At 42.9% G+C, this 140,297-nt stretch overlaps 3 protein-coding genes across 5 annotated transcripts; 2 read left to right on the top strand and 1 right to left on the bottom strand.

Moving 5' to 3' along the window:
• Window positions 1–37,290: 37,290 nt before the first annotated feature.
• Window positions 37,291–47,949, bottom strand: cnga1a (cyclic nucleotide gated channel subunit alpha 1a). 3 transcript variants are annotated; one of them, XM_021619111.3, is made up of 11 exons: window positions 47,709–47,949; window positions 47,288–47,404; window positions 45,463–45,525; window positions 44,684–44,737; window positions 44,441–44,581; window positions 44,179–44,283; window positions 40,486–40,592; window positions 39,941–40,245; window positions 39,450–39,755; window positions 38,645–39,256; window positions 37,291–38,474 (listed from the first exon to the last, which is right to left on the bottom strand). In XM_021619111.3, the coding sequence occupies exons 2-11, from the start codon at window positions 47,383–47,385 to the stop codon at window positions 38,154–38,156; spliced, it is 2,112 nt and encodes a 703-aa protein (XP_021474786.3). In that variant the 5' UTR covers window positions 47,386–47,404; window positions 47,709–47,949; the 3' UTR covers window positions 37,291–38,153. The 3 variants fall into 3 exon arrangements, with proteins under 3 accessions (XP_021474786.3, XP_090044768.1, XP_090044769.1); XM_090188642.1 differs by having other exon boundaries at window positions 47,715–47,921; XM_090188643.1 differs by lacking the exons at window positions 44,179–44,283; window positions 44,441–44,581; window positions 44,684–44,737; ... (1 more) ...; window positions 47,288–47,404; window positions 47,709–47,949 and adding an exon at window positions 41,000–41,082.
• Window positions 47,950–63,972: 16,023 nt separating this feature from the next.
• On the top strand, window positions 63,973–65,708 carry LOC110533147 (E3 ubiquitin-protein ligase TRIM39-like). The gene has a single exon (XM_090188504.1). The coding sequence runs from the start codon at window positions 63,979–63,981 to the stop codon at window positions 65,674–65,676; it is 1,698 nt and encodes a 565-aa protein (XP_090044630.1). The 5' UTR covers window positions 63,973–63,978; the 3' UTR covers window positions 65,677–65,708.
• Window positions 65,709–84,788: 19,080 nt separating this feature from the next.
• Window positions 84,789–138,493, top strand: dchs2 (dachsous cadherin-related 2). The gene is made up of 20 exons (XM_021619110.3): window positions 84,789–86,906; window positions 97,122–97,313; window positions 105,151–105,382; window positions 107,557–107,793; window positions 109,594–110,661; window positions 111,845–112,035; window positions 112,438–112,537; window positions 114,425–114,582; window positions 114,889–115,765; window positions 116,515–116,754; window positions 122,861–122,995; window positions 125,770–125,979; window positions 126,081–126,941; window positions 127,285–127,398; window positions 129,266–129,480; window positions 129,878–130,029; window positions 131,311–131,441; window positions 132,134–132,420; window positions 132,710–132,851; window positions 134,964–138,493. Exons 1-20 carry the CDS (start codon window positions 85,158–85,160, stop codon window positions 137,555–137,557), a joined length of 9,885 nt encoding a protein of 3,294 aa, XP_021474785.3. The 5' UTR covers window positions 84,789–85,157; the 3' UTR covers window positions 137,558–138,493.
• Window positions 138,494–140,297: the final 1,804 nt, after the last annotated feature.

The following is a 140,297-nucleotide window of genomic DNA, read 5'->3' as shown; positions in this document are numbered from 1 at the left end:
TGTATGTGCTTTGTCAATGGCAGGATTAGCACCCAGGTCTCCCACTGGAGTAGCCAATGTCTTGACCATTAGACCAAGAGGGCCAACAATGCGTTTCTCTCCCAATGTACTGTTAATTCCAAATTCAGAATTTGCTCGAATTGAGCTGTAATTTAAGATTTTTTTATACAAAAAGCATTACAAGAATATGTTTTGACTTTGTGTAAAGTATCTGTTAGCAAATTTCGGTAAATTGATAAAGCACACTTTCTTTAGACTCATTGTCATTTTCTTTACATTGCATCGTTGTTTTTTGCTGTATAGATTATGTATTTTGGATGTTTTCAGTGTATTTTAAATGCTTTCAGACCATGCGATTAATCACGACAAAAAAAAGAGTGCACTAAAATTGAGTGCTGAGCAATTACCCAAAATGTTGGTTCTTTTTTGTTTTTTAAACAACTAATGGTCGGTTCTATTATTTTAATTCCACTTCGCTCATTTTTTTTTTGTGACGCAATACACAGTTACCCAAGAGAGAAATCAGATCAAGCCCGAACTTTGCCGATGTAGTAGGGAGTTGTGGTTTCCAAAAGGCCAATATTCTACATGGTTTAGCCCTGAAAACATGGTAAGTAATTACAATGACCATAATCCATTGCGCCCCTACTTGTCGAGTCTGAAGCAGAGAGAAGAAGCCGAAGAATGCTCGATCGAGAGGGGTAGAATAGTTGATTCATGAGGTATCTTTACCTGAAATGACTTGATCTAAAAATGATGGTTGGTATTCAGCAGTCATAAAAGTATGCCTTATTTACTTTAAAGACAGCATAGGAAGCAGCTCTATAGAGATGAAATCATGACTTGGAATGAAATAATAACGTCATCAAACAGGCCTAAATCAAATGTAATTTACACAACTGACATTTTTTATTAATGTAAAGTCATTTGAATAAATGATGGTTGATAAGCAGACAGTATTGTGCAGTTACTACCATCATGGGTGTAACGGTGGGTGAGTGATGGGTGTAGAGTCAGACGCAGAGAGCAAAAGTAAACGGGAAAAAACGCTTTAATGTCCTCTACAAAGTAACCGGTCCAAACATGGGTGAAGCCCTAAACACAGGTGCAAACAAACCCAAAACCTTAGTTACAAAACCCGGACAGCGAAAACCCAAATGACAACGATACACCACAAACGTAACAATAACAACAAGCCCGCACAAACACCAGCGGGCAAAACAAACTTAAATAACACCCATCCCAAAACCCCAACAAGGAACAGGTGAAAACAGTTAGACAAAAACAAACTAAAAGGAAAAAGGGACCGGTGGCAGCTAGTAGACCGGCGACGACGACCGCTGAGCACCACCCGAACAGGAAGGGGAGCCACCTTCGATGGTATTCGTGACAATCGGACTGTTAATAATAGTTTTATTCTGTGGTGTTGCAGCATTCAACCCATGTAATGCATAGTGCATTTAATGTACAAAAAAAAATAAAAAATTGCGAATACCGTGTTTATTTATTTTTTATCGAACCGAAACCGGGCCGACTTCAAAAAGCACTTATCGCTTAGCACTAACTAACTTGAATTAACTGATTTAATTCTGACAGCCATAATTCAAAATGATTTATTTGTAGAAAAGTATCTGTTCACATTAATTCCAGTAGCAAACACACATTTACAATTACATTCAAATCCATTTTATGCCTGAATATTAAATAAAACAAAAACCAATGGAAAGCTAACAATAACAGAAGCTAAAAAATAGCTAGCTAGGACGAAATGGAAGACTAGTCATCGCCTATCACAAAGCTAGCTAGCAGTTAGCAATTAGCATGCGACCACTAGATACACATTTCTTCAAAAACAACTTTCTAAAATGCACATCATTAGCGTGGTTCATATGTGCACATGTAAATACAATCATACAAAAGTGAGCTAGCTACTTAGCGTAGCTGCACTCAAGTACAGTGCATTCAAAAAGCATTCAGACCACTTGACGTTTTCCACATTTAGTTACGTTACAGCCTTATTAAAAAATGTATTAAATGCTTTTCTCTCTCAATCTACACACAACACCACATAACGACAAAGTGAAAACAGGTTTTTAGAATACCTTATTTATATATGCTATATATGCAAAAGTTTTAGAACACCGACTCATTCAAGGGTTTTTCTTTATTTGTACTATTTCCTACATTGTAGAATAATAGTGAAGACATCAAAACTAGGAAATAACACATATGAATCATGTAGTAACCAAAAAAGTGTTATTCCACAAATTAACTTTCAATAAAAATGCATTCCAGGTGATTACCTCATGAAGCTGGTTGAGAGAATGCCAAAAGTGTTCAAAGCTGTCATCAAGGCAAAGGGTGGCTATATGAAGAATCTCCAATTTAAAATATATTTTGATTTGTTTAACACTTTTCTGGTTACTACATGATTTCATATGTGTTATTTCATAGTTTTGATGTCTTCACTATCATTCTACAATGTAGAAAATAGCAAAAATAAAGAAAAACTTTTGACCGGTAGTGTAAGTATTCAATGAGAATCAAAGTTGAGCTCAGGTGCGTCCTGTTTCCATTGATCATCCTTGAGGCGTTTCAACAACTTGGAGTCCACCTGTGGTAAATTAAATTGATTGGACAGGACTTGGAAAGGCACACACCAATTTATATGAGGTCCCACAGTTGACAGTGCATGTCAGAGCAAAAACCAAGCCATGATGTCAAAGGAACTGTACGTAGAGCTCCAAGACAGGTGAAGGGTAGCAAAACATTTCTGCAGCATTGAAGGTCCCCAAGAACACAGTGGCATTCATCATTCTTAAATGGAAGAAGTTTTTCAACCACAAGACTCTTCCTTGAGCTGGCCGCTCGTCCAAACTGAGCAATCGTGGGAGAAGGGCCTTGGTCAGGGAGGTGACCAAGAACCAGATGGTCACTCTGACAGAGCTCCAGAGTTCGTCTGTGGTGATGGAAAAACCTTCCAGAAGGACAACCATCTCTGCAGCACTCCACCAATCAGTGCTTTATGTTAGAGTGGCCAGACGGGAGCCACTCCTCAGTAAAAGGCACGACAGCCCACTTGGAGTTTGCCAAGAGGCACCTAAAGGAATCAGACCATGAGAAACAAGATTCTCTGGTCTGATGAAACCAAGATTGAACTCTTTGGCCTGAATGCCAAGCGTTACGTCTGGAGGAAACCAGGCACCATCCCTACGATGAAGTATGGTGGTGGTAGCATCATGTTGTGGGGATGTTTTTCAGAGCCAGGGACTTGGAGACCTGAAATAGCTGTGAAGCAACGCTCCCCATCCAATCTGATAGAGTTTGAGATGATCTGTGAATGGGAATGGGAGAAACTCCCCAAATACAGGCATGCCAAATTTGTAGCGTCATATCCAAGAAGACTCGAGGCTGTAATCGCTGCCAAAGTTGCTTCAACGAAGTACTAAGTAAAGGATCTGAATATGTAAATGTTATATATTATATTACATTTGCAAAAATGTTTAAAAACCTGTTTTTGCTTTGTCATTATGGGGAATTGTGTGTAGATTGATGAGTAAAAAATACAATTGAATCAATTTTACAATAAGGCTGTAACGTAACAAAGTGTGTAAAAATTCAAGAGGTCTGAATACTTTCTGAATGCCCTGCAAATGGGAAAATCTGACAATTTCTTCACCCTGTGGAAACAAATAAGTTATAGATCAAAATGACTAGGAAACTCAACACAGTTTAGTTAAACGTATATATAGAGAGATTTTTTTAAACATAACCATGCACACAACCCGGAAAACAGGATAAAAAATAAGGATAACATGTGAACGTGAGGTTTTACATATGGAATTTTCTTACATGTGAAACGGCAAATGTGATTTTCACGACATTGTTTTACACACGTGAACTTGCAATTTCACATGTGAATATGCAATTCACATGTGAGGTAAACACATGTGATTCTCATCACATAAGAAAAGGTGATGTTAACATGTTGAACTCTAAATTTGGAAATATGGTTGTTTTTGTAAGCGAACCCTGGTCTCTAATCTTCTGCAACCGAAAATAAACTGAGGTAGCACTAGCCTGGAATCCACCCCGAAGTTTCCCTTCATTCGCTGATTCAGGCTGGAGCTGTCATGGATCTAAACCAGACACTAGTTTCCAAAAGGAAGCTGATTTGGTAGTTCATTTTCTGATCAGTCCCCAGGCACTCTCTACTAAAACAGGTTCACTGGATGAGTTTCAGAACATTCCATTGATTCTGTGACGTGAAATCTCCTCCCACTCGGTGAAGCCGGCAAGATTAAATGACTCCAGGCTGTCAGTGAACGGACGTAAAACAATAGGGAAACAGAGCGACATCCAACGTGGAAACCAGTCTATAGTATTGCAACTCCCACAGAGATTAAGCATCCTCCTCCAAACTCTTGTTAGCTTTACCCGCTACAACCGGACTCCAGACTGAATCAGTGAATGACATGAAACAATAGTGCAACAGTGCGGTGATATTCAGGATGGAAACCAGGCTATCGTACTGCACCTCCCTGAGAGAGTAAGAATTCTGTCAGCTCCAACTAGGGCTGTGCCGACATGCCCATATTCGTACACGTAAATTGACAGTTGATAGTCGAGTCGGATCAGATGATACTCGTGATCAGAAAAAGCAGAAGTGTTTTAATGTCTGAATATGTTTACATATCTTGCATTACTCATCTCATATGTATATAGTGTATTCTATACTATTCTACGGTATCTCATTTACTTAATGCTTACATATATTGCATTACTCATCTCGTATGTATATACTGTTTTCTATACTATTCTACTGTATTTTAGTCCGTTCTGCTCTGACATCGCTCGTCCGTATGTATATTCATTCCTACTTAGATTTGTGTGTATTGGGTATACTGTATGTTGTGTAATTTGTTAGATATTACTTGTTAGATATTACTGCACTATCGAAACTAGAAGCACAAGAATTTCGCTACACACGCAATAACATCTGCTAATCACGTGTATGTGACCAATAAAATGTGATTTGGTTTGAATAGATTTGGGAAAAATACCTCCCTGCGTGTTCTCACTGCAAAAAAAGTTGCATATTATGAGCAGCGCGCCAACAAATGTGTGACGTGTGTCTGTGTCTGTCCTCAATTTGCAGCAGGTAGGCAAATTCGCTGTCACACAGTCAGATTGCGCATAAGCGTTTCGTATTTTTTCTCTACCCTTGACCCCCTTGTTAGATATGATGTACTTTGATAGCCTGATAGCAAACGTCCTTGCCATGTGATTTATTATGGTAGCAGGGAGCAGCAAACTGCATGATCAGACCGAAAACGTGCAGGGAATATTGATCTTGTGAAATTATGAAGCGAGTGGATAGAGAGATACAGCTTCACTCTATCCATCTGACTAGGTATTCCCCTTTCCCTTTAATTTCCTTTCCAATCAGAGCAGCAGCATCAACCAGCCCTTCTGTTTACAGACAGGAAAACTAGCCAGTTGAGTTATTTAGATCACTAGAACCTCGCACATGAATGCCTGGCATGAGAAAGCTGCATGCTTTCACCCAGAAATAAGTGTTTTTCTCCATCATGGATAATTACAAAAGATATTCAGATAATAATCAAATCCAGAATATTTGTCTGACTACTCGGCACACCCCTAGCTCCAACCTGTACAACCTGACTCCAGATTGAATCAGTCAATGAAGTAAAAAATAGTAAAACGTGATATTCAAGGTGGAAACCAGGCCATAATAATGCACCTTCCTGAGAGAGCAAGGATTCTGAAAGCTCCAACCTGCACAACCTACTCCAGACTCAATCAAGTGAAACAGTAGTTAAACAGAGCAATATTCAGGGTGGAAACTAAGCTGTAGTACTGCACCTCCATGAGAGAGGAAGCATCATGTCAGCGCCAACCGGTACAACCTGACAGAGTCCCCTCTAGACACATCAATCTTTCACACCAGCTCAGTCTCACTCAACCACCTATGTGCCCTTTGGTACTACCAACACCACAGCAACAGCTGGAACTGAATATAATTTGCATATAAACTAAGTGTACAAAACATTAAGAACACCTGCTCCTTCCGTGACATAGACTGACCAAGGGAATCCAGGTGAAAGGTATGATCCCTTAGTGATGTCACTTGTTAAATCCACTTCAATCAAACCATGCAACTGGATGCTCCGAAAGACCTATGCTTGACAATCTCTGCCTCAGTATAGCATGATCAACTGTATCAAAATCAATACAAAGTGAGACACAGTGCTGTGTTTTTGTCAAGAGCATCAGTGATATCTTTTAAAACCTTCATGGCTGCTGTCATTGTGCTATGCTTCTTCCTGAAGCCGGATTGGTACATTGATAAATAGAGTTACTATATAAAAACTACTTTAGCTGTTCACTAACAAGGGTTTCAAGATGAAGGGGAGGAGACAGGTTAAAGAAGCATGTTTAAGCCTTGAGACAATTGAGACATGGATTGTGTGAATTCATGAAGACTTAACATAACAGCCAGCTCGAAATAACTGTGGGAAGCATTGGAAGTCAACACAGGCCAGCATCCCTGTGGAACGCTTTCGACACCTTGTAGAGTCCATGCCCTGACAAATTGAGACTGTTCTGAGGGGAAAGGGGGGGGGGGGGGTGTTACTAATGTTTGGTATACTCATTGTATCTCTCATGTCGCCTTTTCCCCAGGCAAAGGATCCGTCAAATCCAATATCTGTCAGGCAAATGAAACAATTAACATATAAAGCAAAAGGACATGGGCATGGCATAAAGAAAATATAGTTTGTGGTGTAAAGGTAAGGTAATAATTGGCCTATGAGCCGATCTGGTTATGCATCCACCGTAGTTGCTGAAACTGTGCTGAAAAACATAATGTAGCCTATAGTCAAAAGTAAACCATCACAATCTCCCAAAGAGTTAGTGCAACCAGCGAGTATAGATTATCAAAGCTCTTTGTTTCTTTTTGATTTGTAAATGTTTTAATGCAGGGGTATAGCATACACAGACGTTTCGGCTAACAAGTCTCTTCAGTGTGTAGGTTCAGTAGTAGTTTGGTAAAAACAACACATTTGATATAGACTACTAGTGAACAACAGGTGAGCAACATGTGCTTCAGTTAGCTGATTTAATTAGGATTAGGTCCTGTATGACATACAGTATTACAGATAAAACACAAAATACAACAAAAGGATACTGTGAAAAGAAATTACCCAGGCCAGCACAGTTTGGTTCAGGTTGTCACAATGGTTTGGAAAGGGTATGATTAGAATGATTAAAATCATGGAAATAATAGGGGATATTATTATGAATATGATAATCAAGGCAATGATTAGGGCTGTGATTATACATTTTGAAACGTGTTTCTCAGGGCTCAATCCCGGGTAGGTTTGAATATTATGGACTCACTAAGTCTCGTGGTAAAGTGCTACCAATAATTTTTTACCATTGGAACAGATCATCTTTAGTAGTCAGGATTCGTAACCTCACTATCCAGCTTGAAATGTCTCCACCTGTGCTGTGGAATTGCCATTGTTTTGGTGGCGCAGCTGGCTAGTGGCTAAGACGTTGTGAAGTGGGCAGTCACGTGTTTGCAAGACAGAGGATGTGAGATCAAGGACAAGTGCGGGCATCGCCAAACTATCACACTAACACCAGCATGCTTGACCGTTGGTATCTGTTTTTTTTATAGATTTTTTTGGTACATTTTACCCCTTTTTCTCCTCAATTCCGTGATATCAAATTAGTAGTTACAGTCTTGTCCCATGCTGCAACTCCCGTATGGACTCGGGAGAGGCAAAGGTTGAGAGCCATGCCTCCTTCTTGACACACTGCTCGCTTAACCCGGAAGCCAGCCGCACCAATGTGTCGGAGGAAACATCGTACAGCTGCCCCCTGAAGTCAGCATTCATGCGCCCAGCCGCCACAAGGAGTCGCTAGAGCGCGATGGGACATCCTAGCCGGCAAAACCCTCCCCTGACCCAGATGAGGCTGGACCTGTGTCGCGGCCGGCAGCAACACAGCCCGGGGATCGAACCCGGATCTGTAGTTATGCCTCTAGCGCTGCGATGCAGTGCCTTAGACTGCTACACCACTTTTCGCCAGGCATAATGGGACCCATGTCATCCAAAAAGTGATACTTTTTACTCATCTGTCCATAGAACGTTCTTCCAAGAGTCTTGATGATCATCCAGATGCTTTTTGTCAAACTTGAGTCAACTTTTTGGATGAAATGGGTCCCAGTATGTCTGCCAAAATCAAACATTGCATTCCACAGTAAGAACCTCATATCAATGTTCAAGCATGGTGGTGGTAGTGTGATGGTTTGGGGATGTTTTTCTAACTCATGACCTGGACGACTTGCCTTAATAGAAGGAACCATGAAATCTACTCTGTATCAGAGAATTCTACAGGAGAATTTCAAGCGCAGCTGGGTGATGGGTAAGACAAACGATCCAAAACACACAATTAAGTCTACATGAAAATGGTTCAAAACGAACAAATTTGAAGTTTTGCAATGGCCTAGTCAAGTCCAGACCTAATCCCAATTGAGATGTTGTGGCAGGACTTGAAACGAGCAGTTCATGCTTGAAAATGTCGCTGAGTTAAAGCAGTTCTGAATGCAAGAGTGGGCCAAAATTCCTCCACAGCGATGTGAGAGACAGATCAACAACTACAGGAAGCATTTGGTTGCAGTCATTGCAGCTAAAGGTGGCACAACCAGTTATTAAATGTAAGGGGGCAATTACTTTTTTCCCACAGAGAAATTGGGTGTTGCTATAACTTTGTTAATTAAATAAATAAAATAAGTATCAATTTTTTTGTTGTTATTTGTATACTCAGGTTCCCTTTATCTAATATTAGGTTTTGGTTGAAGATCGGATAACATTAAGCATAAAAATATGCAAAAATAAAGAAAATCAGAAAGGGGGTAATGCTTTTATACACGGCACTGTAAATGATGTGCTCTTCTGGCACGAGACTATCTAAAGATACAGTACATGCATATTTCATATATTAGTTCAATTATATTAAGATGTTTTACGTTTGATACACACCCTTACATTTGTTTAAGGTATCTGTGACCAACAGATGCATATCTGTATTCTAAGTCATGTGAAATCAATAGATTAGGGCCGAATTAAGGTATTTAAATGCACTGATTTCCTTATATAAACTGTAACTCAGTAAAATCTCTGAAATTGTTGCATGTTGCTTTTACATTTTTGTTCAGTGTATATATATTTTGTAAACAGAACAAATCTAATGGGTGTACGTGCCCCTGTGCCCCTTGGGGCATGACACCTCTGCCTTGGCCATTATGCCAATAGATCTGAACCTCATGACGATGTCACTAGGTGCTGGGTTAAGGTTGCAACAATATCCAAACCTCTTGATCAGTGTTGCCCCTCACCTTGTTATGTATATTTTTGTTTTTAGAAACAAACAAGAAATACACCGAATTAATGCAAGGAACTGAATTTTGGCATCTGGGCCCATTCACATCTTTTGGCGCATGACGCCACTGGGTTTAACATTCCTAAAGGAACAATTACGTACTCACAAAGTTGACGGCTCTAGTTAATTGCAGAAATTTCATAGGCGCAAAGATTTTTGTGAAACTAATGTGAAGTTCTAGATTAGAGAAACTTCATACTCGAATGTGGAGGACACACCAACTCATTCAAGGGTTTTTCTTCATTTTTAGTATTTTATACATTGTAGAATAATAGTGAAGACATCAAAACTATGAAATAACACATATGAAATCAAGTAGTGACCAAAAAAGTGTTAAACAAATCAAAATATATTTTATATTTGAGATTCTTCAAGGTAACCACCCTTTGCCTTGATGACAGCTTTGCACACCCTTTTGTATCCGTTTTTCAGGGGGTGATGCAGCTTTGCTAGTAGATTGGGAAGCAGTTTTGTATCAGAAAGCCAGTCAGTATCTGGTGTGACCACCATTTGCCTCATGCAGCATGATACTTGTCCTTCACATAGAGTTGATCAGGCTTTTGATTGTGGCCTGTGGAATGTTGTCTCAATCCTCTTCCACGGCTGTGCAACGTTGCTGGATATTGGCAGAGACTGGAACATGCTGTCGTACATGTCGACCCAGACCATCCCAAAAAACATACTCAATGGGTGACATGTCTGGTGAGTATGCAGTCCTTGAAAGAACTTACAGGAATTGCTTACAGGAATTGTGTACAGATCCTTGCAACATGGGGCTGTGTATTATCATGCTGAAACATGAGGATGGCGGCAGATGAATGGGCCTCAGGATCTCATCACAGTATCTCTGTGCATTCAAATTGCCATTGATAAAATGCAATTGTGTTCGTTGTCCGTAGCTTATGCCTGCCCATACCATAACCCCATTGCCACCATGGGGCACTGTGTTCACAATGTTGACGTTAGCAAACCGCTCGCCCACAGGACACCATACACGGTCTGCCATCTGCCAGTTGAAACTGGGATTCATCAGTGAGGAGCACACTTCTCCAGCATGCCAGTCGCCATCGAAAGTGAGCATTTCCCCACTGAAGTCGGTTACAATGCCAAACTGCAGTCAGGTCAAGACCCTGGTGAGACCCTGGTGAGGACAATGAGCACACATATGAACTTCCCGGAGATGCTTTCAGTTTGTGCAGAAATGTTTCAGTCAAACCCACATTTTCATCAGCTCGTCTCAGACAATCCTGCAAGTGAAGAAGCCGGATGTGGAGGACCTAGGCTGGCATAGTGACACGTGCTCTGCCGTTGTGAGGCCGGTTGGACGTACTGTCAAATTCTCTAAAACGACATTGGAGGTGGCTTCTTGATATGCCACAAGTGTCATGTGGATTGTCTTGGCAAAGGAGAAAGGCTCACTAACAGGGATGTAAACAAATTTGTGCACAAAATGGTAGATATAGGCTTTTTGTGCGGAAGGAACATTTGTAAGATCTTTTATTTCAGCTCATGAAACACTTTACATGTTCATATTTTTGTTCAGTATGTACAGTACATCACAAAAGTGAGTACACCCCTCACATTTTTGTAAATATTTGAGTATATCTTTTCATGTGACAACACTGAAGAAATTACACTTTGCTACAATGTAAAGTAGTGAGTGTACACTGTACAGCTTGTATAACAGTGTAAATTTGCTGTCCCCTCAAAATAACTCAACACACAGCCATTAATGTCTAAACCGCTGGCAACAAAAGTGAGTACACCCCTAAGTGAAAATGTCCAGAATACTTATTTAACAAGAGACCTGGTCAAGAAGGGAGCTCAATAAAAACACATAGATCAAACAGATTTCAGTGCATGAACAACACCCAAAACATATTAAACTATTAAACTATGAATTGAGTTAACAGTCCACTTGTCTGTCAAGTGTCTACATCCCATTTGGCCTTCGAATGGCCCCTCAGCACAACCAAGGCCACTCTGCTGCTTAGCTACAGGAAGCTAATTAAGGTTGAGAAAAACGGAAATGTTTGTGTATCACAGGAATGCATTTCCTTCACTGTATGCCTGGCTGCATGCCTCCGGTCAAACCCGCTGGGTTGTGGGTCAATTACTCAGGATTATTCCAACATCATCAAGAGGTCCAACAGAGCAGATATGGAGGGGGGGGGGGGGTCACAAGGTTTGAGTGCACGTGATGAATATGATCTGGGTTCAAGTAGTTATTTGTTTTCTTTAAAATACATAGAGAGAGTTTCAATGAGCCTGCCTGTAGAGCATGATGGGAGGTGTTTGCACTTTTGGGAGGATTCAACTGGTTCAATTGTCGGAGGCATGCTCAACCAAATGCAGATATAGTGTTTGAAAGATAACCAGAATGATTTGAACCCAGGTTTAGACAAATTACGGTTCTTTTCAAAAATGTTGGTGCAATTTTTACAAGTATGTGATACATTTTCACAAATCTAAGCACAAAAATGGAAGCCAAATTCTGATCTTTTTTTCATTTATTGTCAAAAGACCAATTAGTGAAAAATATATTTTAAAAACTGGGCTAGTTGTATCTGCTTTTCAAAATGCAATATTTACTTTACTTTCGATATGTTAACAATAGAATTAACTATAATTTAATCAAACTGCTCAAAATGTATAACTACTAAAGCAAAATGTAGTGCCTAGTTAACATATCTAGTTTGATAACTTCTGAACACTGTAAATGTCTATATTTTTACCATACCATGTATCAATTTGGCATAATTTATTTTGGAAGGTAAAACCAAATCATATATGGATATGGCAGTAAATACTACATCCATGCAGTATATGCCAGCAGCATACCACCTGTAACCTGTACACGCAGGGAGTCAGGAAGCAGAAGGTAATAATAAACATGACGAAAATCCCAAACCCGAGAAGCGTACGGAACATAGCCAAAACCAATACTGCCTGATGACTGGATGGTGATAAAGTCCAGGTGTGCTTAATGATGGTGAGCAGGTGTGCGCAATGATGGTTGCCAGAACCTTTGGTTAGTAGACCGGCAACATCAAGCGCCAGAGGGAGGGAGCAGGAGTAGGCTTGACACCACCCTGCATCCCCCTGCTGACTTCCCTCTGAAGCTTAACAGGTTTGATCCTGCTTGGTTCCTGGATGGGAGACCAGATGGTGTTGGAATTATAGTGTGGTGTACAATGCACTGCTGAAATGAATTTCAAGCAGAGAGACAGGCTATACTGCATCAGTTGACATGTAGAAATGGTGATATTGCACTATGATGCACAGGGCAGAACTGGCATACAACACTGTGTTATGTCTTTACAGTAGCCAACTGCTTTACAATACTCCTATTTCTGATGATTTGTCCTACATTCAGTGTGTATTGTTGGGTTCTGAGAATATGAAATATACGTTTTCATGTCACTGAGGGAGAGAGGGTAATGTATAAGGTTTACATTATGTCAGGATATGTTATTGTTAGCCATCAGGGATCCTATGGGAGGGATCCTCTGGGAGGACACAGTCTGGTACCAGGCACCATGACAGCCATGAGTTGGGGAGGAGTGAGCACTTTGGGGTAGAAGTTAGGTCGGATGAAGTGAGGAAGAACAGATATCACTAAGGTTCTGTCTAGCAACAGAGATGCGTTGGCTGTTCAGATGTGTAGGAGGAGACTCAGGAGGAAGGGTTAAATATCAGTGCTTGTGTGAAAATGTTTTTGTCTAATGCAGCTGTATTGATCTTCTGGGAAGAATTAAACTTGGTTAAGCTTTCATAGTGTCCGTTGAGTTTTTTTACTCTGAGAATCAGAACAGTATTGTACAAGGATAATAAAACTGTAAGAATGACATATTTCTCAAAATGCTCACAACCTGCCATTGGACAAATTATTGATTTTTTTTTCCAATAATATTAATTGTAAAAATGTATAACAAAAAAGGCAACACTGATCAGGAGGCTAAGGGATTATTGTATTATAGCAACCATAGCCCAACACCTAGTGACCTTGTCAAGAGGTTCGGCTCTCTTGACGTAATGGCTGAGGGTTGACAGTCGTTAGGCCCGGGTTCTTCCCACCCAAATTCGATATACAATATATAAAGGGAGGAGGGAACAAGGGATGTTGTGGCTCTGTTCTAATATCCACACTAGCATACCACTAAGTATGAAGCAATGTATGTATAGGTCTGCATAGGCATGCATACTGAGTCCCATTGAGGTCAGAAGACCTCTTTTATGAGGAAGAGCTGGCTAAGAGGGCATCTCAATAAGAACACATACCGTAGATCAAACATACTACAGTGTATACACAGCACCCCACCCTTACGATAATTTTGTTTGCTGATTCACATGTCAAAATCCCATTTACATGATGTTTCAAATGTGAAATCTAACATTCACATGTGGAATTCCTAGTTCACGTGTGAAAAAAAAAAAAAAAAAAAAACGTGTTTTTGTTGAAGTTTCCCATTCACATTTGAAAATATAACTTCCACATGTGAAATTGCAAGTTTACATGTGGGGGTGAAATAGTGTTGAATTGAATTTGAATTGAAGTAGTAAACAGGATACTGAATTGCAATTCAAAATTAAATTAAATGAAATATAATTAAAATTCAGTGAAATTCAATGTATTTCAAATCCTCTTCTTTTGTATTTTAGGTGTAGTCTATACAGATATGCATCTTGTACATCAAATATATACGTTATATAACATATTTGTTATATACGTTATATAAAATATTGTTGAAACAATTGATTTGCAGGACAAACTTAAAATTAATGTTCAAAGAAAACAAAACCTGTATGCAAATATTCTAAGGTATTATATTTCATTAATCACTTTAATTTAGTTCAATATGGGGAAAATACTACATTTCCCAGAATGCATTAGTTTAACCCTCAAGTTGACCCTGAGACCTTCAGGCTATTCTAAGAAATAAGGTAAAAAAAATGTACATGAATATTGTTTCCAAAGAATAGTGACATTTTCTTTGATATCTGGAAGTGTGACCTGTCAGATTCAATAAATGTTCTGTGAGTGAAATTTATTTCAATTGCCCTAAATAAAATTCTACTTCCTGTCACTCAAACTCAAATTCTTATTATAGAATTCCAAAATTCTGAATTGAGCCCAACCCTGATAGCAATCTTTCCACATTCTGCAAATTCTGTAATGCCCTTCTGTTAAAAGGGAAGCTGTTCTGAGGGCAAGAGAGTGGGGCGAGTTTGCAACTCAATGTTAAGAAGGTGTTCCTAATGTTTGGCGTACTTAGCGTTACGACTAGGAGGAGGCATTTGGAATGTTACTGCTGCGGGGGCGCACGCTTCTCTTCATCATGACCATTGGAAGAAGAGCATTGAAAAGAACAGAGAAGATGGCTCTCTGTGTCTCCTTCATTTTGATCCTGTTTTCTGGTTTGTACGCATGGTTATATTTTCAAAATCTAGAGATACCATGTTTAAATAAACTGTGATGAGTTTTCTGGTCATAAGATGTATTATTAAATTGTTTTGACTGAGTGAAAAAATAGTGATATTTTCCCCTTTGCATGTGTAGCCAAGCTAAGTAGCTTGCTAGCTAGCTCACTTTCGTATGCAAGTCAATGAAAACTATATGGCGTCTCGGATGATTTTTTTATTTCCGTTATAAATGTTTTGGCTCATCAATGGTTTATTTTTTACCAACAAGGGCTCATAGTGAGTGTATTTATTTGCATTTACACTCTTCTTATATATTTATTTTCAAAGGTTCATTTGATGGAATTTTTATCTAATGGTTGCATGCTAATTGCTAACCACTAGCTAGCCTGCCATGTTGTCGTAGCTAGCTTTTTTACCTTTTGATATTGTTAGCTGTCCATTGGTTTTAATGCACAGGCCTATTTTAAAATGTATGAATGTGTTTTCTATTGGAATTAATGTAAACAAATACTTTCTACAAGAAGATTAACTTGAATTGAACAGTCAATATTCTGAGCAAAATTGATATGTAATTTTTATTTGAAAGAAATATTCTGAGATTGAGCGAAATTGTTCTGTAATTTTTTTTTGAATGATACGAAATGTGAAAACCACACATTTTATTTATTATTTAAATCTGGAGATATTTTTTTTAAAGTTTCACATGTGATGTTTTGTGTAAGGGCAAACACATTAAGCTCAAACTGTGTGTTGAGTTGACAGTCCACCTGTCTGTCAAGTGTCAACATCCCAGTTGGCCTTCTATTGGCCCCTCAACACAACACAACCAACGTGACTCTGCTGCTTAGCTACTGGAGGCTAATTAAGGTTGAGAGTTAAAACACTGTATATGTCTGTATGTATATAGACACATGACATTTCAAATGTCTTTATTCTTTTGGAACTTCTGTGAGTGTAATGTTTACTGATCATTTTTATTGTTTATTTCGTTTTTGTTTTATCTACTTCACTTGCTTTGGCAATGTTAACATATGCTTCCCAAGCCAATATAACCCTTGAATTGAAACTGAAATGTTTGTGTATCACAGGAATGCATTTCCTTCACTGTCTGCCTGGCTCCATGCCTCCGGTCAAACCCGCTGGGATGTGGGTAAATTATTCAGCCTTACTCCAACATCATCAATAAGTCCAACAAGAACAGAGGGTTACTGATTTTTATGAATACAAGGTCTGAGTGCACGTGATGAATATGATCTGGGTTAAGAGTAGTTTTTTTTTTTTTTTTTTAAACTTTGGGAGAGTTTCATTCAGCCTGCCCATAAAGCCAGATGGGTGGGGTTTGCACTTTTGGGATGATTACATTGGTTCCATTGCACCAGGCAAACTCAATCAAGCACAGATAGTTCTTGTTCTTTCGAACACTTTATCTGAACCCAGGTTTAGACATAGTAATAGTTGATGCCAGAAGATTTGCTCATGATGTACTGACTCAATGGGGTTTTGCTATTAAATTGCCTGATAATGAAACCCAAAATAACGTTTGATGGTGTGTGAATACTGAACACAAACTCAACCAAGAGTAATCCTTAGAGTAGTGCAACTATGCCAGGTGAGGAATGTGTGCATGCATATGTGCGTGCATACGAGTGTGCATGTGAAGTTTCTGTAATCTGGTTTTGAAAGAGCAGAATCTTCTCTTATTGTGGATTTCAGACACATTAGTGTTCCAAAAACCTGTGGGCCTATGCAATTACTGCATTTAACTGGTGCAGTTAACTTAATTACATAATTGTTCCCTCTGAAAACAGATAATGCATTTGTACTTTAGAATTACATAAGATGTACACCAGTCCAGACACAGTATACGCGCTTCTCCACTAAGTGAGTTCCTATAGACAAGAAAGTATATTACAGTAACCATGCTGTGACTTTGAGGTACATTTACAATGAAAGTAATACTATTCCCTGTTCATACCTGAAATTTTATTTTATTTTTTATTTCACCTTTATTTAACCAGGTAGGCTAGTTGAGAATGAGTTCTCATTTACAACTGCAACCTGGCCAAGATAAAGCATAGCAGTGTGAACAGACAACAACACAGAGTTACAAGCCTCCCCCTTTTTCCTCCAAACGGTGGTCATTATGGCAAAACATTTCTATTTTTGTTTCATCAGACCAGAGGACATTTCTCCAAAGTACGATCTTTGTCCCCATGTGCAGTTGCAAACCGTAGTCTGCATTTTTTTATGGCGGTTTTGGAGCAGTGGCTTCTTCTTTGAGTTTATTTTTATTTTTTTTATTTTTTTTACAGGGACAGTGCACATTAATCAACGTTTCAGTAAAAGTGCCGGTTTTAGCCAGCCGGCTAATTTTCAACCGCAGTCCCTGGGCAGGTTATTAAAAACAATTACAATATAGACAATAGCAGCATAGAACAAGCAAGACATAGCAACATAGGACAAGCAAGACGTAGCATACAGACAGAGCAACATAAAACAAAAAGCAGCAAGACAAAATTCATAAACGCAACAAAGTGTTTCCACACCTCACAAGCTACAGACAACAGACAACATGGAAAGCGGCAACACACAGCTAGGGACCATGTTCACAAATCTGATTGACCTTTAGCCATGTCTTCAAGCATTTTGTGAAAGTGTGATATGTGGTGTAGTTATGTGTGTCTGATGGCAGTGTATTCCAGATGGGAAGCTCTCACAGAGAATGCAGATTTACTAAAGGTGCTTTTCCTTAGGGGAACTATACAGTCACCTCTCATGGCAGACCTTGTGGATCTGCTGCCATATGTCTGGGTTTTCTGTTTAACAAAAATATTGAGTGGAGGGGGAGCCAGGCCATTAAGGATCTTGAATACAAGACATGCGTCGGTGTATTGCACAAGATTTTCCCAACTCAAGAGCTCATGCTTTCTAAGAATGTGACAATGATGATGGCTATTGGGCTTCCTATCAAGCACTTTGAGAGCCTGTTTGTAGACAGACTGAATAGGTTTTAATGTTGTACAGCAAGCTTGGGCCCAACTAGTCAAGCAGTATGTTAAGTGGGGGAGTATCATAGATTTGAAGTACAGTTTTGCTACCTCTGTAGTCAAACAATTTCGTATAAATCGGAAATTAGCTAGGTTGAATTTGGTTATTTGAATTACCTTTTTCACATGCTTTTTAAAAGAGAGTTTGGAATCAAGTATGATGCCAAGGTACTTAAAATCGGATACCACCTGGAGCTTCTCCCCTGACACATAGACATCTGGCTCAGTAGCATCTGTTGCCCTCTTTGTGAAGAACATGCAAACAGTTTTTTTCACATTGAGATGCAAACACAAGTCACTGAGCCACTTTGTAACCTGGACCATTACAGTAGTGAGTTCTTGTGCAGCTTGTTGTTTGCTCTTTGCATGCACATATATCACTGTATCATCTGCATACATTTGAACTTCAGACCCAGTACAGACAGAAGGCAGATCATTAATGTACAGACTGAACAGGAGGGGCCCCAGTATTGACCCTTGGGGCACGCCCACATCACAGCTACGAGTGGGCGACAGCTCATTGCTCACTCTGACACACTGAGTTCTGCCTTCAAGGTATGATTTCATCCATCTCAAGGCATCAGAGGAAAAGTTGAACTTGGACAATTTTGTGATGAGAATCTCATGGTTAACAGTATCAAAAGCCTTCCTTAGGTCCAGAAACACAGCCCCAACAGCACCCCCTTTGTCCATCTTGGACTTCACATTTTCCAGAAGAAAGCAGTTGGCCGTTTCTGTGGAGTGTTTCGCTCTGAAGCCAAACTGCATGGAGTGTAATGTGAAGGGGCTGTTGTTGAGGTGGGCAATCAGTTGTTCTGCTACACACTTTTCAACAACCTTTGACACCACAGGTAGTATACTAATGGGCCTGTAGTTACTCACGTCAGCAGGGTCACCTGATTTAAAGATGGCCGTTATTATGGCCGACTTCCATACCCTTGGAAACACACCGAGACCAATAGATGTGTTGGTGACCTTAGTAATGGGGCCAATGAGTGACTCTTTGTAGTTTTTAAGAAAGGTAGAGTCCATCCCAAACACATCTTTGGCTTTAGAGTTCTTTAGTGAGCTAATCACCTTGTTCACCTTTGACTCAGAAACCTCCCTTATGATGAAGACAGGTTGAGTGTCATTCACTAGCACTGAGCCCAAGAAACAAGTGGAGGGGTTCTGTGTCAGTGCCCTGACAGAGTCAATAAAGTAGGAATTGAAGGCTATTGCTATTTCGACTGCATCCTGTGTTAGATTGTTATTCACCATGATTTCTAGTCTTTTTGCAGTGTTACTATGGTCTTTCACTGTTAACTTTTTTAGATTCTCCCATATCAATTTAGAATTTCCCTTTGCTTCACCAATTATGTTAATAAAAAAGTTTGCCTTGGCCTGTCTGATTTCTTTCATCACCTTATTTCTCAACATGGTAAACCTACGTCTGTCATGCTCCAATTTAGATTTTAGGGCTATTTTTAGAGCATAATCTCGTTCTTTCATCAATTTCCAGATTTCTCCATTTAGCCAAGGAAGAGTGCTCTTTTGGCCAGGTTTGGATTTGATTTTCTTTAGGAAGCCATTTATTGTAGTCTGGATTGTGGATAGAAAAACCTGACTATCAGCTTCCACGTCTGTATAGGACAAGAGATCATTCCAGTTTATTCCCTTAATTGCTTTTTCAAAATAGTTTAATTCACTCTTAGGTATTCTGAGTTGATCCGGCTTTCTAACAGTAGAGAGGTTAAACCTGCTCCTAGACAGCTTTCTGGCTATAAGTGTCAGATTATGATCAGACAGCCCAGTAACCATATTGAATGATTTAGTCACTCTCTCTGGTTTATTACTGAACACCAAATCAATCTGTGTTTTAGAGCAACAAGTCACCCTGGTTGGCCCTTTAACTAGCTGTGTAAGGTCAAAGGTATTAGTGATCCGTTTGAGGGTTTTCCTACAACACTTGTCTTCATAATTAATGTTAAAATCTCCCATTAAGATGACCTCTTTCCCAAAATCACATTCCCTAAGCATGGTATTAAACTGATCAAAAAACACACTTTTGGTGGAAGGTGGCCTATACATTCCAATGAGGGTAAAATACATTTGGGGAGACAGTGTAACGTTCAGGCCGATACATTCTAGTTCATTATCACATGACCACTCAATTTGTTTACATCGGATATGTTCTTTAATGTAAATCATCACACCCCCTCCTCTTCCTTCAATCCTGTCTCTCCTGAAAACATTGTAGCCAGGCACAATCAAAGCAGCATATGGAGAGTGTTTATGGAGCCATGTCTCTGAGAGGCAGAGAAAGTCAAGGTTGGAGTCTGTGAGTAGATGTTGAATTTGATCACTTTTTGGAATGACACTACGAATGTTCAAGTGCCCCCCTAGTAGTCCCTTGGGCTTAGCTCGTGGGTCCCAGATGACTCGAGAGTGATTGACACATTGAAAAAAGTTAAATTTTCTGTGTTTTCTGACGGCTGGGTTTAGGCCGTTTTGTTTCGTTTTGATTAGGGGCAGTTCGGTAGCGCAATTAACAATCCCTCCCGCCTGCACTGGATGCGGGGAACTAATTAAAATAGCTTGCGTACCAGAAACAGAGTCAGGGATCGCATATAGCGACTCTGGTATGTTTGAAGAGTCAAAATCTATCCTGGAGCCGGGTGAGTCGAGAGAAACCATAGGACCATAGCACTCACCCACCTCCACAGCGGCGACGACCAGTGGATGAGGCCATCCACCGCTCTCCACTCCGGGTGCGTATCACTGGCTCGGTGATATTGGGCCCAGGATTGAGTTGTACATCCCCGGAGAGCAGGAGGGTAGTGAACAGGTAGTTTAACAGTTTCCGATAAATGTTGGACTTGTGTTTGTTACGCCTAAGCGGTTCAGTAGAATAAGGAGCGAGGTAGACTTGGCCATTATTCAGAACATTATGGTATGCTGTGTACTGTCCGCTCCCGTGGAACGGTGAACCAATGTGTTTGGTGTTGATATTCTCCGGTAGTAGACTGATTGTGTCATCCCAGCAAGGAAGCACTGAGATTATCAGTAGAGCAGCTACATAACTGACAATCATGGCAGAGTACTGGAGATAAAACACATAATTGCGCTTTAACTCTTTGCATGAGTTACTTAGCTGGGATCGGCGTACACCTGATGGTTTAGATAAAATTACAGCATTCGAATGAGAAGCGGCACCTGCCGCACCACCCTGTCTTCCGTCCGCCATTTTGTTTTTCCTCCGAGTTGAGTGACAGGCCTCAGGTTCTGTCAGGGAAAGTAATGGCACCTGCCTCCCCCCTCCGTATGTTTTCTCCTAGGAATCTGCTGTGCAGCCTCTCAGGCTATGTTGATATAGAACTCGTTTTACTGTGGATATAGATACTTTTGTACCTGTTTCCCCCAGCATCTTCACAAAGTCCTTTGCTGTTGTTCTGGGATTGATTTGCACTTTTCGCACCAAAGTACGTTCGTCTCCAGGAGACAGAACGCGTCTCCTTCCTGAGCTGTAGGCGACTGCGTGCTCCCATGGTGTTTCTACTTGCGTACTATTGTTTGTACCGATGAACGTGGTACCTTCAGGCATTTGGAAATTGCTCCCAAGGATGAACCAGACTTGTGGAGGTCTACATTGTTTTTCTGAGGTCTTGGCTGATTTCTGTTGATTTTCCCATGATGTCAAGCAAAGAGGCACTGAGTTTGAAGGTAGGCCTTGAAATACATCCACAGGTACACCTCCAATTGACTCAAATTATGTCAATTAGCCTATCTAAAGCCATGACATAATTTTCTGGAATTTTTCAAGCTGTTTAAAGGCACAGTCAACTTAGTGTATGTAAACATCTGACCCACTGGAATTGTGATTAAGTGAAATAATCTGTCTGTAAACAATTGTTGGAAAAATTACTTGTGTCATGCACAAAGTAGATGTCCTAAACAACTTTATAAAACTATAGTTTGTTAACAAGAAGTTTGTGGAGTGGTTAAAAAACTTCCGACTTCAACTGAATGTGCCATGACAGTGTGATGACCAAAATATAAAATATGTTATGACCAGTTATGTCAGCTGTTATGACATATTAAGACATGGTTATGGCCGTGTCTTAACATGTTATGACACTGGGTGTCAAGTAAAGTGTCACCGAAAAGACAATTAGAAGAAAGTTGGTGAGCTAAGAATAATAATAATAAGAAGAAGCATAAGATGAGTTACAACAACACCTTTGGGACTCCATTATCTAGGCAGTGGTAGGAGCATACACTACAGGCATATAGTGGTGAGATGTTTTACTCCGCCCAAAATCTGTCCACCAAAATAAAATGTTATTTTATTCTTTGTTTTAGTATGGTCAGGGCGTGAGTTGGGGTGGGCAGTCTATGTTTGTTTTTCTATGTTGGTTTTTGTGTTCGGCCTAGTATGGTTCTCAATCAGAGGCAGGTGTCGTTAGTTGTCTCTGATTGAGAATCATACTTAGGTAGCCTGGGTTTCACTTTTGGTTTGTGGGTGTTTGTTTCCGTGTGTGTGTTTGGGCCACACGGTACTGTTTCGGTTTTGTAAATTCACATTATCGTTTATTGTTTTGATTCACTGTTCAGTGCTTTCTTTAATTAAAATCATCATGAACACTTACCACGCTGCGCTTTGGTCCTCCTCTCTTTCTCCCAACGACAACCCTTACAAGAGTGTCGAATTTGGTCAACAAAATGTTTTATTGCTAATTTGCTACGTGAGGCTCTTTTGGTCGAATAGAAGTTTTGTAATGGTTAGATTGTTGCACTGATATAAGTGGACTCACGTGGCATTTCAGCAACTTTGAAAAAATGGACTTCATATCGGGGTTGTGCCTGTTGTCATAGAGATAGAGGACTCATCATGCATATAACTTATCTATCTTTATGACAACAGACACACCCATTTTTTTTGCATGGACATTGCCATTGAAGGCTTTCACCATTTTAAAGTAGTCAACTGGGTGGGGATTCTTATGAGTTGGGCGCAATGGGCCAATGAAGAAGAACATTGAATACTGAGATTGCCTCAATAGCGCTGCCCATGCTGTCACAGTATTTTCATCTCTTATCAAAATGAAAAGAAACCAATAAATACATGTAATGAATAAAATGTTATATTTTTTATATTTTGCCTACCTCACTACAGTTCCCCCACGACCCCAACTTTGAATACCACTAACTTGGAGTGAAGCAATGTATTGGACCCTGCATTCTATGTGGTAGGTCTATGCAGGTATGGACATTGTATTGTAGCCTGGAGGGCATCGGGTTTGGTAGGGAGTGAACATGTCATATTGCCTATGTATCCCTATCTGTATCTGAAGTCGAGCATGTTAAGTTTTCCGTTACTTCCATCTCTTCTTCCCGCCTGCTCTCTCACCACCAATCAATCAGTCAATCAAATGTATTTATAAAGCCATTTTTACATCAGCAGTTGTCACAAAGTGCTTCCACAGAGACCGAGCCTAAAACCCCAGAGAGCAAGCAATGCAAATGTTGAAGCTCAGTGGTTAGGAAAAACTCCCTAGAAAGGCTGGAACCTAGGAAGAAACCTAGAGAGGAACCAGGCTCTGAGGGGTGGCAAGTCCTCTTCTGACTGTGCTGGTTGGAGATTATAAGAGTACATGGTCATTACGTACATGGTCATTAAATAAAGGTTAAATTTAAAAATGTAAAAATAAAAGGCTAGATTGCTCTTCAAGATGTTCAAACATTAATAGATGACCAGCAGGGTTAAATAATAATCACAGTAGTTGTAGAGGGTGCAACAGGTCAGAACCAATAAATTGATGAACAGAATAGGGTCTACCCACTTCACCTAAATCAGACTTAATGAATTCATAAAAAATGCATCAGCTGTTTTCTAATGCAATTAATGAGTAGCCTACCCTAATTACAATCTCACATTTAGCATACCAGGAGTGATGCTCACATAAATTGAATGATTCCACAAGGGGGATCAATGTTTCATTGGCTCAAATGTCTTTTCGACCAATTCGATGGTAATGATTTGAACAATAAGCTGTAAGAGGAAAACCAATCATCAAGCACTTTAGTAAAGCAGCGCACCTGCGCTGGCTGGGACTCGTTGGGTGGAAGGTTTAACGCCATGACGACCTGTGAGCAAAGGCTTATGCCGAGCAGGGCGCGGCGGGAACTTCCCCTCCTTTCAGAAACGCTCTGGTAAATGCAAGTGACAGGGGCATTGGCAGAGATTTCATGGCTGTCACTCGGGTTCTGATGAGGCGAAGAGTTTTCTCCCTCCCTGTCTCGTTCGTTACGCACTGACTGCCCAAAATGGATATTGCCAAAGTGGAGGGGAGTTAGGAGAATAATTGCTTAAATCCCCCTGATCTAATATCCACTTTGCTGCAGTGACACGGGCGGGTTTAAACCCATGCCTTCTGGGTCAATGTGTAGTCCATAAAGGACTAGGTCCCTTGGAAGAAGCCATGCTGTACTTGCTTATAGCAGGGACAATAGAATAATCCGATAAGAATCTGTTATTTTTTTCTGCAGTCTGAACAGCCAAAAAGCACATGGAATTAGATATTTCAAGCCACATTTCAAACCACCTCCGTAGTCCATGGCAGGCATTGTTGTCACTTTAGCTTGCTACATCATTTCTGCGTGATAGAACGCATGAGTACCACCACCAATCAGCCTACACCACTGCGCAAACACCCGTTGTTACTATGACAACTAGCGTAGCCATGTCGGCAATGACTACAGTCTGAACACAGATTAATCTTATTTGGTCACTTGTAACTTGCTGTTTGGACAGTCAGTATTCCAAAATGTTTTTGAAAAACAAAACTTATTTGAGGCCTGCAGTGTGAAAAAGGCTTAAGTGGTCTTGAGATACCATCAAAACTACAGGTCATGCACCCCACTACAAAAGTCAGATTTTCAGTCCACTTCCCAAATGCTACGGCCATGTTATATTCATTCAATACATTTAAGACTCCTAAGGCCATATTGTGCAGCAGTGTGTGTTAACTCTGGTTTCCTCACAGATATTTCAATAGTGTGGTACTGCTCTAGACCCAACACCCAATCATATCCATACTGTAGGAGAACACAATTAGGTCTCCTTTGGGAAATCACCTCGTGATTTTATTTTGCATACCATTTATCCTATCCACACTCTAGAGAGGCCATGATTCTCTCAGCATGTGTTGAATAAATTTGTGTCTACATGGGCATTTCTCAATATTACCTTTATTTAACGAGGCAAGTCAGTTAAGAACAAGTTATTATTTACAATGACGGCCTAGGAACAGTGGGTTAACTGCCTTGTTCAGGGAAAGAACACCAGATTTTTGCCTTGTCAGCTCAGGGATTCAATCTAGCAACCTTTCGGTTACTGGCCCAATGCTCTAAAAGCCACTTGGCTACCTGCCGTCCCTATTACCAACACAAAGGCTACTATTCCTTTCCACGAAACAATGTTAGCTAACTAACCAACACACAAAATTAGTTAAATGGTTTGGGTCCTTTGCACCAAGGCAGAATTATAGGGCTGAAAAAAAGTAGTTTATCGTGATGAGAATGAGGGCCCGAAGAATGGGCTAGAACAGAGCCAACTAATTACCACTTTCTATATTGTGTGTACTTTATGTGGGCGTGTATACTGTATAGCCCAGTTGTAAGCCTACATACAGTATCTATGAGAGCCTTGGTTCTATATTAAAGAGGTAGTCACAAGCTTAACGGTTGTGTTCCTCAGGCACCAAACAGAAGAAAGCGGACTGAAATAGGGAGGGACTACCTGGACTAAGAAAACGTTTTTGTTCTTAAAAAGTTTTGCTATGAACACCACAATGTCTTCTTAACTGACATGCCTGGTGATGCCTGGTGAAAATGAAGTGGAGGCATATGGGTCTTCCAGGAACCACAAACACTCAATATAAAGGTGGCCTCTAGATGAACTCTTTTTCAAGGGATAATATGAATGTTAATGTTGAGCTTGAAAGGGGAAAATACAAATAAGGAGGTCTGCATAACTTATACGTAAACTGACAATTTACGAGGAGATAGGAGCAGGTCAGGTCTTCCTAATGCAAAGAATGAAAAGAATGAGGATAATGAATGAAAGGAATGAGGATAATGACACTGGCATCCAATCCATCCAGATAGATACGGTTGAAATGTTCTTTCAATGTATTTTATTGTTAACTAAAATATAATTTGGACACAAAAGAAAAGACAGATGAAGAATTAGCCTAGTCCGAGATAATAACTCTTCGAAATACAATAAATTCACATAACAAGCTACTGCGATCCACATCGATATGGCACCTCGGGGAACTATGTGAACCGCACTTGGCCCCAAATGAAACGTGCTTCTGATCTTAAGACTCCCTTCTGGGCTGCTTTTTGTTTCGGGCTTCTGTGGTTATTACTGTGTCTCAAACGACCCCAAAACGATACATTTGTGGAATGAAATGAGTGTCCCTGTGTGTATGCTCCTTTTCCTGTCTGTTTCATTACCGTACCTTTAGCCTAGGCTAGCCTACTTCTCATTATGTCCTGCTGTGCTTAGTTATTAGGCCTACTGTGACTCAGTTAGGAAGCTAAAATGCTACATTGGTGAGTGGAGATTGTTGTCTGCTCCCTCAGAGTCTGTCTCCTGTCTGTATCATTACGGGAATATGAGATATGTCAAAGCAAGAGCTAAATTGGTAGTTTCAAACTACCTGTTTGACATCACTATCACCAGTCGGATTGCTGCAGAGGGACTCTGTCGGTGGAGTCTCACTTTGAGGGATGAAATCAGGGATGAATGTCCAAATAGGCTGATAAATAGAATAGGCGTTCTTTCTCTCATAGTCAATGCTCGGCTGCACTCACATCGGCCACCGTTATCTATGCTGAACAAAATTATAAACGCAACATGCAACAATTTCAAAGATTTTACAGTTCATATAAGGAAATCAGTCAATTTAAATCAAGTCATTAGGCCCTAATCTATGGATTTCACATGACTGGGAATACAGATATGCGTCTGTTGGATATTAACGGGAACTGGAACGGGCTGTCGTACACGTCGACCCAGAGCATCCCAAACGTGCTCAATGGGTGACATGTCTGGTGAGTATGCAGGCCATGGAAGAACTGGGACATTTTCAGCTTCCAGGAATTGTGTAAAGATCCTTGCAACATGGGGCCGTGCATTATCATGAAATATAAGGTGATGGCGGCGGAGGAAGGGCACGACAATAGGCCTCGGGATCTCGTCACGGCTTCCCTGTGCAGTCAAATAACCATAGATAGGAATGGTAGGGAACGCCATGTGCGACTGACGTGTTCTCCGTTTCCTCCCGTGGTATTCTTAAAGTTTATGTGAATTCTGCAGCAGAACCGTATTTATTTTCAAATATTAATTTGGTGATCCCTCTCCGTAAAAACCAAGACTACTTTGCTTCCGAATGTCAGCATGTCGACCAAACATAAGGCCAAGAGCATGACTTTGAGAAAACCTGGCCTACAAGACCCGCTCTCATCACCGCCCTCCCCTGAGTCTGAGGGCCCGGGGACGCACACTTTACACTTTACCCGGAGGCGCGGCTTGGCCTGGCAGCGCTGAAATGAACATTCTCGAGGCCATCAGGCTACTAAGCTCTGAGATAGTTGAAATGAAAACACAGGTGGTTGCTACGATTGAGGCCAGAATACAGGAGGTTTCTGATACTTTAAAAGCAGATTTAACCATCCTGCGGAAGGAGACTGTGCCGGCAATTACATTACTCAAAACAACAACTGCGTCACACACTACAACGATTGCAGCACTGGAGGCCTCCGCTACTAATGTCTCCGATTTAACTACATCCCTGGAGACTGAAGTTAAACGCCTAGCTGCGGATTTGAAAAAGGTGAGGGAGTGCTGTGTGAGTTTAGAGGGATTCTCTCGCCGCAATAATCTGAGACTTGTATCAGTCCCAGAGTCCGCTGAAATGCATCGCGCCACGGATTTCGTTTCAGGGCTGCTGAAGGATGTTCTTGCCTTAGATGAAAAGCCCCTGATTGATCGAGCCCACCGGTCGCTGCGCCCAAAGCCCCGGGATGGGGAGAGGCCCCGTGACATAATTCTTCGAGTGCACTTTTTTCATGAGAAGATGGAGATCCTCCGACGAGCCCGCAATACCACTCTGAGCTTTCAAGGACAGAGCTTTTCCATTTACCAGGACTACTCCCCCACTGTTTCCAGGCAGCGTGCAGCTTTCGGACAGGCCAAACGAGTACTTCGGGACCATCCAAGTGTGAAGTATGGACTGCGATTCCCGGCCCGTTTATGGATATCTCATGAGGGTAAAGACCACACATTTGAATCTCCGGATGAGGCTATGGCTCACATTCAACGTCACATCAAGAAGTCTTGAATATGCTCACAGTGTGGATTGTAAGTACCCCACTTGTGGTACAATTATGTTTAGATATAACAGGCTAGTCTTCTATAGTTGGTGAAACTATTCAGGCTTATTTGATGTTATCTAATGTTTTGATCATCTAGTGTGCGTGCCTTATCTCGCTCACCTATTTAGTTTGTTTACACATTGTCTCAGTGACTCAAAATAGTTTTGGTTATTTGTTTACTGCATCCGTTTGCATTGACCCAGTAAACAGTAAATGTCTCCCGAGGCTACACGGTTTCTGGGGCCGGTTTCTGGGGCCTCACTTTCATTTTAAAAGTTTTGAGCGTCATTTATGCCCAGCAAACGTTCAACGTTGCGTTGTAAGCTGTCTCAGCTTCAACTAGACTACTATTATAATTACTATTATTTTTGATTGTCTAACTACGATTTCCTTACTTCAAATTAGATTTTTGGCTGAGAGCCTTTATACATTTTATTTATTTTCTCTCTCAATGCCGGTTATAAGACGGGTGAATACAATTATATACATCTACAAGTGGTGCTTTTGTCATTCCGTTTGCACAAGGGATTCGCCTTTTTTTTATTTGAAAAAATACATACAAATCTTTATTTTTGCTGCTTGATCCACTAACAAAACACGACTTTAAAGAGCGGGACTGTGGGTTTAGGTTTAAGACCGCACTCTCACAGACATACTGTGCGAAGAGAACATGTTCTATTTAGGCTTGTACCTCGTTTGGGGAGGTATTGTCTGGGATGGGGGGATGGGGGGAGGGGGTGGGTGGGCAGGTTGAATTGTTCAGTTCTAATGTTGTCATTCTGTCTTTTTAGTTTTTTTTCTGTACTTTTTCCAAACATTTACCACCGTACATTATTACTCTGGGACAAGTTATTCTGGGGGTTTTGGGCGCTCATTGCTTTTCCATTCTATGCTCTGATGACAGGGTTGAATAACGGGAATGCCCAGAGGGGCCGAAATAATACGATCAAGTACATTTCTTGGAATACGAAAGGGGTTAACAACCCGGTGAAGCGTAAGAGGGTGTTGACGCACTTAAAGGGTTTGAATGCAAATATTGCATTTCTACAAGAGACTCACTTGAGGACTGGTGAGCATTTTAGGATGCGTAAGGACTGGGTTGGTCAAGTGTTCCACTCAAACTTTCATAGTAAATCAAGAGGTGCTGCTATTCTGGTTGATAAAGCTACTCCCTTTGTAGCTTCTGAGGTTATTGCTGATCCTAAGGGACGATACGTCATAGTAACTGGTGAACTGTTTTCTACCCCTCTTGTTTTGGCTAGTGTTTATGCTCCCAATTGGGATGACACAAGTTTCATTTCTTCCTTTCTGTCTGCTATTCCCAATTTAGATTCTCATTTGTTGATTTTAGGGGGGGATTTCAACTGTAAAATGTCCCCAGTTCTGGACAAGTCCTCACAAATAAATACAGGCCCATCTAAATGTGCCCTACTTATTCAATCCTTTCTTCAGAAATATGCTATGTTTGAGGCCTGGCGTTTCCTACATCCTACAGATAGACAGTATTCCTTTTATTCTCATGTTCATAAAACATACTCCCGGATTGATTACTTCTTTTTTGGACAAAAAACTTCTGCCTAACCTTCGGCAGTGTACTTACGAGAGTATTGTTATCTCTGACCATTCACCATTAGTGCTTGAACTAGAGTTTCCCCAGCGACCCCCTAGGTGTTATCAATGGCGTCTCAACCCCATTTTACTCTCAGATAAGGAGTTTGTCAATTTCATTTCTTCTGAAATTACCTTATTCCTAGAAACTAATTCAACACCAGGTATGTCCTGCTCTACCATATGGGAGTCTCTCAAAGCATACCTACGTGGCCAAATTATTTCTTATACAGCCAACCAAAACAGAGTTCACTCCCAGCGACTTCGGGACCTGAGCGAGTCCATAGCCACATTGGATAAGAAGTATGCTACGGATCCTTCCTCTGATCTGCATAAAGAGCGCCAACTACGCCAATCTGAATTTGATGAGCTTTCTACCAGGCAAGCTGAACAGTTACTCTTGCGAGCTCGATACAAAGTCTATGAACAAGGCGACAAGGCCAGTAAACTCCTTGCACATCAGATCCGTAAATCTGAGGCCTCACGGCTAATCCCACAAATAAGGACCCCGTCTGGTGCCACCACAGTTATACATAAAGAGATCAATGATCAATTTAAACAATTTTACTCTGCGCTATACACCTCTGAATCCCCTCAAGACCCTTTGCTGATTGACTCCTTCTTTAATGGCTTGAATATGCCTTCAATTGATACAGACTCCCATGACTGTCTAGAAGAAGAATTTACGCTTGACGAGATTGTAACAGCAGTGTCCGCAATGAAAAGTGGTAAATCACCGGGTCCGGACGGTTTTCCAACCGAATTTTACAGGACGTTTTCTGGTCTGCTTTGCCCATTCTTGTCCCGACTATTTGCAGAGTGCCTCAATACTTCAAAGCTGCCGCCTAGTCTTTATCAGGCTTCAATTTCATTACTACTAAAGAAAAACAAAGACCCCCTGGAATGTGGATCCTATCGCCCAATCTCGCTTTTAAACTGTGATTACAAAATCCTAGCTAAGCTTTTAGCCATCCGTATGGAAGGCTTGCTGCACCAAGTAATACACTCTGACCAGACTGGCTTTGTGAGAAATAGGCATTTATTTTTCAATATTAGGCGCCTTATGAATATACTGTACTCCCCAGCGTCGGAGGACCCGGAGGTGGTGGTCTCACTTGATGCCGAAAAAGCGTTTGACCGCGTTGAGTGGGATTACCTAACAGCTGCCCTTTATAGATTTGGCTTTGGCCCCAAATTCATTGCGTGGATAAAGATTCTTTATTTTTCCCCCATGGCTTCGGTACGGACTAATAACTTGTCCTCTGACTATTTTCCCTTGCACCGCGGATCCAGACAGGGTTGCCCACTCTCCCCCTTGTTGTTTGCTTTGGCAATCGAGCCTCTCGCCATTGCACTACGCTCTAATGATGCCATTCAAGGCATAACCAGGGCGGGCTGGGAGCAGAAAGTCTCGCTATATGCTGACGACCTCCTTTTGTTTATCTCCAATCCCAATACCTCATTGCCACGTGCCCTATCTGTTCTTAAAAAGTTTGGATCAATCTCAGGGTACAAGCTGAATCTAGGCAAGAGTGAGCTTTTTCCAGTAAACAAGGCTGCTTTAAAGTGCTCTTTCACAAGTTCTCAGTTTAGGATTGTCCGGGATCAATTCACTTACTTGGGAGTAAAAGTGACAAGGAAATATTCAAATTTGTTTCAGGAAAACTTTGTTGCTCTAGCAGACAGATTGAAACAATCTTTTACTTTTTGGAATTCGCTACCCCTTTCTCTTATCGGAAAGGTTAATGTCATTAAAATGAATGTGTTGCCCAAATTTCTATATTTATTTCAATGTTTACCCATTTTTATTCCAAAATCTTTTTTTATTTCACTGGATCAAACATTCATGCATTTTATTTGGGATGGCAAGGTACCACGGATTGGTAGAAAACATTTACAGAAGCCTAGGTCATTGGGGGGTTTAGCTCTACCAAATTTTCAGACATACTACTGGGCTGCAAATTTTAGAGCCGTTCTGTACTGGCTGCAGACTGATCCTACTGGCCCTAGACCACTCTGGGTCCAGATGGAGTCTGAATCGTGTAAACCTGCAGCACTTTCCTCTGTGCTGTGCTCGTCTCTCCCAGTGTCCCTAGGCAAAAGGTGTGCCAACCCAATTGTAAAGCAGTCTCTTAAAATTTGGAATCAGTTCCGTTTAGCCTTTAGCCTCCGAGGCTTTTCTCTATCAGGCCCAATCAATCAGAACATTTTATTTCCTCCATCTTTGAATGATGGGGCTTTTGGCATTTGGCACTCACTAGGCCTTTCCTCGCTAGCCCAATTATTCTTTGATGGTACATTTGCCTCTTTTTCTCAGCTGCAGGAAAAGTTCAATCTCCCCCAATCCCACTTTTTCCGCTATCTCCAGATTAGAAACTTTGTCAGGGCTAATACACCTGGATTTCCCAATAGGCCTGCGAATACAGCTATAGAGAGCATCTTGGAGCTGAACAAGCTTCCTAGGGGCGCAATTTCAGATGTATATGCAATCATTCATGACTTACAGAACCCTTCTTTGGTGCCTTTAAAGACTCGATGGAGGAAGGATTTGGGGGAGGAACTTGGGGAAGACGCCTGGGAATCTGTGCTGCACAGGGTGCACTCGTCCTCTTTTAGCACTAGACACAGCATTCAATTCAAGGTGGTTCACCGTATCCACTGGTCGGGGGCCAAACTTGGAAGAATATTCTCTGATTTTGATCCTACCTGTGTCAGATGTAAGGTGGAACCAGCCACACTGTTGCATATGTTTTGGGGCTGTCATAAACTGTCAGATTTCTGGGAATTAATATTTAAATGTTTCTCTGATATATATGACACTGTTATAGATCCATCTCCCCTTACAGCCATTTTTGGAGTACTGCCCATGGGTACCCCCCTATCAAGAATCCAGTCGGACACTGTTGCTTATACAACTCTTTTAGCTAGACGGCTAATACTACAGAACTGGAAGATGGCAGCTCCCCCATCTTATAAATATTGGGTGAGGGATGTGTTGTGCTCTCTGAAACTAGAAAAAATGATATTCAATTCACGTGGGAACCCCAAACTTTTTGATGAGGCTTGGGCTCCATTCCGGTCTTACTTTAAACAGTCCATCCTCTGATGGCATTCCAATTAATACTAAAATAAGTCTGTGACTTAAGGGTTGGGGGAGTTTCTCTCTGTGTTTTTGCTGGGGGGGGATTAAGATCCATGTGCTTATTGATTGTGGTCCGCAGATGCCTTGTTCATCTTGCCCAGGCAGAGACTGAAGTGTGAGCTTGTTTTTCCCAGTTATTTTTACATTTTGTTCACGCCTACATGAATAATAATTTTTTATTTTTTATTTTAAAGCATTGTAAACTTTTTTTTTGTCCAGTGGATGGTCGGTCTGTGGCTATGACTCTCTGTGAGTGGTTGCATTTCTCCACCCTTATCCCTTGACTGTTTACAGGAACAATGGTGAGATGTTTGCCCTGTCCCTGTACTATAGATTGCCCTTTAACCTCTGTAGCCTTCTGCCCGGTGTGTTTAACTTGTCTAAAGTATGGTATCTTTAAAGCTATTTTTTTATTTGTATTTTTATGTATTTTTTTTCTAGTTGAGTATATTATTTATATTGCTTTGTCTTGTCTGTATGTGTGTGTGTTCAAAACTTAATAAACAGAGTTAAAAAAAATTAAAAAAATAACCATAGATAAAATGCAATTATGTTTATTGTCAATTTATGCTCTGTCGCCATCTGTTTAGTTTTTTGGTCCCATGGCTTGGATCTCCTGGGTAGACCCCCTGGCAGTGCAGCAGAGGTGCGATACCATCACTGATAAATTGTGTTTTTACCACAGTGGTGGTGGGAGATGTAATCACTCTTTCTTGCTGTTTTCTTTCATAGTCTTTGTCCTGAAGTTACCTACACATCTCTGTAACAAACTCAGTGTTGAAAATGTATTTTCCTACACTTGTCTAATGACAAAAGCAATGTACACATCTGCAGAAATCTGCACAGATAACATATACCCACACTGAAATCAAACACGCACACACACATTTGGCCTACACCAAGGCTAGAATAAACAATCAAATGTTTCCTTGAACTGGATAGAATGCAGCCAGGGTGTCACCATGTAAAGCAATGTACTTGTACATGTTTTTTTTGCTGGGGAAAATGGTTTCAAACATTCATGTGAAGTGCAAAATAATATACACGTACAGACACACACACACACACATGCACATGCACATGCACACACCCGTTTTTTCTCTTTCTTCATTACTATGTAAACTTTAACAAGACAATTATTTGAACCAAAGGGCTTTCTCTGGTTTATATGAATAATGACAAGGCAATTGAGGAAGAATATAGATTAATTAATGAGATTCATACTGGGGCTTCCCACGAGATGTGAGACAGGACCTAATGCCCTGTGTTACGTCTGTCATCATGGGTAATTGTTTAACTCCTCTCTTCTCTCCCACCTATAAGTTCTTGCTTCTAAACACATTAAAGTTAATGGCCAAATACAGCACGGCAGTAAAAGGATGTGGAGCTGAGGATAGTTACACTAACAATGGAAGCATTACCGTAAGGTAGAGGTCATTATACTATGTGATTTACAGTCAAATGTGAGGCTATTCGAGCAGCATATACAGTGCCTTCGGAAAGTATTCAGACCCCTTGACTTTTTCCACATTTTGTTGTTACAGCCTTATTCTAAAATTGATTAAATAAAATAAAATCCTCAGCCATCTACACAAAATAACCCACAATTACAAAGTGAAAACCTTATTTTTTAAATGTTACCCAATGTATTAAAAATAATTTACAGAAATACATTACTTACATAAGTATTCAGACCCTTTGCTTTGAGACTCGAAATTCAACTCAGGTGCACCCTGTTTCCATTGATCATCCTTTAGATGTTTCTACAACTTGATTGGAGTCCACCTGTGGTCAATTAAATTGATTGGACATGATTTGGAAAAGCACACACTTGTCTATATAAGGTCCCACAGTTGACAGTACATGTCAGAGCAAAATCCAAGCCATGAGGGTGAAGGAATTGTCCGTAGAGCTCCAAGACAGCATTGTGTCGAGGCACAGATCTGGGGAAGGGTAACAAAACATTTCTGCAGCATTGATGGTCCACAAGAACACAGTGGTCTCCTTCATTAAATGGAAAAAGTTTGGAACCACCAAGGCTCTTAATAGAGCTGTCCGCTCAGCCAAACTGAGCAATCGGGGGAGAAGGGCCTTAATCAGGCAGGTGACCAAGAACTCTGACAGAGCTCTAGAGTTATTTTGTGGAGATGGGAGTAACTTCCAGAAGGGCAACCATCTCTGCAGCACTCACCAATCAGGCCTTTATCATAGAATGGCCAGATGGAAGCAACTCCTCCTAAAAGGCACATGACATCCTGCCAAAAGGCACCTAAAGGACTCACAGACCATGAGAAACAAGATTCTCTGGTGTGATGAAACCAAGACTGAACTATTTGGCCTGAATGCCAATCATCACGTCTGGAGGAAACCTGGCACCATCCCCACGGTGAGCCATGGTGGTGGCAGTTCCATGCCGTGGGGATGTTTTCAGTGGCAGGGACTAGAAGACTAGTCAGGGTCGAGGCAAAGATGAACGGAGCAACGTACAGTGAGATCCATTATGAAAACCTGCTCCAGAGCGCTCAGGACAACGACCCTAAGAACACAGCCAAGACAAGGCAGAAGTGGCTTCAGGACAAGTCTCTGAATGTCCTTGAGTGACCCAGCCAGAGATAGCTGTGCAGCAACGCTCCCCGTCCAACCTGACACAGCTTGAAAGGATCTGCAGAGAAGAATGGGAGAAACTCACCAAATACAGGTGTGCCAAGCTTGTAGCATCATACACAAGAAGACTTGATTCTGTAATTGCTGCCAAAGGTGCTTCAACAAAGTACTGAGTAAAGGGTCTGAATACTTATGTAAATGTGATATTTCCATTTTTGTAATAAATTTGCAAAAATGTGGAAAAAACATATTTTTGCTGTGTCATTGTGGGGTATTGTGTGTAGATTGATGAGGGAAATAGCAGCTGTAACGTTACAACATTTAGAAGAAGTCAAGGGGTCTGAATACTTTCCAAAGGCACTGTATGTTAAATTCAATAACATCAGCCCAGTTCACAATTATAAGAGGAAACGATTGGGAGGGGTTTAGATTAAAATCAGATTGAAAATGTGAGCTGAGGAGTTATAGGAGGTTGTTCGATCTAACACGCACACACAATAAGAAATGACTGGAAAACGCTTCAACTTAATTCTTATCAAAACATCATTAGACATGTAAATAATGTCATCTAAAATAAAAATGTACCAAAATACACAGTTATTTTTGAAAAATTCTGTCAAATGAATTCTGTCATATTAAATATAGATTTTTCCTTTATATAATGTGCATCTTTTTTCCAAAGTAGAATCCACATAAGTACTATAAAGAAGATTTACCATCATTTCATTGTTGTATCATTTAGTTTTTAGAATTTTGTTTTTAAAAACACATTTTGTTATATTTACAGTGGGGCAAAAAAGTATTTAGTCAGCCACCAATTGTGCAAGTTCTCCAACTTAAAAAGATGAGAGAGGCCTGTAATTTTCATCATAGGTACACTTAAACTATGACAGACAAAATGAGGGGAAAAAATCCAGAAAATCACATTCTAGGATTTTTAATGAATTTATTTGCAAATTATGGTGGAAAATAAGTATTTGGTCAATAACAAAAGTTTATCTCAATACTTTGTTATATACCCTTTGTTGGCAATGACAGAGGTCAAACGGTGGAAAATAAGTATTTGGTCACCTACAAACAAGCAAGATTTCTGGCTCTCACAGACCTGTAACTTCTTATTTAAGATGAATACACACCAATACAGCACAGTTCAGCACAGTTCACAGTTCTACCAAGTATTTATGCCATTGACAGACATTTTTGAGCTGTTTTTACTGCAACTAAGCATATATCTAAGGCAATTTAGATTTGTCTTATGCGATCATACTTAGTTATAACCAAAGGTGAGTACATAACATGCTCCATCTTTGCAGGTGATCTGTCTATCAGGTAGAGATCACTCCAACAGACCCCCCCCCCCCCCCCCCCCACCCCCACCCTCTGAGGACATGTAGAACTTAATAATATGTCTCCAAAGAAACCAGGATTCAAATTAATACGTTTTTAGATTTGCCCAAGAATAACTAGTTTTCCGAGAATATACATCGATACAGGTCTCTGTGTAGATTCAGAGCGCATTCGAGTTCTGTATTGCAGTTCTATCAATTATACAGTATATACCATTGGAAGACTTTGTATACCATTGTCAGTTTTTAATATGCACAAAAATACAATCATCTTGGTTTTGTACACGATATGTGGTATAAAAAAGTACATTGTTAGATGAGTACATGTTGAGCTACATCACTGCAGATGATTTGTCTATCTGTTAAAAATCACTGATACAGGTCCCCCTCCAACCTCTGGTGTTATTGATAACTTGTTATTATATCTATAGATAAACCTAGATTCCAAACAAGGTCCTATCTATCAAATTACTATAGGTGGAATTAGTTGTTTTTGGCTGGGGTCGAAATTACCCCAAAATACTTGCCTTTTTTTAAAGTCCATATTGATACAGAAACACTAACCAATGATATTGATGTATTAAAAAAAACATTGATTGACAAAGTCATGAAACATTTGAAGAATTTAATAAACTAACTTTGGGCTATGCTAAAAAATATTGATAGTAGTTTGAGTAGTTTGAGGGTTAACTACAGCACAATAGTCAAGCTTGGGCAGTATTTCTTTCCGACTGGCATTTTGCCAAATCATATCATATACTTTCTTCATGTGGTCAATTTGTGTGTTACACATGGGGTCCAAACATTTAAAAAAGACCCGTGTGAAAGTGATACATGTAGTTTTATGGCCTCTGGTGCCCTCTAGTAGTTGAATTATCTTAATAAAAATTGTGTAATAAGTCTGTTACATCAACTTTCAATAATCATAGATTTCCCAAAAGCTGAAAACCCTTCAACCAGAAAAAATAGCCTTTTGTTTTAACCAATATTCAAGCAGTTTTTATTTTTCTAATGGTCTATATCCAGTTAGCTCAAATTGTGTTAAGTTCCCACAAAAAAAGTGTTTGTTTTTATCTCACAAAAACTCTACTTCTTCTCCTCCTCCTCCTCCTCCTCCTCTTTCTTCTCCTCATCCTTCTTCTCTTCTGCCTCCCCTTCCGTTTTCTCCTCCTCCCCTCCCTCCTTCTCCTCCTCCCCTCCCATCTTCTCCTCCTCCCCTCCCTCCTTCTCCTCCTCCCCTCCCTCCTTCTCCTCCTCATCTAGGTCCTCCTCTGCTACAACCTCTCCAGTCAGCCTCTCTATCTCAGCGATGCGTTCCCTCGTTGCCCTCTGGCTGGTGCTGTAGTCTCCCAGCAGCTTCTTCAGCTTGGTCTGCATCAACTCCAAGTTGCTGTACATGCGGTTCACCTTAAATAAAAATAATAATAATATAATGTCACATTTAGAATGCACTTTACGTTGTACAACATTTTTAAAGTCCTACTGTTTGTACATTAAAATACAAAAAACAGATAACTGTACAAAAGGGCAGTTATGCAAAGGAAATGTATTTTAAGGCAAGTTTTAAAAGTTCCAACCTTTTCCTCGATTTCTGTGGTTTCGGGGATAATTTTGGAAGGGTCCAGTTCCAGCAGGCCGTCCTTCAGCAGGATCTGACGACCTTTCTCCTCCAGCATGCCCTTGGCTTCCGGGTACTCGGTCAATGACTCCATCAGGTCATCCTTGGACAGGCAGAAGAGATCTGAGTAGCCAATGCTGCGGATGTTGGCCGTCCTCCGGTTCCCTGCCTTAGAACCCTTTATCGCTAGGATACTAATCTCCCCAAAGTAGCTGCCGTCTCCCAGCACGCAGAACTGCTTGACGCCATCGTCAGCCACCACCGCCAGCTTGCCCTCCTTGACAATATACATCTCACGGCCGATGTCGCCCTTCTTACAGATGTAGTCGCCAGGGCTGAAGACCTGAGGCTGCAACTTGAGCACCAGCTCAATAAGCAGGCCTGCTTCGCAGTCAGCGAAGATGCGGACCTTCTTGAGAGTATCCAGGTGGACGTTAATGGCGATTTCGGCTCTGAGCTTGTCGGGCAGGTATCGCAGCGTCTCCCTTTCGTCCTGAGCCTTGTCGTTGGTCCACAGGTAGTCGAACCACGTGATGACTCGCAGCTCCAGTTCCTTGTCCACCTTCCACTTCTGTAGAGGTGTTATAGGGAGAAATTGACTCGTATTCACGATATATAAGACCTACCGTTGTGACGCACCACTTGCCCTTCCAACCCCACAATGGGCGTTAACATAATTATTACAAAGTGTAATAGTGCACTAACATTTGAGTCAACAAATCCTCAGTACTTTGATGGCTCCTTTACGAACCCCACACACGCACCTGCATGTACTGCTTGATGTTGTCGATGCGTGCCTGAAACTCGACCCGCGCGGCGCTGATGTTGGAGATCATGGAGCTGATGTTGCCCACCAGGGTGGCGAAGATAAGCACACCCACAAGGAAGTCCAGCACATGGAAGAAGAACTCTGAGTCCAGCTCCGGTGATGGCGTCTCGCCGATGGTGGTCAGCGTCAGCGTGGACCAGTAGAGGCTGAAGGAGTACTTCCTCCCCAGTTCCCCAAACTCTGGCTCTTCTGGGTCATTCAGGTCCGGGTAGACCCAGGGGTCAGAGCCGAAGCCGATGGACTAGATTAATTGATTAATTGATTACTCGATTTTTGTATAATAAATGTACACCATAAAAGCACAAAGAAATGAAAGCATTAAACAAGTACTATTGGGCATAGGACAAAACAGGTCTGAGAAATGCAAATGAAAAGCAGATATCGACATCACAATAAATACATCCAGCAGCTGAGAAACTCAAAGACCTTAGAGAAGGAGTAGTAGAGGCAGGCGTTCCAGTGGATGATGATGATGATGTACATGACCAGGTTGGAGATGCGGAAGAGGTTGGTGTAGTTGGTCTTGGTCTCGGTGCGGGTGAAGAACTCCATCATACGCGTGATTCGGAGGAGCTTGTTGAGGCGGATCTCGGGGTAGTTGATCCCCAGGTAGATGTAAAACACATCGGTGGGCAGCATGGAGACAGCGTCCAGCTTGAACTGGAGGCTGCTGATATAACGCTCCAACAGCAGCTTCTTGTCTTTGACCAGCAGGCCTTGCTCCAGGTAGGCTGAGAAAATATATTGTAAGAAATAATAAAAGTAGCATGAGTAATAATAGAACTGTGACATGTGATGTATCAATTTGAAAGAGCAGACATAAAACATTAAATGAAAGGAAATTAAAACACACTCACACACACACGCGCGCGCACACACGCACGCACGCACGCACGCACGCACACACACACACACACACACACACACACACACACACACACACACACACACACACACACACAATCACACACCTGTCCTGGTCCTGAAGGCCATGTCAGCCAGGTAGAGGACATCAGAGATGTAATCCAGAATCATCCAGGTGATTAGGTGATTATGCTGCAGCTCCTCAAAGCAGGCCCTGACACACAGGACACAGAGCAGAGAAAACTGTTAGATGCTCAACCATGCTTTAATACAAGCATCTCTTAAACTAAATGTGACAGTCTTTAAAAGGAAATGCACTCGGTACTTCGAGTGGGAATTTACTTGCAGGTGAGTAAGAAGATAATGTGAAGTTACACAAAATAAGAATTTACTGGAAACGCTATTTTTATCTTACACTTTGTTTATATAAAGTACCAGTCAAAATGTTGGACACATCTACTCATTCAAAGGTTTTTCTTTATTTTTACTATTTTCTACATTGTAGAATAATAGTGAAGACATCAAAACTATGAAATAACACATTTGGAATCATGTAGTAACCAAAACAGTGTTAAACAAATCAAAATATATTTTATATTTGAGATTCTTCAAAGTAGCCACCCTTTGCCTTGATGACAGCTTTGCACACTCTTGGCATTCTCTCAACCAGCTTCACGAGGTAGTCACCTGGAATTTATTTCAATTAACAGGTGTGCCTTGTTAAAAGTTCATTTGAGGAATTTCTTTCCTTCTTAATTAACGCATTTGAGAATATCAGTTGCGGTGTGACAAGGTAGGGGAGGTATACAGAAGATAACCCTATTTGGTAAAAGACCAAGTCCATATTATTGCAAGAACAACTCAAATAATCAAAGGGAAATGACAGTCCATCATTACTTTAAGACATGAAGATCAGTCAATCCGGAAAATGTAAAGAACTTTTAAAGTTTCTTCAAGTGCAGTTGCAAAAACCTTCAAGCGCTATGATGAAACTGGCTCTCATGAGGACCGCCACAGAATTACCTCTGCTGCTGAGGATAAGTTCATTAGAGTTAAATGCACATCAGATTGCAGACCAAATAAATGCTTCACAGAGTTCAAGTAACAGACATATCTCAACATCAACTGTTCAGAGGAGACTGCGTGAATCAGGCCTTCATGGTCAAATTGCTGCAAAAAAACTACTACTAAAAGACACCAAAAAGAAGAAGAAACTTGCTTGGGCCAAGAAACATGAGTAATGGACATTAGACCGGTGTAAATCTGTCCTTTGGTCCAAATGTGAGATTTTTGGTTCCAAACACTGTGTCTTTGTGAGGTGATCTCTGCATGTGTGGTTCCTACCGTGAAGCATGGAGGAGGATGTCTGATGGTGTGGGGGTGCTTTGCTGATGACACTGTCAGTGATTTATTTACAACTCAAGTCACACTTAACCAGCATGGCTACCACAGCATTCTTCAGCGATACGCAATCCCATCTGGTTTGCGCTTAGTAGGACTATCATTTGTTTTTCAACAGGACAATGACCCAACACACCTCTAGGCTGTGTAAGGGCTGTTTGACACTTACACAGAGAATGTGCGGTCCTCCATGGACACTTTGACCCATACTGGAGAAATGAGAAACTGCGACTCCGATGGCAGGATGATGAAACTCGAGAAACGCTTTGAATTTGATACTATTGTGTAAAATAAATCAAAATGTTACCTCTCACATATTATGTATGAAGAGTTCCCTGGAGTGCACAAAAAAAACATGATTTAGGATAATAGATACAAACGGAGATATGTTTTTGAAAAATAACCCCTAATATGTTGTACAGTTTAATTGGGATTCATATTTAATTGGATATGTAATTATTTACCAATACTTGCATGTTATGAAATGCATTCTAATAAATAATAAGGTGAATAGTAGCACAAATTACGTTTAAACTGATGTCGGGGCAGATACGAGTGCACAGTTTCATATATTGTTTGCACATGTTTGTTGCGCAGAACTGTCAATGTGATAATGGCCCTGTCATTGTCAGTTACAATGAGGGTAATTACCACACCTGAAGGTGTTATGCAATTGAGCAGCTTTGCCAATCAACTGAGTGGGTATTTAAAAGGCAGGCAATTACAATGTGTAATGATGCACAATGGCTGCTTCGGCACTGTTGGAAGATTTGGCGAATGGAAGAATTCTGAGAGAGCGAATTTCCTGAGACCAAGATTTACTGGCCAATGATGATGAGTGGCTTATGAGCCATTTCCGATTACCAGGCGCTGTTCTCTTGGATTTCTGTGCTGTAGTGGGCCCAGTTCTACAGAGAAGGACCCGCAGAAACCAAACCACGCCTGTCCCATTTCAACTCCATGGCAACCTCATTAATAGCGTCGATGGTGTCTCTTTGCGTTTGCAGGACTGCATCTGTGAGGACACGTCCTCTGGAGGGTTGTGACGCACGAGGTGCATTGGAGACACCGAGCCTAGGGGCACTCAGCTCCTGCTCAGCTGCAGCACCACCGACCCCACTGGAACACGCAGTGACACAATTTTTTTTGAAAATGTCACAATTGTTTGTGTAAATAAATGTTTAAACACCAACTTCAATGCATTTGGTTTACTCTATTAAAAAAAAAAAATACTAATTGCATACCCAGCTCATCCGGTGCATCTTGCCATGTCCCCCTCCACCTCCGTCACTACTCCACTCAGGAGGGATTCCCCTATAATACTGGCAAGTCGCTCATTAAGGGGGTTGAGCTCCGGTGTCCCCTTTCCCCCACCTGTGGCACAAACACTTTGTCTGTGTAAGGTCTTTTGGCCTCCACTTTTATGTCGGACCACTTCTTATTTCTGAGAGGGTCTGACCTTCTGAGCCAGCAACGTTCATAGCGCCCGCCTCATGCTACCACTCTAACGCATTTTTGGCATTTGTAATGGCCACACCAAACAATGTGTTTGTTCTTCACAATCAACTTCCCCTACAAGAACTTCCATTTCACTCTGGGTGAAATACACATTTTTTGCCTCTTTCGGGATTTGCCGTCATTGTCGTCATGCAGTCAGTATGGAAGAATATTAATTAGGGGTGTTTCATTGACTATTTATAGGCAACTATTGGCGTTAAAAGGGTGGGACAAGACGCTCGCACACGTGCGCCAAATTTCGAGTTGATTGTGATTTATAAAGGGAAACCGGTGTGGGACGTGCGTGTGCATTGTCCCACGTGCGTGTGCACTATATTTTTTGTGCATAGGCACTTTCTGTGTTTCGTCCATACGCCATCTTTTGACGTGAAACCTACGCATAGTTTTATAAATCACCAGACCTCAAGCCAATTGAGATGGTTTGGAATGATTTGGATCGCAGAGTGATACAAAAGCAGCCAACAAGTGCTCAGCATATGTGGGAACTCCTTCAAGACTGTTGGAAAAGCATTCCAGGAGAAGCTGGTTGAGAGAATGCCAAGAGTGTGCAAAGCTGTCATCAACTACTACTTTGAAGAATCTCAAATATAAAATATACTTCAATTTGTTTAACACTTTTTTGGTTACTACATGGTTTCATATGTGTTATTTCATGGTGTTGATGTCTTCATTATTATTCTAAAATGTAGAACATAGTAAAAATAAAGAAAAACCCTTGAATGAGTAGGTGTGTCCAAACATTTGACTGGTACTGTATAAAAGGGGAAACATTGTAAAATAATTAAAATAATAACTTGTTTTATAGCCTCAGAATCCATTCCATGCCACTAACTAACCATATATTTTAAACAAACTACATATTTTAAACAGTAAATTTTTACCTGGCTATTATCATGGTCCAATTGTACATGACTGGTATTGTGATAATGAACAGCCAGTTGTAGTACAGACTGCCCGCTGGATTGATGAAAAACCCTTCTTTGGGCCTGCAAGGAAAGGAAGATGGAGAAGTTAATTTAATACTTAATAAATTATACTTAATAATAATAATATACTTAATATTTAATTTAAACATATTCATATACAGATATCAATGCTGATATCAGTATATCGCTTCGGGTGAGATATTGCTATCATACACACCCCTCCTTTTTCTCTTTCTCCTTTTTCTCCTTTTCCTCTTTTTCCTTTTTTTCTTTCTCCTCCTTTTCTTTCTCCTCCTTTTCTTTCTCCTCCTTTTCTTTCTCCTCCTGCTCTTTCTGCTTCTTCTTTTCTTTCTTTTTCCTGAGAAAACAAATACAAGTGTTTGAATCTTTTCTGCATGTAACCTCTCTTCTATCTAACTATGCAGCATTCATGGAAAAGAGGGACAAAATAGGTGTTTACTCTTTTTTCTCTTTCTTTTCTTTCTTCTCCTTTTTCTTCTTTTTCTTCTCCTCCCTGGGGTAAAAGGACACATCTTATGACACACACACAGACACACACACACACACTGAGAGTTGCCATGGCAGCCGTAATGGCTAGCAGACTGTGCTGCTGTCTCTGTAAATAATTTCTGATACATTGTAACAGGCAGGAGATCCAAAAGGGTGGGCTTATTTCAGGCAAAGTGAGGGCTGCCCTTGGGGCCACCTGCTATGGGGCCAATGTGGAGCCGATAAGCAAAGGCGCATATGTCCAATGTGGGTAGCCTATGCGGAGACAATATTTTCACCCACATTGGTCCCACATCGTGCCATTGTGGACATTTGCTAGGTAGCTACTAGCTAGCAAACTGACTAAGTAGCAGTGTTGCATTTTTAAATGCCGTGGCTTGAGGTTGAGGAGAAGTCCGAAGCGGAAGGACAATTGAGATGGCTTGCGGTGATGGCAGAGGCTTGAGGACTGTAATAGCCTACTTTGCACTACTGATAAGGGGTGAGCTTTCTGGCGCCAGCGACATCACCCAGGTGGGTGCTACTTTTTGGTAGTGGAGGAGTAGCTGTCAAAGTCAAGTGGCTACGCTACGGGGTGCGCTGCTTAATGACTCTGAACCTATCTGATCCTGTCCCACGATAGTTAGTTGCCATTTATGGCCAACGTGTAATGAAATAAAACTACTACTACCACCACTACACACACACACAACACACAAACACACACACAGTATATGTGGACGGACTCACTCCTCAGTGTTGTTACTGTTGTTCACATTGAACAGACGCCCTGGGCCAGGAGAGGTTTCATCTCTGGAAACAACAAACATGATTTAAAATACAGCCAATAAAAACACGGCGACATCAATAAAGTTTCGTAGCAAACTACAATTGGACCAACAGGTCCAGTTATACAGAAGTCGGAAGTTTACATACACTTAGGTTGGAGTCATTGAAACTCGTTTTTCAACCACTCCACAAATGTCTTGTTAACAAATTACAGTTTTGGCAAGTCGGTTAGGACATCTACTTTGTGCATGGCACAAGTCATTTTTCCAACAATTGTTTACAGACAGATAATTTCACTTATAATTCACTGTATCACAATTCCAGTGGGTCAGAAATGTACATACATTAAGCTGACTGTGCCTTTAAACAGCTTGGAAAATTCCAGAAAATTATGTCATGGCTTTATGTCAGCAGCTTCTTATAGGCTAATTGACATCATTTGAGTCAATTTGGACGTGTACCTGTGGATGTATTTCAAGGCCTACCTTCAAACTCAGTGCCTCTTTGCTTGACACCATGGGAAAATCAATAGAAATTAGCCAAGACCTCAGAAAATAAGAATTGTAGACCTCCACAAGTCTGGTTCATCTTTGGGAGCAATTTCCAAATGCCTGAAGGTACCATGTTCATCTGTACAAACAACAGTATGCAAGTATAAAAACCATTGGACCAAACAGCCGTCATACTGCTCAGGAAGGAGACGCATTCTGTCTACCAGAGATGAACATACTTTAGTGCGAAAAGTGTAAATCAATCCCAGAACAACAGCAAAGGATCTTGTGAAGATGCTGGAGGAAACAGGTACAAAAGTATCTAAATCCACAGTAAAACGAGTCCTATATCAACATAACCTGAGAGGCCGCTCAGCAAAGAAGAAGCCACTGCTCCAAATCCTCCATAAAAAAACCAGACTACGGTTTGCAACTGCACATGGGGACAAAGATTGTACTTTTTGGAGAAATGTCCTCTGGTCTGATGAAACAAAAATATAACTGTTTGGCCATAATGACCATCGTTGTGTTTGGAGGAAAAAGGTGGAGGCTGGCAAGCCGAAGAACACCATCCCAACCGTGAAGCACGGGGGTGGAAGCATCATGTTGTGGTGGTGCTTTGCTGCAAGAGGGACTGGTGCACTTCACAAAATAGATGGCATCATGAGGACGGAAAATTATGTGGATATATTGAAGCAACGTCTCAAGACATCAGTCAGGAAGTTAAAGCTTGGTCGCAAATGGGTCTTCCAAATGGACAATGACCCCAAGCATTTCCAAAGTTGTGGCAAAATGGCTTAAGGACAACAAAGTCAAGGTATTGGAGTGGCCATCACAAAGCCCTGACCTCAATCCCATAGAAAATTTGTGGGCAGAACTGAAAAAGCGTGTGCGAGCAAGGAGGCCTTCAAACCTGACTCAGTTACACCAGCTCTGTCAGGAGGAATGGGCCAACATTCACCCAATTTATTGTGGGAAGCTTGTGGATGTCTACCAAAAACATTTGACCCAAGTTAAACAATTTAAAGGAAATGCTACCAAATACTAATTGAGTGTATGCAAACTTCTGACCCACTGGGAATTTGATGAAATAAATACAAGCTGAAATAAATAATTATCTTTACTATTATTCTGACATTTCACATTCTTAAAATAAGGTGGTGATCTTAATCAACTGACCCAAGACAGGGAATTTTTTACGAGGATTAAATGTCAGGAATTGTGAAAAACTGAGATTAAATGTATTTGGCTAAGGTGTATGTAAACTTCCGACTTCAACTGTATGTATTGTTTACATTTCATCCTCACTGTCCTCCTCTGTGTCTGTGGCCATGTTTGGAGAAATGCGAGGCGCAACCGCCAGGAACGGACGAGTGCTTGATGTGCTGATCATGGCAGCCAATCTGGGTAGCCTGTCAAACACAAAGCAAATGGAGACATATTGTCCTTATGCCAAAAACACAAATGTTCTTGCATTGTGAAACTGTATGTTTAGATATAATGAATGTATTCAATACAACAGGGTTGACATAATGACAACAAAGTAGATAAAAAAATATATTTTGTGAATTACAGAGGCGTACTCGACATCCATATATTACTGCTAATGTTGTTATGGTTTTATCTTGACAGCAGACGGAAAAAAATATCACAATTACAAGGACCACAACTTTGTTTACTGAATAAAATACTACATTCAGTTTCATGTAGCCTTACCTTTACCTCTAGTCAGCATAGTGCACTGTCCATAGTCATCACAGACCTCAAGATAAGCAGTCCTAGAGTTCCCACTCCACACAGACACTTAATCCAAGTGTAATGTAAATATAGATGAACAGCCTTTCAAGTTATATATCCCACCGATATACAGCTAATTTGATGAATGGATACAAAATAAGCATGGGTGGTGTGGTGTCATTGAGTCCTCCTGACTGACCCTGAGTGGGATTTGAGGATTATGGAGCTGGATGAAAGTGGCTGTGGTGGCAAAGTCTCAGGGCGGTCACCCTCCTCCACTCCCTTTCTATGTTTAGGGCCCTTTGCGGCACCACTCCAGAATGAATGCATTTTATTTGACAATAAATAGTCAAATACATCAAGTTGCCTCATCCATCCAACAATACACAAAACACAGAAATTGATCTTCCCTTTCACAGCTTCTCACGCTGTCATAACAAAACATCAAGTGGGGGTGTGACGCTTTGAAACTCTGGGATTGCTGCTGATACACAAGGGCCATCTCAATAGTCTAAAGTGGCTTCCTATCCCCGCCCTATTTCCTTTGTCTGAAAACACAGAGGGTAAATCTGCGTGTCGGATACCGTTGAGGAGCCTGGGCTTTTCACTCTCCCAGTTCATTTTAGGGCAGATGAAGGAAAGGAGTTAAGAGGTTAAAAAAAGTTAAAAGTATTGAGATTAAACCACAGGCTTTACAAATTATATAAACCAGACAGTTGGGTTGCTTTTGCATGCCTGCTACTATACCACACCTGTGTGTTGGTTAGCTCACCTTGAGTCCCTGAACAGTGGGGTACAGACAGTGGAGTAGGATTTAGTCTCAGGAGGGGCCGGCTTTAACCCTCTCTCCTGCTCTGCCAGCACTTTCTATTCTATCCCCCTGATCCTATTAAAACAAGCCAGCTGGGTAGAAGTTGCCTTCAACCACAGATCTAGGATCAGATGACTCGTCCTTAAATTCTAACATACACCGAGTGTACAAAACATTGGGAACACGTTCCTAATATTACATTTCACCCCCTTTTGCCCCCAGAACAGCCTCAATTAGTCAGTACGTGGACTACAAGATTGTTAAAAGCGTTCTACAGGGATGCTGGCCCATGATGACTCAATGCTTCCCACAGTTGTGTCAAGTTGGCTATGTGTCCTTTGAGCGGTGGACCATTCTTGATACACAGGAAAATGTGGAGTGTGGAAAGACCCAGCAGTGTTTCAGTTCTTGACACAATCAAACCGGTGCGCCTGGCACCTACTAGCACACACCGTTCAAATGTTGTCTTGCCCATTCACCCTCTGAATGGCACACATACACAATCCATGTCTCAATTTTCTCAAGTCTTGAAAATCCTTCTTTAACCCCGTCTCCTCTAAACTGATTGAAGTGGATTTAAAAGGTGACATCAATAAGGGATCATATATTTCACCTAGATTCACCTGGTCAGTCAATGTAATGGAAAGAGCGAGTGTTTCTAATTTTTGTACACAAATTATAAGGGGTTGAAAATACATATAATCCTGGGTCAGTTTTTATGGGCATCCTCTGAGTACCTGTGGATGTGTACTTGTCATCCACTGTGGCCCTAGGGCTCCTCTCGATGGTCGTATTGGAGATTGATTTCCCTGTGTATTGACAGCAGGGTTTTACTATGGACGGGGTTAAATACGATTAACAGTAAATCCACGTTAAATAGATCATGATTTGTAAATGCCATAATGTATTTATTTGTTTAGGTACTTTTCCCAATTAGCTAAAATCATTTATTTTTCAAAGCCATTTCAACTGTCGCTCTAGCTGTTTGTTTCAAACAGATTCACAAATCATGGGACTTTGTCTCTCTATGCAGACCTAGTCTTCCTCCCAACCCGCCCAGACCAAAATTTTGGACACACCTAATCATTGAAAGGTTTTTCTTTATTTTTACCATTTTCTACATTGTAGAATAATAGTGAAGATCTCAAAACTATTAATTAACACATATGGAATCATGTAGTAACCAAAAAAGTGTTAAACAAATTGAAATATATTTTAGATTTGAGATTCTTCAAAGTAGCCACAGCTTTGCACACTCTTGGCATTCTCTCAACCAGCTTCTCCTGGAATGCTTTTCCAACAGTCTTGAAGGAGTTCCCACATATGCATAGCACTTGTTGGCTGCTTTTCCTTCACTCTGTGGTCCAACACATCCCAAACCATCTCAATTGCGTTGAGGTCGGGTGATTGTGGAGGCCAGCATTGATGCAGCACTCCATCACCCTCCTTCTTGGTCAAATAACCCTTACACAGCCTAGAGGTGTGTTGGGTCATTGTCCTGTTGAAAAACAAATGATAGTCCCACTAAGTGCAAACCAGATGGGATGGCGTATTTCTGCAGAATGCTGTGGTAGCCATGCTGGTTAAGTGTGCCTTGAATTCTAAATAAATCACTGACAGTGTCACCAGCAAAGCACCCCCTCACCATCACACCTCTTTCTCCATGCTTCACGGTGGGAACTACAAATGCAGAGATCATTCGTTCACTTCAAATCAAATCAAATTGTATTTGTCACATACACATGGTTAGCAGATGTTAATGTGAGTGTAGCGAAATGCTTGTGCTTCTAGTTCCGACAATGCAGTAATAACCAACAAGTAATCTAACTAACAAATTCCAAAACTACTGTCTTGTACACAGTGTGAGGGGATAAAGAATATGTACATAAGGATATATGAATGAGTGATGGTACAGAGCAGCATAGGCAGATACAGTAGATGGTATCGAGTACAGTATATACATATGAGATGAGTATGTAAACAAAGTGGCATAGTTAAAGTGGCTAGTGATACATGTATTACATAAGGATACAGTCGATGATATAGAGTACAGTATATACGTATGCATATGAGATGAATAATGTAAGGTAAGTAACATTATATAAGGTAGCATTGTTTAAAGTGGCTAGTGATATATTTACATCATTTCCCATTTCCTTACTCTGCGTCTCACAAAGACCCAGTGGTTGGAACCAAAAATCTCAAATTTGCACTCCTCAGACCATACAGATTTCCACCAGTCCATTACTCGTATTTCTTGGCCCAAGCAAGTATTTTATTTTTATTGGTGTCCTTTAGTAGTGGTTTCTTTGCAGCAATTCGATCATGAATGCCTGATTCACACAGTCTCTGAACAGTTGATGTTGAGATGTGTCTGTTACTTGAACACTGTGAAGCATTTATTTTGGCTGCAATTTCTGATGCTGGTAACTCTAATGAACTTATCCTCTGCAGCAGAGGTAACTCTGGGTCTTCCTTTCCTGTGGCGTTCCTCCTGAGAGCCAGTTTCATCATAGCGCTTGAAGGTTTTTGCACAGCACTTAACCACATCTAGCCAAGTGGATGGGTCTCTACAGAAGGTGTAATTGGTACAGCCCAATGGTTACTTGCATAGTAGCAATATCAGAAATAGATGGTGTCAATATAAATAAAATAATATACAGTATGTACAATACCAATATCAATAACAATAGCAGTGGTAGATGAGGAAGTTATATGCATACAATCAGGGGTAAAGTGGCTGAGCAGCAGGATAAAAAAAATGTAGAAGCAACGTGTGTTAGAGAGTCATTTTAATAGAGGCACTGCAAATAGTGCTGACTGGTCCGTCCAAGCCACGCATGAACAAGGGAATCTATATTTGGAGAGCCTGTTTCTGTCCTCCCCTTGACTTTGGTGCAGGGCATGTGATGTCCATAGCCTCTACGTCGCAAAACTCCCTGATCTTCTCTAAAACATGTGTTTGTCTAGCTGTGTCCAGTCCAGGTGGTGCTTCTACAGGCAGACCATCTATTGGAGGAATGATGTCAGCGCTGCGCAGCAGCTGAAACCTGGTCCCGACTGAGTACGAACACTCCTTGGCGACAAAAATACCAGGTTCCAGAGCATCGAAGCTGTAAAACAGGAAATAACAAAAAAATTGAGAAGACATTACAACCTTAAACAACATCAACTCACCTCCCAAGTTTAGATAAGAAGGATGACCTCATACAATGCAATTAAAATCAAATCAAATCAAATCAAATCAAATTTATTTATATAGCCCTTCGTACATCAGCTGATATCTCAAAGTGCTGTACATAAACCCAGCCTAAAACCCCAAACAGCAAGCAATGCAGGTGTAGAAGCACGGTGGCTAGGAAAAACTCCCTAGAAAGGCCAAAACCTAGGAAGAAACCTAGAGAGGAACCAGGCTATGTGGGGTGGCCAGTCCTCTTCTGGCTGTGCCGGGTGGAGATTATAACAGAACATGGCCAAGATGTTCAAATGTTCATAAATGACCAGCATGGTCGAATAATAATAAGGCAGAACAGTTGAAACTGGAGCAGCAGCACAGCCAGGTGGACTGGGGACAGCAAGGAGTCATCATGTCAGGTAGTCCTGGGGCATGGTCCTAGGGCTCAGGTCCTCCGAGAGAGAGAAAGAGAGAAGGAGAGAATTAGAGAACGCACACTTAGATTCACACAGGACACCGAATAGGACAGGAGAAGTACTCCAGATATAACAAACTGACCCTAGCCCCCCGACACATAAACTACTGCAGCATAAATACTGGAGGCTGAGACAGGAGGGGTCAGGAGACACTGTGGCCCCATCCGAGGACACCCCCGGACAGGGCCAAATAGGAAGGATATAACCCCACCCACTTTGCCAAAGCACAGCCCCCACAACACTAGAGGGATATCTTCAACCACCAACTTACCATCCTGAGATGGTACTTCAACCACCAACTTAGCCCACAAAGACCTCCGCCACGGCACAACCCAAGGGGGGGGGGGGGGGGGGGGCGCCAACCCAGACAGGATGACCACATCAGTGACTCAGCCCACTCAGGTGACGCACCCCCTCCAGGGACGGCATGAGAGAGCCCCAGTAAAGCCAGTGACTCAGCCCCTGAATAGGGTTAGAGGCAGAGAATCCCAGTGGAAAGAGGGGAACCGGCCAGGCAGAGACAGCAAGGGCGGTTCGTTGCTCCAGAGCCTTTCCGGGCCAGACTACACTCAATCATATGACCCACTGAAGAGATGAGTCTTCAGTAGAGACTTAAAGGTTGAGACCGAGTTTGCGTCTCTGACATGGGTAGGCAGACCGTTCCATAAAAATGGAGCTCTATAGGAGAAAGCCCTGCCTCCAGCTGTTTGCTTAAAAATTCTAGGGACAATTAGGAGGTCTGCGTCTTGTGACCGTAGCGTACGTGTAGGTATGTACGGCAGGACCAAATCAGAGAGATAGGTAGGAGCAAGCCCATGTAACGCTTTGTAGGTTAGCAGTAAAACCTTGAAATCAGCCCTTGCTTTGACAGGAAGCCAGTGTAGAGAGGCTAGCACTGGAGTAATATGATCAAATTTTTTGGTTCTAGTCAGGATTCTAGCAGCCGTATTTAGCACTAACTGAAGTTTATTTAGTGCTTTATCCGGGTAGCCGGAAAGTAGAGCATTGCAGTAGTCTAACCTGGAAGTGACAAAAGCATGGATTAATTTTTCTGCATCATTTTTGGACAGAAAGTTTCTGATTTTTGCAATGTTACGTAGATGGAAAAAAGCTGTCCTTGAAATGGTCTTGATATGTTCTTCAAAAGAGAGATCAGGGTCCAGAGTAACGCCGAGGTCCTTCACAGTTTTATTTGAGATGACTGTACAACCATTAAGATTAATTGTCAGATTCAACAGAAGATCTCTTTGTTTCTTGGGACCTAGAACAAGCATCTCTGTTTTGTCCGAGTTTAAAAGTAGAAAGTTTGCAGCCATCCACTTCCTTGTGTCTGAAACACATTCTTCAAGCAAGGGCAATTTTGGGGCTTCACCATGTTTAATTGAAATGTACAGCTGTGTGTCATCCGCATAGCAGTGAAAGTTAACATTATGTTTTCGAATGACATCCCCAAGAGGTAAAATATATAGTGAAAACAATAGTGGTCCTAAAACGGAACCTTGAGGAACACCGAAATTTACAGTTGATTTGTCAGAGGACAAACCATTCACAGAGACAAACTGATATCTTTCCGACAGATAAGATCTAAACCAGGCCAGAACTTGTCCGTGTAGACCAATTTGGGTTTCCAATCTCTCCAAAAGAATGTGGTGATCGATGGTATCAAAAGCAGCACTAAGGTCTAGGAGCACGAGGACAGATGCAGAGCCTCGGTCCGATGCCATTAAAATGTAATTTACCACCTTCACAAGTGCCGTCTCAGTGCTATGATGGGGTCTAAAACCAGACTGAAGCATTTCGTATACATTGTTTGTCTTCAGGAAGGCAGTGAGTTGTTGCGCAACAGCCTTTTCTAAAATTTTTGAGAGGAATGGAAGATTCGATATAGGCCGATAGTTTTTTATATTTTCTGGGTCAAGGTTTGGCTTTTTCAAGAGAGGCTTTATTACTGCCACTTTTAGTGAGTTTGGTACACATCCGGTGGATAGAGAGCCGTTTATTATGTTCAACATAGGAGGGCCAAGCACAGGAAGCAGCTCTTTCAGTAGTTTAGTTGGAATAGGGTCCAGTATGCAGCTTGAAGGTTTAGAGGCCATGATTATTTTCATCATTGTGTCAAGAGATATAGTACTAAAACACTTGAGCGTCTCTCTTGATCCTAGGTCCTGGCAGAGTTGTGCAGACTCAGGACAACTGAGCTTTGAAGGAATACGCAGATTTAAGGAGGAGTCCGTAATTTGCTTTCTAATAATCATAATCTTTTCCTCAAAGAAGTTCATGAATTTATCACTGCTAAAGTGAAAGTCATCCTCTCTTGGGAAATGCTGCTTTTTAGTTAGCTTTGCGACAGTATCAAAAAGGAATTTCGGATTGTTCTTATTTTCCTCAATTTAGTTAGAAAAATAGGATGATCGAGCAGCAGTAAGGGCTCTTCGGTACTGCACAGTACTGTCTTTCCAAGCTAGTCGGAAGACTTCCAGTTTGGTGTGGCGCCATTTCCGTTCCAATTTTCTGGAAGCTTGCTTCAGAGCTCGGGTATTTTCTGTGTACCAGGGAGCTAGTTTCTTATGAGAAATGTTTTTAGTTTTTAGGGGTGCAACTGCATCTAGGGTATTGCGCAAGGTTAAGTTGAGTTCCTCAGTTAAGTGGTTAACTGATTTTTGTCCTCTGGCGTCCTTGGGTAGACAGAGGGAATCTGGAAGGACATCAAGGAATCTTTGTGTTGTCTGTGAATTTATAGCACGACTTTTGATGATCCTTGGTTGGGGTCTGAGCAGATTATTTGTTGCAATTGCAAACGTAATAAAATGGTGGTCCGATAGTCCAGGATTATGAGGAAAAACATTAAGATCCACAACATTTATTCCATGGGACAAAACTAGGTCCAGCGTATGACTGTGACTGATATTCACCTTATGTGCTGGTACTGCTTGAACTGTGGCACCGGCCTGAGTACGGAGTCAGGTGTTGTCGCCAGCCGTAGCTTTCCACCAGCACCGTACCATCTTCCAGTCCAACAAGCTGTGGGATGGTGACCCCTGTCACAGTGCTGTCTTTCACAACACCAGAAATCTTAGACAAAGTGTTCACTCTGGTCTTTCTGAAGCGCTGCTTGATGAGGCTGAAGCACCAGTCGGGGGCAAACTTGGTGTGGCCTGTGATCAGGAAGTGAAGGTCCAGATTGTAGTGGAGCACGTGCATGGTCCGCCAGGCACAATACCAGAGCACAAACTTGTTCTTGTTTTAGCCACTGCAGTTGCGAGAGTTAAAAAATAGATGGAACCTGGCTGCACCTGCAAACAACAAAATAACATTAAATTAATGAAAAGAAAATGTAACGTGAAAGGTAATATAATTTTTTAATGCATCATTATCAAGTAAGTTTCACTTACCTACAAATGTGCAGAGCAGCAGCACTGCATACAGACACATCATCTTGGAAACTGGAAGTTAATAACACAGAGCCCGGCTACACGTACCTCTGGAAAATACAAAATGATGTGAGATCAATAAAAGTAGAGCCAATCATGTTGGAGGTCAATTAAATAATCAAAACATGTTGTTTATGCTTTACATACCAAGTGTTGTCATCGATTCCTTGTAGAGACGCCACAATGCTGCTTTGTCACATGGGATGGCAGCAGCTTTCCACCAAAAGGTTTGTGTCCTGGGTGGCGTCCCGGTAACGCTATTGCATTATTGTCGACGTAGTTGGTGATGAAATTCACAACTCGCTGCAAGTCCTCATGCTTCAGGTGTAACCTGTGCTTGCTTGGGCCAGCTCTCTTTTTGATGGGAGGCATTAGACCATTCTCAATGTATGACTGGTGGAGGAGAGTCAGGCGTGTTCTACTGATGCTGAAAGCCAAATTCCAGATACTAATATTTTGGCATTATTATACAATAGATAGCCGTAATCACTGTCAGACACACCTGGCTAACTCGATGGGTCATGTAATCATCTGGCGAAGTGGAGTCTGTTGTTAGACATGCTAGCTAAACAACGAACCATTATCCTAATCCATAGAGTACTAGCAATACAAACCGATTGTCATAGCTAGCTAAAGTTAAGCAAATAGGTTCAATGTTAGCTAGTTAACATTAGGCTATAACTAGCAGAAATGTATAATATCTGTAACTGTAGCTAGACTCTTACCCATAAACATGGATGAATGCTTCGGCAGACTGCAACCCCTTTCATTATATAAGATGTCCTGTGTCATTTCCGTTTTGTATGTACAGCTTGCTTGGCCCATTGTTGTGTCAAGTCACTCTGGTTGACACTAACCGTGTGCAATGCCATAAGAATCATCTTAAACTTTAGCCCCCACCCAAACTCTGACCATTTTTCTTGTCCTAGCAGAGCTGGTTAGGCTGTTTTCATGTCATCCAGAGCGTTGGTGACTGTAACTGTGCTCCTGGCAACAATTTCATTATGCTTTCTTGCTGAATGTTTACTGACACCGGTCATATTCAACTGGTGTTGAGCGTTTGTAAATTAATCAATTATCCTGGGCTCTGGTACACTCAGACGAGAGCGCTCTGAAACAGTTGTTGCAGTGACGTTCTATTGAAATGGATACTTGCGCACTGGAGTCTTTTGAAACGTTTTAATACTGATACATAAAAAAGCAGCGTTAGACAGGATTACTCTACACATACTGACCAGCTCAATTAGACAGAAACGTGCTATATGGCAAGACAATCGCCATCGCCCAATCTCGATGCTTTCTCTTCCTTAACTCCGTCTAATCCAGAAGTTCTGTGCGTCCATGAATCCATGTCCACCGAATCTGTTAACTTTTCATCTGAACTATCTGTTGCGATCAGGAAAGCGGGCCATCAGTTATTGTTTATAGTTATTACTGCAAAGCGTGGCTTAAAGTGCACGCTTCAAACCTATTGTGTAATGTAAATGGTCAATTATCACAGGCCAATCATGCCATCGATATATGGTTAATATGTAATAAAGTTACATGTACAGTCGTGGCCAAAAGTTTTGAGATGACACAAATATTAATTTCCACAAAGTTTGCTGCTTCAGTGTCTTTAGATATTTTTTGTCAGATGTTACTATGGAATACTGAAGTATAATTACAAGCATTTCATAAGTGTCAAAGGCTTTTATTGACAATTACATGAAGTTGATGCAAGAGTCAATATTTGCAGTGTTGACCCTTCTTTTTCAAGACCTCTGCAATCCGCCATGGCATGCTGTCAATTAACTTCTGGGCCACATCCTGACTGATGGCAGCCCATTCTTGCATAATCAATGCTTGGAGTTTGCCAGAATTTGTGGGTTTTTGTTTGTCCACCCACATCTTGAGGATTGATCACAAGTTCTCAATGGGATTAAGGTCTGGGGAGTTTCCTGGCCATGGACCCAAAATATTGATTGCCTTATTGCAAAGTGCTCCATCATGCTGGAAAGGCATTGTTCGCCAACAAACTGTTCCTGTATGGTTGTGAGAAGTTGCTTTCGGTGCATGTGTTGGTACCATTCTTTATTCATGGCTGTGTTCTTTAATTGTGAGTGAGCCCACTCCATTGGCTGAGAAGCAACCCCACACATGAATGGTCTCAGGATGCTTTACTGTTGGCATGACACAGGACTGATGGTAGTGCTCACCTTGTCTTCTCCGGACAATATTTTTTCTGGATGCCCCAAACAATCGGAAAGGGGATTCATCAGAGAAAATGACTTTACCCCAGTCCTCAGCAGTCCAATCTCTGTACCTTTTGCAGAAAATCAGTCTGTCCCTGATGTTTATCCTGGAGAGAAGTGGCTTCTTTGCTGCCCTTCTTGACACCAGGCCATCCCCAAAAGTCTTCGCCTCACTCACACCTGCTTGCTGCCATTCCTGAGCAAGCTCTGTACTGGTGGTGCCCCGGTCCCGCAAAGAAATGATGACGGCACGTGTTTCCTTGCAGGTAACCATGGTTGACAGAGGAAGAACAATGATTCCAAGCACCACCCTCCCTTTGAAGCTTCCAGTCTGTTATTCAAACTCAATCAGCATGACAGAGTGATCTCCAGCCTTGTCCTCATCAACACTCACACCTGTGTTAACGATAGAATCGCTGGCATGATGTCAGCTGGTCCTTTTGTGGCAGGGCTGAAAGCAGTGGAAATGTTTTCTGGGGATTCAGTTAATTTGCACGGCAAAGAGGGACTTTGTAATTAATTGCAATTCATCTGATCACTCTTCATAACATTCTGGAGCATATACAAATTGCCATCATACAAACTGAGGCAGCAGCTCTGGACTGGGAATCGTCGCCGGAAGCTCTGGACTGGGGAGGGACACACTGGAGGCCTGATGCGTGGGGCCGGCACAGGTGGCACCGGGCTGGTGACATGCACTTCAGGACGAGTGCGGGGAGCAGGCACAGGACGTACTGGGCTGTGAAGGTGCACTAGAGACCTGGTGCGCATAGCCGGCATCAAATATACCGGAACTTTAACACACTTCGCACGGTGAGTACGAGGAGTTGGCACAGGACGTACTAGGCTGTGAAGGCGTACTAGAGACTTGATGCGCGGGGCCGGCACAGGTGGCACCGGGCTGGTGACATGCACTTCAGGACGAGTGCGGGGACCAGGCACAGGATGTACTGGGCTGTGAAGGTGCACTGGAGACCTGGTGCGTATAGCCGGCATCAAATATACCGGAACTTTAACACACTTCACACGGTGAGTATGAGGAGTTGGCACAGGACGTACTGGGCTGTGAAGGCGTACTAGAAACTTGATGCTTAGAGCTGGCACAGATGGTGCCGGGATAAGAACACGCTCCTCAAGGCGAGTGTGGAGAGCTAGCAGGACGTACAGGGCTGGGAAGGCGTGCTGGAGACCTGGTGCGTGGAGCCGGCACAACTTTTAACTGACTGATAGCACGCTCCTCTGGACGAGTACGGAGAGCTGACTCGGGTGGCATTAAACCGATAACACGCTCCTTAGGGCAAATGTTGTGCATCCTACAGCAATTCAATAACTCTCTCATTTCTCTCTCCTCCAAATTGTCCCTCAACTCACTGACGGTCTCTGATTTTCGGGCTGTTTTATGGGCTTTCTATGTGGCCACGAACCCCGGTGTCATTGCTGTCCTCCATCATAACCTTCCGTCTGCCGCTCTTGCCAAGGAAGGCAATCCTGTCCTGCCACGATTTCTTCCCAAGTCCAGAATCCCTTCCCATCCAGGATCTCATCCCAAGTCCAGGATATACTCTCCTCCTGGGCACGCTGCTTGGTCCTGTTGTGGTGGGATATTCTGTCACGTCCGTGTGTAGAGACGGACCAAGGCGGAGCGGAGGTTGAGTTACACATCTTTATTTCTAAGTGAAACTTAAGCAAAACAAAACAATAAAGAAACAACGAAACGTGACTAAGTGGTGCACATGCACAAAACACAAAACAATATCCCACAAACACAGGTGGGAAAAACAGCGATTACCAGCTGCCTCTAGTTGGGAATCATACAAATCACCAACATAGAAATAATAACCTAGAACCCCACATAGAAATAATAAACTAGAATACCCCCAGTCACGCCCTGACCTACTTCACCATAGAGAAACAATGGCTCTCTATGGTCAGGGTGTGACAATCAGTCAATTTCAAGCCTTATTCATACAGTTTTGTTGAATAGGAAATACATCATAAAATATTTAATTTTCATATTTGTACTTTTGCGTTTGAGGTTGTGTCCTCAAAAATGACTACACCTCAGCAATTTATAACTATTATTAAAGGGGAAGGTGAGATTTTAAACTTTTTTGGAATATGCAGCATTACTAGCTATTGTTTACGGCCCTCTCATAATAAATAATTACTTTTGAAAATTAAGTAGATTACATTTTCGATTACATTTAGTTACATGTAACTGGTTAATGAGGCAATACAAATGTGATGTAACTAAAATAAAAGAGCATTTACTTGACTACAATGGCCAACTGTTTTTGTGATTTTGACAATAACTAGACTAAATCATGTTTGAATCAAAATTGATTCCACATCCTTTCAATGAAATGAAGTTGAACCAACATGGAATAGACGTCTGTGCCCAGTGGGTAACACTTAATGATATTTTTGTCAAAATTACATTTTTTTTATTTTTTTAAGAATGTCAAAATTAAAACTGCAATATTGGAACTATTTCATATGTGTTGACAGAGAATTTTCTCCTAAACATCCACTGGGATGCAGACACCATTCGAATGTGTGCAGACTCTTTACAACTTCAGCTTCAAGCACAAAGTTATTTCATACATCCGTAACCAAGAAAATGTGATCTTATTTCAATTCGATTAAATTATTTAGTATTTTTTCATGTTGAGAGTTCTAAATCCAGCTGAAAATATAACAGTGAGATGGCGTGAGATGGGGAGAGCAGGGAGAGCAGTGAGATTGCGTTTTCTGGCACGATAAGACACGGGACCCTATGACATACATAGAGTGCATTGTACACCAAAACGTAAGTCGGAACCAGTCCAGAACCACTTAAAGTCCCCCATATTGGGGACTTAACATCTAAGAGGATGTCTTAGAGGTTTAACATCTAAACCTGTTATATTAAATGAAGTGCCCTTTAATGTGAACCACATGGAAAATTTGATAAATCTCATTTCCTCCTGTCCTGTTTATAGGACTTTAACTCACATAACCCCAACATGTTTATACGTTTTCATCATCATTGTAAAGCCGTAGTTATTTTGTTGCTTTGACAAAAGCCATTTCTCAAGATTATTCTTTAGTTAAAGTGATTACTTAATTTACATTTCCCTAATTTTAAGGTCAACCATATTACGTGAACTGAACTCTCATTTTATTATGGTGCAACTATTGCTTTTCAAAATAAACATATTGAACATTTAATAGTCAAATTATAGTGTAAGAGCCGGTGAGCTGGTTCTACTCTTTTTGGAAATGTTCTGGTGTTTTGTAGTGAAAACTGAGCACATCGGGCATAAAACGACAACCCTGTTACATAGGAACATTTTGTTATTTACAACTTCAACAACAAAAAAAGAAGGCATTCAATTGCCACTCCCTGTCACACATAACAAGCTTTCCTTCCCCCTGTCCACAAAGGGACTTATGGCTGATTCGAGATTAAATCCTCTACCTTGTTACTATCAACCATGTTACTTTAATTGGCCCCTAATTGACAGCTAATAAAGTCTTTCTTTCTCTCTCTTGAGATGGGAAAACATGTTTTATAAAGTTGACGTTAGACAGACCAAATACTCTTTAAGACAAAGTTAAAATTAGGTGAAACAAATAGACTACCGAATACATAAATAAATTACAATACCCAAAAGGCCTCGTTTTTGTTTTTGGGGGAGGGTGCCCTTTTTTTTCACTTTGAGCACCTGCCCCCTCAACTGGTAGTTGGTATAAGTGAAAGTGAGTTTGTGTAAAGACACAATCTAGGATACAATTGATAAATCTTCCTAGGCTGACACTATTTGTTCATCCACTTGTGGAGTTTGAATTCCGTTGTTAATGTTGTCGGAAACCTTCCATACATCTGCAATGAGTACTTGATTGGGCTCCCTAAATCGGGACAGTTGTTGCTCAATATGCGATAATGTGACTTGAATGAAGTTGTAAACAACAGCCTACTTCCCAGGACATAGACATGTCTTATATTGTCAGAAAGCTTAAATTATTATTAATCTAACTGCAGTGTCCAATTTATAGTAGCTATTACAGTGAAATCTAGGAACAGTCTGACCCTACTGCTGTCTCTGGCTCCACACCCGCCCAGCCATCTAGATGTGTGAAGGTTAGTGTCTTTTCTGTAGGGAAGCTAATGATCCATGATGTATGACACTTTAATTTTGTATTACCATAGCATTTTTGTATGTTCTCTGTAGTTGTGTAATTGAAAATGTATCAATTTACCCATTAGGCACATTTGGCACAACTCGTGAAGGATACCTGGCAGACTTGATACAAAATATTGTGTAGTGATGTAATTCTTCAATAGATCAGTCTGAAACGTTCTACACACACTGCTGCCATCTTGTGGACAACATCTAAATTACACCTAGAATCTACACTGTTTGGCCTTTCCCTTGCATTTCAAAGATGATGTAAAAAGAAAAAAGACGTTGTTGACCAGTTTATAATAGGAATAAGGAACCTCAGAAGTTGGTGGTAATATACTACGGTTAAGGGCTATGTCCTAAGAACAGCCCTTAGCCATGGTGTTTTGCCCATTTTGACCATATACGACACCTCCTCGGCCTTATTTCTTAATCACAACCGTCAAAACAAGTTAAATCCATTGACGGAAAAGGATCTGGAGAGTTTAACAAGGGCGAGTTATCTTTTCTCTTGCGACATATTCTTAAACTCGCAATAATTATTATATTGATGTCACACCCTGACCATAGTTTGCTTTGTATGTTTCTATGTTTTGTTTGGTCAGGGTGTGATCTGAGTGGGCGTTCTATGTTGGATGTCTTGTTTGTCTGTTTCTGTATTTTGGGCCTGATATGGTTCTCAATCAGAGGCAGGTGTTAGTCATTGTCTCTGATTGGGACCCATATTTAGGTAGCCTGTTTTGTGTTGGGTTTTGTGGGTGGTTGTCTCCTGTGTCAGTGTTTGTACCGCACGGGACTGTTTCGGGTTTTCACGGTTCTTGTTTTGTAGTTTATTAATGTATAGTTTCTTTATTAAAGAACCATGAATTATAACCATGCTGCATTTTGGTCTGCCTCTCCTTCCCAGGAAGAATCCCGTTACAATTGATGGAAAATTGAATTTAGCTTCTTAGCCTACATTGTTAAAAATGAGTTATTCCTTATTCCTATATTATTCATATATTCCTTCTTAATTTGCTCGATAACATTATGGAAAAAGGGTTTCATGGAAAATGTGTCAAATCCCCTCTTCCTTTTTGGGCTAGTTTTCATGCCTCGTGGGTGGGTTTTCATGGGATAATGGGATAGAAATGTTAGCTAGACCTGGCAACCCTGGTGGCTCCTCCTGCAGGCAGAAGCTACGGTTACTGTCGTGTGGTAATGGCTCCCTTTTGAGTTGCATGTGTCATCTCACAGTCAAGAACAGGGAAGGCTTCAATTCGATTGTTTGTTAGTAGGCATAAGAGGCAGTATGCAGCAGAACATCAACCACAGTTAATGACTAGTTTCAACAGCATAGCTAACTAGCTGATTTACATCATCTACCTACATTCACTATGATAGCTGATAGCCCACCCCTCTTTGCCCTCTCTTTGAGCAGTAAACTATAAGCTTGCTTACAGTCGTATTTTGCAGAAAATAAAGCCCTATGCTAAACAAATACATTTTGAAAATTGGCTACAGGAGCATTAGATAATTAGATATGAAGGTAAGAAATGTACATTGCCACTTTAATATATTTGTTCATCCTCATGTGGAATTAGAATTCTGTTGTTGATGTCTTTGGAAAACCTTCCATTCCTCTGCAATTAGCCTTTGTTTAACATCCCTAAATCACACTTCTTTCATAATTCAGTTATATATTTCATAAGTTATATTAATTATTAATACATTTCTTCCAAGATTAGTGAAAATGATTTATTAAACTATTCTCTTGTTTGATTTGAAATGGTAAAACTGTAGTTCTACTGTAGTTTCCAGTTTTTTATCTACAGTACCTATGTTTCCCTCACTTTGGTAATTTAGCAAGTTTATGCTGACTTTTATCACAACTTTATTCAAGCTGATGGCACTAAAACTATCGAGAGCTGACTCATTCCAGGAAATGATTTACAGTTTCACTTTCTCTGTCTAGGTATGGCTTCATCCAGCAGTCTCCTGTCTGAAGAGCAGTTCCTGTGCTCTATCTGCCTGGATGTGTTCAATGAGCCAGTATCCACTTCATGTGGACACAACTTCTGCATTGCCTGTGTCACAAAGTACTGGGATAGCAATGACCTGTGTCAATGTCCACTGTGTAAGGAGACATTCTACACACGACCAGAGCTTCGTGTCAACACAACGTTCAGAGAGGTTGTAGAAAATGTTAAAAGGATGACAGACGAAGGTAAAGATGATTGCCTTGCCAATCCCGGAAAAGTGGCCTGTGATGTCTGCACTGGGACGAAGCTCAAGGCCCTGAAGTCCTGCCTGGTGTGCCTGGCCTCTTACTGTGAGACTCACCTGGAGCCTCATCAGATAGCCCCACCCTTAAAGAGACACAAACTGATTGACCCCGTGGAGAACCTGGAAGACAGGATCTGTAAGAAGCATGACAGAGTCCTGGAGCTGTTCTGTAGGACTGACCAGACGTGTGTGTGTCAGTTCTGCACTGAGACAGACCACAATACTCATGACACTGTCCCTATAGATGAAGAGTGTGGAGAGAGGAAGGCTCAGCTGGGGAAAACTGAGGAAGAGTTGCAGCAGATTATCCAAGAGCGACTGCAGAAGCTAAAGGACATCAAACACTCAGTAGAGCTCAGCAAGAGAGATGCAAAGAGAGAGATAGCAGACAGCATGCAGGTATTCACTGCTCTGGTTCGATTCATTGAGAAAAGCCAGGCTGAGCTGATTGAGGTGATTGAGAAGAAGCAGAAAGCAGCTGAGAGGCAGGCTGAAGGGCTCATTAAAGAGCTGGAGCATGAAATCACTGAGCTGAAGAGGAGAAGCACTGAGCTGGAGCAACTCTCTCACACCGAGGACCACCTCCAACTTCTCCAGAGCTTCACATCTCTAGTGTGCACCCCTCCATCCACCAAGGACTGGTCTGAGATCAGTGTTCACAGTGATCTGTGTGTGGGGACTGTGAGGACAGCTGTGTCTCAGCTGGAGGAAATGCTGAATAAAGAGATGGAGAAGCTGTTGCCTGAAGTCAAACTGAAGAGGATTCAGCAGTATGCAGTGGATGTGACTCTGGACCCTGACACAGCACATCCCTATCTCATCCTGTCTGAGGATGGGAAACAAGTGAGATGTGGAGAAACAGTCTGGAATCTACCGGACAATCCAAAAAGGTTTGATAGTTTTGCCATTGTCCTTGGAAAGGATTGCTTCTCCTCAGGGAGATTTTACTATGAGGTGACGGTTAAGGGGAAGACTAAGTGGACTTTAGGAGTGGCCAGAGAGTCCATAGACAAGAAGAGGAATATCTCACTGAGCCCTGAGGATGGACTCTGGACCGTGTTGCTAAGGGATGGAAATGTGTACAAAGCCAGTACCTATCCCCCTTTCCTCCTGTCCCTGAAAGAGAAGCCCCAGAAGGTGGGGGTGTTTGTGGACTATGAGGAAGGTCAGGTCTCTTTTTATGATGTGGAGGCCAGGTCTCATATCTACTCTTTCACTGGCTGCACCTTTACTGAGAAACTATATCCATTATTCAGCCCCTGCAATCATGCTGGTGGTAAAAACCTAGCCCCTCTCATAATCTCTCCTGTCAACCACACAGACTCATTAAACTATGGAGTTTTCCACAAGTCATTTACAATTTATATCTACAAATCATTACATGTATAAATATATTTAGTCAGGTTGACATGTCATATGATTAGAATGTCCATGGAAGTCCTTTGAAATTGTATTATCAAAAAAATGGAAACTGGAAACTGTGTACATCTTAATATAAATAATTGCATTTGCTGAAAATTAATATTATCAACTGGAATGACCTTAAATAATAAGTAAAAATTGAAAATAAATGATGTTGTTTTTTAATTATTCATATCCTTTATCTCTGATGCTGAACTGCCCTTGAGCAAGGCAACAACAACAGCTCCCCGAGCTCTGATGAAGTGGACGTCGATTAAGGCAGCCCCCAACATCGCTTTGATTCAAAGGGGTTGTGTTAAATGAGGAAGACACATTTCGGTTGAATGCATTCAGTTGTGCAACTGACTAGGTATCCCCTTTCCCCATCCATTGTGATAAAGGACCTCACGCTGGTTGTTGGTTTAGGACAGTGAATATGATCAAATGAGTCATTTTCCTTTGAGGTGGTTGTGGATGTAGGTGAAGATGAGGGAGTAATCTCCACCAGGGTGGTGAGGAAGGAGCCTCTGGCCCGGTGCCCAGGTGGTAGGGGCCCAGATGCAGCATAGTGAACAGGATGGGGGACAGTTGCAGCTGAAAAGAAGAGGAAAAGAAGAGTTAGAAATAGTATAGGTGATACGAGACAGGCCTGCGTTCAACTAGTATTTGTTTTCTGGGTGGGTTAAATGCGGAAGACACATTCCAGTTGAATGCATTCAGTTGTACAACTGACTAGGCATCCCCATTTCCCTTTCCCTTTCTTTCAGATACGTTGAGTGTTTGATTGTATGGAGTGCCAGAGTGGTGGGGTTTACACTTTTGGGACTATTTTATTGGTTTCTTTGCACCATGCAAGCTCAATCAAGTACAGCTAACGTATTTGAAAAACAAATACTTTGATCCCTGGTCTGATACAGGACTATTTCCGAGGGAAAATTTCACCACCACGCATTTCATTACATTTACCACAACACTCTCTCCTGACCTGGCGGAGTAGTAGGTGACCACAGCTCCGGCCACAGTCTTCTGCTGGCAGGCCAGGATGAACTGACTGATCCAGATCTTTATTTTTATTTAACCAGGAAAAGCCCATTGAGACAAGAGTCTCTTTGGCAAGGGAGACCTGGCCAAAAAGGCAACAGCTAACATTACAACATGTAAAACACAATACAATTAGTACAACAATGCAATCCGACCTACAGGAAACATTTACACTCCTTCTGAACAGTGTTTTTTTACCCAAGTTTTAAACTCATTGAGAGTTACAGAAGAAGCCCACAGTGTGGTACCATAACATGTACTGACACGGTACTACACCAGCCCTGTCTCCTCACTCTGCACTGGGCTGTCTAGAGGGGTTTACACACAGCCAGGGTTAGGGGTAGCTCTGCACAGGGAACCCTATTGGGGCTCACAGCTAAGGTTAGGGGTCAATCTCATTCTTTACTGTGGTCCTATTGGATAGGACATAGTAGACAGGGCTAAGGTCTGATCACACCTGAGCTGTATTAATTTTGTGACTTGAAAAGCTCCTGGGTAGAAAAAGTATTGAAACATTTTCAGTTAAATTAATTGACTGGAGTCAAACGCAAATCCAAACACTTATAGCAACAATTACAGCAAGGTGGTGCTATTTTACAGCAAAAAAAGACTTCAGCTCAGATGAGTTTGGTATGGGCCCTCTCTTATTCAATCTTATCTAGGTTTATCCGACTGACACAATAACGCTTTCTATTTAAAGGATGCTCTTTGTTGTTGTTGATGATGATGGATTTGGTTGAAACAAACAGTTTCTTTGACTCTGTGCCGGAACTGCCACCCACAGCGTTAGACTGACCCAAGAATCCAAATAAGAGTGGCTGGTTGAGTCGTGTCCGTGGCAAAGCAGGAGAAGAGCATGTCCATCACGATTTCAAAGACAAACAGAAGCAGCTGGCCACCAGGAAGGTGAACAGGTAAATTATTATAAGGGGCAGCAACCACACTGTGTAATCCCCCTTACAGAGACTACACACAGACAGGGTTAGAGGTCGCTCTACTGGGCTCCCTATTGGAGCACACAGCTAAGGTTAGGGGTCAATCTCAATCTTTACTGGTTCTGGATCATGATTTTGTACCAGCTCCTGGTAGAATTTAATAGACTGGAGTCAAATGGAAATCCTGATAGTTACAATACAGCAAGGTGGCGCCATTTTGCAGCAAAAAAAGACTTCAGCTCAGATGAGTTTGGTATGAACCCTCTCTTATTCAAGGTTTTCTGCTTTATCACACTACAACACAACAACATCCATGCATAGCCAAAAGGCAGGCAGGGACAAATAGTGGACAGACCAAAATTCAACAAAAACCCTTTGTATTTGAGGTTGCTCTGTTGTTTTTGGTGATGGAGAACATGATGAGAGTGGGTCGATTTCAGAGATAAGTCATTTCTTTGACTGAGCCCGAGCTGCCACCCACAGCACCAGACTGACCCAAGAATCCAAATAAGAGTGGGCGTTGAGACATGCCACTCTATCCATGCGCTTTCAGGTCCAAAATGTCACGAGTGTGTTAAGCAAAACTAGGAGGATGAAATGCACCAAACAGTCCACATGTACAGTATCCAAACGTTTGGAGCAAAAAAAATCTAACCTTGATAAGAATCTCAAAAAATGTGTGTTCTCGCCACAATGGTCTATTTAGTTGTAAATATCGTATTGAACGGGGAAACAAAGACGTCGACAAAAGACTCGTTTCCGTTTCATAATGGGACAATGAAGTCACATTGGATTATATTCTGAGCTGTGGGTCTGAGGAAGAGCAGCACAGCAAACTAGGACATCCAGAAGAGCATGCGGCTACGATATAAATGAATAGAGAGCTATCTGAGAATAGAGAGAGGAATAAAGTTGAATGTGGTATACAGTATATTTATTCAGTGCTAGTTCTCAAATGAAGATAGGAGTATGTAGGAGTGGTGGGTCAGGTCATTTCTGTTTGTGTTATAGACCAAACAATCTGAGAACATGTTTTGAGGCTATACAGTGCCTTGCGAAAGTATTCGGCCCCCTTGAACTTTGCGACCTTTTGCCACATTTCAGGCTTCAAACATAAAGATATAAAACTGTATTTTTTTGTGAAGAATCAACAACAAGTGGGACACAATCATGAAGTGGAACGACATTTATTGGATATTTCAAACTTTTTTAACAAATCAAAAACTGAAAAATTGGGCGTGCAAAATTATTCAGCCCCTTTACTTTCAGTGCAGCAAACTCTCTCCAGAAGTTCAGTGAGGATCTCTGAATGATCCAATGTTGACCTAAATGACTAATGATGATAAATACAATCCACCTGTGTGTAATCAAGTCTCCGCATAAATGCACCTGCACTGTGATAGTCTCAGAGGTCCGTTAAAAGCGCAGAGAGCATCATGAAGAACAAGGAACACACCAGGCAGGTCCGAGATACTGTTGTGAAGAAGTTTAAAGACGGATTTGGATACAAAAAGATTTCCCAAGCTTTAAACATCCCAAGGAGCACTGTGCAAGCGATAATATTGAAATGGAAGGAGTATCAGACCACTGCAAATCTACCAAGACCTGGCCGTCCCTCTAAACTTTCAGCTCATACAAGGAGAAGACTGATCAGAGATGCAGCCAAGAGGCCCATGATCACTCTGGATGAACTGCAGAGATCTACAGATGAGGTGAGAGACACTGTCCATAGGACAACAATCAGTCGTATATTGCACAAATCTGGCCTTTATGGAAGTGGCAAGAAGAAAGCCATTTCTTAAAGATATCCATAAAAAGTGTCTTTTAAAGTTTGCCACAAGCCACCTGGGAGACACACCAAACATGTGGAAGAAGGTGCTCTGGTCAGATGAAACCAAAATTGAACTTTTTGGCAACAATGCAAAACGTTATGTTTGGCGTAAAAGCAACACAGCTGAACACACCATCCCCACTGTCAAACATGGTGGTGGCAGCATCATGGTTTGGGCCTGCTTTTCTTCAGCAGGGACAGGGAAGATGGTTAAAATTGATGGGAAGATGGATGGAGCCAAATACAGGACCAGTCTGGAAGAAAACCTGATGGAGTCTGCAAAAGACCTGAGACTGGGACAGAGATTTGTCTTCCAACAAGACAATGATCCAAAACATAAAGCAAAATCTACAATGGAATGGTTCAAAAATAAACATATCCAGGTGTTAGAATGGCCAAGTCAAAGTCCAGACCTGAATCCAATCGAGAATCTGTGGAAAGAACTGAAAACTGCTGTTCACAAATGCTCTCCATCCAACCTCACTGAGCTCGAGCTGTTTTGCAAGGAGGAATGGGAAAAAATGTCAGTCTCTCGATGTGCAAAACTGATAGAGACATACCCCAAGCGACTTACAGCTGTAATCGCAGCAAAAGGTGACGCTACAAAGTATTAACTTAAGGGGGCTGAATAATTTTGCACGCCCAATTTTTCAGTTTTTGATTTGTTAAAAAAGTTTGAAATATCCAATAAATGTCGTTCCACTTCATGATTGTGTCCCACTTGTTGTTGATTCTTCACAAAAAAATACAGTTTTATATCTTTATGTTTGAAGCCTGAAATGTGGCAAAAGGTCGCAAAGTTCAAGGGGGCCGAATACTTTCGCAAGGCACTGTATATACAGAGTTGGTTTACAATTGCGTTGTTTACAAAGACGTAAAACAAGCTGATATGACAAAACATTTGTTTTTCCTGTTCTAATTACATTGGTATAATAAAAAACATGAGCTAGCGCACGCCCAGAAAAATGATTTTGTGTGGAGGTGCTGACTAATGGCGAATAAACTATACAAATAAAGAGAGTCGCACACTCCATATGTAAACTCCCAGTAATTTATTGGGTAAATCTTCAACGTTTTGTCATCACTGTGCCTTCTGCAGGGTAATGTCATTAATGCTTGAACCAGGTTATGTAGACAAACCATGCAATTAGTGCAACCAGTGTGTTATGTCCGGGGTGTAGTGGGTGAGAAGTCAGGCGCAGGAAGCAGAGAGTTCAGGGTAATGCTAACTTTTTAATGCACAAAAACGGTGAACATAAGCCAACCCCACGAAACACAGGGCGCACACCAAAACAAATGCCCCAAACACGGGGGACTTAAACAGTCCAGCAAAACCCACGAAAATGGGAAAACTGTAACTCACAGACGTGCACACAAGTACACCAAACAATCTCGCACAACCAGCAGGCGGGTAAATAAAGCACGACTTTAGCACGACACGAATCAGCCTAAAACACAAACAGGTGAAACCAATAAACAGAAAGGGGAAAAGGGATCAGTGGCAGCTAGTAGGCCGGTGACGACGACCCCCTAGCGCCACCCGAACAGGAAGGGGAGCCACCTTCGGTAGGAGCCGTGACACAATGACAATATCAGGGCACAAGGCGAGACCCAGATGCAGACACAGGAGGCAGATGGTTGGACTCTTAGGTGTTTATTGATACAAAAAGGGGTAGGCAAGAGAATGGTCGTGGACAGGCAAAAAGTCAAAACCAGTTCAGAGTCCAGGAGGTACAGAATGGCAGACATGCTCAAGGTCAGGGCAGGCAGAATGGTCAGGCAGGCGGGTACAGAGTCCAGAAACAGTCAAGGGTCAAAACCAGGAGGACTAGCAAAAAGAGAACCACACACACTATCAATTTATAAGACTTGTTCATAAAAGAGATAATTGAAGGGGCTGAGATCAAAGTCAATATTCAGAGCACCTGGGGTCAATGTTTTTAGACAAGATATCCAGTAAGCCTCCCTTTGTAGTAGTAGGATCTCCATGTTACCTCCTCTCCTTGGGAGCGCAACATGCTCAGTGCCTGTGTATTAGAGGGAGGAGATTAGATGGTTAGCTTCAACAAAGTGAGCTACTACTAGATAGTCAATGTTCTCACACCTGATTGAGCTATGCGTGTTCAGCTTAGCGTTGTTTTAATTGTCTTTTTTGTTTGTCCTACGTAGGCTTTTCCACATGAACAGGTGATGAGATAGATTACTCCCTTGGTCTTGCATGAGATGATACCCCTTACAGGGATTTTTTTACCTGTATGTGGCTGTCTAAAGAAGAATGTTTTTATAGTGCTATTGGACTGCGCGCATGAGCCATGTTTGTAGTTCCCATTTGGAAGGGTGTCAGGAGTGTCTGAGTGGGCACAGGAGGCATGTCAGATCTCACCATGCTATCTCCAATATTGCAACCACAATTAGACCACCAGTGTGGGTCCCTTGAAGAGGTGTGCGACTTTTGTTTTGTCTGATTGCAGAATATGCCAGTGCTAATTACATTGGTAACCAGTTTATAATAGCAATAAGGCACCTCAGGGGATTGTGGTGTATGGCCAATATACCAGGGCTAAGGGCTTTATCCAGGCGCTCCGCGTTGATTTGTGCTTAAGAACAGCCCTTAGCCGTGGTAAATTGGCCATATACCACACAACCCTCGTGCCAAAACCGGGCAAGGTCATACATATACTATTTCTTATGTTTATGGTGAAACAAAGATGGGGGTGCACAAATTCTATCTGAGTGGGGTGGGCCCAAGCCTTTTGGGGGCCCTCCCACCTTGCTGGCAAAGCATTTTAGTCGACACCCTCTCGACGGCGGAGAGAGAAAAAAACAAGTTTAGAGTTCATTTCCTGCATTTCTCTCTGTGCAACTAATTTCTTGCAATTCTACACATTTTGCCATAGTATGGAGAGAAATGTGTGCAGTTTTAAATCTAATTTCATGCAATTCTACATATTCTGCCATGTTAATATGATATTTAAGTGAGAGTAACTAACCAAATCAATGGGGCGGCAGGGTAGCCTAGTGGTTAGAGTGTTGGACTAGTAACCGGAAAGTTGCAAGTTCAAACCCCCGAGCTGACAAGGCTCCCTGGGAGTCAGGGCCCTTGGGCACATGCCCTTCTTGCCTGGTCAATAATTTGACCATGATTACTGCAAGTGTAAATGGCTAATTTACCAATCTGAAAATGTTTTTTGCTGACATTGCCACTCAGACACTCCTGACACCCTCAGTTGTTTTCCTTCCCATAACACCGGGCCTGATGAATTAAACAACCAGTAACCATCACATAACAGTTGAGAACTGCTTTCTGTTTCAGCTATTCTAATAAAACGTTTGCTCAAACTCTAAAGTTCCTCACGTCAATTCTATTGTGAATGTGACGGACTATTTTCTACACTGAAACATTCATGTTGCAAACTAGAGACAATGAGTTCAGTACTTTTGAACAGGCCTCAATGGGATAAGAACACAAATATAATTTGACAGTTTGTCAATCAAAGTTAATTGTTCTTACATGCCTACAAATGCCTGAATACTATGTATGTACATGTTGTATTGTAACATAAACCAGACAGGTGCAGTGAAATGTGTTGTTTTACAGGGTTAGACATAGTAGTACAGCACCCCTGGAGCAAATGAGGGTTAAGTGCCTTGCTCAAGGGCACATCAACAGATTCTTCACCTTGTCGGCTCGGGTATTCAAACCAGCAACCTTATCAGTTACCGGCCCAATGCTCTAACCACTAGGCTACCTGCCACCTGCTGTTATGAAAATGTTGACGTGCTGAATTAAATTTTTCTGAGCCCCCTTACAAACTCAAGTTAATGTACAACGCATTTGGCACAGGCACAACGGTTGTGAAAAAAATATCATGCCCCCCTACATTCTGACATTTTATTTTGGAAGTTCACTTCTAAAACCAAAGTTGCTCCACTGACTAAAACTATATCACATTATCACATTGTGTCAAATGTGTTTTACATTACAGGGCCTCAGATATACAGTATCTTATTCAGCATATTCTGAATACAACAGGTGTCCCAGACCTGCACTGTATCACATTCTGTCTGAATAAATGATATGTTCTCTGTTTCAGACTCTTTACTCACTAGTCAGAGATGGTTTGGACGGCTGACCTCCTCTCCAATCAGCAGACTCACCTCTGAGAAAGCTGGACCTCAGCAATATGAAGCTGTTTACCAATAATCCTCATTGTGATTGTCATCGTCATAATGATGATGAGGAGGAGGATGAGGAGGAGGAAAATAATCATGTGGATTGTGATGAAGATAGTGGTGATGGTGATGACCGAGGGTTCTCTTAACGGCATTGAAAGGTCCACTCTGTAAACTACAGACACTGAGGTCAGTATTACCTGTTCTGACACATTGGGTGTTTCTCAATATGCATACTACCGTGCTCCACAATCTCATACACCGAGTGCATTCTCCAACCACGTTCTCTTGAGTACGTTGTTGTGAGAACGAGTGTGGAGAATGGCTAAAACAATATATTTGAGAAGCACTATCACTCCCCCTGCTGTATTACCTCACTCCCATTCACTGGACCTTCTTCCAGCCAGGTCAATGGCAACAACAGACAAAACAATATATAACCCAAGCAAACGTATTACTTCATAATTATCATCTAGAGATCCTAATAATGTAGCTAACCAGATAGTTTAACAGGCAGAAATGACCTAAAACTAATATTAAGCAAGATAGATGTCAATAATTTGTGGGTAGCTAGCTAACAATTCTTCATGGCTATATGGCTAGCTAACAGTACAACTAGCTAGCCAGTTAGCCCTATTGACTTATTATGGGCTTGCTAGGTAGACAGGTAAACATGCCAAAATTAACACAGAATGTATTTATTAACATATCAAGATAAAATATTGTTTTCAGGCAAAATATGAGAAGTCGGAGTGTATTTTCTCTCGCTTCAGCTCAAATAATGGCTGCCAAAGATTTCATTACATTTTTCATAATTTCTTACATGGCTGCTTCATATGTCTTTACATACTTTCTGTTGAAGCTTGCATTGATGCATGCCTCAAAATACAGTGCCTTCGGAAAGTATTCAGACCCCTTGACTTTTTTTATCTTACAACCTTATTCTAAATTGGATTAAATACAAAAATGTCCTTATTAATCTACACACAATATCCCATAATAACAAAGTGAAAACAGGTTTTTAGAATTTTTTGCAAATGTATTAAAAATAAAAACAGAAATAACTTATTTATATAAGTATTCAGACCCGTTCCTATGAGACTCAAAATTGAGCTCAGGTGCATCCTGTTTGCATTAATCAACCTTGAGATGTTGCTACAAATTGATTGCAGTCCACCTGTAATAAATTGAATTGATTGGACATGATTTGGAAAGGCACATACATGTGAGATAAAGGTCCCACAGTTGAAATTGCATGTCAGAGCAAAAACCAAGCCTGAGGTTGAAGGAATTGTCTGTAAAGCTCTGAGACAGGACTGTGTCGAAGGCACACATCTCGGGAAGGGTACCAAAAAATGACTGCAGCATTGAAGGTCCCCAAGAACACAGTAGCCTCCATCACTTGGAACCACCAAGACTCTTCCTAGAGCTGGCCGCTCCGCCAAACTGAGCAATCACGGGACAAGGGCCTTGGTCAGGGAGGTGACCAAGAACCCGATGTTCACTCTGACAGACTTCTAGTGTTCCTCTGTGGAGATGGGAGAACCTTCCAGAAGGACAACCATCTCTGCAGCACTCCACCAATCAGGCCTTTATGGTAGAGTGGCCAGATGGAAGTAAAAGGCACATGACAGCCCACTTGGATTTTGCCAAAAGGCACATAAAAACCATGAGAAACAAGATGCTCTCGTGTGATGAAACCAAGATTGAAGTCTTTGGCCTGAATACCAGAAGTCACGCCTGGAGGATCCCTACGGTGAAGCATGGTGGTGGCAGCATCATGCTGTGGGGATGTTTTTCAGCGGCAGGGACTGGGAAACTAGTCAGGATTGAAGCAAAGATGAACAGAGCAAAGTACATAGAGATCCTTGATGAAAACCTGCTCCAGAGCGCTCAGGACTTCAGACTGGGGCGAAGGTTCACCTTCCAACAGGGCAACGACCCTAAGCACACAGCCAAGACAACGCACGAGTCCGGACTTGAATCCGATGGAACATCTTGGGAGAGACCTGAAAATAGCTGTGCAGCAACGATCCCCATCCAACCTGACAGAGCTTGAGAGGATCTGCAGAGAAGAATGGGAGAAACTCCCCAAATACGGGTGTGCCAAGCTTGTAGCGTCATACCCAAGAAGACTTGAGGCTGTAATCGCTGCCAAAGGTGATTCATCAAAGTACTGAGTGAAGGGTCTGAATACTTATGTAAATGAGTGTTTTAGATAAATTAGTGAACATTTCAAAAAAACTGTTTTTTCTTCGTCATTATGGGGTATAGTGTGTAGGTTGACGAGGGGAAAAACGATATAATACATTTTAGAATAAGGCTGTAACGTATCAAAATGTGGAAAAAGTCAAGAGGTACTTGACTTTCCGAAGGCAATTTCCTCTACGTGCGCTTTGGTTCCCATGGTCTTGTCGATTATTGTTACTATGTCCATTGGTGCGTGTGAGTACCTGTGCTGTGTGTTTTGGGCAATCCACCCTAGTGGATTGCGCAGATGATTACGGGTCTCGTCCCGTGTAATCATTGTGCGCTTGTGTTATTTATTCGAGGTACTCCTCGCTCTTTTGTTTGGCTTTCAACCCTGTGTTTTTGTTGCGTGTTTTTTTGGTCTTTGTCCCCGTGCCTTTACACAGCACGCCGTAAACTGGGGCTTAATAAAAAAACTATTACGCATTCCTGAGCCTGTCTCCCAAATCTCTTCATACCAACGGGACAATGAAGATGTTTCAGCCTCCGAGCAGAAGCTAACGACTCTTCTCCTACAGCTTTTTGTCTTGTTACTTTGCGATCTATTGTCATTCTGTGTTCATCTGATAGTCTGTCTGCGCAAACAGCAGAGATCAGAACGTTGGCGTTGAAACAGTCAACCATCTCCCACAGAAATAGCTCATAGGAGTCTAAAAAGCAGATCTAGGAGCTGCATATGTAATTGTGTTTGTTGAAGTGAATTTGTACAGCTTGTAACAAGCAACGATCACTATTAGACAAGAACATTGAAATGTCTGGGGTGAAAATTAATGATTTGAACCTGTTCTGTTCTTCTCAGATGAACCCTGGATGCATTCAGAGGGACAATTTAATTTCAAAAGGGTACAATCTGTGACAATTTAATACTTCTTCAAATGTAATATGACAACCAAGCTATTATCAAACGAGCCGATTCGTTTCTGAAGAAAGAAAGCAATTTAATTCATGCAATTTTTTAACAAAGGCTTCAATAAAAAATCATATTATCAAAAATTGTCTCAATGTTGGTTGGCGGATGCCATTTTTATTTCTATGGGCGTATGGACTGTACTATCCCCTTGTTTGTTTACCAATAGACCAAAAGAAATTAACAAGAAATCACATTCCTACAATGTGGTCAGAAATGACAGATGCTGTTTCTTGAACAAAGTCTGCACAGGTATTGTAGGTTCACTCTGTCTCAAAAGCCCTGTGTCGGAACACTTAGCCCCATATATGGCTCCATTTGATTGGTCGGCCACTGAGTTTTCTTAAAAGAGTGTGTACATGCACTGAATTAATTGGTTTATTCAGGGTCATGTGATAAAATAACATTTGCAGCTGCACCAAGAAGACTCTACAGAGGGGGGTGCGGACGGCACAGCACATCATTGGGCGTGAGCTCCCAGCCATCCTGGATGAACACGCCAGACGGTGTCTGAGAAAAGGCCCAAAAATTGCCAAAGACTCCAGCCACCGAGACATGGACTGTTCTCCATGCCAGCAGGTGGTACCAGTGCATCAAGGCTCAGATCAACAGACTCCTAAACAGCTTCTATCCCTTCTATCTATAAGACTGTTGAATGGCGAACAACTACTGCTCTCCCTCACACCTACTCTGCTGCTAAAATGATTATTGATTAGATTCTATCCTATTCTACTGTATCTTAGTCTATGCCGCTCCGACATTGCTCGTCCAAATATTTATACATTCTTAATTCCATTCCTTTACTTTAGATTTCTGTGTATTGTGTGTATTGTTGTGAAATTGTTGGATATTACTTGTTAGATATTACTGCACTGTTGGAGCTAGAAACACAAGCATTTCGCTACACCTGCAATAACATCTGCTAAACACATGTATGTGGTAAATAACATTTGATTTGATTTAACACACACGCTTACATACACCCACTCACCACCATGCACACACCCACCCACCACTTACGCTGCTGCCATACTATTTACTAGTATTATTATTTATTATTGTTATTATTATGATTTATCCTGCTACCTCTGCTAACCTTTACCTACATGTACATATCTACCTCAATACTTCAGTATCCCTGCACATTGTACATTTGGTGCTGGTACTGACCCTGTATATACTGTAGCTTCCTTTCTTCTTTCTTATTACTCGTGTTTTTTTATTTCTTTTTTCATATTAGTTATACTTTTTGGATATTGAATACTGCGTTGTTGGGTAGGACTTGCAAGTTAAACATTTCACTCTACTTGTGCATGTGACAAATAAAACTGGAACTAGACTGTATATAAATAGGTAGTCACTGGTTTGGTGCTGGAAGTAATGAGGTTCTAAAGTGATGAAGTGTCCCTTTAAACAGACCATGGAAAAATGTAGATATGACAATGTGCTCCTCCTGCTGATGTGGCGTGATGGAACAGCAACGTTCTCCTTCGCTGTGCTTCACTATTTAAATGCAGGAGCATGATGTCCTAGTTACTCACATGCCGTGATCCTCCTATTTTCCTATTCTCACATAATCTACAAGTACTGTATCTACAAGAGATAAGCAACAGCTCCACAAGTTATTTTCCTAGACTTGGAACTCCAGTTCCAAATGTGAACCAGAGTCACATCAGAGTCAAAAGACTATCTGCCGTTTCACTTAAAGTGGCCTTCTGTAGTTTAAACTATAACGATTCGGACAGCCCACCACTGATTTGGTGAACATATGAGTGGAAATGTAACCTCTCTCAAATTCATGGAGCTATGGATGCAAGGACTGACCATCCATGAGATGAAATGTATAGTTTTAACCATGTTTTGAGGCTATACAGTGTTTGTTTACAATTGTTTATAAACATTGGAGTAAAAAAGCTTCTATTTTAGGTTCTGATGGGGTATGACAGTTGGACTAAGCTCATGAAGCATTCGTCGGTTATATTCTTCAAGAGTCCCTGGTTATATACTGTAACATTAAAATAAATAAAAAATTGACTTGCAATCGCAGATTGACTCTTTAACAGAAAGTTTTACCACAGAAAAGGAAAGAGTTTCAGTGGTCCTTTGTAGCTCAGTTGGTAGAGCATGGTGCTTGTAACACCAGAGTAATATGTTCGACCCACCCATATGTAAAATGTATGGTTGCTTTTGGATAAAAGCGTCTGCTAAGTGGCATATATTATATTTTTACTAAGATGCTGTGAGAATTTCGATCATTTCAGTGGAATGGGGGAAAAACTTATTTCAGGATATCTTTGGCTCCTAAAATGGTATTTAAGTCAATTATACTGGTTAAAGGAATGGCAACTTAAGTGTGATTATGTTCCTAACTATTAACTTTAGCAACATTATAGCACAAGGGTGGGTAATAAGGAAATCAGTCTAGTTTTGGTGATGTGAAACAAGAATATTTTAAAACTGGAATGGTTTATGGCTATAAATATGACACTATGTTTGGGGCATGAAAATGAAAGCTGTGTGAATGTCCTGGATGTCTGGAAAATACAAACAAATCCTCTTGTGTTTCCTTCTAAAGCCTGACCAGAGTCTGCTTTTATCACATGACCCTGAATAAACAAATTAATTTAGATTTCCCCCTTATCTTTGTGTGTGTGTGTGTGTGTGTGTTAAAAACCACAGCTTTTGCACTCTCCTCTATCAGCCTTGTTTGACAATCTGGGCCCCCTGTTACCACTGCCCACTTCTCCTTTCTTACCACTGCCCACTTCTCCTTTCTTACCACTGCCCACTTCTGCTTTCTTACCACTGCCCACTTCTCCTTTCTTACCACTGCCCACTTCTGCTTTCTTACCACTGCCCACTTCTCCTTTCTTACCACTGCCCACTTCTCCTTTCTTACCACTGCCCACTTCTCCTTTCTTACCACTGCCCACTTCCCCTTTCTTCCTCCAGATCTACAGGAGACTTGTCATGTGGTCATCATGTTGTTCCCTTTCCTCCTCTACTACCCCATGAAACACACTGACCTTTACAAAACCCAGTGCATGTACACACTCTTTTAAGGAAACTCAGAGGCGGACCAATCAAGTGGAGCCATATATGGGGCTAAGTGTTCCGACACAGGGCTTTTGAGACAGAGTGAACCTACAATACCTGTGCAGACTTTGTTCAAGAAACAGCATTTCTGACCACATTGTGTGAATGTGATTTCTCGTTAATTTATTTTGGTCTATTGGTAAACGAACAAAGGGATAGTACAGTCCATACGCCCATAGAAATAAAAAATGGCATCCGCCAACCAACATTGAGATCATTTTCGATTACATTATTTTTTATTGAAGCCTTTGTTTAAAAAAATTGCATGAATTTAATTGCTTTCTTTCTTCAGAAACTAATCGGCTCGTTTGATAATAGCACACTTGGCTTTCACATTACATTTGAAGAAGTATTACATTTCACAGATAGTAAGTACCCTTTTGAAATTAAATTGTCCCTCTGAATGCATCCAGCGTTCTGACCAATGTCATCTGAGAAGAACAGAACAGGTTCAAATCATTCATTTTCATCCCAGACATTTCAATGTTCTTGTCTAATAGTGATTGTTGTTTGTTACAAGCTGTACAAATCCACTTCAACAAACACAATTACATGTGCAGCTCCTAGATCTGCTTTTTAGACTCCTATGAGCTATTTCTGTGGGAGATGGTTGACTGTTTCAACGCCAACGTTCTGATCTCTGCTGTTTGCGCAGACAGACTATCAGATGAACACAGAATGACAATAGATCACAAAGTAACAAGACAAAAAGCTGTAGGAGAAGAGTCGTTAGCTTCTGCTCGGAGGCTGAAACATCTTCATTGTCCCGTTGGTATGAAGAGATTTGGGAGACAGGCTCAGGAATGCGTAATAGTTTTTTTTTTATTATACTCCAAATTACGGCGTGCTGTGTAAAGGCACGGGGACGAAGACCAAACAAACACGTAACAAAAACACTGGGTTGAAAGCCAAACAAAAGAGCGAGGAGTACCTCGAATAAATAACACAAGCGCACCTACGGGACAAGACCATCATCTGCGCAATCCACAAGGGCACGAAAGCCCAAAACACGCAGTTGGATTGCTATAAGAGTGGCCCGTAAGGCCCTATTTTAAGTTTCTGTTTTAGCTGACCGAAGAACGAAGTTGAGTCCAGAGAGAGATTGGATGGGGATCGTTGCTGCACAGCTATTTTCAGGTCTCTCCCAAGATGTTAGATCGGGTTCAAGTCCGGACTCGTGCGTTGTCTTGGCTGTGTGCCTAGGGTCGTTGCCCTGTTGGACGGCGAACCTTCATCCCAGTCTGAGGTCCTGAGCGCTCTGGAGCAGGTTTTCCTCAAGGATCTCTCTGTACTTTGCTCCATTTATCTTTGCCTAATTCCTGACTAGTCTCCCAGTCCCTGCCGCTGAAAACATCCCCACAGCATGATGCTGCCACCATAGGAACGGTGCAAGGTTTCCACCTTCAATGCTTCAGACATTTTTTGGTACCCTTCCCGAGATCTGCGCCTTCGACACAGTCCTGTCTCAGAGCTTTACAGACAATTCCTTCAACCTCAGGCTTGGTTTTTGCTCTGACATGCACTTTCAACTGTGGGACCTTATATAGACAGGTGTGTACAAACGGAGTACGCATTCAAGAAGTGCCCTCCGTGCTCCGTTTTGCATACTTCGATTTGGACTCATACTCCGATCCCTTCCGTGCTCCAATTTGCATGCTCAGAGCACGGTAGTATGCATTTTGAGAAACATCCATTGTTATTATTTTCTGTCACAATTATTTTACTGGGCAGTGGGCAGTCATAAGCTTACAGATACAGATGTAGCCCTATGAATGCATACATCACATTAAAATGTTAATACCCTGATTACTGTCTAAAAGGAAAGAACATATAAGACTCTGTGTACAACAGGTACAGTATGTATAATATCAATACCACCACTATTGTATTCACTGGGCATTCACAGCCATGTAGATACAGACATACATGATTAAAAACTACCCAACTTGTTGACACTTTGTGTTGCCTTCACCAATCATTTGTCCTCATATTGACACATGCACTGCTGGGAGCAAACTTACCATAACATTTCAGATAGACAGGAGCTCCTAATTTCATTGCATTTACCACGTGTATTGCGTTGTGTAATAATTAAACTCCTTATTGAATACAGTATAAATTATGCCGCAGATCTGCCCTATGTGAAATGTTATGATTATTATATAAACATATATATATATATATATATATATATATATGTCGTATAACCTTAATTAGTGCTCCCGCTCACCTGATGTAGGTGTGTATAATACTGGCGTTAATGGGAGAGGGAAGGGGTTAAGGTGTGGTCTTTACTCCCAAATTTCACTTAAATATAACTTCCAAATGAAGAGAGACAATGATACATAATGTAATCTGGGGGAAAAATGCAACTTTATGGACAACGGTGGATGGTTCTTAAAATAACCTTTGTGGTAGGGGGGTCTTAAAAGAGCTGTTTCACTCCACGGCATACTGCCATGGGACTTCACGTGCTGGCGATGAGAAGTAGGTGGTCAGCTTCTCCATCACCTGGAGTGCCTGTCTGGGGGCGTTGTTGGCACCTGCCCTGGTGACATCAGCCAAGAATACAACTGAATATGTACCCTTGTAGTTGTAGAATTGCGAACCTGAGCACGGTGGAGCCTGGATTACTACATGTTTCCCGTCAATGGAGCCAAGACAGTTGGGGAAATTCCACCTCTCCAGGAACTCGGCAGCGATGGCCCTCCAGTCTTCCTCCTTGGGGACAGGCATGTATTCACCATCCAGACAGTCCCAAATGGCTTGTGCCACAGAGGGGACAATGCCTGTCACCGTGGACCATCCAACTCAGAAGCTGAATCCTATGGTCCTGTAGGAGTCCCCTGTTGCCAAGAATCTAAAATATAATTCAAAATAATGATCAATATTGTGTATAACTTGAATTCCACCCACATATTATATCTACTCATATAGCTACCTCATTACTGTTTATTATGCTTTACTAATTATATTGTAATACTCATCAACCATCATTACCAATGCCTTGAAACAGTACAATTCAGTCTATGACTATATCAATAAACTGTAGTCCAGGCCAACTCTACTCTTAGAAAGAATGGTAATATCTACTTAAAAGGGTTCTCTGGCTGTCCCCATAGGAGATCCCTTTTAGGTTCCAGGTAGTACCCCTGTTGGTTCCAAGTAGAACCCTATTGGGTTCCATGTATTAAGTATTATACCTGGAACCAAAAATGGTTATCCTATGGGGAAAGCAGAAGGACACTTTTGGAACCTTTTTCTCTAAGAGTGTATGTGAGTCCAATAAGAATGTAATGAATGACTGTAACTGTCTTGAACAACAATGGGTCCTGGAGAAGACTAGCCTTCCTTCATCAGGGCAGAAGGCACCTTTCTTTTCATTTGGTAACATTGCATAATAAAAAAATCGATTATAAACCAACTTTGGGAAAAGTTATAGTCCCAATGAACATTCTGTAAAAGTACATCTGATGTCAAATAGGGACTATTAACTAGAGCCCTTTAGCTAGCTAGGTTGCACATAAAAACAATGTATCAAATATCAATCAATTATGGTATCAAAGGCTTTAAAAATGTACTAGAATGTAGTTTACCGGAGACAAATCGCCAGGCGTTCAACTGGGCGGATGGACTCCCGGTAGTTGGTATCCATCCGGGTGATCCTGGCTCCAACCATCTGGAGCAGGTGATCGAACTGGCTTCGGTCCAGACGAAAGTAACTTCGGAATTCCTGTCCAAACAGTCGAAGCTCTTGAATTAGACGGTGGAACTCCCCTGGCTGCTTTCGGGACTTTAACCATCTCTGGACCCACACAGACCTGCGCTTTCGGCGGTACTGGTCCCGGCCCAACAGCGCGATCAAGACCACCTTCCTCAACGTTGGTCTCATTGTTGAAAGAGCCTACTCTGCTATCTTGACTATTTATTATTGCATTTTGCTCCAAAACTGCATTTTGGATGGAAATTATACTATGGCTATCACAATTCATTTGTGGATGTCATCGAATAAATAATATACTTGGCAAATAAATTAATACAAATTTTGAAGAAATTATGCAATCAAACTGTTTTTATGTAATCCCACATTTTACTGAATATGTGTGCAATATGTGTGCGTTCGATTTGCAACTGCCTATGCAACGCAATGCTGCAAGGCAAATGCAGCGTTCCATTGGAAATGAATGTACTTCTGGTGTATCGAAACGCAAAACACAGTCGTTGTGTTCGAAGCGTTAATAAGCTTGACTAAAACGCTACAGCTGTCAACAACTGTTATCCCTGACATGACATCTAGATGGAGCTGTACTCCATCTAGACACAACCAGACAAAACATCAGTATCATAACAGGGTGCCCAAAACCAATGCCCATTCTCCAAAACACTGAAAATGATGAACTAATGATAGGCTGCTACATTAACAGGCACTGTGAAAGACATATAAGGAGAGGTATCTGCATTTTAACCCAAGTGCCATGACAGAACATATCAGTAGACATGTTCTCTACAGAAGATATATCAGGCACAAGAATATTGCTAGGTTAAGAATATTGCATCTATAACAGTAGATGACAGATTATCTTAATAATTATGATTAGACAATTATGAACAGCAGAAATAATACGTTTAGGCCTACATTTAAGATAATACACTTCAAATGATGTGACTAATTACAGTACCATCTTTTGTGCATTAATATTACTTGCATTAGATTTTCTGGGGACTTTGACATTTTCTTTAACTTTATCTAAACACAATTTATTCAACATATTTTATCTGAATAGCAACAACTAACATATGTGCTGATGAATTTAACATTCCATCTGGATGTTTAAAGGTTAAATACTGTACCTCGCGTGACCTAATTAGAGCTGACAGGCAGTCAAGGCCACGGACACTCGCGTCATTGAAGGTGCGTGCTGCGCGCTCTAGTTGGGTTGCCGGTAGTACCAGCGCGGTTTCAGTGTGTATTCTTACCCGACGGATTTCGGGGCATTACTATTTTTCCAATATTATAAATATTTCGAGGGACCTAATCATATTACGTTAAATAAACTGTGTAACCATGTTTTACATGTTGAAGAGTGAACTATCCTCTAACCGAGCGCAAGGATGTGTTGTTACCTGTCCTCATTTCGAGTGTCTGTCTGAAACGTGAGTAACGTTATCTTCAAGACTCGCCGTGTTTGAGAGTCATTTTACACGGAAATATGTGAATTAAACTTCGGAATATAAAATGTCGAGGGCAAGAATTAGCCGTCGAAATGCGGTGACTTTATTTCAACTATTTGCTGTGTGTCTTTTGTGGGAGCGCTCATTTGCTCAACAGGTGTACAACCTCAGTCTCTCAATTGAAGAGGGACTACCTGCGAGGACTATTGTTGGGGATATAAGAGCGGGGTTACAGACTCCAAGCAGTGGATTTTTTATATCTGAAAGTAGAGATTCTTATGTTTTTAAAGACTTGGAAATAGATGCAGACACTGGAATAATTTCAACAGCTGTGGTGCTGGACAGGGAGATCAGAGACCAGTATGAATTTGTGGCAGCCACTCTCACAGGTGATGTGATTAAGGTAAAAATAGTGGTTAAAGATGTTAATGACCATTCTCCTGTATTCTCCACTGAAAAGGTGGAGTTGAATGTGTCAGAATTAAGTCCTCCAGGAACTCGCTTTGAATTTGAGGGGGCTAAAGACCAGGATGAGGGTGAGTTTGGAACTCGGGGTTACCGCATCACTGAAAGTGAGATGGGAAATATTTTTAAGGTGAAATATCGTGAGGGGGTTGGAAATCTATTCAACCTGGACCTCATCCTCACTGACAAATTGGACAGAGAAACAAGAGATTTTTATTCCCTGACCATTGAGGCATTTGATGGGGGTATCCCGCCTAAAACTGGGCTACTTAAGGTTTATATCCACGTCTCGGATGAAAATGACAACCCACCTGTGTTCAATCAGACTGAATACCAAGCTTCAGTGTGGGAGGATGCTCTGGTAATGTCACCTGTGTGTCAGGTCTACGCCACAGATCTGGACCTCGGAGACAATGGGCTCGTAACCTACGAGATCAACCGACGCCAGAGTGACCCGAATGAATTCTTTGTCATCAACAGAACTTCTGGTGTCATCCATGTTAACAAACCCTTAGACTTTGAGACACAGCCGTTTTATGAGTTGATTGTCAGGGCGAGGGATAATGGTGCCCAGCCGGAGTATAGCAGCACCTTTGTAGCCTTGAGGGTACTAGACATCAATGACAACAGCCCCATTATCAACATATTGTTTCTGAGTGAGACTGGGGAAGCCGAGGTGTCGGAAGGGGCAGGTATGGGGGAATACGTTGCGAGGATATCAGTCTCTGACCCCGACCTGGGAGAGGTCGGGAGGCTCAGGGTCACCCTCGAAGGTGGCGACGGGAAGTTCACCCTGAAACAGACTGATGACTTCCTGTACGCCTTGTGCGTGGACGGCGAGCTGGACAGGGAGAAAGAGGGGCTGTACGAGTTAAAAGTGGTTGCCTCTGACTTCGGTAGCCCACCATTGAAGAGTGAAAGCACATTGGTGGTGAGGGTCACCGACACCAACGATTGGCGGCCGGTTTTTGACCAGGACATCTACACTGTGTCTGTATCTGAAGATGTACCCCAGGGTAGTTCCCTACTGAGTGTGCAGGCCAGAGACTCAGACGACGGGGTCAACGCAGCCATCCTCTACTCCATCCTACAGTCAGACCAAGACCACCTGGTCAACGTCGACCCAGAATCAGGCCTCATTACCACAGCAGCCAGGTTGGACCGTGAGAGGGAGACAGAGGTGCGGTTCCTGATGGTTGCGGTCGACGGGGGGTCACCAGCCATGTCCTCCACAGCCACCATCACCGTTATGGTTGAGGACGTCAATGACAACGAGCCTGTGTTCCAGCAGCAGCTATATAATGTGTCTGTCCCGGAACACACCCAGATTGGGAACTGCTTTTTACAGGTATGTTGGCTAGTTTAGTTTGTGTGTTGCATAAATGAATGTGAAAAAAATATTCTGGGCAATTTCCATGTAAAAGGACCCATGAGCACCAACGTCAAGTTCATAGGAGCACATCAAATTTGTTGTCAAATTAAATCAAAAGCTTTAAGGTATTTGAAATGCATCAAAACACAATGTTAAGGCCCTTGCCAACCAACATCAACATTTTATATCTAATTTTGCAGAAATTATTTGCCTAGTGTATTGTCATTCTGTTACAAAACCCATTTGCAACCAAGCTTTAACTTGCTGACTAATGTCTTGATGTTGCTTCAATATATCCACATAATTTTCCTGCTTCATGATGCCATCTATTTTGTGAAGTGCACAAGGTCCTCCTGCAGCAAAGCACCCCCACAACATGATGCTGCCACCCCTGTGCTTCACGGTTGGGATGGTGTTCTTCGGCTTGCAAACACATTATGGCCAAACAGTTCTATTTTTGTTTCATCAGACCAGAGGACATTTCTCCAAAAAGTGCAATCTTTGTCACCATGTGCATTGCAAACTGTAGTCTGGCTTTTTATGACGGTTTTGGAGCAGTGGATTCTTCCTTGCTGAGTGGTCTTTCAGGTTATGTCGATATAGGACTCGTTTTACTGTGGAAATATATACTTTTGTACCCATCTTCACAAGGTCCTTTGCTGTTGTTTTGGGATTGATTTGCACTTTTTGCTGTGTGGTCCCACGGCTGCGTGGTCCCATGGTGTTTATACTTGCGTACTATTGTTTGTACAGATGAACGTGGTACCTTCAGGTGTTTGGAATTTGCTCCCAAAGATAAACCAGGTCTACAGTTTTTTTCTGATGTCAAGCAAAGAGGCACTGAGTTTGAAGGTAGGCCTTGAAATACATACACAGGTACACCTCCAATAGGCTAATTGACATCATTTGAGTCAATCAGAAGCTTCTAAAGCCATGACATAATTATATGGAATTAGATGTCCTAACTGTCTTGCCAAAACTATAGTTTAACACCCCCCCCCCCCCCCCCCCTCCCCCCGCTGCTATTACAGCCTCCATTCTTTCCACTAGATGTTGGAATGTTGCTGAAGGGACTTGCTTCCATTCAACCACAAGAATTAGTGAGGTCGGGCACTGATGTTGGGTGATTAGGCCTGGCTCGCAGTCGGCATTCCAATTCATCCCAAAGGAAATTTGACAAACTGAATTGTAGGAAAGGTGGCATCCTATGATGGTGCCACGTTGCAAATCACTGAGCTTTTCAGTAAGGCCATGTTTCTTTAGACCTGACTAAAATAAATCATGGATTTATTGTGATTTGATATATTAAATTGATTTAGACTTTTTAAATGTAGACGTGCCATCAGCCGCTTGTATGCAGGTTGTATGCGTGGAGGCCTGTCGTTACAAAGTCTTTATGTTAATTAATGGTAAATTACCATGAGACCCGAACCGACTTTTGCATGACAATAACCGGCTGAGGAAATGTCATGACCGCCACAGCCCTGTAAATAGATCAGATATCCTTATTTATGCATTTCTATATAGTACAGATCAGGCACCCATGATCAAATCAAACTTAATTTGTCACATGCGCCGAATACAAGTGTAGACCTTACCGTTAAATGCTTACTTACAAGCCCTTAACTAACTGTGCAGTTAAAGAAGAGTTAAGAAAATATTTACCAAATAAAGTAAAAAAATAATTCAAGTAACACAATGAGGCTTTATACAGGGAGTCAGTGTGCGGATGTACAGGTTAGAGGTAATTTGTACATATAGGTAGGGGTGAAGTGACTATGCATAGATAAACGAGTAGCAGCAGTGTACAAAACGATTGGAGGGGGGGGGGGGGGGGGGGGGGTCAAGGGAAGTTGAGGTGCCTTTTGGTCCTAGATTTGGGGTTCCGCTTTTTGAGGATCTGGGGACCCATGCCAAATCTTTTCAGTCTCCTGAGGGGGAAAAGCTTTTGTCGTGCCCTCTTCAGTCTTGATGTGTTTGGACCATGATAGTTCGTTGGTGATGGGGGCACCAATAAACTTAAAGCTCTCAACCAGCTCCACTACAGCCCAGTTGATGTTAATGGGGGCCTGTTCGGCCCGCCTTTTCCAATAGTCCACGATCAGCTCCTTTGTTTTGCTCACATTGAGGGAGAGGTTGTTGTCCTGGCACCACACTGCCAGTTCTGACTTCCTCCCTATAGGCTGTCTCATCGTTGTCTGTGATCAGGCCGACACTGTTGCGTCGTCAGCAAACTTAATGATGGTGTTGGAGTCATGTTATGCCACACAGTCGTGGGTGAACAGGGAGTAGAGGAGGGGACTAAGTACACACCCCTGAGGGGTCTCAGTGTTGAGGCTCAGCGTGGCAGACGTGTTGTTGTCAACCCTTCCCACATGGGGGTGGCTCATCAGGAAGTCTAGGATCCAGTTGCAGAGGGAGGTGTTTAGTCCCAGGGTTCTTAGCTTAGTGGTGAGCTTTGTGGGCACTGGTGTAGTCAATGAACAGCATTCTCTCACGTGTTTCTTTTGTTCAGGTGGGAAAGGGCAGTGTGGAATGCGATTGAGTTTGCGTCATCTATGGCTCTGTTGGGGCGGTATGCGAATTGAAGTGGGTCTAGGGTATCCGGGAGGATGCTGTTGTGAGCCATGATCAGCCTTTCAAAGCTCTTCATGGCTACCGACTTGTGCGCTACGGTGTGGTAATCATTTAGGCAGGTTACCTTCGCTTCCTTGGGCACAGGGACTATGGTGGTCTGCTTGAAACATGTTGGTATTACAGACTCAGTCAGGGAGAGGTTGAAAATGTCAGTGAAGACACTTGCCAGTTTGTCCACACATGCTTTGAGTACACGTCCTAGTAATCCATCTGGCCCAGCGGCTTTGCGAATGTTTACCTGTTTAAAGGTCTTGCTACCAAGAGCGTTATCACACAGTCATCCAGAACAGCTGGTGCTTCAGTGTTGCTTGCCTCGAAGTGAGCATTAAAGGCATTTAGCTCGTCTAGTAGGCTCACGTCACTGAGCAGCTCGCGTCTGGGTTTCCCTTTGTAGTCCGTAATAGTTTTCAAGCCCCTCTTCATCTGACGAGCATCAGAGCCGGTGTAGTAGGATTCAATCTTAATCCTGTATTGATGCTTTGCTTGTTTGATTATTCGTCTGAGTGCATAGCAGGGTTTCTCATAGGCGTCCGGATTAGTGTCCCGCTCCTTGAAAGCGGCAGCTATAGCCTTTAGCTCTGTGTGGCTGTTGCCTGCAATTCATGGCATCTAGTTGGGTTATGTACGTATGCTCACTGTGGGGATGACGTTGTCGATGCACTTATTGATGAAGCCGATGACTGAGGTGGTATACTCCTCAATGCCATTGGATGAATCCTGGAACATATTCCAGTCTGTGCTAGCAAAACAGTCCTGTAGCATCCGTGCCATTTGACCACGTCCGTATTGAGCTAGTCACTGGTACTTTCTGTTTTAGTTTTTGTTTGAAATCAGGAGGATAGAATTATGGTTGGATTTGCCAAATGGAGGGTGGAGGAGAGCTTTGTATGCATCTCTGTTGTGTGGGGTAAAGGTGGTCTAGAGTTTTTTTTTTTTTTCCTTCTCCTCCCCCCCCCCCCCCCCCCCCCCCCTGGTTGCACGTGACATGCTGGTAAAAATGTGGTAAAACTGATTTGTTTGCCTGCGTTTAAAGTCCTTGTCCTAGGGGCGCTGCTTCTGGGTGAGCATATTCTTGTTTGCTTATGGCCTTGTAGAGTTGGTTGAGTGCGCTCTTAGTGCCAGCATCGGTCTGTGGTGGTAAATAATCGGCTACGAATAATATAGTGTGGTCTACAGCTTATCCTTAGGCGAGCAATACCTCGACTTCTTTAATATTAGACATCGTGCACCAGCTGTTATTGACAGACACACATCCCCACCCCTCGTCGTACCAGACGTAGCTTCTCTGTTCTGCCGTAGCATTGAAAATCCCTCCAGCTCTATATTCTTCATGTCGTCGTTCAGCCTCGAATGGGTAAAACACAGGATATTACAGTTCTTAATGTCCCGTTGGTAGGATAATCGTAGGTCATCCATTTTATTTTCCAATGATTGCATGTTAGCAAGTAGAATTGGTGGCAATGGGAGTTTACTTGCTCGCCTACGGATTCTCAAAAGGCAGCCTGATCTCTTTTCCTCCGTCTTTTCTTCACGCAAATGTCGTGGATCTGGGCCTTTTCCCGGTAGAGCAGTATATCTTTCTCGTCAGACTCGTTAAAGGAAAAATCTTCTTCCAATCCGTGGTGAGTAATCCCAGGTCTGATGTCCAGTAGTTATTTTCGGTCATAAGAGACTGTAGCAGCAACATTATGTACAATATAAGTTACAAACAATGCAAAAAAATGAACAAAATAGCACAATTGATTATGGGCATGTAACACGTCAGCCATCCTCTTGGGTACCATTTTAAATAACTGATGTCAGTTACCATCATTCTGTTATCAGATGTTAATGCACTCGACTTGTTGTTCAATAATAAAAGCAAGTTGTCAAATCACAACGGGGACACAATTCTTTCTGCAGACATTTTAAGAGTTTTTGGAAAACTCTGTTACAAAGCTTTACATCTGCGCTGTTCAAGTATGTGTTTTTGTAAAATTCTCGGTGTCACTGTTACTATGGGATTACCCTATGCACAGCAGTATAACATTTGTTTTTTAAAATTCCCACGTATGTTTCTATGAAATTATTGTTTAAATAATATGGCCCTTTATTTTAAAAGGTGAGGCCTATCAGCCCAAATGACAAGATTGTGGACAAATTAATCATCAACTCTTGCGGGTACGAGCGCTCTCTCTCGCTCTCGCTCTCTCTCTCGCTCTCTCTCTCACTCTTGGGACAGTGGCATGCTTTCTCTGTGTTCACAAAGCCACCAGTGTTGTCCAGGCTGGATCCAACACACTGACCCAGTCCAGCCCAGTGTTTATGTGATATGACAGATCTGATGCTTGGTACCACCTCCTTAGCTTGGCACAAGTCAAGGGCCATGACAATGAACCATTAATCACAAAGTCTGTCTGTGTAGTTGCCAATGGGCAGGTTTGAATGGTGGAAGAAACAAGGACAACAAAATTCAGTTTCAGCAATATTGGGATGCTATTAAAAGCACCGTCCTTAATTTTTTCCCAGCCACACAGCACTTGCTATGCTGAGGAATGGGGTTGAAGAAATAGACATTAACACTCAAATTGTGTTCATAGGTTGAACAGTAAGACAGCTGTTATAAAAGGGCCACTACTGGGCATGCTGATCCTGAGCCCATTTTCTGCCGTCCCTCATTAGAATTCTTCTGAGTAGGACAATCTGTTAACAAATTAACTTCTGAAACGTAATTGCGGAAGACTAATTGCTATCAGAGGGGAAGACCGTGCACAATAAGTAGAAAAACACAAATTGGGAAAGAAATGACAGTGGAACAGGGGTATTATGAAAATGAGTAAGGAGTCCGTTTTCCCTGATTCAAGGTGCACTATGCTCATATACATACATACATACAGTGCCTTGCGAAAGTATTCGGCCCCCTTGAATTTTGCGACCTTTTGCCACATTTCAGGCTTCAAACATAAAGATATAAAACTGTATTTTTTTGTGAAGAATCAACAACAAGTGGGACACAATCATGAAGTGGAACGACATTTATTGGATATTTCAAACTTTTTTAACAAATCAAAAACTGAAAAATTGGGCGTGCAAAATTATTCAGCCCCCTTAAGTAAATACTTTGTGGCGCCACCTTTTGCTGCGATTACAGCTGTAAGTCGCTTGGGGTATGTCTATCAGTTTTGCACATCGAGAGACTGAAATTTTTTCCCATTCCTCCTTGCAAAACAGCTCGAGCTCAGTGAGGTTGGATGGAGAACATTTGTGAACAGCAGTTTTCAGTTCTTTCCACAGATTCTCGATTGGATTCAGGTCTGGACTTTGACTTGGCCATTCTAACACCTGGATATGTTTATTTTTGAACCATTCCATTGTAGATTTTGCTTTATGTTTTGGATCATTGTCTTGTTGGAAGACAAATCTCCGTCCCAGTCTCAGGTCTTTTGCAGACTCCATCAGGTTTTCTTCCAGAATGGTCCTGTATTTGGCTCCATCCATCTTCCCATCAATTTTAACCATCTTCCCTGTCCCTGCTGAAGAAAAGCAGGCCCAAACCATGATGCTGCCACCACCATGTTTGACAGTGGGGATGGTGTGTTCAGCTGTGTTGCTTTTACGCCAAACATAACGTTTTGCATTGTTGACAAAAAGTTCAATTTTGGTTTCATCTGACCAGAGCACATTCTTCCACATGTTTGGTGTGTCTCCCAGGTGGCTTGTGGCAAACTTTAAACAACACTTTTTATGGATATCTTTAAGAAATGGCTTTCTTCTTGCCACTCTTCCATAAAGGCCAGATTTGTGCAATATACGACTGATTGTTGTCCTATGGACAGAGTCTCCCACCTCAGCTGTAGATCTCTGCAGTTCATCCAGAGTGATCATGGGCCTCTTGGCTGCATCTCTGATCAGTCTTCTCCTTGTATGAGCTGAAAGTTTAGAGGGACGGCCAGGTCTTGGTAGATTTGCAGTGGTCTGATACTCCTTCCATTTCAATATTATCGCTTGCACAGTGCTCCTTGGGATGTTTAAAGCTTGGGAAATCTTTTTGTATCCAAATCCGGCTTTAAACTTCTTCACAACAGTATCTCGGACCTGCCTGGTGTGTTTCTTGTTCTTCATGATGCTCTCTGCGCTTTTAACGGACCTCTGAGACTATCACAGTGCAGGTGCATTTATACGGAGACTTGATTACACACAGGTGGATTGTATTTATCATCATTAGTCATTTAGGTCAACATTGGATCATTCAGAGATCCTCACTGAACTTCTGGAGAGAGTTTGCTGCACTGAAAGTAAAGGGGCTGAATAATTTTGCACGCCCAATTTTTCAGTTTTTGATTTATTAAAAGAGTTTGAAATATCCAATAAATGTCGTTCCACTTCATGATTGTGTCCCACTTGTTGTTGATTATTCACAAAAAAATACAGTTTTATATCTTTATGTTTGAAGCCTGAAATGTGGCAAAAGGTCGCAAAGTTCAAGGGGGCCGAATACTTTCGCAAGGCACTGTACATACATACATACACACAGAGTGCCAGAAAGTATTCAGACCCATTTTTTGTTACAGCCTTATTCTAAAATGTAAAAAATAAAATCCTCAGCAATCTACACACAATACCCCAATACCCCATAATAACATATCACGTCTGTTGGAAACCTGGCACCATTCTTACGGTGAAGCGTGGTAGTAGAATCATGCTGTTGGGATCTTTTTCAGTGGCAGAGACTAGGGAAACTAGTCAGGATCGAGGCAAAGATGAACGGAGCAAAGTACAGAGAGATCCTTGATGAAGGACCTCAGACTGGGGCGACGGTTCACCTTCCAACAGGACAACGACCTTAAGCACCCGCCAAGACAACACCCAGCCAAGACAACACAAGTGGCTTTTGGATTGGTCTCTGAATGTCCTTGAGTGGCCCAGCCAGAGCCCGGAATTGAACCCAATCTAATGTCTCTGGAGAGACCTGAAAATAGCTGTGCAACAACGCTCCCCATCCAACCTGACAGAGCTTGAGAGGATCTGCAGAGAAGAATGGGAGAAACTCCCCAAATACTGGTTTGCTAAGCTTGTAGTGTCATACCCAACAAGACTCGAGCCATCGTTGCCAAAGGTGCTTCAACAAAGTACTGAGTAAAGAGTCTGAATACTCATGTAAATGTAATATTTCAGGTTATGTTTTAATAAATTAGCAAACCTTTCTAAACCTGTTTTTGCTTTGTGATTATGGGGTTGTGTGTGTGAATTAAGGGGAGGGGAAACAATTTAATACATTTTTAGAATAAGCCTGTAACCTAACAAAATGTGGAACAGGTCAAGGGGTCTGAATATGCACTGTATATTTCCACTTCCACATTGTTTTTCATTTATGATAGCACTGTCTGATACACGACTATACTCACCAGTAAATGAACAACTTTATAGCTTATATACATTACATCAACAAAAAAGTCCCTAGAACCAGTATTAGGAAATGCTTGTAGTATTTCCCCCTCATTCCCCTCGATTCTATGTATACAGTGTCCCAACTGTAATACAGCTGGACACGGTCAAAGAAAAGAGCCATGCAATGTCACACGACATGAGGCAGAAACTCTGCTTGGGCTTTTCAATGTGATTGCATTGTTGTGCGTATAGTGTTAGCTGGTATGTCAAACAATGGGGTAGTTCTCGTGCCAGTGTGCCCTCTGTGTACACACACAGCAAGGGGTCATTACATTTGCATGCATATGAGTAAGCAACAACTAAAAACTGTTGCAGACCTTGACCTGTATCTAACACCTCATCTCACAGTCAATAAAGCCCGGCATGATATCACTTTTATGGTGGGAAGGGAAGGGCACCATCAAATGGGGACGGTGAGATGAATCTGTCATATACGTTCCGAAACGTACCTGCAATCTCCCATGTTTTGCGTTGGGTGTATGTGTAAGACAAACGGTCATAAACTCCCATCAAAGAATCCCCAGGTTCAAAGGCGGTCTTTATCTAGCTTCTTGGCTCCACTTGTTATTTTACGGCCTGTATGTGGATTCACACTAGATCTTTGCTGGTAGATATTTGCTGCAGACATTGTGCAAGTCCTTTACAAGTGAGTGATGTCTCACATGGTCTTTGCTTTGATCCAGGTCATACTTTTCCCTGGGATAAGGATGGCTATTTATAGTCTTGTCTCACTGTCTCCAACCAGCTCACTGTGCCTAGTATCACCAGTTATGGGAGAAGAAACTTACGTACCTACAACATTTTTTAAATGCCCTCATTCAGAAATGTGATATTTGTCAACCCTGTGTGTGTGTGTCGGTTATAATAGATGGCACCATATCCACAGAGATGATACATTAACCTCTAAGATGAATAGGTCAATGTGCACCAAACACCCCTGCCTTACGCCTGGGTTATATCATTAACAATCTAATGTCCAGCTCATGAGATGTGCATACTTGTAAAGGCAGACCTGGCAGACCTGCCAAGTAGACACGTCATTGTTAAAGCCCCAGGTGATATTGTCAGACTTTGTCCGAGGTAGGAACACAGTCATCATTAAAAATTAAATGTATAACATAAGTTGCTAAAACTCTTTTGTACTATTCCTGAATGATGCTTTCCCCCCCACATAAAGGACAGTAGAAAGTGTTGCGGTGTCTTCCCCTTTCAGGTAGAAGTTAGTTTATGGGATGCTAACTTGATGTGATGCCGTCCTCTGACCTCCATAATGTGACCTGACAAAACATGTTGTGATTAGGGTTTTGGCACCATTCCATCCAACTCCCTGGCTTTAGCGCTAAACCCAAACTTCAAAGCGATTTGCAGGTAGAGCTCCTGGAAAAGGTGCCCTCATCCTCTACCTAAGCAACTTACTACATTTGCCAAAACCATAGAAAGCGTATTACGCACACCTCTTGTATGGCCACAGATTACTGTAATTCCTCCGTCAGAGCCAAGTCGAGGTTCTCCTGAAGAGCTATACCGGCGTAAATACGATTTCGGTTACAACCACATGTTCAATCCCTTCACGTTTCCGCTAACGTACACTCAGACTCGGCTTAGGTAATCCTTAGTGGTCATGATCCTTAGGGTCATTATCCAATTGTTTTGTCATGTGTTTCCTGTGCCCCTTGCCACAAACCCTCCCCCATAGCTAATGTCTTAATGAGATAAAGGAAGCAGCCCAGATGGGCAACCTGGTATCTCTTGTCAACCAACACATGGCGTCAAGATTAAGCCCCATCATAAAGGTCATAGGCCACATAGGAGCTTATGGGTCAGCAGCTAAAATACTGGGCCCTGAATTCTTCCTTGGTGGTCCTGTATGGGGAAAACAACATTTATGAGAAACTAAAGGGCCTTACCTGGCCAACAAACACATGTGAAGTAAAAAAATAATTTTTAAATTGTGGTGTGAGTCACGCCCCACTCCCTTTAGTTTGCGACCACAAGCTGAATTGCTAGAATTGGTTACATTCCTATGGATATTTCAAAATATTCCAACTACAAAGACCTATATCAACCTGTGTTTAGAACTTTGACTTACAACCCATGTGATGGAGCATGTTTCCTTACCCTCTGCAGGTTGTGGCCACTGATGTGGATGGCAGGGATTTCGGTACGGTACGCTACTCCATCTCTGACGGCTTTGATAAACAGGACACGCACCCTCTCTTCCAAATCAACCCAGACTCTGGAGAGCTTTGCATCTCACAGGATATCGACAGGGATTCAGGCCTGGCGACCTATGATTTATTAGTGAAAGCTGAGGATCAGGTGAGTTGAGAATGATCAAGTAGTTATATTAGTAGTTATACACTGTGTACAAAACATTAAGAACACCTTCCCAATAGTGTGTTGCACCTCCCCAACCCTTTTGCCCTCAACAGTCTCAATTAGTCCAGCATGGGCTCTAAAAGCTGTCGAAAGCATTCTACAGGGATGCTGACCCATGCTTCCCACTGTTGACATGTTGGCAGGATGTCCTTTGGGTGGTGGACCATTCTAATATAAACAGTACCAGTCAAAAGTTTGGACACCTACTCATTCAAGGTTTTAATTATTATTATTTTTTTTACTATTTTACATTTGTCTATGAAATGGCACACATGGAGTCATGCAATAACTAAAAGTGTTAAACAAATCAAAATGTATTTTATATTTGAGATTCTTTGAAGTAGGCACACTTTGCCTTGATGACAGCTTTGCATTCTCTGAAGCAGCTTAATGAGGTAGTCACCAGGAATGCATTTCAATTAGCAGGTGTGCCTTGTTAATTTGTGGAATTTCTTTCCTTATTGCGTTTGAGCATATCAGTTGTGTTGTGACAAGGTATGGGTGGTATACAGAATATAGCGCTGTTTGGTAAAAGACCAAGTCCGTATTATGGCAAGAACAGCTTAAATAAGCAACGAGGAGGAAAATAACACTGGAACATGCATGAGAGCACCAGCTGTACCGGAAGACTGTGATCACTCTCTCCGCGGCCGATGTAAGACCTTTAAACAGGTCAACATTCACAAGGCCACAGGGCCAGATGGATTACCAGGACGTGTACTGCGAGCATGCGCTGGCCAACTAGCAAGTGTCTTCACTGATGTTTTCAACCTGTCCGAGTCTGTAATACCAACATGTTTTAAGCAGACCAATGTAGTGCCTGTGCCCAAGAACACGAAAGTAACCTGTCTAAATGACTACCAACCCGTAGCACTCATGTCTGTAGCCATGAAGTGCTTTGAAAGGCTGGTCATGGCTCACATCAACACCATTATCCCAGAAACCCTAGACCCACTCTAATTTGCGTACCGCCCCAACAGATCCACAGATGATGCAATCTCTATTGCACTCCACACTTCCCTTTCTCACCTGAACAAAAGGAACACCTATGTGAGAATGCTATTCATTGACTACAGCTCAGTGTTCCACACCATAGTTCCCTCAAAACTCATCAATACGCTAAGGACCCTGGGACTAAACACCTCCCTCTGCAACTGGATCCTGGACTTCCTGACAGGCCGCCCCCAAGTGGTAAGGGTATGTAACAACACATCCGCCACGCTGATCCTCAACTCATGGGCTGTCAGCGGTGCTGTTCAGCCGCCTCCTGTACTCACTGTTCACTCATGACTGCACGGCCAGGCACGACTCAAACACCATTAAATTTGACTATGATACAACAGTGGTTGGCCTGATCACCGACAACAATGAGACAGCCTATAGTGAGGAGGTCAGAGACCTGGCTGTGTGGTGCCAGGACAATAACCTCTCCCTCAACGTGATCAAGACAAAGGAGATGATTGTGGACTACAGGAAAAAGAGGACAGAGCATGCCCCCATTCTCAATGACTGGGCTGCAGTGGAGCAGGTTGAGAGCTTCAAGTTCCTTGGTGTCCACATCACCAACAATCTAACATGGTCCAAACACACCAAGACAGTTGTGAAGAGGGCACAACAAAACCTATTCCCCCTCAGGAGACTGAAAAGATTTGTCATGGGTCCTCAGATCCTCAAAAGGTTCTACAGCTGCACCATCGAGAGCATCCTGACTGGTTGCATCACTGCCTGGTATGGCAACTGCTCAGCCTCCGTCCGCAAGGCACTACAGAGGGTAGTGCGAACGGCCCAGTAAATCACTGCGGCCAAGCTTCCTGCCATCTAGGACCTCTACAGCAGGTGATGTCAGGAGGCCCTAAAATTGTCAGACTCCAGCCACCCTAGTCATAGACTGTTCTCTCTGCTACCGCACGGCAAGCAGTAACGTTGCGCCAGATCTAGGTCCAAGAGGCTTCTAAACAGCTTCTACCCCCAAGCCATAAGACTTCTGAACAACTAGTCAAATGGCTACCCAGACTATTTGCATTGCCCCCCCCCCCCCACCCCCACACACACTGCCCCGCTCTGTTGTCATCTATGCATAGTCACTTTAATAACTCTACCTACATGCACATTGACTCTGTACCGGCACCCCCCCCGTGTATATTATTTTTTACTGCTGCTCTTTAATTGCTTGTTATCTCTTATCTGTAATTTTTTTTCAACTGCACTGTTGGTTAGGGGTTCATAAGTAAGCATTTCACTAAGGTCTACACCTGTTGTATTCGGGCGCCTGTGACTAATAAAACTTTTTTTTTTTGAATTGCGCAAAGAAACCGCTACTGAAGGACACCAATAAGAAGAAGAGTTGCTTGCGCCAAGAAACATGAGCAATGGACATTAGACTGGTGGGAGAAAAAAAATTGGTTCCAACCGCCATGTCTGTGAGACGCCGAGTAGGTGAACGGATGATCTCTGCATGTGTGGTTCTCACCGTGAAGCATGGAGGTGATGGTGTGGGGGTGCTTTCCTGGTGGCGCTGTCAGTGATTTTATTTCGAATTCAAGTCCCACTTAACCAGCATGCCTACCACAGCATTCTGCAGTGATATTCCATCCCATCTGGTTTGTGCTTAGTGGGACTGTTATGTTTTTCAACATGACAATGACCCAACACACCTCCAGACCAAGAAGGAGAGTGATGGAGTGCTGCATCAGATGACCTGGGGTCTAATTTATAAATATTGTGTAGGCACAAAAGAAAGGCGTACACCACTTTCTAAGCTAACTTTGAGATTTATAAAAAACAAACTTGACAGGAGAATGTGTGGTCCTCCACGGACACTTTGACCCATACGAATGCACATAAACTGGAGAAATGAGAAACTTAAACTCCGATGGCAGAAGGATGAAACTCGAGAAACACTTTGAAATGGATTCCATTGTGTAAAATAAATCAAAATATTACCTCACAAACTCAGCAAAAAAAATATCCTCTCACTGTCAACTGAGTTTATTTTCAGCAAACTTAACATGTAAATATTAGTATGAACATAAGATTCAACAACTGAGACATAAACTGAACAAGTTCCACAGACATATGTGAGTAACAGAAATTGAATGTGTCCCTGAACAAAGGGATGGTCAAAAGTAAGTCAGGTGTGGCCACCAGCTGCATTAAGTACTGCAGTGCATGTCCTCTTCATTGACTGCACCAGACGTGCCAGTTCTTGCTGTGAAATGTTACCCCACTCTTCCACCAAGGCACCTGCAAGTTCACAGGCATTTCTGGAGGGAATGGCCCTATCCCTCACCCTCCAATCCAACCTGTTCCAGACATGCTCAATGGGATTTAGCTCTGTCTTGCAGGAAATCATGCACAGAACGAGCAGTATGGCTGATGGCATTGTCATGCTGGAGGGTCATGTCAGGATGAGCCTGCAGGAAGGGTATCACATGAGGGAGGAGGTCTTCCCTGTAACGCACAGCGTTGAGATTGCCTGCAATGACAACAAGCTCAGTATGATGATGCTGTAACACACCACCCCAGACCATGCCGGACCCTCCTCCTCCAAATGGATCCCGCTCCAGAGTACAGGCCTCGGTGTAACTTTCATTCCTTCTACGATAAACGCAAATCTGACCATCACCCCTCGTGAGACAAAACTGCAACTCCTCAGTGAAGAGCACTTTTTGTCAGTCCTGTCTGGTCCGCAACGGTGGCTTTGTGCCCATAGGCAACGCTGTTGTTGTGATGTCTGGTGAGGACCTGCCTTACAACAGGCCTACAAGCCCTCAGTCCAGTCACTCTAAGACTATTGCGGACAGTCTGAGCACTTATGGAGGGATTGTGCGTTTCTGGTGTAACTCGGGTAGTTGTTGCCATCTGTCCCGCAGGTGTGATGTTCGGATGTACCGATCCTGTGCAGGTGTTGTTACACGTGGTCTGCCATCACTACATCACGTCCGTCCTGTCTCCCTGTAGCGCTGTCTTAGGCGTCTCACAGTACGGACATAGCCATTTTGCAATTTATTTTCCTGGCCACATCTGCAGTCCTCATGCCTCCTTGCAGCATGCCTAAGGCACGTTCATGCTGATGAGCAGAGACCCTGGGCATCTTTCTTTTGGTGTTTTTCAGAGTCAGTAGAAAGGCCTCTTTAGTGTCCTAAGTTTTCATAACTGTCAGTAAGCTGTTAGTGTCTTAACGACCGTTCCACAGGTGCATGTTCATTAATTGTTTATGGTTCATTGAACAAGCATGGGAAATAGTGTTTAAACCCTTTACAATGAAGATCTGTGAAGTTATTTGGATTTTAAGAATTAATTAAGACAGGGTCCTGAAAAGGGGACGTTTCTTTTTTTTTGCAGAGTTTATTATATATGAAGAGTTCCCTGGAGTGCATACAAAAAATGATATGATTTAGGACAATAAATGCAAACTGGGTTCTGTTTTTGCAAAATAACCCCTCATATGTTGTACAGTTTAATCGGGATTCATATTTAATAAGGTGAACAGTAGGACAAATTGTTTAAACTGATGCCGTTTTGATGCCTCAGGCGGGCAGATACACGAGTGCACAGTTTTAATGTTTTCACATGTTCATTACGCAGAACTGTCAATGTGATAATGGCCCTGTCATTGTCAGTTACAATCAGGGTAATTACCACACCTGAATGTGTTACGTAATTTTGTAGCTTTGACAATCAAATGGGTGGGTATTTAAAAGGCATGCAATTACAATGTGTAATGACGCATAATGGCTGCTTTGGCACTGTTGGAAGATTTGGTGAATGGAAGAATTCTGAGAACGAATTTCCAGAGACCAAGATTTACTGGCCAATGATGAGTGGATTATGAGCCATTTCAGATTACCAAGCGCTGTTCTCTTGAATCTCTGTGCTGTAGTGGGCCCGGCTTTACTGAGAAGCACCAGTAAGCAATTTGTTTCGTCCGTACGCCACCTTTTGACGTGAATCCTCCGCACAGTTTTATAAATGATGCCCCTGGCCTCCACAATCACCCGACCTCAACCCAATTGAGATGGTTTGGGATGTGTTGTTCAGAGTGAAGGAAAAGCAGCCAGTAAGTGCTCAGCATATGTGGGAACTCCTTTAAGACGGTTGGAAAAGCATTCCAGGAGAAGCTGTTTGAGAGAATGCCAAGAGTGTGCGAAGGGTGGCTATACTTTGAAGAATCTCAACTATAAAATATATTTTCATTTTTTTTAACATGATTCCATATGTTTCATTAGTTTTTATATCTTTACTATTATTCTACAATGTAGAAAATATGAAAAATAAAGACACCCTTTTTTGATTGGGTGTCAGTAATATACACTGCTCAAAAAAATAAAGGGAACACTTAAACAACACAATGTAACTCCAAGTCAATCACACTTCTGTGAAATCAAACTGTCCACTTAGGAAGCAACACTGATTGACAAATGTCACATGCTGTTGTGCAAATGGAATAGACAACAGGTATAAATTATAGGCAATTAGCAAGACACCCCCAATAAAGGAGTGGTTCTGCAGGTGGTGACCACAGACCACTTCTCAGTTCCTATGCTTCCTGGCTGATGTTTTGGTCACTTGAATGCTGGCGGTGCTTTCACTCTAGTGGTAGCATGAGACTGAGTCTACAACCCACACAAGTGGCTCAGGTAGTGCAGCTCATCCAGGATGGCACATCAATGCGAGCTGTGGCAAGAAGGTTTGCTGTGTCTGTCAGCGTAGTGTCCAGAGCATGGAGGCGCTACCAGGAGACAGGCCAGTACATCAGGAGACGTGGAGGAGGCCGTAGGAGGGCAACAACCCATCAGCAGGACCACTACCTCCGCCTTTGTGCAAGGAGGAGCAGGAGGAGCACTGCCAGAGCCCTGCAAAATGACCTCCAGCAGGCCACAAATGTGCACGTGTCTGCTCAAACGGTCAGAAACAGACTCCATGAGGGTGGTATGAGGGCCCGATGTCCACAGGTGGGGGTTGTGCTTACAGCCCAACACCGTGCAGGACGTTTGGCATTTGCCAGAGAACACCCAGATTGGCAAATTCCTCCAGCATGACCGGTTTGGCGGTGGGTCAGTCATGGTGTGGGGTGGCATTTCTTTGGGGGGCCGCACAGCCCTCCATGTGCTCGCCAGAGGTAGCCTGACTGCCATTAGGTACCGAGATGAGATCCTCAGACCCCTTGTGAGATCATATGCTGGTGCGGTTGGCCCTGGGTTCCTCCTAATGCAAGACAATGCTAGACCTCGTGGCTGGAGTGTGTCAGCAGTTCCTGCAAGAGGAAGGCATTGATGCTATGGACTGGCCCGCCCGTTCCCCAGACCTGAATCCAATTGAACACATCTGGGACATCATGTCTCGTTCCATCCACCAATGCCATGTTGCACCACAGACTGTGCAGGAGTTGGTGGATGCTTTAGTCCAGGTCTGGGAGGAGATCCCTCAGGAGACCATCCGCCACCTCATCAGGAGCATGCCCAGGGATTGTAGGGAGGTTATACAGGCATGTGGAGGCCACACACACTACTGAGCCTCATTTTGACTTGTTTTAAGGACATTACATCAAAGTTGGATCAGCCTGTAGTGTGGTTTTCCACTTTAATTTTGAGTGTGACTCCAAATCCAGACCTCCATGGGTTGATAAATTTGATTTCCATTGATAATTTGTGTGTGATTTTGTTGTCAGCACATCCAACTATGTAAAGAAAAAAGTGTTTAATAAGAATATTTCATTCATTCAGATCTAGGATGTGTTATTTTAGTGTTCCCTTTATTTTTTTGAACAGTGTATAAAATTGTGTACTTTTTACCCCTTTTTCTCCCCAATTTCGTGGTATCCAATTGGTAATTAGTCTTGTCTCATCGTTGCAACTCCCGTACGGACTCGGGAGGGAAGAAAGTTGAGAGCCATGCGTCCTCTGAAACCCGACCTTGCCAAGCCGCACTGCTTCTTGACACACTTCTCACTTAACCAGGAAGCCAGCCGCACCAATGTGTCGGAGGAAACACCGTACAACTGGCAACCGAAGTCAGCGTGAATGCGCCCGGTCCCGCCGCAAGGAGTCGCTAGAGCGTGATAGTAGTGATGTAGTGATGCCTCAAGCAATACGAAGCAGTGGCTTAGACCCCTGCACCACTGGCTAGGCGGTGGCGCATTCTTGGTACACACAGGAAACTTAAGCGTGGAAAAACCCAGCAGCGTTGCAGTTCTTGACACAAACCAGTGCGTCTGGCAGCTACTACCATACCCCGTTCAAAGTAACATTTTGTCTTGCCCATTCACCTTTTAATGCCACACGTACACAATACAAGTCTCAATTATCTCAAGGTTTAAAAATTATTATTTAAACGGTCTCCTCCACTTAATTTACACTGATTTTGAAGTGGATTTAGCAAGTGATATCAATAAGGGATCATAGCTTTCACCTGGTTAGTCTGTCATGGAAAGAGCAGGTGTTCATAATGTTTTTGTATACTCTGTATTACGTCATATTTACAGTTTCACATATCCCTTAGATTTAGTTCCTGTCACTGAATTTACAGATACTGTCTATTTTGAAAAAGGGCCAACTTGCAATAACTGTGGTATCTGGTTGTTTTTTTTCCCTTAACTAAGTTGAATGTGTTCACTGTAAGTCACTCTGGATAAGCGGTTATGCTAAATTACAGTACATGTGAATATTGTTTGTCTGATATTGAAACATGGTACAAGATTACTGGTGTTTGTCACTGTCCTGAACGGTCTTACTGTTTGTTAATATTCTATCCTATAATATTCCTCTTTGCCCAACAGGGAGGTTTGAGTGCCCAGACGTATGTCCACATCGAGGTGGATGACTTAAACGACAACCCGCCGGTGTTCAACCCAGAGAAGTACGTGACCAGCGTCAGCAGCCACGCACAGCCCGGCACAGAGGTCCTCAACGTCATCGCCACTGACAGGGACTCTGGGGACTACGGTCACGTTACCTACCAGATCCTGGCCGGGGACCTGTCCTCCCTTTTCTCAGTGGATAAAACTACAGGTAGGATGACAGCAGAGATCTCTGGGGTAAGAATGAAACAGGGTTGTGGTCAGATATTTTTTTCAATTCAGTGAACTAAGTCCTCGTAGAAAACCATGGGCGATTTTCAATACAAGAAGTGAATTGAAATTCACTTCTTGAATTTACTGAATTGACCACAACTCTATGTCTTGGTTTTTGTGTCGTGGAGGAACACAGTGTTAAGGGGCTGCTTATTGTAGTACTATGTTGCGTTTACGAAGTCCCCTCCCATCCTCCACTGTATACCCAAACCACTTAGTATTCTTACTGGAGTAATTGTGCCACAGCCCAACCCCACATCACAAGCACAGCACAGGTAGTTGTAGTTTTACCAAGTGCTAGTCAGGTTTTGCACTGAACTGTGTATATTACATCAGGTGTCTTTAAACCCATTTTGCCCAGGGGACACATTTGGTCTTCACCATGATCTGGAGGTGAATATTATTGCCTTGCTGTCATTATCCACAAAATACCATACTCCTCTGTACATAATCTTTTGAACAAATATTTATGCTCCCTGACTTTCTAGCTTGTGGTGATTAGCTTTCTGGACACAATGTTAACTACGATTACTGAAAGATTAAATTATTACATGGTCCAATATCATTTCGATCTTGCTTGTCATTCAATTTTCGACTGTAGTAGGTTTTTTACTAAAGACCACCACTCGCCACATTAAATTGTCTCGCAGGCTGCATCTTGCTCATGGGCTGCCAGTTTCAGATTCCTGTACTACACCTGTAATGTCAGTCTTATGTCAATGAATTCAAATCATTATTTTGTACACTACTTGTAGGTATGACTTGTGTCATCCTTCGAGCTTTCTAAACTCCACCACTATTTTTTTTCAATACAAAATTAAGAAATACATTTGTGGATGACTTTGACAATGTAGTATTTTTCTTGCTTCATTTACTGTATTCACCTCGATGCCTTCAAGCTGGTCAGTCACATTGACCATGCACTAATAACATATAACCTGCAGCTAGAAGTCTCACTTGCACCCTGGCATCATTTGATGCCAGTAGCCACATTGCGATAAACATGTGCTTACTCGGCATAAGCCCCCAGTAGTGGACATGATTGCTATAGTCACCTCACAGCAGGGATGCTGCAGATTTAGGAAGGCCTGCCCTTGAAGTCTGCAGTAGATACCATTGTCCTAAATGATGACACACTACCATGATTAAGACAATTTAATGCATTCATAATGGTACAAGCCGGTGACCTTTTGAAAGGCACCATACAGCCGTGGTATTGTAGAGGGAGTTATTGCAGTTTGACATGTTTGTGTCATGGCGTCAGAAAGCACATGATTTTAACAGAGCCGAGTGAACTCATACACATGACATCGTTGTAATAAAAGCATTATAATACTTCTTACCAATAGTTTCCAGAACAATGTCTATTTGCGTATTACTATGACGCAGGCTCATAAAAATAGTTTGAGGGTAAATGAATTAACTACTGCTAAGCTAATTGTTACCATTGCTATTGCTCCAGCCATCTGTGCAGGCCCTGTGGGAGCCCTTTTATTAACTGAGGCTTTCCAGTACAATACTGCCTGAAATCGGTGAGATTTGAGGGTGAATTCGGGTGACAAAATTAGCTGACCCCTGACCATATGTCCTGTGTCTGTTGTGCTCCACACATAGTCTACCATTCAAGAGAAGCCCAATTGTGAAGGTGCAATATGCAGAAATCATTCTGCCATTTCCTGATTGTTAAAATTCTAATAGTTTGCCTAATTTCAGTTTGTGTGACAAAGCAAGCACTCGGTGTAAAGAATCATTGTACAATCAAGACCGCTGTGAAATATATTTTCAATAACCAAAAATAGATTTTCAGCTGTTTGAAGCTGGTGTACAAAAACGAAATTTAAGACCAGGACGCACAGAAATAGGACACACAGAACAGATCTACCACTTCATAGACTTGCTTTTAATGAGAGTGACAGATCTATAACTCACAAGCAACAAGTTTAGTATAGATTCATACCCCTGATTTAATGAATAAAGAAAATAGAAATGTTGATTTAAATTATTTTTCTCCATTTACAAAATGACAAATTTAACTCTAGCAATTGATTTTCCCCTATTACTTCGAACAAAAAATCCAAAATGTTGACCGTCCTCATCCTTTTGCCTCTACAGGTGTGGTCTACCTGACCTCCACCCTGACCCACCTTGGCACTGCGAGCATCAAGCTGGCTATTACCGCCCAGGACAGTGAGGGTGTGACGTCGGCCCGACCCGCGGAGGTCACGGTGAACGTCCTGCGCAGTGCCCAGGCCCCAGCAGTTTTTCAGAGGTCACGCTATGCCTTCACCGTGCCTGAGAACGCTCTGCCTGGCACCCCGGTGGGAATCGTGGAGGCCCTCAACCCTGCCAGTGAGTAGTGGATGGATGGGTGTGAGAGATGTTGATTGGGCTCTTATTGTGTGGGTTAGATCAGTGTAAACCAGATGGTAATGGCACTTTCTTGTCCACTGGAAGACTAGGTGCAGTTCAACCATGTTGCTTACAACGATCTAATCCATTCAGATGCGAAATGAGTCTAGTGGCCCAGTCACTAGTAGGTGGAAGTAATCCATGACTTGTTTGTTTTGTCCGTTAAAGTGACAGACTTCTGTCACTCCCCTTTTTTTAACTGTTCCTCTTCTTCCTGACCAGGCTTAGTGCAGTTGTCAGCTGAGGTGGATGTAGGGTGAAGATGCTCTTAGACCCTAATCTCGGTCAGTTTAGGATTTTCCCCACTAATGGTTAAGGTTAGGATTGGGGGAGGGGAAGCTGATCATAGATCTGTACCTAGGTGGAAACTTCACCCCGGAGCGCTTAGGTGAGTGCTGAGCAAAAGACTGTGGAGCAGGCCGCCTGCCAGGGCTGGTGGGTGGCAGGGGAGTCGGGGGGGTAAGTCTCTCCCTCCTGGATGATCACACAAAGGGGATTTGGTAGGCTTTGGTGCTCTTCAGCACCTGGCAGGGCCATAGGTGAATGGGCAAATGATTGTGACACAATGTGGAATTTTTTTGCCTCCTGTTAACTTCTCACTACCTATGGCTCACAACACCTTGCTATTAAAATATAAACAAAGGGATATTTTGTTTTTACCCTTTACTGTGTTCTACCTTGTTTTGATTTGTCTGCTAAGCAGGTGTGTTAGTCTGTTAGTGGATTGACTACAATATACAACTGGCAATGAGGTATTTGCCAACAAAGGCAATGAGTATTAGGCTGATATGAAAACCTGGTGTTTTGTCCTGTTCATGCTTCATGACCAAACTGAAATGGACAGAATGGCACATTATCCAAAGTGAATTCCAATATACTGTAGGCTACTGCAACTTGCAACTTCTTCCCACGGACATTGTATTGTTTAAGAAAAGTTGCAACATAAATTGTAAGATGCAATGTTCAGAATCGCCTCCCGTAATGTGCCATCACATCTTTAAAAAAAACATTTTCTCATGTGATGTGATTTTTCACCTCATATCATCATGGGTAGCTGACACGGGCCCATATTCAAGTGTCTCCCTGATCTTCAATAATCCAAGTGAACTAGCTTTTCAATTAGACCTGTACTTTTCCAGGAGGAATTCCTTTGGGGATTCCCTCACTGTGGAGAGTTTCCCCACTTTTCGATTTCCCTGGTTTATCCCGTCACTGGCCACTCAGAGCAGTGTCACTCCTAGCTCTGCTCCAAGGCGTTAGTGTGGCTTGCTAACACCTGAAGGCTCAGCGTTAGCATGCACCGCACTAATGCCCTGGACCAGAGCTATGCCACTCCTTTCAGTGTATCTAAACGACTAAGCCTTTCTTCAGCAGTAGACAGTCATTTAAGGTTGTCTCGTTGGTTAACAGATTAACCCCTTGGAGATAAAACTGCGAAACATCAAGAATGTATTTTTTGAGGGAGGGGAGGGAAAGCCCCCTCTTAAGCCCCCCTCAAAGCTTTACTCTTCCCCTTGGCTGTTAGGGTATAGTTACTGTTAAAACACAAGGGGGAGGGGGGGGATATTCCCATTATCACATTTTGTGAAAGTTGAATTGGTTGCTCGAGTTATCGATTATGTTCATTGATTGACTAAATAGGAATAATTATACAGGTCAGCCAAAAATATTTGATATTGTGGGGCCTAGTTTTATTTTAATATTTATATCCATCCATAAATGTTTTTCTTGTCATCCCAGACTCAGTGGACTCCTTGTCGTACCGCATCTCGTCAGGAGACCCCCACGGTCTGTTCTCTGTCCACTCCAGTTCGGGCCTGATCAGTACCAGCCATCTGCTGGACCACGAGTCCCAGCCCTATGCCCTCCTGGTGCTCCAGTGCCATGCGGGCACCGCCTCGCCTGTCTACAGCAGCACCCAGGTCAACGTCACCATCGCTGACATCAACGACAACGCGCCTGTTTTCCCCAAAATGGCAGACACCGTTGCCGTGTCCCAAAACACGCCTCCCGGAACGGTTCTGTTCATTGCCCATGCCCACGACGCAGACAGTGGCGCAAACGGGAAGGTGCGGTATTTCCTGTCACGTGGTAGTGCTAGGGGGAGTGTGCCATTTTATGTGGATGCCGACCAGGGTACAGTGTACTTAAACCAAAGCTTTTCTCGGGACCCTCGACCAAAGTACACCTTCGAAATACTGGCGAAGGACATGGGCGAACCTTCACTCACCGCCACGCTGATGCTCACGGTCAACGTGGCACGCAGTGCCACTGAAGACACCCTGGCCTTTGAGACACTAGTCTACCAGGTGGAAATGGGAGAGGGCACCAAGATAGACACCCGGGTCATCCAGGTGAGGGCGCATCAAAGCCGAGGAAGCAGCAGCCACCAACAGGGGTCCAACCCCAATCCAGTCCTCTCCTACTCCCTGGAGCCTGACCCAGACTTTCCCCCTCCACCTCTCCGAGTCCACCCCGCGAGTGGGTGGCTCTTTCTCTCCCAAAACCTTGACTACGAAACAGAGCCCATGTTTCGCTTCAAAGTCCTCGCCACTGTTCAAGACGAAACAACAATAGGCATGGCTAACACCACCGCTACAACCAATGTTATCGTGCTTGTCCTAGATGAGAATGACAATGCACCAGTGTTCACCAGCCTGGCCTACTTCTTCACGGTCCAAGAGGGACCTTCGCCCCAGGGCCTGGTAGGGACGGTGCAGGCGGTGGACCGAGACTCCAGGAAGAACGCGCAGCTGTCCTACATCCTGCTGTCGGACGGGAAACACTTCCGCATTAACACCAAAACAGGTAAGAGGCCCTTTCCAAAGACTTGTGCATACTTCCTTTCATCCCGTCATTGAAGTAATCCCTGATCTGACATGACTGGATGTGTTAAAACTATGAAGTGGGGCCTTTGCTTTCACCAATCCATTTGTGATTTATTTATCTTAGGAATGAAGCAGGTAAGGATTCATTTTAGCAGCATTTCAAACTGGGCAGAGTGATCATAGATCATGTTTAAGCCTATGATAGAAGAGGCATTAAATGGTAGTTTCCAGTCAAGTTGAAAGAGTAGCCTGCCATGGTGGTCCGGGCTGTCTAGTATGAAATCAAATTTGGTGCCCTCTGGACCACTAATGCATTGATTTCACCTCAAATACACAGCTATATTCTCAGATCTGATTGGATTTTTTATTCAACTAGGCAAGTCAGTTTAGAACAAATTCTTATTTACAATGACTGCTCACTCACCCCTTGCTAAATGGCATATATTATAAGATTGTTTTCCCACAAAAAGAGTTTGGGCTAGCTAGAGGCACATGGTTTTCAGTAAAGTAATGGTGAAACCAGTGCAGTGGCAAAGCTGTGCTTTGATTTTTTTTCTATGGCACTCGGGCTGCGCAAGGTAGGCAAATCATTATTGTAATTGATAGTTTATGACTTTGGAAAAAGTAGCTGGTTCAAAATGAGTCTGTTACCGGCTATTTGGCCGATGACCAGCACTTACGGAAAACACTGATTTTAAAGCTGAAATCGGTAATGGTTAAATTGCCACATCTGTTTGCAATATTACAACAGAAATTACTTCAGTCAACTATTGCGGATTCCAGCTTTAAGAATCTCATACAAGATTGCAGATACTTATACTTATATATTTCCCTATGCCTACCCTTTCTTTGGTAATGGGGTTGCAGGTAGCCTAGCGGTTAGAGCCTAATAGTTAGAGCATTGTCGCTAGTAACTGAAAGGTTGCTAGTTCAAATCCCAAGACAACCAGGTGAATAATCTGTCATTGTGCCTTTGAGCAAGGGACTTAACCCTAATTGCTCTAGGAACGCGGCTGATTATGTCAAAAAGACACATTTCCAATTCACACATTCATATTAATACACACTTGTACATGTAAAATAGGACAAATATAAGCACCCACCAAAATAATTATTTCTAACACTAATGCTTTCTCACTCTCTTGCCCATCCTGCTCTCCCAGGGGAGATAATCAACTGGGTGTCTCTGGACCGGGAGCAGCACGCTGGGCACACCCTGAAGGTGATGGTGACGGACCAGGGCCAGCCCCGCCTCAATGCCACTGCCACCGTTCACATCCTGGTCACCGACATCAATGACAACCCACCCCAGTTCACCCACCTGCCCGCCTCCGGCAAGGAGCTCAACGTCCAGGTAGAGAGAGACGCACACATTTTCACCAGACAGCATGTCACATGAGCTGAAACAAGTAACACTTAAAATCGTACTTTCTAACTAATATTATTAGATTATAAATGGCTGTGATAACCGGATGATGATGATGATTATTATTATATTATTAATTAAGTTAACTGCAGATGAATTAACAACTGACGGAAATTATAATTTTGAAATGTGATAAAGAAAAGTTACTATATAGTTTCTGTGAAGTCACGTGTACTAACTCAAAATATTCAACTTGACTGCATGTCCATCGGTATAGTATTTTAGAATGACCCACTATTATGAATGTTATTAATTATGCATGCAGTAGCATGTACATGTTTTCAGTAACACTTGTTTTGTTAATTTGTTCTCTTGTTGGTGTTCATTTAGGTTTGGGCAGGCCTGCCCACAGGCTCATTGGTGACCACCATGTTTGCCAAAGACCTCGATGCAGGAGAAAATGCAACAGTCAGGTTTTCTCTCACCACAGGTAATGTTTTCAAATCTTAACACCGAATTGTTTTACAGAAACTTTACAGAAACGTCCTCTCGCTGTCAACTGCGTTTATTTTCAGCAAACTTTTAATTTCATTTTTTGTGTGAATTTTACCCAATTCTCTCCCCAATTTCGTGGTATCCAATTGTTTAGTAGCTACTATCTTGTCTCATCGCTACAACTCGGGAAACTTAACATGTAGATATTTGTATGATCATAAAAAGATTCAACAACTGAGACACAAACTGAACAAGTTCCACAGACATGTGACTAACATAAATGGAATAATGTGTCCCTGAACAAAGGGGGGGTCAAAATCAAACGTAACAGTCAGTATCTGGTGTGGCCACCAGCTGCATTAAGTACTGCAGTGCATCTCCTCCTCATGGACTGCACCAGATTTGCCAGTTCTTGCTGTGAGATGTTACCCCACTCTTCTACCAAGGCACCTGCAAGTTCCCAGATTTTTCTGGGGGGAATGGCCATAGCCCTCACCCTCTGATCCAACAGGTCCCAGACGTGCTCAATGGATTTGAGATCCGGGCTCTTCGCTGGCCATGGAAGAACACTGAAATTCCTGTCTTGCAGGAAATCACGCACAGAACGAGCAGTATGGCTGGTGGCTTTGTCATGCTGGAGGGTCATGTCAGGATGAGCCTGCAGGAAGGGTACCACATGAGGGAGGAGGATGTCTTCCCTGTAACACACAGCGTTGAGATTGCCTGCAATGACAACCAGCTCAGTCCGATGATGCTGTGACACACCGCCAACGACTGTGACGGACCCTCCACCTCCAAATTGATCCCGCTCCAGAGTACAGGCCTCGTTGTAATGCTCAATCCTACGACAATAAACACACAACTCGCCCCTGGTGAGACAAAACCGCGACTCGTCAGTGAAGAGCACTTTTTGCCAGTCCTGTCTGGTCCAGCAATGGTGGGTTTGTGCCCATAGGCGACGTTGTTGCCGGTGGTGTCTGGTGAGGACCTGCCTTACAACAGGCCTACAAGCCCTCAGTCCAGCCTTTCTCAGCCTATTGCAGACAGTCTGAGCACTGATGGAGGGATTCTGCGTTCCTGGTGTAACTCGGGCAGTTGTTGCCATCCTGTACCTGTCCCGCAGGTGTCATGTTCGGATGTACCGATCCTGTGCAGGTGTTGTTGCACGTGGTCTGCCACTGCGAGGATGATCAGCTGTCCATCCTGTCTCCCTGTAGTGCTGTCTTATGCGTCTCACAGTACCGACATTGCAATTTATTGCCCTGGCCTCATCTGCAGTCCTCATGCCTCCTTGCAGCATGCCTAAGGCACGTTCACACAGATTAGCAGGGACCCTGGGCATCTTTCTTTTGGTGTTTTTCAGAGTCAGTAGAAAGGCCTTTTCAGTGTCCTCAGTTTTCATAACTGTGACCTTAATTGCCTACCGTATGTAAGCTGTTAGTGTCTTAGCGACTGTTCCAGAGGTGCATGTTCATTAATTGTTTGTGGTTCATTGAACAAGCATGGGAAACAGTGTTTAAACCATTTACAATGAATATCTGTGAAGTTATTTGGATTTTTATGAAATATCTTTGAAAGACAGGTTCCTGAAAAGGGACGTTTTTTTTGTTGCAGATTTTATTTTAATTGGTCTTACTCGGATACCATTTGACTTAGAGACAGTTCATCAGAAAGTTAAGATTTAGGTTAGTTCAGGCCCATTAGGGTTAATGTTTTTAGAGCTTAAAGTTGGTGTTATGTTGCCATCATTCCAGGCCATTGTGTAGATCCAGCTATACCCATCAATCCAAAATAAGGAAGATGAGCACCATATCATTTTTATCTATGTCTGTATGACATGTATTTTTCCTCTCTCTCCTCTTTCTTTCTGTCTTTTTCTCAGATGAGGAACGGGGCCACTTTGAGATAGACAGTCAGAGCGGAGACATACGGAGCACGGAGCTATTCACCCAGAACGCAAAGACCCAATACACCCTGACAGTGGTTGCCACCGACAATGGAGCTGTCCCCCTAGAGGAGACAGCCATCATTCACCTCCAGGTGCCCTGACCTTCCTTTTGCATAATGGGATTGATATTGGCCCAGTTCTCACGGAGTACTACTATGACATGCCTCTACATGTTTGTAATTTACCTTTACCAGTTGCTCTTGTCCAGAGTATCATGCAATTAAGATACATTATCTTATAATATGTAATAGACAACTGATGATTACTGGATGGTTTGGAATTCTAGTGTAATTACTATAATTTAGTAGCATTTGTGACATGATTTGCGCTACTTGAGTCTGCATTGGCAATTAGACATTTAGTGGTTTGAATTGAAGTTGAATTCAACCCATTTCCAGGTTCAAGCTGCAGAGAAACAACACGGCGGCACCCACCCCCAAAGTGTGCGACTCTTCTCCGTGAGGGAGGACACCAAACCCGGCACTGTTATCGGCTCCGTCCACCTCTCCCCATCCCCAATAACCAATGGCAGGCTGCGTTACTCCATCGCCGAGGGCGACGGGGTCCTTCACTTCGGCCTGGACAGCTCGTCCGGAGACCTGTACCTCAACCAGCCGCTGGACTATGAGTCTACATCACGCTACTTTCTGGTTGTACATGGCGAGGACGCCACCAGACCAGGGACGAATGTAACTGCATTTGTGAGCGTAGCGGTGGAGGACGTGAACGACCACGTGCCCTGGTTCCCCTGCGAGGTGATCACGTTGGGGTTGCAGGAGGACGTAGAAGTCGGAACGCGTGTGATCGCCTTCAATGCCAAAGATGGCGACGGGAGCCTGGCCAACAGCGGCCTGCGTTACTCATTGGCCTTTGATCCTGAGCTGGGCAGGTCAGGAGGGTCATCGTTGTCCTCCACAACATCATCATTTCCTTTCCGCATCCACCCACTCACCGGCACTCTCACCACGACAACTCCCCTGGACCGCGAGAGGACCGTGAGCTTCACGTTCATGGTCACCGCCACTGACCAGGCAGCAAGGGCGGTCGACCGCAAGTTTGCGACTGTGACCGCTCAGGTGTTCCTGCTGGACGTGAATGACAACTGTCCGGCGTTTGTCTCCCAGGACACGGCCCTCGTGATGGAGGATGCAGAGGTGGGGAGCCTGGTGCATCGTGTGGTGGGCGTGGATGATGACATCGGTGAAAGCGGCCAGGTCACCTATTGTCTTGTCTCTGGGAACAAGGAAGGGCTCTTTATTTTGGAGGAGAAAACAGGTATGCTCTTGGTAGTATTTCGATGAATGACGAAAGTATGATTCTAGAAAATGTATGAGGAATCATTTACCTCACTACAGTCATTCCGTAGTTTAATTTCCAGGCGAAGCACAAAGGCCCCCCAAAGCAAAGCATCCAGGTAGTCTAATGAATCATTCAATTATTCTGCTGCTCTGTTGTTCTCTACATACTTTAGTCTGAGACTGCCATCAATGAATTTGTTTGCGGTGACAAGGGGCGTTGTACAAAAAGTCCTCAGAGATTGGATTGTCTCCAACCAATCAGAGTATCAAAGCCAATGATGAATTTTCAAACCACTGCTTTACCCCTGTGTCTGGCTCTGGTCTGACCAACCGAATTGGTGATTGGACCAATCATATGGCGCTGAATGTGTTTGCATTCGGTGAAGCGATACTCCGATCCAAACCCATTGCGAAGAATAAAACCAATGTCCTTGGGCGTAGCGTTTGCATAGAGCAAGGAGTCTGGGTAGCCAGGCAAACATCCAGATCCTCTGACATCAAAAATGGTCAAATAAATCCCTGATCTACGAATCACTTTGCATCCTAAACAACTGCTCTTTATGTGATCATGGCTCGATTCTGCGCCTTGCCTTGCTCTAGCTGATCCCTTCAGACACACTGAATCTTTTTAGGGGTAGCAGCGCTAAGTAGTGGCCCTATCAATACAATGGCAGGGGAACACTGCCACAGCACATCAGTCTCAACTCGCCTCTTCTCCCCCCGTAGGTCTGCTGTACCTAGCATCCCCTCTGGACTATGAGCTCCAGACCTCCCACTCCCTGACCATCCAGGCCTCGGACCAGGGGCTCCCCTCCCTCTCCTCTATCCAGACCCTGATGCTGGAGGTAGGGGATGTGAACGACCAGCCTCCTCTGTTCCAGCAGGACGTCTACACAGCCAGCGTTGCCGAGAACAGAGAGCCTGGGGAGAGCGTGGTCACGGTGTCCGCCACAGACAAGGACTCCGGTACGTAGCACTCTGGATACTGTTATTCTTTTCAAATTGTGTTTAATTGTTCAGTTCAGATGGAGAATACAGAGCAGAAAAACAAGTTCTCTTCATTTGCAGTGCTTCAATTATTTATAGGAGATATTGTTCTGCGCTAGCTAGCGCATCATCTCAAAGGAAGAAGTAAGCTTTGCCTGTGCCAAAATGGTCTATAGGGAAGGAGCCTCATGTTTCTGTAGCATAAGGCAGTTTGGTGTAGAAGTACACCCCCAGGAGATCACAATGCCTTACCTACCCCCTTACCCCCAATCCATCTCCTTAATGCGTTGTGCCAAGCCGAGGCATTAGGTCCCATTTTTAGTGTTTTTATGAATCTACCCAGGATCAAACCCCCAACCTAATTCTCTAGATAACCTAGAGCCCACATCACTCATTGTAGACAAACCCATCCACAGTTTAGATTTACACAGTGGTCACATTACAGTATGTCAGTTTAGCCTCTAGGTGGCAGCATCAGCATATGAATTCTACTTTGAGAGACCTTATGCGACTTTTCTCCGTGAGGGAGGACACCAAACACGGCACTGTTATCGGCTCCGTCCACCTCTCCCCATCCCCAACAACCAATGGCTGAGTTGTGCTGAGACAGATCCATCCTGCGATTTAGTGATCAACAAATACTGCTGATTATCTTTTCTAACCCAAAATCCTGACCATAAAATTGCATTTGATAATATAACCAAGTTGGCTATGGTTTGGATTGCGGTTTGGGAATTTTTTTTAAACTCGAATTTGATTCTTATGTTGCTCTCTCAAACTGTTCACTGTCCTATGGTAGGTTAAATTATTTTTGATATGACGTACTGTATCTACAGCAGAAAAGACACTGGAATCTCAAGTGTTTCCATAAGCTATCTCAAATAAGTATCAAGTAGGTGCAACTATGTGGTAACCTTGTTCCCTGAAAAGCCACACAAGTCTACCATAAACCCCCCCTTTTCCCTTTCACCCCCTGTCCATACATGGTTCATATCAATCACCAGTAGATCACACTGACAGGGGCGCCATTAACTGACAATCCTCCTCAATCTGTGAGTTTTCAGTAGAGCCCTAGAGGCCTGACAGGTCAAGAATTTCTACTTCTCCGTTGGTCCCATTCCATTTGGGTTGCTTCCCAAATGGCACTCTGTCCTCTACATAATGCACTATGGGCCCATATTTCCTATGGGCCCTGGTCAAAAGTAGTGCACTACATAGGGAACATGGTGCTATTTGGGATGCATCCTTTGGGTTTGATTGAAATGGAGGGAGAGCCGCAGTGCGCTCCCCTGATCTTGTCTTCTGTTTTCTCTCTGCACAGGCTAGTTCAAGCATACATCCCACCGAATTACACTCACGACCCAACTTAATCACGTTCGCACATCCACACGTTGGCCCTTGTTTATTGTAACACTTTTCCCTGCAGCAGCCCGCCGTCCCCCAAATCACGTTTCTTAATTGCTCTCCCAGATATTGAAAGTTGAGGCAGAAGGTGAAGCAAGGGAGGGTGTGTGCTCTTTTTAAACACCAAGGAGGTGTGTGTCTGTGTCTCAGCATGCGTCCATGTGGGTGTATGTGTGCGTGAGACATTCTTGGGGTGAGAACAGTCTCTAAGAAAAGCAAGCAGACCGAAAGCCCCCGCTCCTCCAGGAGATGTGAAAGGTCCCACCGACGATGAGTCCATAATCCCAACCATCTGTGCTAATAGGCCTTGAGTGTTCATCTGTCTCCTCCAATCACCTCTCTCTGGAGTGGCCTGAATCTGTGGCGTGCCTCAATGGCCGCTCTCTCTCCATCTGTCCCACAATTAAGTTGAGGAAAGTTGTATTTTATATATATTTATTTGTTTATTTTTGGCATTGATCTTTGTCTTTTGCTTCAGTGTTGGAGAAATTGTGAGGAGAAAGAGCGACTGGTTGTTCAGTACTTCACTCCAAACCTTGCTTTTAGGTACAGTTGAAGTCGGAAGTTTACATACACTTAGGTTGGAGTCATTAAAATGTGTTTTTCAACAACTCAACTCTTGTTAACATACTATAGTTTTGGCAAGTCGGTTAGGACATCTACTTTGTGCATGACACAAGTGATTTTTCCAACAATTGTTTGCAGACAGATTATTTCACTTATTATTCACTGTATGACAATTCCAGTGGGTCAGAAGTTTACATACACTAAGTTGACTGTGCCTTTAAACGGCTTGGAAAATTCCATGGCTTTAGAAGCTTCTGATAGACTAATTGACATCATCTGAGTCAATTGGAGGTGTACCTGTGGATGTATTTCAAGGCCTACCTTCAAACTCAGCACCTCTTTGCTTGACATCATGGGAAAATCAAAATAAATCAGCCAATACCTCAGAAAACAATTGTAGACCTCCACAAGTCTGGTTCATCCTTGGGAGCAATTTCCAAACTCCTGAAGGTACCACCTTCATCTGTACAAATAATAGTACGCAAGTATAAACACCATGGGACCACGCAGCCGCCATACCTCTAAGGAAGGAGACGCGTTCTGTCTCCTAGAGATGAACGTACTTTGGTGCGAAAAGTTAAAATCAATCCCAGAACAACAGCAAAGGACCTTGTGAAGATGCTGGGGGAAACGGGTACAAAAGTATCTATATCCACAGTAAAACTAGTCCTATATCGACATAACCTGAAAGGACACTCTCAGCAAGTAAGAAGCCACTGCTCCAAAACCACCGTGTAAAAGCCAGACTACGGTTTGCAACTGCACATGGGGACAAAGATTGCACTTTTTGGAGAAATGTCCTCTGGGCTGATGGAACAAAAATAGAACTTTTTGGCCATAATGACCATCGTTACATTTGGAGGAAGAAGGGGAAGGCTTGCAAGCTGAAGAACACCATCCCAACTGTGAAGCACGGGGGTGGCAGCATCATGTTGTGGGGGTGCTTTGCTGCAGGAGGGACTGGTGCACTTCACATCATGAGGACGGAAAATTATGTGGATATATTGAAGCAACATCTCCAGACATTAGTCAGGAAGTTAACGCTTGGTCGCAATGGGTCTTCCAAATGTTCAATGTCCCCAAGCATACTTCTAAAGTTGTGGCAAAATGTTTTAAGGCCAACAAAATTAAGGTATTTTAGTGGCCATCACAAAGCCCTGACCTCAATCCCATAGAACATTTTTGGGGAGAACTGAAAAAGCGTGTGCGACAGGCCTACAAACCTGACTCAGTTACACCAGCTCTGTCAGGCCAACATTCCCCCAACTTATTGTGGGAAGCTTGTGGAAGTCTACCTGAAATGTTTGACCCAAGTTAAACAATTTAAAGGCAATGCTACCAAATACTACTTGAGTGTATGTACGCTTCTGACCCACTGGGAATGTGATGAAAGACATAAAGGCTGAAATAAATCATTCTCTCTCCTATTATTTTGACATTTCACATTCTTAAAATAAAGTGGTGATCCTAACTGACCAAGACAGGGACATTTTACTAGGATAAAATGTCTGGAATTGTGAAACTGAGTTTAAATGTATTTGGCTAAGGTGTATGTAAACCTCCGACCTCAACTGTGCCCATCTTATATTTTTTGGTAATAAAAGTAATAACATAGTAGTTTTATTGGTGGAAAATACAAAATAATACTTTATTTTCTCCCTGAGTTTACAATCTTTTACTGACATTTTGCGTGACTGTTTTTCTTGTTTCTCTTCACTTTGTTGTACAATTTATAGTATAGCAGAAATATGTGATGTTTTTCAATATGTTCTAGTATTTTTTTTTTTAATATATCTCAATGTCAACAGTGAAGAGGCCACTCCGGAATGCTGGCCTATGCAGAGTTCCTCTGTCCAGTGTCTTTTGCCCATGTTAATCATTTATTTTTATTGGCCAGTCTGAGATATGGCTTTTTCTTTGCCACTCTGCCTAGAAGTCCAGAATCTCGCAGTCGCCTCTTCACTGTTGATGTTGAGACTGTTGTTTTGCGGGTACATTTTAATGAAGCTGCCAGTTGAGGACTTGTGAGGAGTCTGTTTCTCAAACTAGACACTCTAATGTACTTGTCCTCAGTTGTGCACCGGGGCCTCCCACTCCTCTTTCTATTCTGGTTAGAGACAGTTTGCCCTGTTCTGTGAAGGGAGTAGTACACAGCATTGTACCAGATCTTCAGTTTCTTGGCAATTTCTCATGGAATAGCCTTCATTTCTCAGAACAAGTATAGACTGACGAGTTTCAGAAGAAAGGTCTTTGTTTCTAGCCATTTTGAGCCTGTAATCAAACCCACAAATGCTGATGCTCCAGATACTCAACTAGTCTAAAGGCCAGTTTCATTAATTTAATCAGGACAACAGTTTTCAGCTGTGCTAACAGAATTGCAAAAGGGTTTTCTAATGATCAATTAGCCTTCTAAAATTATCAACTTGAATGAGCTAACACAAAGTGACATTGGAACACAGGAGTGATGGTTGCTGTTAATGGGCTTCTGTACACCTATGTAGATATTCGGTATAAAATCTGCTGTTTCCAGCTACAGTAGTCATTTACAACATTAACAATGTCTACACTGTATTTCTGATCAATTTGATATTTTAATGGACAAAAAAAATGATTTTCTTTAAAAAACAAGGACATTTAAGTGACCCCAAACTTTTGTGTTTGATAACTGTACAAAACAGTCCACTGTAATCACCGGGGCCGCTAGACAGGGAAGAGAATATACCCCACAGTCACCCCTGACAATTAGTGGTTGAGTTATATTTGTCCCGTGAAAGTGTGTGGTGATGTGAACCACATGCGAAGACCTGCTCTAGCTGGTGCCTGATGGGGCTGCTCTACCACCTGACCTCTGTCGGGAGGGCGGAGGGCTATAACTAGGTCAGGGACATCAGTCTGTATCTGTTTGATACTCTACTAGCAGCACCCTACTGCCACCTCTCCCTGTTCTTCCTCGAAACCACCAATCTGGGTTGTGTTCATTAGGGCACGCCGTAGCAAAACGTTTTGCAATGGAAAACAAGTGTTTCCTATTGGACATGTACCTTATCTGTTTTGTTGCCTGGGATAGGGGGAGGCGAGTGAGATGATTGGGGGGGGTGTTCAAGGTTGTTGTGCATGGGTGATCCACTTGCATTGAATCATGCCGCAGCACTTGGTGGGGCTCATGTGAAGGTTAGCTAAATATTTTCATTCGTTTTTTTCTTTTATTTAAGTGATGGATCATATCTCGAGGTGATTTACCCCTGTTAGCACTGGTTTCAATCTGCGAATCAGATAAGGCCCCTTGTCCCAAACGCCTCTTTCTCTCCAGACGGGCCCCTAAACATGGCACTATATTCCCTGCCATTTGGGACGCGTACTTGGGCTGACCTAACGAGATGCTAAATGGCGACATCAGAGCCGAATGTTTATTAATGCGCCCCTAAACTGCAAGTGTGAGTGTGTCCCAAATGGCGTGGTGCACTTCATTTGACCTATTTTGTATATAGTGGACTACTTTTGGTCTGGTCAAAAGTAGTGTGCTATAAAGGGAATAGGATGCCGTTCAGGACACAACCCAAGATGTCTAAAAGGAGCCAAGTGGAATTTGCTGGGTTATCATCCATCATATTGCCAGAAGAAAAAAGTAGTTCATTGGTTTTGATGGAAAGCATGAGTGAATTTTGGTGGGAAATGTTGGAGGCTGGAGCGCTAGACTAGCCGTAGCAAGGGTTGTTAATATTGAAATGGATGGTTTTTATGCGCATACCTGCCATTTATTGAACAATGTCCTATTTATTACATGTTCCTTGTTTTGAATGCCTTTGATTCAAACCATGAGCTGGACGGATGGTGCCATGGCTACGTGCCCTCAACCTTGATACTGTTTTCGTGTGTGTGCCAGACCAGAGTTCAAATAATGTTTGCTTTCAAATAGTTCATTTCTGCTTGATTGAGCTTGTGTGGCACAATGGAACCAAAAGTCCAAACCCTGCCTATCTGGCACTCAAGGCAGGCTCAAGCAAACACTGGAAGTCTTTGTAATATTGTATTATTTTGTGTACCATGCATCTGATATTGATGTGAACAGTACTCCACCTGTAACCAACACTGTCCATCCGTCTCTCTACCACAGAAGAGAATGCTGCGGTGTGGTACAGCCTGTTGCCCGGGCCGGGCTACGACTTCTTCTCCATCGACCCCCATTCTGGAGAGCTGAGTACCACCTCCCAACTGGACAGGGAGCTGCACCAGCACTTCACCCTCAGAGGTTCTACACATTACACACAGCAACTCATTACTGTTAAATGTGCAGTTTGCCACTTTCATTTCAGTTAGCAGTGACATCCTCTGTACTTTTTTGTAAATGGCGGCATTGAGTCAATCTTGAATGATTATTTTTGTGTGTGTGCGCGGACTGGCTTGTGGTTGGTTCATTAAGGCTCTGGAAAAGTTGAAGATGCACTGCACCTTTCAACAACCGTTGAATTACCATGAAAGTTACAGTATATTTCTGTAGTTCTAACAGTCATAGTGCATTTTGTAAGTCAATCAATGCTCATCTCAATTACACACACTCGCGCGTATATCAGTAACATAAATAATTAGCCACACTCAATTTAGTTGGTCGATATTTAACAAATTGTTTCTCTGCAGTGAGAAAGTTCCACCTGAAGACTGTTTAAGGGTGGATTGCAGTTCAGCGATGTCCAGAGTTTGGGTGGCGGGGGGACATATCTGGGGATATCAGCTAGAGAGTGGAATTTAGCACCATTTTCAAATCAAATTGTATTTGTCATATGTGCCGAATACAACAGGTGAAATGCATACTTACTTATTTTCCTTAAACTGCATTGTATCTTATAGTATTTACTCAAATAAACTGAAGTAAAATAACAAATAATTAAAGAGCCAAAATAAAATCACAGTAATGAGGCTCTATACAGGGGGAACTGGTGCAGAGTCAATGTGCGGGTTAGTCAAGGTAATTGAGGTAACGCGTACAGTACCAGTCAAAAGTTTGAACACCTACTCATTCCAGGGTTTTTTCTTTATGTTTTACTATTTTCTACATTGTAGAATAATAGTGAAGACATCAAAACTATATGAAATAACACATGTGGAATCATGTAATAACCCAAAAGGTGTCAAACAAATCAAAATATATAATATTCTTCAAAGTTGCCACCCTTTGTCTTGATGACAGCTTTGTACTCTTGGCATGTGTTTTGATTCGTTAAAAATAAATTGGTTTACTACATGATTCCATATGTGTTATTTCATTGCTTTGATATCTGCACTATTATTCTATAATGTAGAAAATAGTAAAAATAATAAACGCTTGATTGAGTAGGTGTGTCCAAACTTTAGACTGGTACTGTACGTCCGTCTCTTCATGCAAATGACGAGGATTTTTGGCCCTTGTCTGGTGCCTGAAGTGAATCCTTTGCATCCAACTCACTAATATTTTAAAGCCCCACCATGCGATACGTGGAGACAGTTATCCCATACGGCAGTCCTCTCTCATTTAGGGCACCTCTCAGCTTGTCACATCTGTTTCCACCATAGGGCTTAATAAAATATCTAGATTTTTTTTCCCCCCTCTTGCTCCTTCTCTCTCCCCCTCTTTATTGCTTTCTCTTTCGCTCTCTTTCTCCCATTCTCTCTTTCTCGTGCTCACTCCTTCCTCGCTCTCTTGAGCTGTACCTCTCTCGTGATTTGCTCACTCTCGCCTCTGCTCTCTCGCCCTCTTTCAATCTCTTTTTCTGTTGTTGTATGGTTCACAGCCAGAGTCATAAAGAACTCGGTCTACCCACTTTTTGAAAGCAACATTATTCCCCAGATTTGATTTATGTTGAGGCTAGACGTTACAAGGGTACGTCCAAAATGGTACCTGATTCCCTACATGGTGCACTGCTTATAGGGAATAGGGTGCTATTTAAGACTCTCAGCTTTGTGGGTAGACTCATGTTCCACGGACTGTTTCATGCCTTGGACTAGGGTATTTTTCGTGTGCTCACCCAGCCCCCCCCCCCCCCCCCCCTACAAGAATACAATTACATCCAAAATATGCAATAATATTTTGTGATAAACTGCTTTCAGATGTGCACATGACGATATTTGTACAGTCTGGAGGGAGTTTGAACAATTAAAATCTAAGGAAATATAATCACAGGAAAGCCGTGATTTGAAGTCGTGCCAGAATCGACCCGGTGATGATTGTGAAATACCAAGAGACGTCGGGCCAATTTTCCACTGGTACGGTCAGATTAAAACAAGGGGGAAAATGAACCCTGAAAAAAAATCTGTTTCATATCAGCATTTTTTGGGGGAGGGGTGGGTGGGCAGTATAAGATGTTGGTACAATGTAGAGAGAAGCTGTGAAAGAGGTACGTCTTCAGTTATGACTTTCAAAGGACAGTTTATTTAGCTAAGTTGTTGGTCTGTTAAATCTGAAGGATACAAAACGTAGAACTCATGAAATAAAGAAAATCTGTGAAGGAGCCGCTGTTTGTTCATGCCGATGTTTGTGGGGGAAAAAAGAGCATTCGACTGAAGTGGTGAAAACCACAAAGTTGATCCCTTGCTCCCACCTTTCCAAATTTTAGTTCAGCTATCGCATCAAGGAGGGGTGGCACACTGTTGCGTTTTTATTCTATTCTCACTAGTACTAACATAACTATCTATTCATAAAACCGCGGCTATTCTCGAGCAATGCTTTACTTGTAATGATCGTGATATATGGCCATCTTACCTACTTTTGTCAAATGCACTGATTGCATGTCACTCTGGATAAGTCTCCAAAATGACACAAATTTAATGAAGAAAGTTTGAATAATATTCAAACAACAAAGTATTTCAGAAATTCCTATTTAAAATCATCGTTCCCGTATGATTCTGGGAATCTTCCAACTGGGATTTCTGGAAAATCTAGGAATTTTGCAACCCTATTCAAACAGGACCTAAACTATCACCCTCTCCCTAAACCCTCCCCTTCCTCTCCCTGTTGTCCCTCTGCATCATCTCCCTCGTCCCCCTCACCAGTCCAGGCTCGGGACAGCGGCGTCCAGCCCCTCTCCAGCACATCCACGGTGCTATGCTCGGTGCTGGACGACAACGACAACGTCCCCGAGTTCATGCAGGCCTCCTTTCAGCTTAGCCTGCCAGAGAACCTGCCCCCCGGGGTCATCCACACATCCCAGGCCTCGGACCCAGACCACGGAGCCAACGGCACCATCACCTACGCCATACAGGGTGAGATTCCTAAATGGAGCACCTCAGTGTTTCAGTGGAAAATTACTTGGTGGTTTCAACAAGATTTAATCTAACAGGAGTGTATTGACTTATCCCTCCAGGTGAGGACTACGGCGGGCGTTTCACCATCAACGCCACCACGGGCGCCGTCAGCACCATGCGGGCCCTCGACCGGGAGGAGCGGCCCAGCTACACCCTCTGCATCCAGGCCAGCGACGGCGGCCAACCCTCCCCCCTCAGCTCCTCCACCCAGCTCCTGGTGCTCCTGCTGGACCAGAACGACAACAGTCCGTCGTTTCACCGCAAGAGTTATCGCGCATCCTTGGCTGAGGGGCTCCCCGCAGGGGCCGAAGTACTGCGTCTAGAGGCCCGAGACCCGGACCAGGGTCCCAATGGCGAGGTGACATTCTCTCTGGCCGAGGACACCCTGGGGGCCTTCTCGGTAGAGCCCACCACGGGGGTGATTCGGACCACCCGGCCCTTGGACAGGGAGAGCCGTGCTCAGTACACCTTCAGGGCCGTGGCCACCGATGGCTGCGCCAGAGGTCCACGGAGCTCTGCCACCGCGGTTACCGTGCAGGTGGAGGACGCCAACGACAACGCGCCCGTCTGCACGGAGAACCCTATTGCCGGCTGGGTCACCGTGGAGACGATCCCAAACAAGATTGTCGCCACGGTGACGGCAGTGGACAGTGACCGTGGTGAGAACGGGACTGTGTGGTTTAGCTTGGTGGAAAACAACCCTTTTTTCACCATCAATGGTAAATCAGGAGACATACGATTGAATGGTTCCATTAGTCAGAGTTTCTTGGGTGCTAACCTGCAGGTGTTGGCTGCAGACCAGGGGAGGCCAGCTCTCACCTCTACCTGCCTGGTCACTATTCACGTGAAGGGAGAGGACGAGCCACTGCACTTCACTGAGACGCTCTACGAAGCAGTTGTGGTGGAAAACAGCAAAGCTGGTATGTAAGAACTGCTCCAATATCAGTATATGAACAACTATTCAAGACAAGTGCATTGATATGTACCAGATCTGGTTTCAACTAATATTTGTTTTCTATCATATGTTTGATTGAACTTGGCTGCTGCAATGGAGCCAATTGGATAGTCCTAAAAGTTGGATCCCAGCCCGTCTGGCTCTCTAGTCAGGCTCAATCAAACACTTAAGTCTGCTGTGTATGTTCAATACTTTATCCAAACTATTTACTGGCGTCACGCTATCTATCAAACCCTTTGAGTTCAGGTTAGGGCTAAAAGCCATTGAGAGTTATCTTTTTTTCCCATCTCTTCTCCTTTCACCTTCAGGCGCGTGGGTGGGAAACGTGGTGGCTCACGACCAGACCGACGACAGACGGCGAATCGAGTACAGCATTTTCAACGGCAACGAGAACGGCGCCTTCGCCATCAACCGACACACGGGTATGAACCTTTCCAATACTAAACTATATTTCTCATGTGGTCCAGTGGTTAGTGCCACCATCCCCGGCACACATATAACAGAGTCAGAATGTGTTTAAATCCACCTTTTTGATTCACAATCTCTCCCACCTTTTTTGTCTCTTCACTGTCCTAATCTTCAATAAGTACATTTAAAACCCTGAAATAACTTGTTCTCCTCACCAGAACACTTCTCTGAGGCTGGAATCATAGACATAGCTTAGGCTCCAGTGTGCTTGTTGGCATAAGCCAGCTAAGATTCTTCCATTAGTTGCCTGCAGCAGGAACTTAAAACCATGCTTGTCTTTTCTTCCTTGTTCGTTTTTTCAGGTAATTTTGAGACTCCAGGGACACACCAAAGCCAGAACCTCCGCCTATCCCTGCATCCATCTGTCTAGTTTTCTGTATCTCCATCCAGGCTATTAACCCTGTATCTCCATCCAGGCTAATAACCCCGGCATTCCAGACTCCTCAGATCCCTTTCCCAAACAAGATTTTACTCCTTTTTCTTCCAATTAGTGCGACTAGCCTCTCAATCCCTTTGGACCATCGCTCACTCTCTCTCGCACGCTCGTTCATTCATTTCATTTCATTTCCGATGAACAAAGGAAGGAACTGAAGAGGGCGGGGAGACCGTTGGGCAATGCGAGCTTGGACGAGGGAGCGTGAATAGGGTGTAAAAACACGAGTAAATCAGCTCAGTGACTTATTTCAGAAATCTATTCCCACGCACAAAGAGACATCGTATACAAGGTTTGAAATAGAAATAATAGTTTTAGACAAACATATCTGTTTGCAGTCTACAAATAATGTTGTATTATCTTCTGGCCCCCCCGACCATCTGCTCAAGAAACAAATCAGCCCGCAGCTGAATCTAGTTGATGATTCCTGCACTATAGTTTCCAGACCCTACTGGATTGTCTGTAGATGCCTAGCCTGCTTGCTTGTGTAAACAACGTCACGCTGCTTAGTGAGTACCACTTCCTCCTGATTCGGACCATACCTGGGCACAAACTCGGGACCTCTGCCTCACACATGACTGTCCTCCCTCAAGCATCTTAGCCGATCGTGCCACCTCAAAAGCTAGCTAATGAGGCTACACAAGCGGGACACTCAAGGCTGTGGAGTATGTGTCTCACATCCCCATGTGCTACACTGGCACGCACATGAGGGCGACGCTAGAGTGGCTATCCAAATTATCGTGTGGAAATCCCCTTTTAGGATTATTGAAGGCATCGTCTACTACAGCAGTCAAGAGGTTGTTTTCCCATATCCCCCTGTTCAGAGAACTGGACTTGTATCCCAAATGGAACCCTATTCCCTATGTAGTGCACTACTTTTGACTAGGGTTCATAGGGCTCTGTTCAAACACAGTACACTATATAGGGAATAGTGTGTCTTGCGGGACGCATACACAGGCTTTGCTGTGGATTATGGACTGCTTGCCTTAGCCAGCATGGATTCATTATGGCCCAAACTCTCCCTGAGCCCCTATATATGCAGTGTGGCTGAAGTGGAACGGGTGGGGGGGGGACATCAAAGTCCAGATTACATTCTTGTTTGGATACTCAGAGGAATCAAGTTGTTAATGGAATGTGTACATATGTTTTGAATGCACAACTGCAAAACATGGATGCAACATGGTGCTAGAATAGGCGCACGCGCAACGTAACTCCCTGTGAATTCTATGAACTTTTTATCGTACATCCATCATACAATCTTTCTCATTTGCGCTCACGCTCTCCCTCTCCCACGTTCCTGTCTCTCTTTCTGTTCGCTCGCTCGCTAAATCCCTATCTTTCTGTTCCCTCTATTTCTCGCTTTCTTTGTCTTTCCACCCCTCTCCCAGGTGACATCACAGTGTGGGACCAGGCCAGTCTAGACTACGAGGCCAACCGGAGGGTCCACCTGGTGGTGCTGGCTGACGGCGGCCCCATGCGCACAGCCCACTGCCGGGTCACCGTCATGCTGCAGGACGTCAACGACAATGCGCCGGCCTTTGAGCAGGGCCACTACCGCACGGCCGTGTGGGAAGGCCAGGTACACAACACATACGTCATGCAGGTATGGATTGGAGGCCAGCCAATCGAGTTGTTACTTTGTCATTTTGAGCTAAGGCAGAAACATAATTTGTCGTTACCAATCAGTTTCTTTTGAGCTATGTTCCTCTCTAGGTTTCTTCCATCTCGGGTGTTTTTCCTGGGCACTGGGCCCTTGCTTTTGCTTTAATTGATTGTTTGAAACATTGCTGTAAAAAAAAAAATCATTACAATCCATTTCAAATACCAAATGCATAGCATTATTGTGTATTTTTTTCATTAAGTGTTGTGTGGCCTGTAACAGTCTGAACTGACTCTTGCAAATGTTATTTTTATATTTGCAAATGTGCCATGCTTACGCTGGGTATTGGCTATGAAGAAATAGGCTTCCTAACTCTATAATGCCTTTCTTCCTGTTGTAGGTGTTTGCCTCTGATGCGGACAGCGGTGTGAATGGTCAGATTGATTACTCCATCTTGTCTGGTAACCAAAACGAGGCGTTCATCATCGACTCTGTGCGCGGGATCCTTGCCACCAACACTGTTCTAGACCGGGAAATCACTTCCTCTTACAAGTACGCTAGCTTACATTACACTTTACGCTACTAATAGAGTTGTCACTTGCTATGGCAATGTATTGTGAGTTGTGTGTATCTAATCCTACATGCTAGACAAAAGATCTCAGTGCCCTTGAACGGGGTACGGTAGTAGGTGTCAGGCACACCGGTCTGTGTCAAGAACTGCAACGGTGCTGGTTTTTCATGGTCAACAGTTTCTTGTGTGTATCAAGAATGTTCCACCACCCAAAGAACATCCAGCCAACTTGACATAACTGTGGGAAGCATTGGCGTCAACATGGGCCAGCCTCCCTGTGGATTGCTTTCAACACCTTGTAGAGTCCATGGCCTGACGAATTGAGGTTGTTCTGAGGTCAAAAGGGGGTTCAACTCAATATTAGGAAGGTGTTTATAATGTTTGGTATACTCAGTGTTTTTCTATACTGAACAAAAATATAAATGCAACAATTTCAACAATTTTACTGAGTTACAGTTCATAAGGAAATCAGTCAATTTAAATAAATAAATTAGGCCCTAATCTATGGGTTCCACATGTCTGGGCAGGGGCACAGCCATTTGTGGGACTGGGAGGCCATAGGCCCAGCCACTTGGGAGCCAGGCCCAGTCAATAATAATTAGTTTTTCACCACAAAAGGGCTTTATTACAGACAGAAATACTCCTCAGTTTCATCAGCTGTCCGGGTGGCTGGTCTTAGACGATCCCGCGGTTGAAGAAGCTAGATGTGGAGGTCCTGGGCTGGCTTGGTTACACATGGTCTGCGGTTGTGAGGCCGGTTGAATGTACTGCCATAGTCTCTAAAACAACGTTGGAGGCGGCTTATGGTAGAGAAATTAGCATTAAATTCTCTGGCAACAGCTATGGTGGATATTCCTGCAGTCACCATGCCAATTGCACGCTCCCTCAAAACATTAGACATCTGTGGCATTGTGTTGTGTGACCAAACTGCATGTTTTAGTGGCCTTTAATCAGCTTCTTGATATGCCACACCTGTCAGGTGGATGGATTATCTTGGCAAAGGAGAAATGCTCATTAGCAGAGAAGTAAACACATTTGTGCACAAAATTGGAGAGAAATAAGCTTTTTGTGCATATGGAACATTTCTGTGGTCTTTTATTTCAGCTCTTGAAACATGGGACGAACACTTTGCATGTTGCGTTTATATATATTTTTCAGTATATACAGTACATGTCTATCGATCTCTGTCTTCTACCGACACTGGCTAGTTGGAGTCCTAGTAATGTAATGGTGTGCGTTTCCTTGTGGTGTTGTTTTCCCAGGTTGGTACTGCAGGCGTCAGACAGGGGTAGCCCTCCCCTTAGCAGCATCACCACCGTCCGGGTCCAGGTGGTGGACATCAACGACAACAGCCCCTCTATTCCCCCCATGGAGCCTGTGGTCATGGCAGAGAGTAAGACACCACCCCTCTCAAATGGCACCCTTTTCCTGTTACAGTACACTACTTTTGACCAGGGCCAATGGGGTAACCATTTTCGGTCTACATTTTCTAATCGCATAAAAAAAGAAAAAAAAAAAGTGTATTTATTTATTTAAGGCATCTTCACAGTAGGCCAAGATTTTGGTAGCTGGCGCTGAAAGAATGAAGTCCCTCTTTGTAACAGTCCCACAGGCTGTTGTGCCTGAGGCAAAGCTCTATCCTTATGCCACTGTCCTGAAGGAGTGAAGATCACTTCCTGAAACAAATTGCTTGGGAGACAAGCCCACCCAATGAGCAAAATTAGTTGAAATCGGTACATCCAACCAAAAGACGTATTTTCAATGTCTTTCCAATGTATTTTGCTCATAGGGCAGTTCCCAGCCCCTCACTGACACACTGATTCAGCTAACCAAAGTTTTTATGATTAGTTGAATCAGGTGTTATAGCAGAAGATTTTATTGATTGACAGAGATTTCCAAGAGAATTGTCAACTTAAGATAAGGTTTCAGTTTAATTTGTAATACTAAATACCTGTAGAGATGAAGTAGGACCTGTACACGCAATTGCACTTCCAGGTCAGTACCCCCTAATAAGTTGTGTGCGTTTGACTATATAGACTATTTGGTACTAAATACTTCTTACACTGTTATCTTGTTGGTCACCAGACCTCCCAGTGGGCTACATGGTGACCGAGGTAAGCGCCAATGATGTGGACCTCAGCTCCACCATGACCTACAGTTTTTTGGACAATGCCAGCACTGCCGGGAGCTTTGCCATTGACCTCTACACGGGCGTGGTGACCCTGACACAGATGCTTGACCATGAGGAACAGACGACGCACAGGCTGGTGGTGTGGGCCTCGGACTCCCTCCACCAGACCACGGCAGAGGTCCTGGTTCATGTGCTGGATGTAAACGACAACGTGCCCGTCTTCTCACAGGACTCCTACCAGGTAGCTAGATCTACTTTGTGGTGAGCCTTTCCACATTAGCAAAACATGATTATATAGGAGGCAGAAATGAAGTCGTTTAAAATGTTAACATGACTGACTCACTGAGAGGACGAGGGGATTTGAATGTCAAGTTGGACAATGTCTGATCTATCCATTTGACAGCATTGTACTCCCTCAGTGATGTCTTGTGACTCCAAGTTCTCCTTGAGTCCTTAATGAGATGTTTATAAATGCATGTCATTTTTCCTGGCAATTGACATGAGATGTGTTTGTTTGTTTGCACCATCAGGTGAAGTTGCCAGAACTGTCTCCTGCCAACATGTTGATCCTGACTGTGGCTGCCACGGACCGAGACTCTGGGCTTAACGGCAAACTCGGCTACAGACTCCTCTCGTCACCTCTACACGGCTTCTATATACACCCAGACAATGGTAAGCACTATTAGATTAACCAATTAGAGTCAAATTAAATGAATAGCTTTCATCAGAATTAGCCAGATATAGTCAACACGCCTGTTCTAATTACAAAATATATTTACTTTAGTGTTTTTATTGAAGAGAGAAATTATGACCGAGATTGGAGGGAGAATGTGTCATTGTGAAGAATATGTAGACCGGATATCACCCAATGCCGACGTGTACATACAGTATGCGTACCAGAGACTACGGCCCTAACTACTGTACCATCCAGTCCATTCTAAATCAATTTGAATCAAATTGAAAGGTAACGATGGAAGAACTTATTTAGGCACGAAGTCTCTAAAGTGCAAACTCTTGGCAGAGACCTCGTGAAAATGTTTTTAATGGACCCAGGACCATTATCCAAATCATACCCAGAGTCCAAGGACGAGTCAGTCAGTCAAATTCCAAGGCTGAATCTATATAGCTGCTGCTAGGTCTTGAAGAAATAGGCCTAATCCTTCCGCGACGCTACAAAATGTGCTTCTCTTAATTCCTACGATTGACTGTCAAAATGTAGTAGGAGAAGAAAAGTTACCGCCACATGCTTTCCAAGGTTCACGTCTTAAGACTGTCTGGTAGCCCAGTTTTCATATTAATCTTTTATATTCCCTTGTTTAAAATCAAATTTTTCTGGCGCGACACGCTTATTTTACACGTTGGCCAAGAAATGGGGGTTTGCGCCAACAGTAAGTATATGCCCAGTTCTGCATGGTTCTACACATCAAGGGTTATTCAGAGTATTCACACTGTCAGTAGCATCATTTTCTCCATCCATCCTTTCTCTTTTTACTGGCTTGGATGTGTGAAGGAGTGCAATGGTGGGGGGGAGAGAAAAAAGAAGGGGTGAGTGGGAGAGATTGCTGATGAGAGATCACTAATATAGAGGTCTGCTTCAGAGCCGGGTCTGTCCTGTAATATCCAGTCTCGGGAAGCAAAGTCTTCGCCCTCCCCAATCCGACAAGTGAAGAAGACTAATTGAACCCGACGAGGCTAAAAGAGAATACTACATTCTCTGTTTTTCTTTTCTTGAAACATATTTTTTTGGGGCCACCTTATTAATGTCACTGGCCCTCGAAAGTAACATCTGAGAAATGTGTTCTCCGTGTTTTGTGGTGCAAGTAACTAATGGGAAGTGAAATTTGGATTGGTGTCAATATTAGAATTGAGCCTCTCAGAATCGTGTCTTAATCCTAACTCGAACCAGAAACTAGATACTGGCTCATTCTTTTGTGTTTCCTCATGTTTCCAGCACTCATGTTTTCACTTATCTTAATTATGTGTTTCAAGATAAGTTTCAATATTACAGGAGGCCAGGTGATATCCCAAACTGATTGACTATACAGTAGTGCTCGATTCTATGTTATGAAAAATACCAATCTTGCTCGTTTTCAGTCTCAATTTACTGTGCTCACATCAGTAAACTCATTAGATAGTTAAACATTCTCAAAAGAAACTTCAGCACAAAGCCTACAGAATGCACTTCTATAGAGAGCATTAAAGACACAATCCTGAATTTGGATTTCAGTCAAAAGTGGCCCCGAGTGGCCCCGCCACTCGGTTTGCTATAAAGCTGAGGAATGCGGCTGGAGAAATAGAATTACGCTCAGATTCCTAGACTAAGCTATGGCTGCAACTCATGAGGTAGTGAGTGATATTATTCTACTGTACAGGTTGCCAGGTCTCCCTTGTATAAAAAAAAAAAGTTTCAATCACCAGGGACTTTCCTGGTTAAAGGGGCAAACCACCAACTTTGCTCTATTTGATAGGGTGTTCTTTACCATAATAACAGCTAGAGAGCTGTGCGTTATCCACAGGCAGCATGGTAAAGCCTCCCTCGTGGTAGCTGTAGACTGAGTGGACAGCTGAAACCCTACATTAGACAATGTTAAAATAGATCAGTTTGAGTGTTTGTCTAATAATTATAACATTTTTATTTTGAATGCGCTTTTAAATTCTGCATAGGAATAAAGCGTTATCTAAAGGACCTGCAGCACTTTCAGTTGATTAAAAACACTAGTAAGATGTTTTTCACTGTTTTCAAATTAGAGACAATGGCTAACTCCAAACCCATTTGTCTTGTAGGGTCGGTGTTCACCAACAAGCCCTTGAAGTATGTCACCAACGGTAACGTGATCCAGCTCCTGGTGGAGGCCAGAGACTGGGGCGACCCAGTCCGCTCTACAGTCACCTCCGTGGACATTGTGGTCCTGGATGCCAATGACCACACCCCGCTCTTCCAGCATGACGCTTACAAGGTCAGCCCCCTTGAGGATACCCCCGTTGGCACCACCTTGCTGACCCTCTGGGCAGAGGACCTGGACTGGGAGTATGAAAACACCCACCTGGACTTTGTCATTGCCAGTGGCAACGAGGACAGGAGGTTCTGTATAGAGGTAGGTGCGGTTGAAACAGAGAGCCAGCAGAGGACTGCTGGGAGTCTGGTTCTGTGCCAACTCCTGGACCGCGAAACCACTGAGGACTACATCTTGACAGTGATAGTTTCTGACCGTGGCTCGCCTCCGCTCAACAGCTCGGCGGTCGTGGTGGTGACCGTAGCGGATGTCAACGACAACGTGCCGGCTTTTGTCAGCGCAGAGTACCATGCTCAGGCCAGCGAGAGCAGCCCAGCAGGGACCAGGTTGGTTCAGGTGACCGCCCAGGACCCTGACCACGGAACCAACGGTCTGGTCCGGTACGACATTATCTCAGGCAACAGCAAGGGTCACCTCAGGTTAGACCCCCACACCGGCGCCCTGGAGGTCAACCACAGTCTCGACTACGAGGAAGACTCCAAGTACGCACTGACTGTCCAGGCTTCCGACGGGGGCGAACCCGGAAACCGTAAAGTAGCTTTCACCGTGGTCTTTGTTATGGTGTTGGACGAGAATGACAACTCGCCCTACTTTATCTTCCCCGTAGTCAACTGCTCGGTGCCGGAGAACCTTCCAGCCTTCACCCCCACCTGTTCAGTCCATGCCATCGACCAAGACGCTGGGCCCTATGGCCAGCTCACCTACTCCATCATGTCCTCCTGCTTCATGGACTACGGCAGTGGCAGCCCTGACAGGAAGGAGGCCTTTGCCATTGACAGCCTCACTGGGGACATCCACACCCGGCAAACCTTTGACTTCGAGCGGGAGAGCGACTACTGCTTCATAGTGGAGGCCAGGGACAAAGGCGAACAGGCGGCCACCGTGCGGGTCCAGGTGGCCATCGAAGGGGCAGACGAATTCAGTCCTGTCTTCACCCAGAGGCAGTATCATTTCATTCTCCCAGAGAACGCCAAGGCGGGGCAGACGGTCGGTCATGTTATGGCCATGGACCATGACGGAGGCCTGGATGGCATGGTGGAGTACTCCCTTGTCAACCCCTCACAGTTGTTCTCCATCAACAAAACAACAGGCGCAGTGTTCGTCTCGGGCCCAGTGTACCGCAAGAGAGGAAGTTTTTCCAACGAAGACGTGGTGGAGCTCTTGGTGACAGCCGGCAGTCCCAGAATGGACTCCAGGTCCACCACCAGCCTGGTAACAGTCAATATCTCCAATTCGGCTGAAGCTCTGGTCGGGGTGGCCCTCGGTGTCCAGACAGTCACTCTGGGCGTGTCGCTGGCCATCTTCCTTCTCCTACTCGTCAGTTTCGTGGCCCTTGTTCTGAGGTACAAGACCAAAGAGGCCGCCATCAAGAAGGCCGCTGCCCTCGCAGCCAACCTAAACACCGGCACGTTCGGCAGGACCGGCGGTGCCCAACAGCACAACGGCATCGGCTTGCGGGAGCTGAGGGCGCCCATCACCATCCGAGTGAAGAGGGAGATATCCCTCCCTATCCGGAACTCTGACTCAAGCGGCCGCGGCTCTGCAGAAGGTGAGACGGCTGAGGACCATGAGATCAAGATGATCAATGAGTACCCGTGCCGCAAGAGGGCCGACTCGGCTAAGAGCAGAAGGGTCCCTGACTCTGGCTTGCCCAAGGACTCGGACCAGCTTTCCTGCCATTCAGAGGATGGAAACCCAGGGACGGTCATAACCACGGTCTCCAGCACATGTCTGGCCACAGGGATGCAGAGCTCCGAGAGTCTCCACACCTTCAAAGAGGAGGGAGGGGGGGAGGGGATGCTGCCGCGGGTCAGGGTGAGAGACATGGAGGAGAGCATGAGGGGCTACGTCCCTCTCTCGGATAGCCAGGCCTCGGTGGACGGCTCCTTCAGCTCTCTGTTGTGTCCGGAGGAGCAGCTTCGGGGCAGCTATGACTGGGACTACCTGCTGGACTGGGAGCCGCGCTACCACACCCTGGCCTCCGTCTTCACCGACATCAGCCTGCTGCCCGACGAGGACCTCCAGGGGGGCCACGAGGGCCTGGCGTCCGAAGCCTGCTGTCTCATGCATCCACCACCCCTCATCACGGGCGTGGCGCAGCCAGGCCTCAGGGCCGTGCCCCCCCGGATGCCCCTGCACAGCATGCACACCCTGACCCGGAGGCCCTCCTACCCCAAGTATGCCTACGCGCCCCTGGCCAGGAACACAGGGCTCACCCCGTCTGCCATGACGCCCAGTTTCTCTCCCTCGCTGTCTGTGCTCACACTGCGGACCCCCAACGCCTCCCCGGTGGTCTCAGAGACTGGGCTGGGGGTCTTCAGGCTAGACGCCGGCAGCCTCCTGGAGGGAGAAATACAGGTGTAGACTTGCGGACCTTTTGATATTGACTTTGAAAAATATTGTATGATAGATGCCAAATACTAGCATTAAATAGCTTATTTTAAATCTGATTTTAACATCACTATTCAATTAGTTTCTTCAATTAGTTTCTCAACATAAATGATCTACAAATATTGGCTCATGTTGAACATTTGGACAATATTCTGTTGATCTGGCACATCTATTAGTAAGGACATTATACAATGCAGATGCATGGGTGAAATCAGACATTTATTAAATGTCTTTGTACAATGAATGATTTGCATTGTGGTGCATTTAATATTTTCATAACTTGCTTTTGTAATAAAGTTATGTATGCAAAAGCCTGAACTCTGGCACAACGCAGCACTCTGTACACGAGTGGATGTTTGAATCCACAATTAATGAAGAAATGTATGGTCGTAAAAAATGTTTGCATGCTAAAGACAATGAAATGCATTTTTATTTCAGTTGGCTATAGCTTTTTGACTTGGCAAGTATGCTTGTTGTTCTGTAATTGAATTATGTCAGAGTACCATGAGCCCATATTCTGTGAACTACTACATTTCAAATACCTACAGTATTTGAAATGTCATTAACAGCTGTACAAAGAGCCGTGGCAGTTGGTGTGGGACCAGTCTTTTGATATTGATGTGTGCGCTGATTGTGTACTATAGATACTAACGGCAGTTTTGTGTGTGTAACATTTCAAAATGAAAAGTGTTTTCTCTCAATTGTAAAATGTATATAAGCAAAGGTCATTTAAGTAGGTAAAACAATGTCCTGCTATCTTTTAGCTCTATGGGGGCAGTGCTAACTAACTTGAACAACAATTAGTGTACGATTCAATTCCACAATGGTTTGTGACTTTCTCTTCATTCATGTTCATCGTTGAACTGGTTTGTTAATGTGGTTCATAAATTAAACAATTCCAATGGAAAATGTGTTTCTCTTACGGAGCAATAATTTTCCCAGACTCCCTCTGCAATTAGGACATTCTAAATAAGACTAAACTATCACATTTCAGAAACCTATTGATACCACATGGAGAACAAAACCCCCATAAGCCTTTATTGTTGTTCTTCACATGGTGGATCATGCTTGTTAAGAAACTGGAAGTCCCACTCTTTAGAAATGTCTTGGAATCATGATCGAATAGCATTTTGGTTCCTTCCAACATTCTTCCACAAACCCATTTTCCACATGGCCACCCTGAATGTTTCCTTTAACCCAGTGTTGGAGAAGGAGGTCTGATGCAAAACAATTGTTTTAATCAGTTTCAAATGGAATCCAGAACACCCCCCCCCCCCCCCCCCCAAAAAAAGAAAAGTGCAACCATTCACTGGCTAATAGAATAGTTGCATTTTTAAAGGGTGGAATAAAAACAAGGTTTGCTTGTGGCTCCCTGAAAAGGTCCAATGTGAGAATCCCAAGCTTCAGAGGCTGGTAATCGTTGCTCGGAGGTTATACAGTAGAACATGTTTTCCATGACACTAGATCTTGTTCCTCGCAATGTTTTTGAGGTCTTTGTCAATTTTCCTCCTCACAGCTATGAGGAAAGTGCCAGATGAAGATACAGTATGCTTCTCTCTTTCCAAGGCAGCATAAACAGTGTCGGAGCTCGGGGGACTTAACACTGGCTTGAGAGCATCCTTTAATGTTGATCAGCTGTTTCCTCACTTTCTGGTCACAGTGACATAGATGATGCATCAATTGTTTTTGGTTGGAGAGCAAGAATATATTGAAAGACCTTTGGTCTGGTGTGAAAGCTAGTGTGGTAATGAGGGGTCTCTTACTACCCCAGAGATCCTTGAAGCACCCAAACACTTCTTCAGAGCCTCTGTCTCAAGATTAACATATGGATTTACTGTCGACACATTTGGCCACTGTGATGCGAAAATATGGAATTGCTTTTGGCCTTGAAACCCATTTTGGAAAAAAGTGTAAGGATTTTGAATTAGCCTTTTTCAATGTTTTTTTTTTACTCATTTTCAACTCAAATGAGACTCCACACGATTTTACGTCGAGGCTATAAAATGGCATCAGAAACTGCTGGTGAAAGACTCGTGGAGAAGTAATAGGCCCTGACATCCAAGTCTAATAAGGTCTGATGACTTTCAGCCATTTTTCCCTTGCGCCCACCCAAGCGTCCCTTACTGTCCATAACGGCCATCTGAACACCCACGCATTCCTTTGCTCCAAAAGCAATAAATAAAATGCAGGGCGATTTGACACGGCTTCACTTGGGCAGGTACTAATCCCCCCAAAAAGTGTCGGTAGAGGTCTGAGCCCTTATCAGGAAGCTTAATTAAGGATAATAAACATTTGCGTGGCTAGTCGGCTAGCTGTGCAGGCTTCATACGTTCTGAGTATAGGCCATGATAGGCATCTTATTTATTGACTCAGTTCTGGGTCACTCCTTCCTGCCAGGTTGGTTTGGACTACAGCTCTGCTCACTGATATTTGTGATTTCGGTGGGTATTTGGCTTTGGGAAGCACAGACGATGGAGAGATCTCTCCTGTGTCATGATCTGGTAAAACAAGCATCTGCATGTCTCGGCACATACTGTAGCTGAGCGAGTCAGGGGACCCGGACAGGAATATAGAGCTCCTCTGAGATGTTCCATCACCACTCCTTCAACGTCTGTCAGTCAGCTGACAATGTTTTGGACAGAGACCGGAGAGGAAGCCTGTTTTGGTAAACTTTCACCTTGTTGTATTTCTTCTGGAAATTTGACTGTTAATG

Source organism: Oncorhynchus mykiss, chromosome 10 (assembly GCF_057628025.1).
Source record: "Oncorhynchus mykiss isolate SJ-2025 chromosome 10, ASM5762802v1, whole genome shotgun sequence".
Classification (NCBI taxonomy): domain Eukaryota; kingdom Metazoa; phylum Chordata; class Actinopteri; order Salmoniformes; family Salmonidae; genus Oncorhynchus; species Oncorhynchus mykiss.
The sequence above is the reverse complement of the archived record's forward strand: the minus strand, read 5'-3'. Positions and strand labels throughout refer to the sequence as shown.

Coding starts and splice junctions, on each gene's coding strand:
- cnga1a (XM_021619111.3), bottom strand. CDS start 47,385: ATGATCAGCACATCAAGCACTCGTCCGTTCCTGGCGGTTGCGCCTCGC. Junction 44,284..44,440: donor GAGAAAGAGAAAAAGGAGGG/GTGTGTATGATA, acceptor CTTTCCTTGCAG/GCCCAAAGAAGGGTTTTTCA. Junction 40,246..40,485: donor GGCCTTCAGGACCAGGACAG/GTGTGTGATTGT, acceptor ATATTTTCTCAG/CCTACCTGGAGCAAGGCCTG.
- LOC110533147 (XM_090188504.1), top strand. CDS start 63,979: ATGGCTTCATCCAGCAGTCTCCTGTCTGAAGAGCAGTTCCTGTGCTCT.
- dchs2 (XM_021619110.3), top strand. CDS start 85,158: ATGTCGAGGGCAAGAATTAGCCGTCGAAATGCGGTGACTTTATTTCAA. Junction 126,942..127,284: donor GGTGGAAAACAGCAAAGCTG/GTATGTAAGAAC, acceptor TTTCACCTTCAG/GCGCGTGGGTGGGAAACGTG. Junction 132,852..134,963: donor CTATATACACCCAGACAATG/GTAAGCACTATT, acceptor TTTGTCTTGTAG/GGTCGGTGTTCACCAACAAG.